General features: G+C 44.8%; 4 protein-coding genes across 7 annotated transcripts in view; 1 reads left to right on the forward strand and 3 right to left on the reverse strand.

Moving 5' to 3' along the window:
• Positions 1-3,130, reverse strand: part of LOC119160131 (uncharacterized) — a 4,892-nt gene extending 1,762 nt beyond the window's left edge. Inside the window, exons 1-3 of the mRNA XM_075872649.1 lie at positions 2,843-3,130; positions 2,526-2,775; positions 1,870-2,016 (exon numbers count right to left, since the gene is read on the reverse strand). Coding sequence (XP_075728764.1) covers positions 1,870-2,016; positions 2,526-2,544 — 166 coding nt within the window. The 5' untranslated portion in view covers positions 2,545-2,775; positions 2,843-3,130. The remainder of the gene's footprint in view (positions 1-1,869; positions 2,017-2,525; positions 2,776-2,842) is intronic.
• A 7,676-nt stretch (positions 3,131-10,806) lies between these two features.
• LOC142767240 (uncharacterized) lies at positions 10,807-21,315 on the reverse strand. The gene is made up of 3 exons (XM_075868522.1): positions 20,902-21,315; positions 11,524-11,847; positions 10,807-10,941 (listed from the first exon to the last, which is right to left on the reverse strand). Exons 1-3 carry the CDS (start codon positions 21,115-21,117, stop codon positions 10,807-10,809), a joined length of 675 nt encoding a protein of 224 aa, XP_075724637.1. The 5' UTR covers positions 21,118-21,315.
• A 21,732-nt stretch (positions 21,316-43,047) lies between these two features.
• LOC119164641 (proton-coupled zinc antiporter SLC30A5-like) lies at positions 43,048-68,802 on the reverse strand. Its single transcript, XM_075868536.1, has 8 exons — positions 68,770-68,802; positions 68,181-68,498; positions 57,105-57,262; positions 55,522-55,651; positions 47,192-47,333; positions 45,877-46,106; positions 44,228-44,356; positions 43,048-43,275 (listed from the first exon to the last, which is right to left on the reverse strand). Exons 1-8 carry the CDS (start codon positions 68,800-68,802, stop codon positions 43,090-43,092), a joined length of 1,326 nt encoding a protein of 441 aa, XP_075724651.1. The 3' UTR covers positions 43,048-43,089.
• On the forward strand, positions 66,865-99,270 carry LOC142814645 (uncharacterized). Of its 4 annotated transcripts, none has more exons than XM_075893743.1 (6): positions 66,865-67,231; positions 70,094-70,257; positions 87,115-87,438; positions 95,064-95,313; positions 95,817-95,963; positions 98,393-99,270. In XM_075893743.1, exons 2-6 carry the CDS (start codon positions 70,138-70,140, stop codon positions 99,223-99,225), a joined length of 1,674 nt encoding a protein of 557 aa, XP_075749858.1. In that variant the 5' UTR covers positions 66,865-67,231; positions 70,094-70,137; the 3' UTR covers positions 99,226-99,270. The 4 variants fall into 4 exon arrangements, with proteins under 4 accessions (XP_075749858.1, XP_075749863.1, XP_075749854.1 ...); XM_075893748.1 differs by lacking the exon at positions 66,865-67,231 and adding an exon at positions 68,301-68,414; XM_075893738.1 differs by lacking the exon at positions 66,865-67,231 and adding an exon at positions 77,712-78,051 and having other exon boundaries at positions 70,124-70,257.
• Positions 99,271-144,179: the final 44,909 nt, after the last annotated feature.

Here is a 144,179-nt window from a genome sequence, read left to right on the forward strand (position 1 = left end):
GTTTCACTTCCTTTCTCTGCCACTACGTTGCGTTTGAGAGAACAGAAAATTTGCTTAACGCCATTTGAACAAGTTATCAAGAACATGCTGATATAGTATTTAAATCCACAGTTTGCGACAACTCGTCGCCAGGGCCAAGAGGGCAGTCGAAGACAGAGTGTTCCTAGACTAGGAACCCTCCCATCTTCTGGTGATACCGGGCCCTCGCTGAGAACACTGTTTCTAAATAAGCGTTTATTTCTCTCTCTTCAACTCTACAACCTTATTACTTCGCACTGCTGTTAACGTCGTCTATTACCAGTTTGAAATTTCTTCAGATATTCATTTTAATAACTGTACGTGTGGCATTCACGAGAACTTTCTTTTTACGTTAGCTTGGATACTTCATAATAGGGCGGAACGTAGAGAAACGGTACGTTTGAAGACTTTATTTTAAGTTGCTCGTTCTTTGGACATCTCCTTCTCATAGCTTTACGACCGTATGGTGTACCTTTCTTTACACAGGGTGGCATTGGTCTCCTCAGTTTCCAGCTTGACAAGATTCTTTTTGGCATCTAGTTTCTCTTCTTACAGCGCTTAAAGACGAAAAACACAGCGTTTCTCTTGAAAGAATACAAAATGACGACAAAAAAAAGATATGCTAAGCAAACCCATACGAAAAGCCATAACATGCACAAGTTACAGCGGCTCCACACATATCAGCACGCAGTGCCGGTTTTTTTTCTTTTGTTGTGTTTTTATGTGTGTGTTCATGAAGAGAGAGAGACAGCCGTGCTTAAACTAAGGGACTCTTTATAGACTGATTCAATTTTCTTTCACGTTTAAAGCACAGTGAATAACATAATTGCGAGAGCTGTCACGTAGCCGTTGCATTTCTGAATAGGACAGAATGAAATCACTATAATCGAGTTTCTTTGATTAACAATGCGCAAGATGGCATGAACAAAATTCCAATGCAGTGCAGCCACATGCAGCAAGAAAAGCTTATCAAGTCTACTTAGGCTTACCTCATTCTCGGTGTTAAGCAACCGCACCGCCGAAATCGGCGTGCTTAACAAAAGTACAACTAAAATAAAAAAAAACATAAAATGATTTAACGAGACAAAGGACGCCTTGGCTTACCCACTGAACCTGTTTGTTATTTATTAGCTCCAAATATACGAGCTAGTGCGGTATGGTCTAGTCGCTAAAGTAATCGACTGCTGAGACTGTTGAGCCTAATCGAATCTTGATGCATGGCGGCCTGCTTTCAATGACGACGAAATGCTTTGAAGCTCGTTCTCTTAGATTTAGGTACACGTTTAAAAACACCACACAGTTGAGTCCCCTACTACGGTGTCCCTCAAAACGATGTTGTGGTTTTGAGACATAAAACTCTGACAAATATACTATATCTTAAACCTAATTAGGTGACTGTATAAAACATTTTCTTCTATTCCTGTATTTTTCAAAGTACCTAGACTTATGTGAACCTGTCCCGTACTATCGGCGTCGAATGAGACCCAAAAAGAAACACGAATTCGCAATGGTACAGTGTGCGCCCTCTATATTTATCATCATGGACGAGCGCGCATATGCGCACTGCTCCGAAACCAGGTGCGTGCATCTGTGAAGGGCGACGACTGGAGGATACGTACTATACCACAGCGAATGAATGACACTGTTCGGGCTTCATTTGACGCAGATAGTGCCTGTGTCATGGTTGTGTACTGTCGAATTGTAAACCAGGGGACCGGGCTTAGTCAAATAGCAGTAATACAGCTTACGCCGCCCATTTTGCTTTGCCGAGATAACATAAAGATAGGTTTTGTTTTATTTGATGTAAAAAATTTTCAATAACAATGCGAAATTGTGCTCAAGAACACTTACGAATGACATCTTCAATCTCACGAAGCTTTGCCGAGGCCTTCTTTCTCTCGGCTTCTGGAAGTACAGCAAGGCCCGCCTCCAGAATCAAGCGTATGTTAGCTATTACAGATTGTGCTGTGTCTATGTCTGACGTTGGAACGCTTCCTTCTGTAAATAAAAGAAGTAAAATAAAACAACTATGCTAACGGGAATATCTTTCACATTAGGAGAAAGCTATGTGAAAAAGAGAGCAGGATTACTAAGAGAAATATCAACCCCATTTAAAGTTCGAAGCTATCACACTACGTTCGTAAAAGCGTCAACAGCGAACCACTGAGCTTGCAAGAAGCTTTGTTTCTTCAAATGCTTCAAGCCAACAAATGGCACGGATAACTTGCTATTTATTCCTAAATGTAGCAATTTTCTGTTTTTTTTTCATTGAAACAAATTAAAAGCAACGAGCAAGTTACACTGGTCATCACGGGGCATGTTACATGGCATGGATAATTACTCAATGGCGAGCGAATGTCAACCGGAGTATATAGAATGCATGACTTTCAAGCTAATGTTTGAAGAAATGCAGTGTACCAATGAAATCGGTAATTTGGTTATCTTCGCGATAAAAAAAAATGAAGACCTTCATTTGTAGGCAAAAAGAAAAGAGAAAAGTTACCCACCGGCAAGAAACAACGACATAGCGTGCGGAGCCACGTCCAGAACGAACTCGAAACAGCGGTACTTCGACAACTGCAGCACGGAAGACAGCTTGGCGGATGAGGGTACAGCAAGATGCCGCAGAAGCAACGTGCTCACGAAGGCACCGGCGGCCTCGGCGTCGTCCAAGGCCACATCGGCAGAAAACGTGGCCGCCAGCCGAAACGCCGATCGCCCGCCTTCGGTGACGTACACGTCGTCTGTCAGGGTAACCTTTCACAATTAAAGAAGGGGAACGCGTGAGCTTCGCCCCTCGCCTAAAGTAATTACTGATACTCACAGGGTTACTTTTGCATTCACTTAAAAGAACACGAAGGCGAAAGCCAGCTGCTTCCTCTCACTTGACGTAATGGCTCTCCCTCTTCCTGACCCCACACCAAAAGTTTTCCGCACATAATGTTCTTTCACACCTTTGCGCTACTTCCAAAATCGGAAGCATTCCAACCTTTCTGCACCTCACCTGGTTTCGCACTGCCTCCGTGGTCAGCCCACCTTTGATCAAACGATTATGTCATGCGATGACGTCATCGTGTAACATCGTGATGACGTCCTAGTGACTTCATAAATGCGTCCCACTTTTGGCTGAGCCGTTTCAAGACGTCATGTGGTGACGTCAATCTATGTGAATGAAGTTTGTTTTGTTTTTTTGCAGCAGTTATGATGACGCCACCGGTGGTCCATTCGCACTTACGAGGCAGCTGAGGCTGCTTGCATCTTAAAAAATGAGCGTCGAATCATCAACAGCACGTTGAATTACATTTAAAATTGGATATAAATTACATTACAATGTGTATATTAGCAGCTGTTATAGAAGCTTTTTTTTCTAATGATAACGTCAGTAGGGACCCTTTAACCAATCGGTTCGGTCCCTAAAGTTTTTTTCTGTAATTAAAATGCATCTCTTTCCTTAAGTAAACATCCAGCTTCCGACCCTGGGCGAGGTTATTGCATTTGTACGAGATTACAAAAAAAGCTCACGTAACTACAGTCGTACGCCCACTTAGTGAGAACATGAGAGCGCCTACCGCACACTTCTGTCAGCGATGCCTACCTTGACACGAAGGTCTGCTCATGCGCAGTTCGTTCGTGGCACGGGTATTTTTCAACCACGTAAGTAGCCTCCTGGTTGACCGCGTTCGGTGATGGTGCGCTCGGATGACGCGGTGCACGTCATGGCAATGTGTCGTCGCAAACGCACTGTGCATGCACCTTGTTTCACGTTGGTGTATAAATAGGTGCCAATAACTGAACCATGCTGCACGCGCTTCCATGTTTACACTAGGCGTGCTTGTGAATTTATTTGAATACAACTACCCTTTGGAAAAACTCATCACGATTTCGAGTTACCCAAAAGTCTCAGAACACGTCTTGCCTCACAGTAATATCGCGGCTTGCAAGTAAACTTAAGAATCAAATTGGCAAAAAAGAAGTGTTACGTTAACCTCTCCTGTTAATATTATGCGCCACGGTGGCGTAACGCTCGACTGCTTACCCAAAAGTTGATTCCAGCCGTGGTGGTCGCATTTCAATGGAGGCGAATTGCTAGATGCTCCTGTCACGTGCGAAGTTTGTACATCTTAAAGAACACCAGATTATCAAAATATTTGGAGCCCTTAAATACAGCGCACCGCCTAATCATTGTTTTGGCTCATGAGACCTCAATTTTTCTTTTTTTTTACGTGTGAGGGCATCTTTTTAAAGTACAAATGCGTAGGACAATCAAACACTTTGCAGACTGCAAAAATTGTTAAACATTTCTTTGTAATTACTATCAAGAGCGCGCGCGAATTCACCGAGTTGAAAGCCACTGTACCCGCATAACGTTTCCCTGTAGTTCCAAATATTACTGTTCGAATTTTCCGTTTTCTGCCGCCCTCTGTTTGAAAGTAAAGTAATCAAACTGATTGCCGTTAACTCGGTTTAAGTGGATAAAGATCGTACAAGAAATATAGGAAGCAAACCGATGTTTCACTCGATGAACAGAAAAGGTTACGACGAATTGCTACTAGGAGCAACTTAATGCCAACGCGCTGCGAACGCTTGCTATCAGCGTGCTCATTAGGCATATGTCTCTGGCTAAGCTTGGGAAGCAGCAAGCAACGCTAATAATCTCATTATAAATTTGTGCTTGCGGCCACTCGAAGGGGCCGCTAACGAAGGACCGCAATGTAATACTCTGTGCTTTCCAGAGCTTCTGCGTTAGTACATAATCCCTAGCACTAGTCTAAAAGCCTCGCGCTGTGCAATGAAAAAAAAAAAAAGAAAAGATGGCTTAGAGTGAGTTACTGTGTGGTTTTCTCGGCTACTGCGAAAGTACACATTCTCTCGCTAAACTGTGTGAGGCTTACACTGCGCAGAAAGTGGAGGAAAGGGGGGATGGAGGGAAAAGGAAAGGGTGGCGTACAGTGCCGTACAACGAAGGTGGTAACTCGCGACGCGATGCACAGTAATTCAACAACAAATGATCGTTCCCTCAAATAGAACAAATGGTTCTTGTTCCAGCGAAACAACCAAGTAACTCTTATGGTTATCATCATCATCTTCAGCATCAGTCAGGGTGATAGTGTGTGTCATCATCACCCTGACTACGCCCACTGCAGGGCAATGGCCTCTCCCATGTTCTTCCAGTCAACTCGGTCCTCTGCTTGCTGATGCCACTTTATACCCGAAAACTTCTTAATCTCATCTACTCCTATAACTTTCTGTCTCCCGCTCACCCACTTGCCTTCTCTGGAGATCCAGTCAGCTACCCTTAATGACCAGCGGTTATCCAGCCTATGCGCTGGGCCCATGTTCATTTGATTATGTTGATTATGTTGATTATGTTGATTATGTTGACATGTTGATTATGTTGTCGCGAAAGCTGCGAGGGTGTTAAATTTTATTCAGCGTAACTTACGATGTTCGCATCAGCGACTTAAAGAATGTGCGTATTTGACGTGTGTACGACCAGTCTTAGAGTACGCCTGCGCTGTGTGGGATCCGGCGCAGGTATATCTTAGTGATAAGATAGAAAAAATACAGAACAGGGCGGCAAGGTTCGTCCTGGGACGGTATCAATGGCGGGAAAGCTCTACCGCTATGAAACAAGAATTGAATTGGGAGCTGCTTTCATCGCGTAGAAGAAAATTGCGATTAAAACTTTTATATCTAATATTTAATAATAAAACTGGAATCAATAAGGATATGTATTTACAGACGCCGTATTATTTGTCAAATCGAATTGATCATCCTTTTAAACTGAGGGAATACCGTCCCAGGACTGGAATTTTTGCAAATTCTTTTTTTGTCAGAACAATACATGAGTGGAATGGGCTCACAAGTGTACAAATGTCTGCTGTAAATGAAAATTTGTTTTTTTCGAATCTGTAACCCCCCTGCTATAACGCCTTCGGGCGCTGCAGGTATACTTCGAATAAAGAAAATAAAGAATTTCTTCTGGATTTCAGCAACGATATTCTTAATCCCGGTTTGCTTCCTGACCTACTCTGCTCCCTTCTTGTCTCTAAAGATTACGCCTATCACTTTTGTTTCCATCGCTGGCTGCGTCGTCTTCAATTTAAGCTGAACCTTCTTTGTAAGCCTCCAGGCTTCTGCTCCGCGGGTAAGTACCGGCAACATGCAGCTGTTATTTATCTTCCTCCTAAGAGATAGTGGCAATAGTCATTATTATACTACTTCTGCCTACGGTTATACTACTTATCTACTTATCTAATAGAATCTACCACTTTTGGTTACACGTATCCATTAATGATTGATATGTGGGGTTTAACGTCCCAAAACCACTATATGATTATGAGAGACGCCGTAGTGGAGGCCTCCGGAAATTTAGACCACCTGGGGACACGTATCCATTATGCTCGCTAATCAACAATGGGCAAACTTTATCTACTCATTAAAACATCATTCTGGCTCAAACGTTTTTTTTTTCACAGTACTTGACTTTATAGATGAACTGCTACTAGGTCCAAAAAGTAATGTGTTTGTGTTTTGGTCAATACTTCTGAAAAATTCCACTCTATAACTACAAAGTGCCAACGCATCTGCCCTTCAGGAATGGCTGATGATCGTAAAGCAGCGATTGATATGTTATAACCTTTATTATAAAATATGGAGCATACAAACCATCACGTAACCAGTTATCAAATGACGTCAAGGTAGTTTCGTGGAGAGTAGCACACACTCATTGTTACATACTTCATAAAATAACTTTTGTCCTAAGTTTGGTATTGAACACAAATTTTCTCGGCCCAGAAACTACGGTAGTCTCTACAGATAGTAACTACACAAGTATGCAATTATAATTACGCTATATTTATTTGGCTTTACTAACTACATAATGTAGACTACCTCGTGACATAATTTGTCAAGATGACGAGTTTAAAGCATAAATACCTAGATTGAACTCTTCTCGAAACGCTAATCGCATTGACATATCTAACAAATTTGAAAAACGCATTGTAATCATTAAACATGCGTGAGTTCATAGTAGTATATATAAGCGTTACTCTTAGCGCTGCTGCCTAAAGTTCGGAATGGTATGTTTCCTTCCCCTTACAGATGGTGACAATATAGGGTGTAATGGTGCAAGAGACATTTGATGGCCATAGAGCACCCGTTCATAGGATGTCAGCTCACAGACCCGCACAAAGTACACTAATAATCGTAATAATTAGAATAATATGAGCCAGAGCTAAGACATGATATTGAAGTGCACCGAAGTGTGTACTTTGGATCAATTCATACTACCCGGTATACTTTAACACGCAAAATTAACTTATCAGGTCACTGTGGCTATGAATAAAATGTCTACAAATGTTAATTTTGATGCTTAAATGAAAATATTTAAGAAGGGAACAAAGAATCATTTGCTGGACTCTGGTTTCTGTTATGTATAACAACATTTTCACTGCTATATGCTTAATAACAGTTTATTTTGTTGTACTTGCAAGTGTAGCTGATTTATTTATTTATTATGTTATGTTTTCAGTTATTTTGCTTTTTTAACTGCCGCCAGACAGTACAATGGAGCTGAGGCCTTTGTCAGGCATCGCAACCTTTAGCCCCCGCTTCTTTCTTTGTATGAAAGTAAATGAAACTTTACTTCACATAAATGCGGGTATATGAGTGTTTTCGGGTTTCTACATTGTTGAACTGTGGCTGTCGCGGCCGACAATTAGGCTCGAACTCTCAAGCCTATTCGTCAAGCACACCGCCAAGCTATCACTGTGGGTAGTGGAAAGGATCACTGTGCGGGGACTCTGAGGGAATGTTCCTCGTCCAAAACCCAAGGAGAAGTTATCCCTTGTGTGTGTGTGTGTGCGTGCGTGCATGTGTGTGTGTGTGTGTGTGTGTGTGTGTGTGTGTGTGTGTGTGTGTGTGTGTGTGTGTGTGTGTGTGTGTGTGTGCGTGCGTGCGTGCGTGCGTGTGTGTGTGGGGGGGGGGACACTTCAGTTTTCAGAAAATTCATACTCTCACGGCACCTTCTTCGTCGAAACTTTGGCTGAATAGACTACGACCGTATCACTCAATTATTACTTGAAATAATAATTTTGCATTTTTAATACAAATTTCATTTGACAACTTTCGCTGATAAGTTCCCCTGGTTTACACAGTTGTGTGGAATTACTAATTAGCGGTGAGCTATCTCTCCTAAATACTTATGTTACATTATATTATTTCATATCTTTGTTACTTCAACTATTAACCGTCCTCAGCTACATTATTTTGCTAGAATAACTGTAAAGCGTGCACCGCAGCAAATCTACATCTCATGCGGCAAAGCAACTTTTGCCAAGTGCAGGACAAGGTAATAACATTTTCTAATCCACGAGGGCGCTTCTCTGCGATGGATATTTGCCCTACTAATGGCGGCACCGGTGGTGCTTCAAAAAGAAAATGATGTCCTAGTTTGCTAGTTTCACGTGCTGGTTCTTGTATATTACCTGTGTCTGCATCAAGACAGCTGAATCAACATTGTCCACGTCATAGCGCAAGCAAACTGTGCCCGAATACTTTGATGTTAGTAAGAGGCTAGCTGCCATTAGTACGACAAACTTCATTGCAGAGAAGCGCACGTGCGGATTAGGAAAATCTCCGAACGTTTTTCATGAACACCTTGCTTTACTACTGCATTAATAAGTTAAAAAACAGTTCTGGGTTATTGAATTTAAAATCGAGCGCCAAATTGCACTGAAGAAATGTAGAATAGATAATTTTGAAACTCAAAGCCAATAAGCTCCTGCCAACGCAAGCATTTGCACATGTACGTATCTTTACCCAATCACGACAGGAAATTTCCCGTTATTTTCGCTGGGCACACAGTCATGGTTTAATTTTTTTTTGCCAGAAATGTTGCGTAAGTATATCCCTTTAAATCAGATGCCCGAAAATAAACAAGCTTCTAAGTGCCTACAGCAATGAACGCCTCCCCACAGTTTATCAATTTGCACGTCAGGCCGAATAAGTGTGCCTCCTCTAGAATTGGACAACTAAAGAGCCGTCACACAGGATTAACGGCTTACGTAAAGCGACAGAATTTTTATTAAAATTAAACTTCACTAACTGCAGTTTGCAAGAAAAACATATGAAAAGGACTCTTAAGAGCACAATTTATCCGTGGAGCTTCAGCTAGCTCTAATCAGGGATAGTTTGGCACATTTTCTAATGCTCTATAAAGCCTGAAAGTGTCAACCACGTTATAAAACTAGTTAAACAGGTCCTAGATATTAAGTGTAGGTATGAAAATTAATATGCACAAAACTAAAGTAATGTGCACTGTCTCGACAGAAAACAGCACTTTGCGATAAGTGGAGATAAGCTGGAAAGTTTAAAGAAATGTGTCCAATTAGAACAGATAGTAACCGCGGAGCGGAAACACGAAGGCGAAATGACTAGAAGAATATGATGGGGTGGAACACATTGTTCAAGCTTTCTCAAATCATGAATGGTAATCTGCAGTAACCCTCAAGAGGAATGTATATAAACCCTGCGTCTTACCAGTACTTACCTATGGAGCAGAAAGCTAGAGGATTACAAAAAGGGTCCAGCTTAAATTGGGGATGACGCAACGAGCGATAGAAATGAAAAGGATACGCCTAGTCTTGAAAGACAATAAGAGAGCAGAGCGAGTCAAGGAACAAACGGCGGTTAAGGATATCATAGTTGAAATCAAGAAGAAGAAATAGACATAGGCCGGCAACGAAGCGCGTAAGCAGGACAACCACTGGTCATTAAGGCAAATGCACGAAAGAGAGACAAAAAGCTAGGTGGGCCGATGAGATTTTAAAGTTCACAGGTATATTGTGACAGCAGAACGCACAAGGGCGGGTCGATTGGCGGATAATGGGAGATCCCTTTGCACTGCAGTGGGAGCGGCCAGGCTGATATGATGGTGATGTTAATGAAGAATATTATGTGCCCGGAGGCTTTGTTCTTTGCGTTACCCCTATAATGGTTGTTCATCATTCTAAAACGGTGTGACACAACAAACGCTAAATACAATGTTTCTGAGCTACTTCGTCCTACACTTATCGTTCATAAAATAGTACATTTAGGGCAGTGGAATTAGTAACTATAAAAGTAGTATTGTTGTCCACTGTTGTTGGTACAGTAATAGGTTGGTACAGTGCACCAACATATTAACTATATCAACAGGCAACAATGTCGCTTCTGAAGAAGCCTGCCGCTGGCACGCGCTTCACCATAGCCGTCACTTCCAGACAATAGGTCGTAAGGGGCAAATACTATGAAAGCCGTTATTGCTTCCAAGAACACAATCGTGACCAATGAACTTATAAAGTGATGATTCACCGTTATACCAACCATTATAGGATCACATCCCAAGACGCAGGAAAAATGTGCTCCTTAGTCAAGTTTTCTATTGGGTCATTCAGATTAATTTTCTTCAGTCTGCAGATTGTTCAGCCACGTTTACTGACTGAAAACATGTATACATGAATCATTTTTACAGCATCTAGAATTCGACCTGAGATACGAACTATCTCGCGCAAAAGTCAGCCCCTGTCTGTTACGACATGGTCGTTTCATTAACAAACATAAGCGCCAGGTATTTCTGTTACATAAATGGGCACTCCCACTAGCCTACGGGACCGATGCCCGGGAACATACGTATATCATCTACCAAATCTCAATCTTACATGGATTTTGACGTTCGTGTGCGCCATCGAACCCTATATGCCATACCTCGTGTGACATCACCTAAGGTGACCTGAAGCAATGCTCTTAGACCACGATGTCATCACTACCGCTGCGCTCCGAGATGGTGCAGCTAGTAATGATGATGTCATAGTCGTCACTGCCCTTCTGCCGCGCTTGCGCCAGCAGTCTGCTATTCGGCGGCTGCTCGCGATTCCGGGACTTTGGCGAACGTGTTAAAGCATCAAGAAAATCTTTGCAAACAGACGACAAGCATACTTACGACGAAGACATCAGTGGCATCACGTGGCGCATGCGGAATGCCAGAAAAAAGAAACCGCAGATTATGAAGGCAGTGAGGATGTGTGTCACACGTCTGTGAACTCACGTGTCACATTTCACATGCTAGATGGCGTTAGTTGCACCCGATGGCTTGTTAGCGGAGCACTTCCAAACTGAAGCAGACTGGTTGGTAATAAACAGGCTGTAATTAATTTTCCATCGCCTGTTGTAGCAAGTGATGTTTTGTTATGACCAGCACGCCACCAGCAGCATATCGGGAAAAAAAAGAAAGAAACTCCAGATCAAGCTTTTTGTGCCTGTGCCACTTTATAATCAGTGGTCGAAAGACGCCTCCTAAAACGCTCGTACGTTTTTGCACGTCTTACAGCACGAAACAGCAATTCACTTGATGTTATTGCACGTCATTAGGAATATGACTATTTCCAATGTAGAAATCAACGGTGCAGCATCAGCAAGCTGTCCTTCGTGAAAACCCCTTTCGGAACATGCGTTAATGGTCACCTGGTTCTTCCCGGGAAAGTTGAGATTGATCATGGCCAGAAGAACGTCGGCAGGTGGCAGGTATTTGCTGAAGCCGGCCACTCCTTCCACTGTGCTGTAATAGGGTGCCTGGTTCTGAGCACTCTGGTGGAGGGCTGCCGCGGCGAGCGCCATGCGCCGATGCACGTGCTCGAGCCGCTGAGAAAGGTCGTCGCGACCGTACAGGGCGGCGAGCAACAATGCGCGGGAGACGCTCCGGTTATCGGCCAGCGACGTCTGCAGCCAGCCCGGCGACAGCGTCAGCACCGTGCGGTTGCGACGCCGAAGGCTCATCTCGGGAAGAAACTGCAGGCGTACAGCACAAAAAAAACAAATAATTAAAAGTACCTACAGTAGGACAAACAGTGGCCTATCCAAGGGGTGGCACCCCTTGGATAGCACCCTCCCCCCCACCCCCTTACTTCCCAACTTCCTTTCACCATGGCATACGGAGCAAAAATAGCCATTTTAAAGGTTAGTCTCTCTCCCAAAATCAAAGCAATGCCCCCTCTTCCCCGAAAAAAATTTCTGACTGCACCTCTGGTTACAAACAAAAATAAACGTAGAACCCGCCCTTCGCAGTCACTGTTTCCACACTGAGAAAACTTCCATATGATTGGCATCCATTTGCGTTAGCCGACTTCTGTGACGTCAAACACCGTGTATTTCGGGTAGGTGATTTTCGGGTATACGCATACAGACACACGTCCGTGTGGCTCGTTTCGAGACTGAAACTTGAACTCCCTCGCAAACTTCAAAAACATTAGCGGCATCACCGCTCAAAGACATTTTCGGTAGAAACGAAGAACCTGATCATTAACACACGTAAGAAAGAGAAAATAGACAACCACCCGTTTGTAGCACGGAGCCACAAGAAAATCCATACGGATTTCTCAGAATGGAAAGCTTCTTAGTTGCCGGAAAATTCGTCCTGGTCCGGGGTTCAAACCCGGCACCAACGCCTTTCCGGGGTGGTCGCTCTATCAATCGACCTAACCAAGAAGCTAGCAATCGGAAGGGCGAGGGCGAATTCATCCCCAACTCTACGCAAATGGAGACAAGTAATGCAAACAATACTGATTGTTGGCCTAGTTGGTACTTGCTTACTGACATGCTTTGGCCGCAAATAACACATGCTGACATGCTTTGGTCGCTTGTGCTTGTCGTTGAGTGTTTCTTTACTTTGTGTGTGTGTTATTTGCGGCCAAAGCATGTCAGTAAGTAATGCAAGTTAGTTCGGTGCAGTCGTGTCATCTACCCCACTATTCCTCTGTGCTTGGACTAATCGATCGATTGCCAACCTCTGACCACTTGCATTTTATTGAGCAGTACATTCAAGACGTTGACTACTTTTGAAGTTAGCATCATTGAGCAGTACCTTCAAGACGTTCTGATTGCCTCCACTGTGCATCTGCCTATCTACTTTTGAGCAAACCTTATTCCACTGCTGCCGAGACAGCTCCTGACTATAGTCCTCAATTTCTTTATTGAGGAGCGCTTACGCAACAACCTTTCGAGCTTCTATATGTGCGCCATTTCTCAACCAGCAGTTTTATAGCATCCAATAAATGTGCAAAACGCGAGTCCATCGCATCAACCCGTAAATCAGTCTGAACTGTCTTGGTTGCGAGGAGCGCATTCTCCTCTAACATCGCAAAGAGTTCCTCCAACGTACCATATTCGGTATGATCAGCCATGCGGCACTTTCTAAACTCGTCCCAAAACGTTACCCCGTACTCTTTAGGTAAAGCCGCCCGAGTTTCCTGGGTGACTGAGAGGATAAAGTGAACGCTTTCAAGGCTGTCCTGCAAGTTAGCCCACTGAACGCAGGCCACATATGACATTAAAAATTGCTCACATCTTACGTCACAGCCCAAACGGAGAATTTTTCTTCCTGCAATCTCCTAAGTCAATCATTGCTCGTTTCCTTGAAACTAATATGCCGTCAGTGAAATGCAAGGAAGAATACTTTCCGAAACATTTTTTCTGAACGTTCTAGCGTGATTACACTCGATGTAGCCACCTTGTTGCTTTTATTTTTCGGAATGATTCTTGCTTTGTTATTTTTGCATGCAGACTGTAAGCACCACAGTGCTGCTTCTCCTTGCGCGCACGGTAAGCTGATTCGGGACTCACTGCCAAAATCTAGCGCATGCAAACTGTAAAGAAAGACTTTCATTCCTCTTTGAAGCAACGGATGGAGGTTGGATGAGACGGGGGCAGTGGGCGGAGCAGTACAGAGGAACCGCGAGTAAAATATTCACGTTGCACCTTGTGTTCATTTGCATAAGTCACAGCGCCAGACAAGGAAGCGAAGAAAAAAATAGTCAGGCATAGTCTCTGCGAAGCTTTAAAAAGCATTTGCATTCGCAGCTGCCAGGCGCACTAACTCAATGATCGTGCCACCACGGCCCCTTATTTGTGAGCTACGCAAGTTCGTTATGCTCAAGTATTCTCTGCAGTAGCTAGACCTGAACCACGTTGAATGCTTTCGCTGACCTTCGCTTCTGGCTTTCGCAAGCACCACACTTCGTGAGGGCGACTACAATTTTTCTGTAACAAACTCTCGATGATTGTCTAGGCAACGCAAGAGCCCATTCTCACAGCGCGCCTAATGAGCAGACCTGAGCGCAGCACGGTAGCTGTTTCAATCGGTTGCCTTACAGCAGAACGCCCCGCCGTGATGGTCTAATGGCTAAAGTACTCGGCTGCTGACCCGCAGGTCGCGGAATCGAATCTCGGCTGCGGCGGCTGCATTTCTGATGGAGGCGGAAATGTTGTAGGCCCGTGTGCTCAGATTTGGGTGCACGTTAAAGAACCCCAGGGGGTCAAAACTTCCGGAGCCCTCCACCACGACGTCTCTCATAATCAGATCGTGGTTTTGAGACGTTACACCCCACAAATCAATCAATTAATCTTACAGCAGAACAAAGGTAATGTGCAAAATCATAACAGTTCACGAGAGAGCTCATCATAGCAGAGGAGCGGCCAACACACATAGTGCAAAGTCGCGGCGGTTTCTTTTGGTATCATTCCTTTAGCAGCCAGGTTTTCTGCGAGTATTGGAAAGACTTCAGTCAGTCACGCGGAAGACGTATGATCGCGTCGATATTGAAGCAGAAAGACCACACTGCCATGCTACCCATCTACCATTCTGCGCAACTTCCGAATTCATTGCCTGGTATCGAGTAGAGATACTAGCATTTTACGCCATGCCCAAGCTCGATTAGTTGAAAGCGCCAGAACTGATCGTTTTAGGGGCTTGTGACTGACTATAATGAAGTCGAAGAACCAGCCAAGTGGCAGTTAGTAAAGGTAGCAGAAGAAATTATTTCTTTTTCAATTTGTTCGCTTCTGGCCACAGCTTTAGAAATGAACATTTAGGCAATCAGCAGAAGTAAAAGCTAGGGAAAATATTGCTGAGTGATTCATTAAAGTGAAAGCTTAAAGCAATGATCACGCGCGCGCGTCGCTCCACCGCGGAGGTCTATAGAGGCTAAGATGCTGACCCACATGTCACGGGATAGAATGCCGGCTGTAGCGGCTGCATTTTTGATGGAGGCGAAAATGCTGTAGGCCCGTGTGCTCAGATTTGGGTGCACGTTAAGGAACCCCGGGTGGTCGATATTTCCGGAGCCCTCCACAACGGCGTCTCTCATGATTATATGGTGGTTCTGAGACGTTATACCACACATATCACAATCAAATCCCACGAGTGTGTTGCTTTGCGTCAGTGCGTGTCGCGTAGACTCGACGCTGCGCCTTCTCCCTATAAAGGGGGAGTGCGCGCGGCTACACAAAATAAGAGCAGCTATATGGGCTATTTGGTTGTAAAACTTGGATAATCGCGCTTTCTTCATCGTACATAGACGCACTAAATACACCACAAATACAGAGCGCGGACTAACAACTATGTGTCTGTGATGTATTAAGTGCGTCCCTGTCCGTTAAAGAAAACGCGATTATCCGAGAGGCTACACAAACCTGTGTGCCCTCTCTCTCCATATGGAGATAGGGTACGAGGCCGAGTGAACACGCCACGCGCTGACGCGCCAAAACGCGTTAGTGTGGTCAGGCTTTTAGATGCCTGATGAGAGGCGAAAAGTCACTGTCGGTCTCGGCGGCATCAACACGACGGACGCAAAAATCGTCACGTGATGACGTCACCATCGCACCCCACAAAGCGACATTACATCACTGCGTCGTCGCAGTGTATCATCACTTGGTGAAAGGTGGGCGAATCACGAAGGCACTGCAAAAACGCCGAGGAGTGCACAGGGGGCTCCAATGCCTCCGATCTCGAAGGCAGTAAAAGAACAATACCAAGGGCAGATAGCTTTCACTACAATCGACTAAGAAAACAAAGAAGATAGCTTTAGCCTTCGGATCATTTAAGGTGAAGGCTTAAGGAACTACTTCATTTCGTTTCGATTAATCTACTACTTAATAAACTGTAAATAAGTTTTCATCACTAAGAATGTTCTGTCACGCCGAAAAAAATTGTTAAGCTGGCTGGAGAAATATCAGGCGAGCAGCGGCATCGACGCCCACGCATCTGCTGCTCAACTGCAAGAAAAGAGGAACTTCCGAGTGCGCCCACGCATGCTCGCTGCACTCGATGCAACATCTGTAGAAGTATTTGAAATGTTCGCATTTCATACGCTTTCGTGCCGTTCACGAACGCGGTAAAATGCATGCCACGGAAAAACGTACTTTACTTTTTTTTTTAACATACTGAAGACGATAACGGATTAATGTACGCATAAGTACCCCGGAAACGTGGAAAATTGAACTTCTCGAAACACTTGGAACTTTATAAGAAGTCGCAAACATGAGTGAGTATACTATTATAAAAGTAGTTTGTGGAAAAGTTTGATTGCAATGCAAGATCATGGGATGAAGTCTTTATACAAAGGCAAGTTTACTTCCTCATATGCAAATGGCCTTTTTACGCAATAGGAGCGTCGCCAAGCTTATCTGGTGCGAGCGAACCGTTCTTGTTGGTTAAGCAGCAAGAGTGACTAGGAAAAAAAACCAGCAACTACTTCTGCCCCTGACTTCCAGGACAGAAGTTAAAACACACACACGCAAGGTGGTTTCTCGGAGCCAGTTTCATTAGTTTACAACTGCTAACTTCAGGAATTTTATTTTCTGCTACGCGTATAATCTCAGTGTATTTTATTAACAGTGACAGTTTGGCCCTACAGTAACAACGCCATATGCAGTGTTTCCTAACCACACACATACATACGCTGTATAAAAAGTAGCGATATGTATAATATCATATATGACGCTATATTTAAATGGTATGAAAAATGTTTAACAGATCTACACATTGTAAATTGCAAAGTCACGCGTGCATCAAGAACTTCCACTAACTCACCTCTTGACTATCTTATTAAATTCATCTGAATCCCGCTAACTCTCACAAGTATCTTGAAGTTCACATCACGACTAATCTAAACTGCTCACTACATATTCAACATATCATTAACCCTGTATTGGCCACTGTATCAAATCTGATGCATTGAATATAATATACCTCAATAAAGCTACTAAAAGCTACCATACGTGTCATGATAAGCAGCTACTGCATAATTCACATGTTATGAAAAATGTACAGGGACTTGCATATTATATTATAGTAATTACTTATTTGCAATTATTACTAACTAAATTATGCTGCAAACAAAACATTGCTATTTTTTTTCTTAAAAGAAACTGCACAAGAAGAGTGAAAACCAGCATTTTCTCGCAATTTTGCTCAAGGCACAACTGTTCGTGGACATTACGGGATTAATTATCAATGCTAACCGTATGCTTGACTACTTACGACAAAAACTTTTCTACTGCTTCTTGTGGCTTAAAATTGCAGCTTTATGAGACACCAGTGCGTTCTAAATTAGAATATGCTACCCCCGTATGGAACAACAGCTATCATAATCAAGAAACTTCACTTCAACTTGTGTGAAACGATGCCTTCCGATTTATATTGCTTAATTACAACAGAATCGCGAGCATTTCAACCATGAAAACTTCTCTTGCACTTCCTTCTTTAACATCCCGTAGAAACGTTGCTCGTTTAACACTATTTCATAATAAGTTTCAAGATTCCTTCCTGCATGAAGTACTACATCGCCCATAGCACGTATCCCTCCGCATTGATCGGACCATCAGAAAGTAAGTATTCTTCCATGCAGACTTCACGGTGACATTGTTGCTACTAATGATATCCACACGTTCAGCGATGCATAAGGTAGAGGTAGCATTGTGTGATTATGCTTTTTAATTAATTAGCTTACATTGTAGTTTGCCTGCTTAATTTCTATGTCTTAACTGTATTATTGCTTGTTTGTTCAATTAAATTTTTATCCCCCCCCTCTGTATTGCCATTTGGCTCTGAGGATAAAAATAACTAAATAAACAATACTGTGCGCACGTTTATGCGTTGCATGTATATGTGTTGCACACATATGATGCATTGCAAACAGATCTAGAATGAGAAATGGATGAGGAGATGGGAGTGGCTCTTAATAGTTCTTTCTTTTCAAATCACACAGCGCGGGTGGCGTAGTTATATTACGCGCGACGGCTAATCGATATCAATGAATACCGCTCTTTTCTAACAAATAAATACTTCTTCTAGTTTCTCTCAACACCTCTTCGTCGCCACTCCGCACTTCATTTAAATGACCACCGCAACGGGCTGCCACAAACGTGCCACAAAAATGCATCAGAAAAAGAAGTGTTAGCTAGTAAATCGCTGCTGTAACGGGAAAGGATAAGAAGTTGAAGTGTGAAAAAAAAACACACACACAATATATTCGTCAGCGTTAGGTTTGTCTTTTAATCTGAGACTATTTCGTCAAAGATAACGCACTTATCCCGGCATGTTACTTAGTTCAAGTAAACGAAATTTCAGGCTACTTCAGAGCATACGGTTCTCTTATTGAAGAGACCCCCATCCATGTCTTCCGAAAGTGTGGGCCCCAAGAGAATTCGCAGCAAGCGAGCAAAATTATATTAGACAGTTCACATGTGCCTGCATAGCATTCAAATTAAAATTTACATTAAGCCGTTTTAGAAGCGGCTTTTTTTTATCTCTTACGGCACCGTATGCATCAGAAAGGGAAAAAATACAACCTTCTCTATTTTGTGAAGTAACGATGAAAATGCGATTTCAAAAGCTGGAAAATCAAGAACACATTCAAGGTGCGCAGTGGCAACGCTCGTAATTTCGCCTAGGCCGAGTGCAATGCGCGCGAATAATCTTACGTGGCGTTTCATTTTCATTAGAAATGTAAGCCTGCATGCGTCTTCTGTGCCGGGGGCGAAGAGCCAGGTGACGCACGTGCAGCTTGCGCCGCAAAAACGCATCACCATGTTTAATAACTGATTAACATGCAATATTAATTTCAAGCTTGGCGACTGCACCTGGCGAGTGAAAGCGGCTTCAAGAGCGCGAGATACACACCAAGCAAAACGATTCAGCATTTATATTCACCTCTTTCTCTCCTCGGTTCTCACCTCAAACACTCGACATCAGCTTTTCTTAGAGTCATCCTGCAGTGGAATGCGTCGGCCAATTTGTCGTTCCGCTCGCGTGAGCTTGTATGCACAGAATTTTCTATCATTATCACACTCGGTCAGTTGTATTTTGAAACAATAATGTACACCTGCTTCAGTCGAAATTATATTAGCACGCATTATTAGTAACATTTTCGCAAGCTTTAAGAAATCCAAACCATAACAGTGTAAAATGCACTCTGTTACAACGACTTTATAGAAAGTTTACCACAACATAATGTAGCCTTGAAAGCGTGGTTTGTCTAAAGCGTATACCTTCTTTCTCGAAACCCCGCCGCGGTGATCTAGTGGCCAAGGTATACTCGACTACTGACCCGCAGGTCGCGGGATCAAATCCTGGCTGCGGCGGCTGCATTTTCGAAGTATATGCAAAAATTCTGTAGGCCCGTGTGCTCAGATTTGGGTGAAGGTTAAAAATACCAGGTGGCCGAAATTTCTGTAGTCCTCCACTACGGCGTTTATCATAATCGTTTGGTGGTTTTGGGACGTTAAATGCGTTAAACCCCAGATATCAATCAATTTATTTCTCGAGTGACAGCTGTACAGAGGCGAATGTTTTGCAGTCAGCATAGGAAGAGGAATAAACTTTATTATAAGAAACCAGCAGGTTTAGGTGGCCGGGCCTAAGCCTCTCATGAGGGGACGTCAAGGACTTGCCTCGACGCCGCCTCACGGGCGTGCTGGGTCGCCTAGGTTTGGTCGTCAAGAGCGGGGCTCCGCAGACCCTCATGGAGCTTTGACGAAAAGGTCGTGACGTTAGTGTGTCTGTACTGTGCCGGGAACTCCCACAGAATGTGCGGAAGCGTAGTCGGGCGAGTGCCGCATCACCGGCAGTGGGAGGTTGTGTACACGTCCGGGAATATGAGGTGAAGGCGGGCAGGTGAAGGATACGTGTTTCTTTGAAGTAGACGCAAAGTGGTGGCCTGTGCCTGGTTGAGCTTGGGGTGAGGTGGGGGAAAGGCTCGGCGTCTGAGGTAAAAATTCTCAACTGGATCATTGCAAGTAGTCACATTGTACCTGTTGTCCATCTCGTCTCCAGTAGCTCCAGCACGGTTTACAAGGCCTCGCGGAAAGGAGTGGATGACCTCGTTGAGGTTGGGGAGGCGAGGGCGGACTGGGCCCGCGTGGGCAGGAATTTAAGTCAGGTTTTTTTTTTTCGTGCGAGTTGACTGGTAAGCAGCACAGGATGCTTTCCACGTTGTCGCCATATAAATGAGTTGAAATAATCGCAATCTGAAGTCGGCAAGCATTGTATACTGGGTACTTTATATATCAGGTTGGTCACACCAAGTTTCATAATATCTTGGCCTCGGCAAGATTGCCTAGAAGTAACGAGGAAAACGAACCCATGACAAAATGATTAAGCGCACAAGACATGCTCCTTTATATGGGTAAAACGTGCTTAAATAGTCGATATAGCACAGTGAAGCAAACGAAATTAATCCGATTTTTTCATGATGCCATGTTGCATGCACTCCTCCCCTTGCGGAAAAGTCAATGAACGCCTCTCAATATCGGGAACTTCCCTTCTGACGATACCGGTTGACCCGGTTTTTGCCGAAACCCATACCAAAACGGCAGATGGCAGTACATAAAAATGAAAAAAGGCGGACGTTCCCTCAGACGTGTTCCATATAACATGGTTTTATAAGAGTTCCCCCGTTTCGTCCAGGCAGCGGTTCGTGTTTCGGCGGCTTAATCTCACGTCTTATTAACATGTGCGCATAACGCATTTCGGCCCCAGCGATGTCCCAAGGAGCGACGCACACCCACCTGGAAGAAAAGGGGCAGGCCCATGTTCTGCGACAGCGTGAGGAAGACCTGGAGGAAGTTGAACGTGCGCGTCCGGTTTGCGACAGCCTTCAAGGAAGGCCAGTCGATGCCCAGCGAGTGCAGCAGCTGCGCCACTACGTTGCTGTGGTCGTGCTCGGACTCGTGCTCACCGAGACACGTGGCCAGAGCACGACCAACCTTCTCAGTCACTGTCATGTTTACGGTGCCCCAAGAGAGCGCCGCGACGCGTCTCAGCGCCGCTACTCTGACGTGATTTTCGAGCAGGTGGAACTGATGCGCCAGCTGCGGGAACTCACGGGGCCACTGGCCGCACACGAACCTGCATCAAGTGGCCACGGAGCAATGCTTTCGTTAATGGTGCAGAGAGACGAAGTCGCAACACAAGTCACAGGGTCCCTTAGGCGTTCGCCTATGATGACTCCAAGTCAAAAGCCACCTCATTTTTCTTCTCACTCAATGCATTGATCTTCTCCCGCTTCTCTTCATGAGCTTTTGGCACCCAACGCTGTTTAGCAATGCCTCCAAGATCGGAGGCATAGCAAGCTTTTCACAACTCATCTGCTTTTGCACTGCCTCCGTGATCAGCCCCACCTTTTACCAAGCGGTGATGCCTTCAGCTGACATCACCGTGTGACGTCATCATATTATAGTAATGTGACATGTGACGTAATCACAATGTCGCTATCTATGATGTCGTGATGACGCCTTGCGGTGATGTCTTCAGGTTATAATGATTATTTGGTCAATTGTCATGTTTCGTAAGGCATCTGAGGATTCAGCCTTAAGGAAGGACGAAAAAGTTCGAGAGAACTGTGTGATTTATGTTTTACTAAGGGTCACCGATATCAAATCAATAATCTTGAGAAGTGTCCGTTCCGACCAAGACAAGATATCCTCAAGTTTGTCTGAAATATAGAAACAAACTTATTTGCTCAGTCAAAAAATGCGATTCTAAGTTTATTTGCGTACGCGGCACGCTCAGCTTCTTAGATAAATGGTCATTCTGATCAGCCTCGCTGCACCAAATTCAGTGCCAAAACCCTCTCCTGTGTTTCGCCAATCAACCCAATCCTGTGCATGCTGCATGCGGCCATTTTATTTCCTCAAACTCCTCAATCCCATCCGCACATCTACCTTTCTGCTTCTCCCTGTAGCGCGTCACTTCTCTTAAAATAGTCTGTTACTCTTAACGACCAGCGGTCACCTTGCTTACACGCTGCACGTCTTGCCCATGCCGATTTCTTCTTCGTTATTTCGGCTAAGGTTTCATTAACAACCCTTCGTTCCCTGACCCACTCTGTTATTTCCTTGTCTCTTAAAGTTAAACCGATCCTTGCCATTTTCCTCGGCTCGCTGCTTCATCCTCAGTTCGAGTTGAACCTCCTCAGTCACACGTACGCGTAAAAGTCGTCGCAAGGCTTGGCCGCTGCGTAGTCGAGTGAGCGGCGCAGCCCGTTGCCGAACGTTGAGTTTGTGTCACCGGCGTCGACAGGCGAGTACAAGGCCTCTTCCGAGCGGCGGCCCGAAGTGCGCACAATCAGCGGGAATATGACCAGCAGCAGCACGAAGGATCCCGCCGAGGCCAGCGACAGTGTGACCAACTTGTGCAACTGCTGCCTGTCGTCCGAGTAGTCGCCGACCAACGGAGACATGACGGCCATGCCATCCTGAATCTGCGTCAAGGCGGTCAGTTGTTCGCTTAGACGGAAAAGTACCAAAATGACGAGACCTATGGAACACTGATCGGTGACTCAGCCAACCGGATAGAGTGCTGCGACATCAGTCTACAGATTATAAAACCAGAGCTTGCATTGTGCAGATTATTTGCAACTCATGTCATCGGCAATAGTGGCAAAACTATACACACGAACTTTTGACTTAGCTTGCTTGTTTGAAGGCGGCAATAGTTATCGGTAAGCTGAAATAACGATCTTTGCAAGCACCCACTGACTGCTCAACCTCTCACTCTTCAATGTACCAGTAAATTAGTAACAGATGTAGGCTGGTAAAACACGAAAACTTTTTTCCTGAGTTATCATCGTGTTTTTAGCGGGAAAACGCCAGTGATGACGTGAGTGAAAGTGTTAATATGTACAAAGAATGGTACGTGTAGTAAAAAGTTCATAAAATAGGTGAGCGGAATGTCGAATACAACAAAATAATCTAAAATTATGTGCAGTTTCAACTGACTACACGTCGCAAAAATTTTAAACAATGGAGCTGGTGGCATCAGTAGTAAATCGGCCATAGCCGAAATATTCAGAACAAATGCGAGACCCTCGGCATCTCGCCCCGCCGCGGTGGTCTAGTGGCTAAGGTACTCGGCTGCTGACCCGCAGGTCGCGGGTTCGATTCCCGGCTGCGGCGGCTGCATTTCCGATGGAGGCGGAAATGTTGTAGGCCCGTGTACTCAGATTTGGGTGCACGTTAAAGAACCCCAGGTGGTCGAAATTTCCGGAGCCCTCCACTACGGCGTCTCTCATAATCAAATGGTGGTTTTGGGACGTTAAACCCCACAAATCAATCAATCAATCAATCAACCCTCGGCATCTCTCATAATTATGTGGTGGTTTCGGGACGTTAAACCCCCAACAGTTATTATTATCATCTGCTTTTCTAAAATTCGGTCCTCCTCTCCACACTTCGTTGTCTCCACAGCCTCACATTCGCTCTCCTTTTATATACACAGTGTCACCCTACCCTTTCTCAAACAGGGTAGCTCCACTATCTTGTCCCTCACCTACCAGGCTTTACCTACGCTCTCCCGCTACTCAAGCTTCGCTTCTGTAGCTGGGCTAGAACTTAGAGACGACAGGTCCCCAAGTGTTTATCTCGGCCTCAAACAGGTCCGTTGTTCAACCAATTCATCGATGCCACCTCACTGGGTACCACCGTAATCAAATAGATGAGAAAAGTTCTGTGCTTAAGTGGTCCCTCTCCTGTGTGTTATGAAGTACAAGATAAAGACTATGCTTATTGCCTATCTTGAAGCATAGGTTGGCGGAAGCACATTTTAGCAGCAAATTGAGCCAACGAACTCGAACTACAAGAAAGGGAGACTCACAAGATCAGAATGCGTCATGTGACGTTTCAGTCTCTCTTGACTACTGTGTTCCTGGCTGCCATTTTTTGCTATAATGAACATCATAGATCAACAATACGCTTTGAGCTTATGACCACATATGAGCGAAAACGTTTCTCCTTCATAATCATATTCAACTTCTCAATTTAAATATTTTAGAGCGAGTCAGTTAGGAGACAAAAAAATGTTACGGATTACGCTCACGTTACTATAGACATCACAGCTTCAATTCTTTCGTTTCCATACAAGTTGTGCCATGTTTTCTGAAAATTTTGTGGGCGTAAAGTCAGACATAACGCACGCTTTACTATGCCAAAACCTTGCCTTCGACAGCGCAGTTTTCAATTTTCGCCTGTTTTTTTTCTTTTTTTTTTTTGGGGACGAAGCTTCTTACGCCGTGGGTCGTATGTCCCGTGTCGTTGTCGTAGTAGTAGTAGTAGCCACCTCTCGTTTAATCCTTAGAATGTCGGCTGGATGGCGGTACTTGTACGTGACGAATATATGAAGAAAAGATGCGAGATGGCTGCACTTGGAGTGTTCACAAAATGGACGGACGGATGGATGCTCAGACGGACGGACACTCGGACAGACAGTCAAACATACAGACATACACACAGACAGACGCATGGACGGACGACAGGTTCACGGACGGACAGACGGACGCACACTTCACCCCACTCATCATCATTCACTCCGTGGACATGCTGTGAATTTTCTCTCATGCTCGACACTATATTTGGCATACTGGTGCCACTATGTGTAATGGGAAAAGTGATAGAATGCTAACGGAAAGTGTCTCTGCTCCTCAAAAAAACAGACCAAAAAGGTAGAAGTCATCACAAATCAAAATTCTGTCTTCTACCGTCTCACATGTTAATTACCAGAAACAACTATAACTGTTTAGGCAAAGTAGGTTTGCGAAACTATAACTCGAATTGGGAAAACAGACAAAATGGGAACGGCAGGGGGTAAAAGCTCAATGTTTGTGATTGCATCAATGATGTACAGAACAAGCAATCACTGATATGATTAGCACCTAATAGTACGATATGCGAAGTTTTACACACTATGTTTACAAGGACGAAACTTTATCCTGAAATCTCATTACAGCCGTTTTTTTTTACATTCCTTGTTTGCAAGCAGGCGGCGTATTAAGATGCTCATCATTTTTCCTTCGGGTAAAATGAGGTGATGGTTAGCAGGGATGGGGGAGGTGGGATTGCATCTTGGGTTTCGCTGAAGTTCGCTCTCTAATCAATGACGTTTCGCAGTGGCGTGCTCGCTTCAAGTATGAAGCGCAAGACTAAAAGAGCAAGAAGACCAGCGAAGTTAGATGATTCTAGGAGACTTTGTGAAAACACTGGCGCAACGCTGCCAATGGGAGCGCGTGAGCAAATTTCTACTTGCGGATATTTATCGATCATCGCAATGACTAAAAACCACGGCTCTTGCAAAGCACGGTGTGTCGAAAAAGTTGAATATTTCGAAATAAAAAAAATTGATACCGAAAGAATGTCGTCATACCAATCGCCAGTATACTTTTCACGTGACAACACAGTCCAGCATGTACCCGTAATTTCGGTTTCTTTATGTCGTTTCAAGTTTACGCCATTTTTTTAGAGCCACAACGTAAAGAATTTCTTGGGGAACAACGAGCTACTCTAAACTTTTTGCACTTGGGGATAAAATCCAGGCATACATTTCTTAAGCCAAAAAAGTGTGTGTTTTTATGCCGTGCACGCAATTTACGCATCACGAGAACACGCAAATCGGAGAGTTCAATATCTTATCTCTGTCCTTGTGTCGCAATAGTTACCAGCTCACCATATCACGTGCTCTTTGAGCTCTGAAGTCGGATAAAAGAATCAAATAAATTGGATTTGTGGTTCTGGGCAACAAGCAGGCGAGGCGGACGATACTCTTATTGCCTACCGGGAGTTGCGCAAAAAAACTCTCGAAGTGATAGCGAGCCTAGCGAGCGAAAGGATCTATTTCAACATCCCGTGGGGGCGACGGTAGTAAAAAGGTGACGCGTTTTGGACGGACAGATTACGAAACTTGCGTTATAACGCAGAGTCATGTGTGCTCTTCACTTTTTCAAGCCGGTTTCGCGTTCGATGAATAACCCAACTCTTCAATACGGCGTGCACGCCTAGGAAGGCTTAAGAGCTGAAGAAAACGTCGTTACTTGGAGCTAGCAAGGCATCAGCGACGCCCTGAAGGAAAATGGCTCAACCATGTTTTACCTGCACATCTTAACTGGGTCAAGTACAGCAAAAGCCGAGTGCTCACCCCCATTATCTCCGAATCGGTGAGCTTTCGCATCTTCGGCTCCGAATGTCTTGAAGACAAGGGTACGCAATACTTCTCCCGTTCGAAGAAGGACAGGTGCCGTCACTGAAATCCAAACCTGTGGCCTTGCTTGCTTGCTTGCTTGATCCTTTCTTTTGTGGCTCTCACCCACAAAGGGGAACGGGCAAGAAGCCGGTGGTTAATGCAAGTCAATACCTTCAGGTTTTCCAGGCTGGGGGAATAGGATTACTTTGTTTTGACTGTGAAATTGATTTGGCACAATGTGAAAAAACGAGAGAAAAAAGATAAATAATGGAATTTGTTGAATATCTGAGGTTTAATCGTTACATAAAATTCTAATGTTCTATAAAGTCCTAATGAAGCGTCCCCAAAAGACAAAATATCATGAGTAGTAAGTGATATTCCAAGTTTTTTAAATAAACATTTGAAGCAATTTTTTTTTTATTTTTGAAACGGTGACATGTGAGAAGACAATGGTCGATATGTCCAGGTTCATTACATCTTGAGCACCTTTTTTGATTATTCGACATCAAGAAGAAGAAGAAGAATAGCCTGGAAACTGTCTTTTTACTATAATTATTATTAGTATGAATTATGTTTGAGCACGTTCAGTGTTAGTCAAGACAATGATTATTCTGTCTGGCTTGACTGGGAGAACAACACTTATAGGACTATTTACGTTTTACGTACATTATTTTTTCATAAATATTCAATATTTAAAACACCTTACTCAGGTAATCAGTTCTTGGCCGATCCCCATGAGTGGGGATGAGTCATATTTAAGGCGTTATTATCATCAGCTGTGGCACGAACCCACGCTGGGGGATTGGCCAAAAACCGGGTAGTTATAACGAAATACTTTTATTTTGGTAGCTTAAAGCTTTTAAAAGTGTGAAAGGGATCAAGGGAAAAACAAATAACTAGGAAATGACAAATGGAATTACGTATATCTAAAATGAAGCAGATAAGCCGCGAATGTTCTTGGCGCGCGACACGGACATCGTCTCCTTGCTCAGCTGGTATCATTGTTCTTCAGCGCGGCTGTTACCCATTCGCACACTTCCAGCGTTATGTACAGTATTCACGGATCGAAGCGCGGAAGTTAGGGTTGTATAATACGCGTACTTTTGTTTCTAACGTCTACAGTTCGCATCATATTGGTGTCACTTTAGCTCGAGCGCTTACAGAAAAGCCAATATCACCTTTAGCTACCAGCTTTGCAGCGATGCGATGCGTTCATCATCAGCATGTGGCTCGTACCGTTAGTTATCATAAAATAAAAAAAATTGATCTCGTGTTTCAATACGTGAGCATAGTATAAATTGTCGAACACCAAACTACAGCTTTATGCGTCTCCCCCGGCAACATGGCTTTCGAAAAGAAGTTCCATCTGTCGCACAACCAATCATGATATTGCAGATATTCTAGGTGACCGAGGTCGAATTGACATGATTTCCCCGAACTCCGAAAAAACATTCAATAACGTATCGAATCCAGAAATGATGTCAGAGCTTAAGCCTATAATGAAAAACAATACCTCACATTATTATTATTATTATTATTATTATTATTATTATTATTATTATTATTATTATTATTATTATTATTGTTATTATTATTATTATTATTATTATTATTATTATTATTATTATTATTATTATTATTATTATTATTATTATTATTATTATTATTATTATTATTATTATTATTATTATTATTATTATTATTATTATTATTATTATTATTATTGTATCTGGAGTTTAACGTCCCAAAACTTTCATATGATTATGTGAGACACCGCAGTGCAAAGCTCTGGAAATGTCGACCAACTGGGGTTGTTTAAAGTGCACCCAAACGTGAGTACGCGGGCCTCAAACATTTTCATTTCCATCATAAATGCAGCCGCCGTGGCCGGGATTTCGTCTCACGACCTGCGGGTCAGCAGTCAATCACCACGTAATAACTGCACCTTTACACGTGAAATACATTATATCAATTTCATGTAGTGAGGCACATATTTCTCGTAGAAATCAAATTTACTATCGACAACGTTTGTTTGTTTGTTTGTCCCTTTTATTTTGGCGCAACCCACCATGGGGGATTGGCTATGAAACGAACCGTGTCTTGCTATTTAAAAAGAAATCTTCATAATTTCGAAATGTTAATTTTTAATGAATATGCTTGATTTTGATCATTTTTTCTAACGATGGACTTCGTCGACAACGTGTACTCCATTTCACGACCGGTGAAGTCCCGAATCCATCAAAGTACTGTGCTTTGCTTGGGCCAGTCTTTTTTTTTTTTTGGACACAATAGCGTTAAAGAGGTCGTTACACGGGAATTCCAGTGTCGGCGTCGTTGGTTGGAAGCGAAAAATTATCTTAAGCATGACCGAAAAATATAGTACCAAATAAAATTAAAAATTCCTGGAACACAGTGGAAACCAAACCAGGGTTGTTTGGGTCCGAGAGGGGATCTGGGTCGTTTGCGTGGCAACGGATGTGATACACAGAGTGAAGCAGTGAAAATAAATTCCTTTTCTTGGAAGTACACGGCAAGTAGCTTTCATTCTTCACGATCATATGCGTCCTGTGTACATGCTTCCCAATGCAACATGAAATATTGCAGTAATAATGCATGGCACAAGCTTCCATTGCCAACGGGCGTCAGAATATGTGATTATTATAATGGCTCCGTGGTTGAAAGCCGGTACCCCACTACGAAAGGCTCACACGCTAATGCGCCTATTCCCTTAAGGCCTCGTAGTGGGTGCATAGCAAAGTTTTTGAGGAGGAGAGAAGAGAAAAGTTTAAGCGAAAGGACAGGGAGGTTAGCCAGTTCTGAGACCGGCTGGCTACCCTGTGCTGGGGAAAGGGGAATAAAAGACCATAAAAAGAAATGTTGCAAAGAGAGAGAAATTACAAAAAGTAGCGACAGAGGAAAGGCAACATCACAGAGTATAAGACATTTCATATACATTTCAACGTACCAAGCCAAGATCTGACTGCAGCTCTGGACACACTGTATGATCGGCCTTTGTCGGAACAAAGAATTCTTTGTCATTGGCTGAGCCCATCCTCAGCCCAGAAAGCTTTGCTACGCTTTTTGCTGACAACTGGCTTCAGAGACAGACTTTAGTGTCTTAAAGTGTCTGTAGTACGCACTACGAACAGAATGTCGCTATCACGTTCTAACTTCTACAGGCGGAAGTTTAAGGGTCCCCTTATTTTTTTTTCAGGTGACCGCATTCCTTGCCGGGAAATATGTACTACAAGTGACAAGGTCTAAAAAAATATTCAAAAACATAAAGTACGAAATAAGTGTGGGATAGTTTGTCAGGAGGATGAAAGCTAGCTTATGAACGACATTTCATGTGAGTCGTCACCACTGCTTTCACCTCGGGTGTTGCTTCTGAGCCAAGGAATCGCCCATAGATGCGCCGTTCTGAATAAGAAATCGCTGCAGCGTGCAGTGAACCGCCTGGCTGCCTGGCTATACCAGTGAAGGTGATTTGGCGGAGTACTGATGTAGCTATGCGAGTTGTAATGGCGTGTATTGGTGCTAGGTTATACGTCAAAAATGAAGTTTGTGTCATTTCGCGGTGAAAGTGAAGGACATTTTATTGCCATCATCATGATTACTAAAGGCATCCCCTATGTCCCGCTAATCAACCCAGTCGTCTGCTTGTTACGGCCATGTTATCTCCGCAGTCTTTTAAACTATATGATGTAATTGATCATGTGCCTACAAGGCAGTATACATGTCACATGCCGAACTCACGTGCTTCGTACTAGCCTCTGTCGACATAAACGCAATGTGCTTGCATAACTGTATACCTGCTCCTCGCGACCAACACCGCCTTCAAATTACGAGTGCCTTGCGAGAGATCGAGAAGACCAGCATCTACTGATTAACACGGTGCTTGGAAGCTACAAAATTACTTCCTCTATGAAATGGCACTATCGATGATGCGTGCTTCACGCTAACATCTCATCGTCTCACGCGCGAAGCCATCTTTCTTTCTTTTTTACTTCAGTAATTGCGTTGATCCTCCGCCCCGCTTTCGTCAGCGCGCCAAAATACGGATAGTCATAGTCTGTCGGCAACACTTAATCCGGCTTCCGGTGCTCGCTGTTCTGGGGCCTCTCGTCACGGGAACGGATGGACCTGAAAGAACGAATGAAACATTATTTCCCGATAGACAGCTGCCCAATCGAGGAGGATGAGCAAGAAGCTCTAAAAAAGCGGCTTGCGTAACCCCTTACAAGCGCCGAGGCAGGTCAGTAAAGGATACAGTGATAAGCAGTGAAACAAGAAGGCCAATAAGGGCATAACTTAGGTGCAGCATGCACTAAACACACGCAATGGACACCTCTGACACGTATACATTAGCAAATGAGTAAGGTATCGCGTGAGAAAACTGCCAGCAAAGAGAGGGAGAGAGATATTGCGGTTATAAAAGGGAAAAGAAGAGAAAAGTGAGCCCTGTAACTCTCTGCATCTGGTGCGACACCTCAACAGTTGCTCACGAGTGATGGGGGTAAGGAGTGATTAAAAGGGTAGGATTAAAGGTATATATATATATATATATATATATATATATATAGAGAGAGAGAGAGAGATGTCCAGGGACAGCGAGCGACGACTGAAGAGCGATAGGAAAGATGAAACATGGTCACAGGAGTCCGAGGACGGGAAACTACTGGCGAGAGCTCTTGTCGGCGACAGGAGATGGCGTAGGGCTAATCCAGTCGGCCAGAGCTGCGCTGTCGTCGTCGTAGGGGACCAGTGGCAGGAGGTGGCGTAGGACCAACCCAGTCGGTCGCTGTCGTCGGAGATCGCGAAGGGCACAATGGTTCGGCATTGAATCCAGCGAGCGAGTCCCTGTCAGCAAGAAACAAGCAACGGCAATCACAACCCAGAATGATATTCGACAACAAAATGTATTCCAGCCACAAACACGCTCAAAGAACAGTTGGAGTAAAGAAGATGAGCAGGTCATGTAAGGAATCAGCAGACAAATAAGACGGTTTAAACTGCGAATGTCATTACCCAATTTACGAAATTAATTTGATAAGCGCGGTAAATTATTCGTCAGAGATTGGAAGCCGCTTGACTGATGCGGTCAGGCTGGTACGATTTCTCGCCGTATTCCCTTCAATCTATACGACAACCGTAACGGTACTGTGCCCTACAATGGGATTGTTAACATATCTCCCAATCGCCTGCAAAATCCCTTCGGGTTCGTTCAGAGGATCACTTCCTTGGTATCTGTCAGTCCTCACTTCACCTCCTTCTACAACGAGTCAAAAGAAGAATGCTGAAAATTGGGCACTATCGTCGAGAAATATATTTAAGGAGTCAACGAGAAAGCAAGAGAGTGAGCGTATAAGATACACTCCTATATGGATGAGGGCTGCCGGTGTGGCACAGAATGCAACGTCAAATAAAAAAAATAATAAGAGAAACGCGTTGCCATCGGTGTGTGCCTCGGATTTTCTTTTATGTACACCCCACTAGCAACATGATAAATGACCTGGACGTCGTGTGTTGGTGGCGCCCTCCCACGGCTGCTCTTCTTCGCGCACGATTCACCACGCCAAAGGCGGCCACGGATCGGGACATGCCGTAGGGACGCCGCTGTGCCTCCTCTCCCAAAGAAGATAGCCCTTCTCAACGCGTACGCACTCACGCCCGCCACGGGCATATGGTGTCAGCTGATAATTTTCCGCGCCTCTTGGTCGGTGCGCTAGATAGCGCACAACAAAAACCGGCCACAGCGCCCGGTGGGCTCGGTAACACCGGGTCGCACACGCCGCGCACCGAAAACGGGGGCTCGCTCCCGCAATCCAAGAGGGTGATCTCACCGCTGTTTTCTACTACTGTACGGCATGCGTTCAATCATCCGCTCTCAAGGACGGCAAGTGGGCCACGCCACAAGGCGCATGGCAATATCCTGGATAGCGTTTTCCAGTGTGTGCGTATGAAGATCCGCTAGACAGCGCACGGAAGCTACGAATAATGCTGAAGCGGGCATCAGACCGAAAGATGTAGTTACACCATTTTATTCTACAAGTTAGCGCTTCATTGTGGTAGAAAGACGGCACGCTTTCTTTACCGGGCTGGCGTATGCCAGCCTCGAAGGTCAGTCTGTGGGGTGTAGCCAGCTTTAACGAGGCTGCACACTTTTGCTCTGTGAGAGTGCGAGTACGAAACCTGGCACCTCGACTCGTGAGGAGAATTGTTTGCTCCTCTCCACCTTCTCTCCGTCATAGCTTCTAGCTGCGCTGGCTTTTCTCCTGTTCTAGGAGAGCAGGACATTTACTTAGCACCCCGGCTTCTTTATTCGTTTCGGGGCGGGAGCCCACGCTTGTTGGCGGGAACAACTGATTGTGCCGAAACGCGGCCGTACCGTATATTGGCCAGGCGGTGAAGCACTTCCCGCAGAACCCTACCTCCTTTCCACTCCCTCCTATGACTCTTTCCCGCCGCAGGCTACCCTTCATTTGGCTCCCGAGGCACGGCTCGGTGGCGATTGTTTCTGTACACACACGCGCACACAAACAAACGTGAAAGCATCGCTCGCGTCGGTGGGCAAGAACAGGGGTGGCTCAGTAAGCCGAACTAAACTGCGTACCGTCGATTTGTCTCCCAGGCAGCTACCACGAGACGAGACTAGCAAACTTCCTTCCTCGACCTGCTCGAGGTGCAGTTGCGGTGGTGTTTCTTTATGCTCTATCCACGCTTGTTGCGGCCGACCTGGTTTCAGCCATCCTACAAGGTGGGAAACGAAGGTGCGCGCCGAGACAGAAACGGAAACGTTCAATCGTGGTTAGTGTCGTATAGCAGGCAGCCATTTGTGTGTGTGTGTGTGTGTGTGTGTGTGTGTGTGTGTGTGTGTGTCTGTGTGTGTGTGTTTGTGTGCGTGTGTGTGTGTGTGTGTGTGCGTGTGTGTGTGTGTGTTTGTGTGCGTGTGTGTGTGTGTGTGTGTGTGTGTGTGTGTGTGTGTGTGTGTGTGCAAATGGCACGCATGCAGAGCCATGGTCTGGACCGTGGCTCCTGTTGGAGGTTTGCTCCCGCTCGACATCTTGAAATGAAGCTTTGTGCACTTGCCTGAATTTGAATTTTGTCATGTTTTCTAAATTCAGTCCTGCAGTAAGCACCTGACCTGGTATAGAATGGCATTGTTTTTATCACGCCGGAAAGTTTTGGCGAAAGCCTCGTAGGCATCATCAAACTCGAAGAGTGTTCCTAATGGAAAATCCTGCGCATGGTTACGGTTGCACCACATTTATAGGAAGAGTGTTCCTAACTCAGCTGGTTGGTATAATATTTGGGTGGAAAAAAAGGTTAGAGACAGGCACCATTTGCACTATAATTAGACCACAACTAGTTCCACGTGCTTTCAAGTGGTTATTAATAGTACCGCGTAGATCACATCAGGAGCCATTTGCTTTCGAGAAGCCACTGTTAACTATATAGTGCAGCTGGTGTGCTGGAAGCACGTTCTGGTTTGGAAAAATAAGTTGACTCCCAGCTCATTTCGTCCGTACCTTTTCATTACGACGTGGGTATGGCTTCAAATGTTCATATTTTCTGTATGCATTGCTTCTTCAATTTCACCTGTGTGAGTTATGCAATACTCTGTGCCTGAATGACATAGATATACCTTCACCAGTGGTCCCTGTTCAGTAAACCATGAAACGAAGATAGAAACGTTTATTGTGGCAAAAACGCTGAAAGGTCGGCTTGAATTTATTCTCTGACCTATACTACCCAGCGTTTGGAAAGGGGAGGGTGTGGGAAAAGAGAGAGAAGGTTTTGGTTATGAGGGAGGTAGCAATGAAGCAAAACTTTGGAAGTTCTAAATCAATTTATAGCCTCTTGTCGAGTTCTGTCTCACGTAAAATCTTGTTCAGCGTTTTCTGATGATCACGCTCATTACCAGGTGACGGTCCCAACAGAACTTTTTTTCAGAAACTTGCTGCTTTGTACATTTCAACAATATGGTGGCCAACAAATTTCATTGCGCGATATATCGCGGGCAGACGCACAAGATGTGTTCACTTGTCTCGGGAGTGCTATACAGACCGCGCGATTCCGACTGTCTGGATCTTGCGGCGAATTTTGACTGGGAGGTTTTGCTCGCGAGGTGCACGCACGAAGAAATAAATTTCTCGCTAAGAGAGCATCCTATTCGAACATACATCACCACTGACAATTTGAGAGCCCACATAAGACACCTCTGCCGAGTTCCTGGTCACCATGTTGCAGTGTTGCCACTTCGAAGACCACACGCGATCTTTTCAAAGATTATTTCTGCCCATAGAGAATGCCTCCCTTTTGGCTTCACTCCCGCAACAAGACCAGCGTCACCCCCGTGGTGCCTACAACAACCACAGGTGTGCCTCACTATTCCGGGAATAACGAACAAGAGCAATCATTCAACAGTGGTCCTACGACAGGTGACATTGTCACTACTCAACAAAAAATACGGCCAGAGGACCCACATTTACACCAATGGATCGGTCTCGGCTGACAGCTCCACAGGTGCTGTTGTCATCCCGGCGTACCAGGTCACTATAAAGCTCAAACTGTCGCATAGGACAACATCCACAGCAGCGGAGCTTGCCGCCTTACGTGCTGCTATACTTTATATCGCGGAAGCCCGACCTCAAAAATGGGCTGTGTTCTGTGACTCCAAGGCATCCCTTCAGAGCTTGCAATCAGCTTTACGACAGAGGGAGCATCAACAACTAGTGAATGAAATAAGAGAAGTGATTCACGAAGTTTTATCGAAAGGACATGACTTGGTGTTCCAGTGGTTACCGGGACATTGTAGTATTGTCGGTAATGACCTTTCTGATAATGCTGCACGATCCGCCCACGCGGACGCCAAGACAACCCCAATTCCATTGTCGAGAACCGACGCTGCAAGGGGCCTTCACTCGTTCGCTAACACCATGTCGGAAACTTGGCTGAGTGACCCCAGTGTCAGGAACCGCCGCCTACACAAATTGGACCCATCGAGAAAGCTTCAAGTTCCATCGGACCTCTCCCGCCAGGATGCAACTTTACTGCTCCGCCTGTGGTTAGGAGTAGCTTTTACAAAGGCGTACTCCTTTCGCATAGGAATGGCGGATAGCTCCCGATGTGAATCGTGCGACACTGACGAGACAATAGAACATCTACTGTGTTCATGTGAACGTTTCGCGAGCGAACGCAACTTGCTACGCGAAACGTTGGAGACATTAGACAGTAGACCTCTTTCCGAAGAGAAGATACTTGGCTCATGGCTCTACGCGTCGCTGGCCAGCAAAGCGACGCGGGCGTTGCTAAGTTTTCTAAAGACGACCGGACTACGCGACTGCTTATAAGCGTGCAATGGACAAGGTCACATCTACACACACGTTGCCCTTCACTTCTCTCTCTCTTCTCCTTTAATCCCCTCACCCCTTCCCCCAGTGCAGGGTAGCAAACCGGACGTGCGTCTGGTTGACCTCCCTGCCTTTCATTTCTTCCTTTCCTCCTCCTCCCCCTCCTCCTTCTCGCTAAGTTTCTTGAAACAAACGATGAAGAACAGGCCACTTTTCTTCGCTTCCGTCAAAAGACCAAGGCACGAGCACTTCGCGTGGACGTATGCACGCTACGTTGCACAAGCCCTGTCGGAAAAATCTGCAGCAGGCAGTTCGCGCTCGCACTCACTAAAAGCAAGGCCCGAACGTACTTGTGACAACTGACAGTTTACTACACAAGCCGCTACGCACCGTGCAGCCCTTTTTTCCCCCTTCATCGTATCGGAAACAAAGATCTAAAAATGAAGTCTACCAACAGCTGCTTTATATCGACCAGCCGCGGCTTTCACGGGTAGCTTCATCGCCTGCCTCAGTCACTTCCGGATCGTGTTAGAACACATGTATACGTTTCATCCAGCGAACGACAGAGGGTTGTCGTAGCTGAGCCCGATGTATGACCTATAGAGATTCGCAAACCCCAGCTGCAGCGTATACGTAAATTTAATTGCCAATATCGGTTGTCAAAAATACGGACCGTTTAGCGCGCAGGAATTCCTTAGCGGCACCTGGCATTGACTAGTTCAGTATATAACTGGGTTAAATTATTCCTAAATTGCGTCAAAGTTTTGCGCGTTGTCAGCTTTTGTGCAGAAGGAGCAATATGTTAATAATCTGGGAGGTTGGTTAGTGCTCAGGCGCGCTGTGCTGTGAGAAGGGAAAAGTTAATGAAACAATACACAGTAGGTCGTATACAACAAAGAAAAACAAAATGAAACAAAAGTTGACAGTAGATTCAACCTGTCATAGTGGAAGATACAAAAAAGCGAAACTTCATATTGCAAGTGACTTTGCTCGCTGCAGCGCTCATTTTCCCCACATTTAGCGCTCTGTGAGGCTTCACTTGATTCCCATGTCGATGAAGACTAGCTGTAGTGCACTTTTGCACGCAACCAGCCTTATATGTACAGTCGTCAGAAAGCTTAACGCGAACACTCCGCTGGGTGACCTGAAACAGTTTCATCGACGCCAGCGCCACGCAGCCTTGGGTTCTGTTGCCGAAGTGTTACCCATGCATGGCGACGTGCTATCCAAGCATACTGAGATATTGTCTCGGTACAGCACCCAACGCTTCGCGACTGGCGTCTATTAAAGTAGCCCAATCACACGTGGGAGCGTTTGCGTTAAGCTTGCTGATGACTGTACGTATCTTCCGGGTACACGACCTTTCCTTGGAGTATCACCCACAGGCAACAGCACAACTCGTGCGCGACACAAACACACCTCCTTAAAGGGTCCACTCTCCTTACGGCGCTCTTTCCGTCAGCCGGCAACTTCTTCCAGGGCCGGCATGAGTGCAGTAAACGCACGCGAGGCTGTGTGCAATGGTCGAAAGCCGCACTGAAACGGTGCCGCAGCACGAACTCTCAGCGCTTGTTTATGCCATGATGTAGCCCTTTACTGCACCCTTTCCTAGATGACATTTCTGTGAACAGTTGTTGATAGCATTAACTGTCTGCTCTCTGCCAGCTGCGACACAATGCACAGCGCACGTCATGGTACGCGGTGTATACAGAGGGCAGCTTGATATCGCCAAGCGGTGCGCAATGGCGGTGCGCGTGGCCCATCCTGTGTCCTTAAAAGGAGACCACCAGCGCGCGGCCAAGGGAGATGATCGTCCAACTTCAGCAAGGACCACACGCTACCTGCCACCGCTGCTGCTCGCCTTGGGCCGTCGTGATGACGTGTAAGTGTTATACTGTTGTGCGTAGTTAGGTGAAGCGCATACTTTGCCCTTGCTTTAATGAAAGGCAGACGTCTGGATGCAGCAACCCTAATACCAACAAAGTATTACCTGCTACATTAAAGATCCCGAGAACAAAAATTTTAAAAAAAAAACGTGTGAGTGCACGTGTGTGTGTTTCGACGGAGGACTAAATGAGCTCATGTGGTACAATGTTTTATATAAGCGGCAAAGTTTAATTCATTCAATGCATGCCTACTGTCATCACTTACGCAATTCCCGAAACATTAAATTTGGCCATTGAATGCTTTGCGTCATTTTTAAAACATTTGAACAGCGATTGATTCGTGAAGCAATAAACTCCGATACTGATGTCGATCGATGATTACTTGCCAACGTGTTGATTGCGAACGCATTTAAAAGCCCCGAGAAGAATTTTATTTGTTTGGGGACGCATCGGGCGCATTTTTGAACGCATCTGGCGCTCTTTCGAAAGACCTATTTCAAAAAAGCTACCGAGTTTCCGTTTAATGGTCATTTTAGCACAGTTCGTGCTCAATCTTTTTTTACGCCTGTAACATTCTTCCATAATTTGAACAATTAAGAAAAGCTAGTAACTATTACGTGGCTAATTAGTCAATACTACGCTGTGAAAAGCGACACTCTTCAATATCTCAAAATCATTGAGTCATAAGATTTCTGTTAGCACAGAAAATAGTGTTATATACATCAAATATATAGTGCTGTACATGCTGAACTCCACACTAATCGTGCTAAGTCTCCTCGCTTCGTCTCGCTCACATTCTTGTTACTTTCTGCAGGAATACGCTACAGCGGGTTTCTCTTTATTTTTGTCTTTCCTTACTTTTTCTTGGCCTAGTATGCAGATTCTATCTGGGAGTTTCAATTAACGCGTTTCCAGCTTGATAAATCAGATCACATCTTCGACGGCCGCCTCGGCGGCGTATTTGCCCTTCCTCTTTTCTTCGTTGATAAGACGCGCGTGTTTGCACAAGTGATTTCAGAGCCGAAAGACCCGGCAGCGACACAGATTCAACAGTGAAGCAAGAGAAAGAATCTTCATTTCTTCATGGCGCTTTTATTCACTTAACTATCCCCAATCGAGAACTCGCTCGTTTTTTTTTCGTTTTTTTTCTTCTTTTTATTCTTCTACTTCGTTTTCCTTTCGAGCTTCATGTCCTCAAGCGTTTTCCAAGGTGCGACAACCTCTATTAGAAGGGGGCGGGAAGCAAGTACGATAGCGCACTTGCATGCAAGCGAGGTGTCAAAGCAACGCCATAGGAACAAAATCAAGCTCCCTGTCGATGCACGCTGAAGAAAGAAAAGCGATGAGCCGTTGCTTCGTAGTTGGGAGTTTGCGCCTGTCCTCGTCTGTCTCTTCCTGTGTGTTCTGTTTAGTTGCGCCCTCACGGTGGTTTCTGTGTCAAAGCATCAACTCGCCCAAAAGTCAACGTTTTCGAATCGTACTACTTCTTGTAAGCGTTCAAAAAATTTGTTCACGCAGTGGCGTGCGCAGAGTTCCCCATCACGGCAATCAAGTTTCATATATCGGCACCCCTGCAGCAATGGTCTTGCCCAAACATGCTTAACAACTAACGAAATTGAAGTGATCACGTGCTCATAGGAATAGCGTGTCTTTGGTTCTTTGCTTTCCAGTAGTAAAGATGGGGAGTAAACTGTTCTTGGGATGCAGCATCAGGGGCCGTCAGCCAACACCATCAACAAAAGCTTGTGTGGCCATAACCCCGGTGTATAGGCCATTCTGACACACGTCCAACTGAAAAATAAGCATATGGGGCAGACTTTGCCCCCGCCTTCCCTAGGGAGCTTCAATTTCATTTGTAGTTAAGTATGTTTGGGCGAGACCATTGCGGCAGGCGTACAGTGTACTAGAATACACTCTAGCAGGGGAGGAGGGGTGTTCAGAGGAAACCTGGTTGTCATGATGGGGATGCGCACGCCAATGCGTGTAAGACTTTTTGAACGCGCACAAGAAGTAGTATGATTCGACTGCTTGCAATGTTAGTCAAAACAAGAGAGAACAAGTCATGCGTCAGAACTACACGTGAAATTATTGAATCCCATGGAATTCCCAAAATGAGAGAAAAATATGTCGGTGTGGCTTCCTTAGCCTTGTCAGCCAAAGAAAAGAGTTATCTCGAATCATCGCTTTGCTGTTGGCAACTGCAGATTGTCGTAAATCAGTGATGACACGTGCGTGAGCTGTGCTGTATGTTTACATGGTGCTTTCTATGTTTTATCAATCTACTGTTATTGCACAAATAGCATGTGTAATCACGTATTAAATATTGGTGGCAAGTTAGCACTGTGTCTGTGTCTCTCTCTTCTTGTCATGGTGCGCTATAGCCAAATTAATGTAATATATTTAAAGCAGATACTGACATATATGTTATAACGGAGGTGTATATGGCAGTCATCTCTGTCTACCTTGGCAAACCAGCGGTGAATCGCGACACCAGCGCACGGAGTGAAAATGTCCTCGAGTGGAGGAACGCATGCGCGAGAAGATATGAAAGAAAGGCTGTACAGCCGCGGCCACGTCTGTGTAGAGCACGCGAGGAGCCGCTTTTCGCTCCGCGGGGCGAAACCTCGAGGCAGTTTCCGGCTCTAATGTGGTCAGCCGGACAGCTAGGCGGCACATGCTTCTGATACAGCACTTCAGAGCCCGAAACTGCCTCGAGGTTTCGTTCTGCAGAGCGAAAACCAGCACCTCACGTGCTCGACACAGACGTGGCCAAGGCTGTACACGTGCCGCACCGCATGCATCTCTGGCAGTTGCTTCAAGCCTTTCTTTAGTAAGTGCTTTTACGCCTTGTGTACGATGCCACCACAGTTTAGCTGTTGCGGCGTACGTTTCCATCAAGTTGTACGTGCGTGCCAATGACATCTATTACGCGTCTCTTCAATCCCATAGGTCAAGCCTAAACAACGAAGAGCTCGTAAACTACCCGGTGGTCCAACGGGGAAGCTTCTGACTTCGGCAACCCTGTGAGGTGGGATCCACACACACTTATAGCCTGTGCTTATATAGCTATGCTGTAGCACGGCCATTAACTTTCGCTAGCTGTTAAACTGGTTAGTTGTAAACCCGGTTAGCTAAATGGGTGCGATTCTTGCATTCAATTTGGCACGAATTACCTTGGCCGTGGCCACATCGGGTTGTCTCCATTGTGGAAGCGGAGAGAACCCTTGCCACCACCATTGTCCCATTAACAAGTGTCGCAACACTCGGCGCGGCGTTGCAGTAGTCGTTGTGCCCCTTTGTCTTGTGACATATCGCGTTGGCGCTGTTATGAGCAGGTGCCCTTTGAAATCGCTATGGGGGAGAGACGACAGAAAGAGAGACAAAACCTAATTTATGGGCGAAGCTCTTAAAGTCGTGGGTTTGTCCACGCAAGTCTGTGACCGGCATGTCTGTGAAAGTTTTGTTCTTGCTATGGTAAAAAAATGCGGAGGTCAGGAGAATATATAAGTCTACCGGAGCGCCCCTTCCTAGCTCATGCGGTGGTGAAAGCCTGGGTCTTGGCGGCGCCTTCGGCCAACCGAAGCACCCAGAATAGGTTGCGAGCACGCGCTCAGCAGCATAGACTCCACTGCTCGGGCGTGGTTACGGACGCGCGTCACTCGCATGCACGAAGAGGAACAGGAATAGAAGGGAGCGCCAACGAGCACAGGAGGGAGATGCTACGTACCCTATACGCTGGGGGAAATGAAAATGGGGAGTAGAAAGATGAAAGAGAGAGAGAGAGAGAGAGAAAGAGAGAGTGGGGGAAGCTAGAGAATGCCTATTGCTAGTTCATTTGCGCTGTGCCCACTACGCCATAATTCTTCCTTTTACAAATCGGCGAAGGGCCAACAACGCGCCCGTTGGTAACACGGGAACCAGTCGCAGTTGTTGCCTTTGTTGTTATGGTTCTTGCTGCTAATGACGCTTAAAGAGCACTTCGTAATGGACGGACGTTTACAACACTTACTAGGTCGTTGCGCAACTCGCAGGTTTTGACGCCTGGCGCGATTCGATGCCTCTGCCACACAATATGCGTTAAGAAAACTCCTTCCACAAAATGATATTAATATAGTTCTTTTTTCTGAACCAGTTTTAAGCAATGGCGTACTTTTGTGGTTAATGCATGCTTTCCACGCGCCCAGCCTGGGTTCGATTCTCGCTCAAACCGAAGCTATTTATTGTTTATTGGGACAGAGCGGGCGCCTTTCCTGTGTATCGGCGCGATCAGTTTCAATATCGCTGTTGCAATTCAGATTTCGTGCAATTTTTGAGATTTCTTTAAAATAGATATGCCAGCGCCTGAAAAGGTGGCACTTCTCTAGGTCACTAAATGAAGTTCTTCGTACCGTATCATAGGTATGCTACAAATATTGAGTCTACAGCTTTTTTAATATAACTGTCCTCAAGTTTATAATTGAAAATTTTTTCACTGATTGCTGCAAAATACTGAGCAAGCACCCCCCTCCCTTCTCCTGGAGATTTCAAATTTGCGGCCTCTTCTCATGGAGAAAGATTTCCTTCCTGCATGCCTCCTCTCCAACCACTTTCACTGCTTCATTCACATTTTTTTTCACTCGCAGAGGGTGAATTAAAGCAGTGAATTGGATAAAGCATTTCATTAGAAGTTCGGGTTCTCAGTGCCTTCTTGAAATTTGAACCATGACCGAGCAAGGCATTTTTTTTTTGTCATCTTGTCGAATACTCTTTGACTGTACGGGGGGGGGGGGGGGGGGCGCACTTGCTTGGGATTTCGCGGTAGTATTTTCAGTGTATTATTGGCTGCAGTAACGTAGCTCTGCCTTAAGGTAGACTTTGTCTGCAAAGCCGACGGGTGCCTGAATTCAGAGGTTTTGCCTTGCATTTGTCACGCCATCCTTGCTTCCTTTTGTCACTCGATTTTTTCTGTTGTGAAAAAAATATGTTCATTGTAAAAAAAAAGTAACCCGATTGATCATGTCTCTTTTTCTACATATATAAAAAGGCTACACTTTAAATATGAACAATCGAGGAAAACAAGCCACGTGACATAACTTTGCGAGGCACGAATTTGCTATAAAGGCAACCAGCACCTAAGCATGCCCACATGTGTTCTTGGCATACACCAAACGTGGCATTGCTCTGTAAGAAAATTTTGCCACAATACACTTCAGGCGTACAGGACAATACTCACGTGGTACCTGTGCGAGCTCACAGTACACACTTTGGCAGGTATACAGCATATCTACATTTTTACATGGTTATACCCACATCATACGTAGGTACAATGACATTTAAGCATACCTAGCAGTCACCATGGGCTGCAGAAATGGGTGCACCATGCAAATAGCCTTTCTGTACATTTTAGTAAGTACAAGCTCGGATATGATAATTCAACATAATTTTATTAGGTGTACACTGTACAAGAAATAAAGCAGGGTTCATTAGGCACACGCTGAGAAAGTTGCGATGTGTGATACCCTGCACGGAATTATATCGATTTCACAATACACAAAGACAAGGCACCATTGGAGGCCTGATGCGCCGCTGATCTAAGAAGCGCATTGCTGTAGTAGTTTGTACTAGCACGAAGGCCGGACATATGCTGGAAGAACTCTTCCTTTTCTACTTGAACGGTGAAGTGCTGCACGCCCAGTTCCATGAAGAGCGATGTCACCTGTGAGAGGAGCAGCATAAGAACATCACCAAAGGAAATGATTATTTTCCCCTTTTTTGTTCACACAAGTTCATTAGCTTTATTTGCGTATTTAAGAAATAAAGAAGACATGAAGATAGATTTGTTAGTCCGTCCCTAAATTTATTACTATTTATGATTTTGCAGAGCCATGAATGACAGTAAGCAAAGCTGGTAGCAATAACTTGTCAAGTTCTGTCAAGCTAAGTTTGACAAGATGCATTCGCACAGTTACAATAATAAGCCCTCGATGCATTATAACAAAGGTTACCGCTGTGCTTATAAATGAGAAGCATACCTTACTGGCAGAATAAGTCATGTTTAGTTAGGGAAAGATTAATAAATTGCATTTTTAACCAGTATTGTGACCTAAAGGGCTTCTAAATCGATACAATTTCGAACATTTCTAGTAAACAAGTGCATATTTGAGCAAACGAGCACGCGAGCATGCACACCCACTTACCCACACACACACGCACACATGCACGCACACACACACACAAAAATCCGGTCCTCCTCTATAGGCCTTTCATTATCCCCAGAGTTGGTTGTGATGTCCCCAGCAGAGTCTGCTCACATGAGCGGCAGGAAAAAAAACAGTCTGTCTGCTTGCAGGTACACATACATCCTGCCTATCCTCTTCGCACAGTGAGAGGGAACACCCAGCGAGGAGTAGATATGAGACAATGAGTGAAGCATACCAGAGGAAAAAGTAAAATGAGTGAGGACTGCATTTCAATCGTGAAATGCAAGCAGCTGCACTATAACAGCACCATTTCAAAAACTACTCATGGCCATTTCTTCATTGTGAGTTATACACAGCTGCAACATTCAAACTAAATTTCAGCCTCTGGTTGACTTAGGGGCCTCTTCTCTTAGTATTTTAACAAACAATTCATATTATGTAGATAAACAGGACTGCATGTGGTGCTACCTGACTCAGCACTTTCTGGGAGTTGGCGTCCTTGGCAATTTGTACGTGCAGGGACCCAGCCAGCACATCACTGGTGTGGTACCAAAAGTGCTCATTGCGATAAGACAGGACACCTTCAATTTTCAAGACCTGTAAATATAATGTGAAACACTTGTGTGACTACATGAGTACCAAGTGAAGTACATGAGTACCCAAAATGAAAAGAATAAAGTGAGACACATCTGTGATTACGTGAGTACGTGGTGTACACCTGGTGGGGATGACCTTTTTACTGTGCCAGCTTGGCAGCCAAATATAGACTGCACATTCTAAAGTGCTGTCAGTGTGCTCTGCGCAATGCAACTTTCGCAAAAGGTGTCAAGCTCAGAAGTTGTGTAGAAGACATCTAGTGTGCACTAGCAAATGTACATGAAGCAGCACGCACCTATCAAGTTATTTTGTAGAGAAAAACACACCTGTCCTTTTTGACTGAATATAATTTTGCTGAAAGAATGTATAATATAGAGACTGCACTGTTCTGAAGCTTAACTACTATTGTCGAAAATAGCAAAAAAAAATTCAAATGTTAGCAGCATTGTGAATACATGCCTGCAATATTTTATGAGTTCAAAACAACCAGCGATAATGAAATCGCAAAAAAAGAGAAAACAAAAAGGCATTCTGTGGACATTCTCCGACTGTGTTGAAGAGCAAATAAGATGACGATTCATCAGAACCTAATGCAAAAAAGTCTAAGGCTTACATTATGGTACCTTCTCAATCAAGGAGGATATCTTAAAACTTGTACTATATGTACAAGAGACTTGTACTATATGTAGGCATAAAGAATGTGCTTCAATTTTCGTAGCAAGATATCTTTATTTATTCAATGGCTGAATCAGTTAGAGAATGCAACTCCTATTTCCTTCTTTTATGGCACCAACATATCATTCTAGCTTCATGGTGAACTTAAAGGGGCCCTGCAAGACTTTTTGAGCATGGTCAGGAAACACTGCCGATCGATAGTAGAGGCTCCCGACAACACGCAAGCCAAATATTATAGCGCAGCGCCTGGCCTGGAATTCACAATGAATTGTCAAAGTTAGCTAAAAATTGCTTTCTCTTCTCTCCACAAATGACGGAAGATGCTCAAAAATCACCCGTAGAAATCACTCGTAGTACAAAATGAGTCATATTAGAAACAATTTATTCCACTTTGACAGAAGTACTTCATTACAAAATGTGATTATGTCTATACGAGGCAATCTCAGGCATTCTTACAGTTCTGGCATAGCTTGGTGCCTGAATTTGCAAATGTAGCACTTTGATGCAATCTACACATATTATGCACCACCCCTGACTTTCGTAAAATGTCCTCAGCACTCGTAACAACGCTGTTTGTTCCGTTCCACACAAACAAAGCTTTGACTGAAGTCGGGATCATCTGAACACTACAGACTAACAAAAATCTGCAGTAGAGAATATTAGCATTCCCAATGCTGGGGCATGTGAACTGCCCGGCATACAAAATGCTCGAGTATGTGAAGTTTTTTTTGAGTGCTGAAAACCATTTGTGTAAAAAAAAATATAAATCTAAAACTCCCTAATGAGTCAAAGCTAATACTAGATGGCACAAGTAAAACTTGCAACACTGGTGGCTCACGCCTTACTTTGCTTAGCATGGACGGCAGCTTCTTGCCTTCTAACTGAAGAGGCGTTCTCAGCACTAAGATCATGGAGGAATGCTTGAGCAGAGGCAGCACACTGACAAAAATGAGCACGGCAATGAACACCGAGCACAAAGGGTCTGCCATGAGCAGACCAAACTGGTCAATCAGCAGGGATGATACAATCACGCCAACACTGCCTAACGTGTCAGCTAGGATGTGAAGAAAAACACCTACAAACAGACAAATAAATACAGGTAATGACAGGACTCAAAGGGGCCCTGTAACATTTTTTTAAGCGATTGTCGAACGGCTTCCTGAAAAAGCTTAAAGGCACATTTTAGGCGCGAAACAGCACATAAACAAGGTGAAGGAACACACAACATGACGGACCGCCATGCGTTCTTTTGCTCTGTGTAGCTTCTATTTCGCAGCTAAAATATGTCATTAAGCCAGTATTAACTAGGCCAACAAACAATCTTGCTAAAAAAAGCTTGTTGCCTCACAATAACTGCAGCAAAAGTTTTTAAAATCAGTGATGTGTGAGCGGAGTTGCAGAGATTTCTCGCAGTTTTCAAGCAACTCTTTCTGCTTTTATACCAATGAACACATTGAAAGCTACACGAGGAAAGGAGGGGAGGAGGGGGCAAGATGATGAACTTTAGCTTTTTTTTTCTTTCTTTCTTTAAATGTGCGGCTTTCTTATAGCGTGATTGCAAGTGCGTACAAGCCACGGTAACTACATAGCTCACGACGCTCGAATCAGCCGATGGCTGCAAACCTTGGGTTTATGGCCTCATTTGTCGAAATAAGAAAGATTTTTAGTTGACTTTTAGAATCCATTGTAAATCCCAGGCCGCCCGCAGTCCTGCAATATTTGGCTCTCAAGTTCTTAAAAGCACCAACAACCAATCAGCAGTGTTTTCTGACCACAATGAAAAAGTGTAGCAGAACCTGTTCAATAGTTCTAAGTGTTGCAACATGACGCAAGACGTGACACAATGTGAAGGCGGCCGACATGGCCATGCCGCTGTCTTGCCGTTTCGTTGCGAAACTAAGCAGACAGGTGGCAGCTGCAGGCGTTCAGACCACCAGGCGCATATGCGTGTTTTACTCTGGCTCGTGCCTCAAGGATTAGGCACGAGCTGCATGAGAAGTGTGGCCTGCAGAATGGATATGACAACAACGCTACAAAATCTCCGAAAATCTGTCACAAATCTTGCCCAAACATGTGTACTCAGTACTGTGGTCATAAGTGGAGAAAAAAAAAAGGACAGCATATTGCAAAAGGAAAAATGTACGAAGTGATGCATCTCACCTTCCAAATTTGTGTTGGCACCCGTATGACTATGTCCATGGCTGTGACTCTGGCTATGGCTAGCCCCATGGCTGTGCGAGTGAGTGTGACGAAAGGTGAGGATTCCGATCAGGTTCACAATAAGCCCTGCTATGGAAACAGTCTGAAAAAAATATGGGGAAGGAGGAGTATGATGAAACCAATGAAAATATATTGTTCACAAGATTAATGCACCTCTGCTGTAACACACATCTATAACATGTATCTGAAATGAATGCAGAAAAGGGAAGATGGAAGCTTACAATGAAAGTGTGTAAACAAGGGCTGTATGCTATAGCCAACGTTGTGACAAGCGCACTTGTCTTCTTAAAAAGCAAACCTGCATTTTCAAGCTTTCAAGAAGACCAGTCTGCTTGTTGAAACGCTGGCTCAAACACAAACCTGCTGTTTACAAATACAACATATAGATAGCATTATATGTATAACAGCTTAAGTGACATAAACAGAATTTTTAACAATATATAGAACAGCTTTAGAATGCCAAAAGGCTGCATGCACAAAGAGTACATTTGAAATGAATTGCTACATCAAATGACCTTATGCCACGACACATGTCGCATTGACCTTGTTACTTCTCTAGGCAGCTTTGCAAATGTTCTTTTATGCGCTAACCAGTACCTATACCATACTAAACACAAATGCAAAACTAAAATAAAATCCTTTTATAATGGTGTGCATTGGCCACAAATTGATTACACCAAAAGGCCCAAAATTACAATAAGCATCTCCCATCAAAGCAGTTTTTTTTTCTAAGAAAAAAAGATTTATATATTCCACATTTCTAATCTATTTACTCGAGATGTACGAATAAGAAATTTCAGGCTTCATGCAAATTCCAAGTGAATAGTGATTTGATAGAATAATGTCAAATCATATAGTTCAAATATTATACAAAAGACCCTCATCCATTCAAAGTCATTGGGACAGTAAAAGATCTTCGAATTAAGTGAATTTTCGCATTGACTAAACATACAAAAAGCAGGATGCAAGGAACTTTGAATTATTGAAAGTAATCAGAGGTGGTCGTTTGCTGTGTCAGATAGCTCGCAGCTCCAAGTGTTACGCTTTCCCGCAATACCAGGGCCCAATCTTGCTGCAAACTTGGGTGAACGGCGGGCACTGCTGCTGCCAGTGGGGCGGGAGGGGGGGGGATGCTGTAGTCAACTGAAATGTGCACCTGCAGAAAAACTACCGTGCCTCACTGCAACATAGCGGTGACACGCGGGTAGCATGTCACCTGCTCCTCACAGCAGCGTTACTAGAACCAGGCCAATTTCAGCTCCCCATAGGCACGCGCTCTCCGAAGTGGCCGCGGTGGCGGACGCGAGAACTAGTGGCGCTGCTCTGCCATCTTGCTTCAAGACGCACGCATCGTCTGCTGGAGGGCGAACGATCCGCATTGGCATTGTCGTCGCAGCTCTAGCCAGTCGTGCGAACCAACATTCGCCATTGACATTTGCGCAGTAAACTCAACTGCTTCAAAAACCAAAATTTGTAAAACATTTGTTCCATAATCACCACTAACATTCAGAAACCTTTCTTAATCGGCGAGCGTCTTTTTATTTACTTCTTTTTACTTTTTTGTTTATTTTTATTTATTTATTTTTACAGTCCCCAGAACGCTTTTTTCGAGCGGAATCGGCTGGGTATGCGAAGCTTGTGTTGAGCGCTAGTTAGTAAGAAATGATTAGAAAAATAAACTGCGCTAAAGACGAGACATAAGAATTGAAGCACACAGGACGAGTTTTTAGTCTGCGGTCGTCCTTCTATTCTGGTGACTCGCCTGGTGGCGCAGTTTATCTTTTTCCAATCAGCTGGGCATCTTTCATGACCTTTCCGGTGTTCATGGGCCTGTAAAATTTCCCAACTAAATGGCCGCCGTGCTATCATGGAAACACTTTATAAATCCAGTTTGCTTTCCGTTGGTTTTTTTTTTTTGGGGGGGGGGGAGGAACACATAGGTATTAGCTGTCTTTGCCGGGAGAGAATTCTCTCGTGAGGAGAAACTAAAGAGAGCAGTTATCTGCCTCTCACGGGATGGCTAAAATATTAGCCATCTCTCTCGCATACTTTCACTTGTTTATTATTCAGCACTCATTACTTCAGCGATGTCATAAATGACAGCCTTAGCAAAAGAGGAAGCTCTGCGAGGACACGTTCGCTTCCCTCATTCGAAACTGAAGAAAGCTTTCGCTTAAGAGCGAAGATGTCCTCATCTTGTTCCTTTTTGCGGCAGCCACACACGTGCATACCTCTTTGAGAGGTCGCGAACCTCTTGTATACTGGTTTTGACCACCCTTGCAGGTTCGCAATGGTCTCCGTAGGCGCAGGTAGAGAAAGCAAGTGAGCCACTTTGTAAACACTGCGCAGTGTTTACGATGAGCAGTAACGGTTGGGTCACATTCTCGGCTGGTGGTATGCCTCCATAGATGTTCAGCCTGTCTATCTAGACTTCCCAAATGGGTGACTGTAATCAGAGTGTGCAACCGTTGCTTGTGCACTTTGTTGTAGCTGTTAATAGTGCAGCTGCCACCTCGTTCAGCAATAACAGTTTTTGTACGAGCAGTTCTCCCGGAACAAGAGTTATGCAGTATAAAACACCGCACATCGTCCCTGACACGGCGTCACCGATTAATTCTTGGCGTCGAAACGCGGAAGGCAACGAGACGTTCATCACTGAATTTATTGAGCGCGAACGGTGTAGCTGACAAGATGTCAGAGAGGCCCGGAGATTCGTCATTGCAAGAACCACTCGACGGACTCTATGACAGCCCTGTTTCATTGTCTGGCATGAAGTCATCCCCACATGGTTTATTTATTCATTTTTTGCAACCTGTTTGTCCTGGTCATCCCTTGTGGGTATGCGCTCTGGCAGACCGGGATAAAGGCGAGGCAATGCCCCTGGCGCCCTTTTTTTCGAGGTAGATATATTTCATTTCTATTTATAATGTGCTTATAATTTTTACATTATCCTGCCCCTCTAAATGTCTCTCACATATCTTGGACTTGTGAGTGAACCGCCATTTCTTGCGGCTCAGCATCCGATCACACTCTTAACGCGGCAGTGTTAAAGAGCTAGTTTTGCAGAAATTCTGGTGTCGGCGTAGTTGGTTGTGAATGAAAAATTATCATATCTGACGTGACGTAAAAATTGAGAAATATTCACAAAAAATAAAAATTACAAACTGTGGTTCACAGCGGGGATTCAACCCTGGGAATTTGCACAGAAAGTGGGTGTTATACCACACAGACACGCGCCTGTTTATATAACATTTTTATTTCAAAATTACGAAATTTATTTTCATAAAAACCACACTGGTCCACTCCACCATTGTGATGGTTTAAAAATACTTCATTCTCACTAATTCATCAAACATCTCAATACAATCTGGAGGTTCATTCAACGTTCGATATATCTCGCGAACATGTGTTACACATTCAGGAAAGTTTCCCGTGCCAATTTTGCTTTAGAATCCATAAGCCTCATGGCCATGCGTGTTATCCAGAGACTGTAAAGGCCCAGTAACAATATCATATCATATGTAACACCACCCTCATTCTGTAATTATAGATAACGTATCCCATGAGGTGTGATCAGCAGATCTTTCTTCAGGGTTTTTTGTAACACATGTTAAAAAATATTGGATCCCAGAAGTGAATAATGGCGTGTTCAATCATTTTTGGTTTGTTGCAAAGAGTACAGTTTGCGTCCATGCAGGGGCGTAGCCAGAGGGTAGCACACTGGCCCCATGCCCCACCCTCCTCCCAAAACTTTTTTTTGCCATGGCATAGAGACCAAAAATGACCATTTCAAGTGGGTGCCCTCCCCGAAATGAAGGAGCTTCATGCGTTCACGTAGCCAGCAGTTGTAGCAAGTACGGGTGTCGCGCCTAGTCGTCCCCGGCGAAGTAAACCTCGTCGGTTGATAAAAGCCGGGTGATGGTGGTCGAGGAGTAAATCGCTGTGACGCACCTTGCCTGCGTTCCTGGTTTACGAGTGGTCGTTCACTCCTTCGTTCGAAACGATCGGTGTAATTCGGGCGAGGCTCAAAGTAGCTCTGCCGCATCCGAGGTACCAGTGGTTCACGGGGCCGTTGGTCGAATGCACACTGATGGCAGACACCAGCGGTGTCCACAGCTTGCAGTTGAGCAAGTTCTTCCTTAACCACTTGTCTTATAAGAGAAGAGATGTAGTCCTGCGATGGAAGGTTGACACTTGCAATCGTGGGCACATTCTCAAGACGTCCAAATTTCGGTAGGACTCTCCTCCTCTTTAGCGCTTCAAACGCTCGGCAGTGTCTCCTTAGGTCGGAAGGTGTGTGTAAGTCTTCCTTAGTGATAAGGAAATGTTACACGTCTTCCGCGATTCCCTTGAGCAGATGACCTACCTTGTCTTCGTCACACATGGTCGCACTCACGATTCCGCAAAGCTTCAAGACGGCCTCGATGTAGGTGGTGCATGTTTCGCCAGGTAACTGAGCTCTGCGTGAAAGCGTTTGCTCCGCCTGCTTGACCTTAACTGTTGAGTCACCAAAACACCTCTTCAGCTCATCCACGAATATATCCCATGTGGTCAATGCACTCTCATGGTTGTCGAACTAAAGAGACGCGGTGCCGACGAGAAAAAACACCACGTTCTCGAGATGCTTAGCAGTGCTCCAGTGGTTGCTGTGACTCACTTTTTGGTAGTGCTTGAGCCAGTCGTCAACATCGTCGTCCGGCTGCCCCGAAAAGGTCCTCGGCTGACGTTCCGGCATGCCGCAGCGATCTTGTCCTGGCGGGTGAGCGTGTTGCTCATCAGCAACGAGGTTGTTATGGCCTGCTTCCGCGTCCTCCATGTCTGGTAGCTGCGGTGGCAAGCCTGCCAAGCGTCTGCTCCTTCGCAAAATCGGTAGAGCTGGGTCGTCCAGATCGATGTACCCAGCACCTCCACCAAACTGTTACGAGTGACTGTGTTTATTTACAGATGAGGTGAAATGGCGTTGTGAAATAGCAGCGTACTTCTGAGACAGGCCTAGAACGCTTCCACCCAACCACACAGTCCAGGCGCCGCTCCACTACTCTTCTTCTTCTTCCGCGCCCCATTGGCTCACGCATCTTCGTTTCAATATAAATATGCCTTTGTCTTTCAGCCATGTTTTCACAGGCAATGGGCTCATGTGTAACTTGAAGAAAAACGATTTTATAGATCCCCTGTCAGTCTCCTCACTTTCATTCGCACGTCTAGCACAGGGGTGTTATTCTTTAGTTATCTCTGTAACGCTGTGGCCATCATTACATCAATCAAGTCTTTGTACAGTCTTTTTCTTGGAATAAGGCACACGTATGCTTGTGAATACAGCGAAAATAATCTCCTCTAGAAATGCAGCGAAAGTAACTTTCATGCTTTACAAACACACGCGGCCTGAATAGGCGCTTCACAGTAGTACAACTAGTACAACATGAATTGTTGCAGTAATAATGCATGGTACAAGCGTACATTGCCATCGGGTGTCAGAACATGCAATTATCATAATGGCTTGATGGTTTAAAGTTGGTCATCCACTACAAGAGGCACACGTTACTGTACCTACTTGCTTAAGGCAACATATTGGATGCATAGAAAGTTAGAAAATATTTCATGCACAAAGAGCTTAAAGTACGCACTTGATACAGATTATGGCTATTGCGTTCAACTTTTCAAGGTGAACCTTAAGGGTCCCCCAATTCTTTAAACTCATTGGGATCTCGGGTTGGTTCAACGAAAGCATGATCGGTGTCATTTCTGTAGATGCTTTTGCAGCCCGTCGCAAAACAAGAAAAGTTGTGACGAGGGACGTTGCGTCCCTCGTCACAAGTTAGAACTCTTTCGTAAAGGCGACAGTTCCCTAAATCATTAATGGTGCAAAAAAGTAAGCGAGTGCTGAAAACGTGATGTCGTGTCTGAGCAGCAACACGTGCATTGCGACGCACGGCGCAGTATGTGAAGCAAAACGGAACAGCAGCGCTATTCATGTGTCAGCCGCTTGTGCCGGCCCGCGCGCGCAGCTGCAAAGCTGAGCTGGTTCTAGTAACGCTGCCTAGCAGATTCTCTGCGTCATGGTGCGACAACCATTTGGCTTTTATTTTTGCTGAAATAAATAACTTAATAATGGCCAGTGTAAGGGAATTCGCGATGTGTTTTGGCTGGAAAACACGATAACTGGAAATTTCGAACTGAGCTTCAGAAGTAGGCGTTGCAGACACGAGCTTCACCAGCAGCGCAAGTGCGCAAATTGCTAGAGCAGCAGCGAATTGGAAATTCGCATTCATTGCAAATTTAATTAGACTGACCTTAAATATTTTTGTTATATTTCCAGAAATAATGGGTAATTTATAATGTGGCGACGTCGCGAGTAGTATGTAACATGCTGGAAGCTTGTGACCACTGTGGTGCAGTGAAGCATGTCTTCTTTTCCACAGGCGCAGATTTAGGTTGATCACAAAACACCTTTTTTTTTCTGCGCTAGCAGAAGCGTGGCTGGGATGCTTCACCTGTCACTCATTTAGTATCACTACACTGCATTGCCTTGTGACTTCTAAAGGCCACAGCTTACGTGGCTTTGCGGCGAAGTCAGGGTCGGGACTCGGCAAACGGCTCCCGCAGTTTTCAAATCATCCAGACTGGTGCTGAGCACCACTTCTAATTATTCACTCAAACTTAAATTGCAAAATACGGGAACCACAGAAATCCTTCGAACTAAAGAGTATTTTCAAATACTAGTGTTCAAGTTAATGAGGTTTTACTGTGAATGAGGTTTTACTGAATATAAGCCTATTTGTCATTACACAATTGACGTGCACAATATTTTTTTACAAATGAAACAAGGCATGTGCGTATTTCCTTCTTTTTCGTTTGCAGTCAAGTGGAAGCAGTTTTGCGTAGCAGCAATATTTAGATTTCAGAAGGAGCTGGTGATCGTGCATCTTCTAAAGAACAGTGAGAATGTTAAATGAAGTAAGACAAGACATGGTGATCTCGTCTGTTTACTTCTCCTTTTGTTTTCCTTTCACTTCTGCACTGTTCCTTCCTAATTTCAATTTGAATAAGATACAAATGATAACAAGTAAAATATGCCATGTTCTAAAATTGAGAATACTTAGAGCATATAAGCTCCTATAACAAGCTTTTAAGCTTGAAATTGATTAAATGATGCAAGGGTAATATGACTGTTTAACCTTGAATTGAGGTTTCGTGGCAATGAGGTTTTTCTAGACAAGTGTTTTTATGGCATAACATTGCTACACTGCGGTGAAACTATTTTTGCAAAGAAGTTTCACTCGGTAATATATATGCTGGTTCGTTCATTTCGTACAGGTACTTTGAAATTGTGAAAATCTAAATTCATGTCAAAAGAAATTGAAACGCCGTAGTTTTTATTCAAATATTTGATGTGCTCAAATATGTGCACACAAACGCCAAATATTTACTGATACGCAAATCTAAAAAATTATGCATGCTTTTTAAGCACATAATCTGCAACACAATGTATTTATTTACCTGCTAAACAACAAAGTTCATAACATAATGCAAAATTAAGTTTTCATCCCCTGCATATTTAAGGTGATTGTGTGACATGTAAGTCCTCATACACTTTCTTACCTCTAGCAAGGTCTATACTTAACATATTACCTATTTAGTTATGCCAAAATGCAAACACTAATTAATGTTTATATGAAAATGTGTAATGATGAAGGTAATGTATGATGCCTATTCAGTGACCAATTGTGCCAAGCAATGCATGCATGAGGAAGAGCAAGGAGTTATTTAAAAGTACATAAATTATTCTTGCAATTCAGTACCCTGGTAATACAGTGGCATGTGCTTACTTGTAAGGATTGACTGACAATCGGCACTGAATGGCCCAAGAGCGGGATTGAGAGACAAATTATAAAAAAAATTAAGAAAATCTAAAAAATAATCTGGCATCGCATGTTATTGCAAAACAGGCCTGCATTCCTGAGAGACGAAGTAATGCGGGCCATAATTATGTGAGCAAGCTTGGTGCCGTGGTTGACTGGTTTATTACAGAAAACGGAGGCGCTACTACGGGCACTAATTCGCCGATCCTCATTTTGTGCTTTGCACACAGTCTGCTAAGTACAACACGTCAACACAAGTAGGATTTGTGGAAAGAAAGCTAAGAAGGCAGGCCTTTAGAAAGAGGAAGCACAGAATGTTTTCAGACAGCATGCTAGAATCTGTGAAGTCAGTGCTCGGAACACCTATTAATAAGATAGGTTAGAGTGCCGCAAGCTAACGCAACAACATACCAGGAGACGCTCGGTCTTGACTTGCGGAGGGTCGAAAAGCCTTGTGATGGCTTCACTGAAGACCATAAAGGCAATGACAACAAGAAACAGCCCATTCGTGAAGCCCGAAAGGACCTCCACGCGACCGTACCTGAAACCATGCAAGTCAACCCATAGGCTTCAATCCAGTAGAATATGGTGCATGATACGACCTAAAGTACTGACAATAAACGAGGACACTAACACAGGACTTTAAATTTCTTTTCATGCAAATGATGAATAAACAAAAAAAACACTACTTGTTAAGAAAAAATAAAAACTAGACAAGAAAATGGAAATCACATCCATAAAACAGAAAACCTCGCACGGGAGGTAACGATTTTCAACACACATAGAAAAAAGATTTTTGTATAGTCTTAAGTGTAAAGTGCTCTGTACAACGAAGACAATGACCAAATAAGTTTATATCAATTACGTAGTCCTTCAAAACAGTTTTTTTAGTATTGCTGCAGTAACAGGACAATTAGGCATTAGAACAGTAAGTGAAGGTATATGTTCCACCAAACAATTTAATGCAGCTTTGCACTAACAGTGCCAAGCCTGAAAGAACTATGGAGCTGGAAGCCCTTTTTTGTATCTCGTAAGTTTTCTCTTCTTCACTTTTTCTGTTTGTTTATCTCTATCGTTATTTGTTTGTTTAATTTATTTTTGTTGCTTTCTCTCTCTCTCTCTCTTGCACTTTCCATTTTATTTCCTATTTCCTTTCATTCCCTCTCTACTTCTCGCTTGCTCCCTCTTTCTTTCTCTTTTGCTTCTTTCTATCTCTTCCTCTGATTTTTCTCTCTTACACTCTTTCTCTTTCTACATTTGTTTCTCTCTATTATTTTCTTGCTCAATCTGTTTATGCTACGCTTGACTAGTTCCTGTCCTCTTCCTCACTCTCATTTCCATTTCTGACTCTCTCTTTTGCTTGTCACCTTTATTTTTCTCTTCGCCTTTCTTGTTCTTTAATGCTGTTCCAGCAAACTATTAATCATGCAACAAACTACACTAACTATGGCCCTTCCTTTCGTACACCAGAACTGGAAGTACAGATGCTCTGCACAAATTATAGAAACTTTTCTAATTCAAATATTTATCGCATGTGGCCAAATAAGCTTTTTCGTTTACTCTATATTATGCCCACCTTGTTATGTGATGTTTATTGGTGCATTATGTCTAAGATTTTGTGCTATCATTTGGTCTACTATCACTTGTGGAATCATATCCTGACTGCAGTAGCCACATTTCGATAGAGGCATAACGCTAGAGACTTGTGTACTTAGATTCAGATGCATGGCAGGGAACCCCAGGTGATCGAAATTTTCAAAGCCCTCCACAATGGTGTCCCTAATAATCATAATGTGGTGTTGGGATGTCAAATCACAATAATTACATTACCTATCGCATTATATATCTACTAACACCATTCACTGCCATATGAATGAGCCACAAGTGTTCACAATTTCTCTGAAAGATCTTTTGCATGAGAGAACTTCTCCAATCCTCCCTTTCCCTATAACCCCATATAAAAGAAAGACTAATCATACTTCAAAGCCTCTTACCCAAATGGAAACGTTCGCGTCGCACTGCGTCTCGCCAGCAAGGAGACTGCAAGGCCCATAACCAGCGCAGAACAGTCAAAAAGCATATGGAAACCGTCTGAGATGAGCCCCAGCGAGTTCGTCCACATGCCATATAACAGCTCCACACCCGTGAACATCTGCAGTGAATTAAGAACACGCACAAGGGGAAATGAACAAAAACCTAAACATATTGTCGCAGTGCAACGCGAACAAAAGATGACAGCAGCTTACGGCAGAGAAAAGAGCGTATTCAGGATTAGATGCTGATGCTGATGACCTTTGATGGATGGCGCTTACCCACAAAGGGGGATGGGCCAAGAGCCGGGCGGCAGGATACTCAAATGAAACTAAACTGAAAATGAAGCCAATCTGAAAAAGTAGCTTAAAATAATGCTACGAAAAAACAAAAATGTGTGCTGAGCAAGCGGTCAAACCATCTTTTGTTTTTGAAAGGCATAACTACGAATTATAAACTAAAGATCTGAAAAGGTAGTGGTTCACTAGCATGGTAATCTTTTAGTTGCGTTGATGTAATCAAACACAGCGGAGCATACATCCCTGTGGCAGTAACCAAATGAAGTTCCGCCAAGTGATAAAATACTGGTAAATTTACTTGTATTCCTAGCTTTTGTAATGGGGCTACTAAAAATCTTTTTCTCTGATAAGAATAACGATAACAGAATAAAAAGAAATGTTCAATTCTTTCAATTTCGTTGCACCAAATGCATAGCGGTGACGCCAGGATTAGCTGTGCAGCTTTGTTTTGTTTTGTTTTGTTTTCCTGAGAGGTTGGCTCATACCCACTCAGGGGGATTGGCCAAGAAAGTGTAGTGCAGTTTTTCTGTGATCATTTTAACTATGTGTAATGAATTGGTATTATAATAGGACTAATGTAAAAATAAAAACAACATAAAAAGAGCAAACGAAAAAGAAAAGAAAAAAAATCAAGTTGAGCAATTTTGAGATTTGAGGTGTTATGTTTACCACTCAGCTGCGTTTACTTCACTCGGCCCTTGGGAGTAATAAATAATTTTTTTTTATTGAAAATCACAAAGGTATACGCTTGGTTGGCTGAATATAATCGCAAACGGCATTGAAAGCATCCCTGTGGCAATGTCCCAAAGCTGAGGCGCCAAAGCTTAGCGCCGTTTCCGCCGTCAATCTAAGGCCTATTTTCCGAAATGGCATAACTAGTAGCCTTTTTCTAAATATCTCGTAGCGGCGACAATACAAAAAATAATGATCTAGTGATTCCATTTCTCCGCAGAATGCGCAGAGGGGTGATGTTGTCTGACCAGCTCTGTGTAGATACAGGTTTAGGGGGGGGGGGGACACGACATCAAAATTTAGTAATTAAGACTTCGAGCTTTCTGGACTGACTCCAGTGGGGTTGCCATGGAAACATGAGGTGGTTATAATCTGTCCATGTATTACTTTTTCTATCGTATCAGTGGAGATTGCTGATTTTCGATATCTTATAGCCGTGATATATTCTACATCTGGCAGTATGGACAAAACTGGCCCATCAAGTGCGGCTCGTGCTAAGGAATTGGCCAATTCATTTAATCTTAATCCACAGTGACCCGGAACCCATAGTAATCTCAGGAGTCTCAACTGCGGCGGTACTAATGTTTTGAATGTGCTTAGAATTCGAGAGTTCTCTGACGCTGTCAGCGCTGCACAAACTGAAAGAGAATCCGTCATTATTACTGCATTGTTTTGATTTGATGGAAGTTTTCGAAGAGCTAAAATAATCGCCAAGAGCTCCGCTTCAAAAACTGGAGTAAAATCAGGCAGTCTCACTGAAAAGGACCAGTCAAGCAAATCAGAGGCAATGCCTACACCTGCCTTTTGATTATTTACGGAAGCATCTGTGGCTATTATATTTTTAGTTTTTGCATGCTCCAAGTAATCTAATAATATGTTATTTAAAAATTTGAGGGATTGTAATTTGGCTTTTTGGGGGAATATATCATCATACTCAATAATAACATGACAATTCGAGTCATTAGTCTCAATTACATTTCTAATGTTCACATTTATACTTTGTAGATTTTTTTGTACAATTATTATCTGAGGTGTGTGAAACCGTGGCCAATGAGCAAGAAAGAAGACGTCTGGGTTCGCGATAAAAGCATATTGAGATCTTCTTGCCGGTAAGCTATAAAATTTTAAAAATGCCTGTACGGTCAAAATTCGAAATCGACAAAGTAGTGTAGGCAGGCGCGCTTCCTGGTACAGTATGTTGATAGCCACAAATCTAGGGAGTCCCAGACACATTCGCAGTGCTTCTCGCTCCAAGACAACTAGAGGTTTCGTTTTATAAGCAGGGCCACCCGAGAATAATATGCAGCCGAATTCCATGATGGGGCGCATGTACATCTTGTACAACGTTATCAAGGTGTGCCTCCGTAACCCATATTTCCGGTTACTTAGCTTGTGTAGTAAGCCTGAAGCCCGCTGTGCTTTGGTAGTTATATACTCTATGTGTGGACTCCAGTTAAGTTTCTCATTATAAATGATTCCCAAATATTTTATAGAGTCTACTTGCTGGATGGGTTCCTGTTTATATAGAATTGAAATTGAAATTGGTTCTGCAAACGGAAACGCCATGAGCGCGCTTTTGTTGACATTTAACGATAACGAAATCGACTGCAACCAAATTTCTAACATGTTAATATATCTTTGTAATTTAAGTTGTAATGAGTAAATACCGCAGTCAGCAGCAAAGAGTGCGATGTCATAAGCATAAATGTAGACAGTAACTTCTTGATCTGTTGGAATTGTGCTCATTAAAACATTAAATAATATTGGACATAAGACTGCTCCTTGGGGAACTCCGCGCGTTTGTTTAAATCTAGATGAGGAACATCCATCCTTGACGCAGTAGAATTCTCTTGATTTTAAGAATTCTGCCACCCACTCAATAAAATATTGTGGGAAGTTCAATCTCTCTAGCGTATTTAACAATATGAAGTGCTCCACACTGTCATACGCCTTGGCTATGTCAAGCGTTACTAAAGCAGCGTATTGCCTTCTTTTACGCGCGAGCTGTATTCGGCTCTCTGTGCAGCAAGACGCCTGCTTCGTTGTCGTCCCGAAAAACCACCTGACCCACTAGCTGGAATTCACAAAACATTCCTATCATCGTTCTTTTTCATATAAACACGTGTCACTTGCCCCTCCTTATAATAGCATCGCCCCGATGCTGATTCAGACCCACAGTATTTTTTTTTAACGTGCAGTCAGTCACTCACATACGGCTTCATACGCACTGCATGAACAAGTTCAGGCTGGTGCTGGCGACGCCTCGGGCAATGGGGACTGTCGGAGATGACCTCGTAGGTGACGTCACTTAGTTTGCGCGATACTCGGTATGGTCCGAAATATCACCTTAGCAGCTTCTCGGACAGTCCACGTTTTCGTACGGGTGTCCGAACCCACACTCTGTCACCGATTTTGTATGTTACAGTTCTATGGCGAGCATTGTAGCGGCCTGCGTCGTAGTCTTGTCGCTGATGAATCCGTAAGCGGGCGAGCTGCCTAGCTTTTTCCGCGCGTTCAGTGAACACGTCAGCGCCTGTGTCGGTAGCGTCCCATTCATGTGGCAACATCGCATCCAGCATAGTCCGTACCTCCCGTCCGTGAACCAAGCTGAATGGAGTCATGCGAGTCGTTTCTTGTTTAGCCGTATTGTATGCGAACGTGATATAGGGTAAAATTTCGTCCCAATTGTTATGTTGGACATCCACGTACATCGACAGCATGTCTTCAATCGTCTTGTTGAGGCGCTCCGTTAGTCCATTCGTTTGCGGGTGGTACGCAGTGGTCTTACGGTGAGTCGTTCCACTAAGCATCAGGACGTGGTCTAAAAGAGCTGCCGTAAATGCTCTTCCGCGGTCTGTGATCACGATAGTAGGGGCACCGTGGCGTAGCACAATATTTTCTATGAAAAATCTTGCCACTTCCACTGCGGTGCTCTTTTGGATAGCTTTTGTTTCGGCATACCTGGTTAGGTAGTCTGTTGCGACTATAACCCAGCGATTCCCTGCATTAGAAGTAGGAAGAGGTCCCAAAATATCCATTCCTATCTGGTCAAACGGTGTACGTGGAACCTGAACTGGTTGCAGCTGACCGGCGGGTCTCTTTGGAGGTGACTTGCGTCGCTGGCAATCGAGGCAAGTGTGAATGTGGTGCTTGACGGCTGTTGTGAGTCGTGGCCAGTAGTATCCCTGCTGTACTCTTGCCAATGTGCAAGTGTAGCCTAAATGGCCAGACGTCGGCTCGTTGTGACAAGCTTGGAGCACTTCAGTTCGAAGGAGTGCAGGAATAACAAGCAAATAGGGAGCTCCGATGGATGAAAAGTTTTTGTAGAGGACGCCATTGCGTAAGCAAAACGACAATAACGTCCTTGCCAAGACTCAGGTGCCCTCGAAGAACGTCCGTCCACGTAATTAATCAAATCAAGCGATTCAGGATCACCTCGTTGTTGTTGGGCAATCGTGGACGCGTCGAGAACACCAAGGAAGGCCATATCGTCGTCGTCAGAAAGAGAAGCTGACTGTACTGGTGATCGAGACAGGCAGTCAGCGTCAGTATGGCGCTTCCCAGACTTCTGTATGACTGTCATATCAAACTCTTGTAACTTCAGACTTCACCGCGCTAATCGGCCGGTTGGAACTCTTAAATTAGTCAACCAACAGAGTGAATGATGGTCACTTATATCTTTGAAAGGGCGGCCATACAAATACGGGCGAAATTTCATAACTGCCCAGACCACGGCGAGGAATTCTTTCTCAGTTGTTGAATAATTGGCCTCAGCGCGTGTTAGCGTCCTGTTTGTGTGGGCGATCACTCGTTCGGTGTCCTCTTGCCACTGCACAAGCACAGCTCCGAGGCCTACTTTGCTTGCGTCAGTGTGAAGCATTGTTGGCACTTGCTTGTCGAAGTGAGCAAGCACTGGAGGTGTTTGAAGACGTTGGCGGAGGTCATTAAACGCTGCTTGCTGTTCGTGGTTCCACTCAAAGATGGCGTCGTCTCTAGTGAGGCGAGTTAACGGCGTCGCAATCCGTGCGAAGTCGGCAATTAACCGGCGATAGTCGGCGCATAGGCCCAGAAAGCGCCTGACAGCTTTCTTATCGGATGGTACTGGGAACTGTGCCACGGCTGCAAGTTTTTCGGGATCAGGCCGAACGCCGGTGCAGCTGACGACATTACCAAGAAAAAGCAGTTCTTCAAAACAAAAGTGACATTTCTCTGGTTTCAATGTGAGACCTGCGAAGCGTATGGCTCGTAAAACAACTTCTAGCCTTTTGAGATGCTTGTCAAAAGTTGGGGAAAACACTATGACGTCGCCTAGATAAACTAAAGAAGTCTTCCCTTTTAACCCTGAAAGTACAGTGTCCATGAGCCTTTGAAAAGTAGCGGGCGTTTAACACAGACCGAAGGGTAGAACTTTAAATTCATATAAACCATCCGGCGGCACAAAAGCGGAGTTTTCCCGATCTCTTGGGTCTACCTCGATCTGCCAATATCCACTTCTGAGGCCCATTGAAGAAAATTAGCGAGCGTTTCGAAGCCTATCGAAGGAGTCATTCATTCGAGGAAGCGGATACACATCTTTCTTAGTCACTTGATTCAGCTTCTTGTAATCCATGCAAAAACGCAAGGTACCGTCCTTTTTCTTAATTAGTACTACAGGCGATACCCACGGGCTCTGTGATGGCTGAATCACATCATCTTCAAGCATTTTAGCGACTTGTTGCTGTATCACTTCCAGTTCCTTTGGAGCCACACGATAAGGATTCTGGTGTATAGGCGTCGCTGCGTCGTGGGTAATTATTCGATGCTTTGTTAGCGGCGTTCGACCGACCCGTGATGTCGATGAAAAGCAGTCCTGGAATTCAGCTAGCAGCTCAAGAAGTCTCGTTCGTTCGTCCCTTGACAACGTAGTACCAACGTCCAGATTAGGTACTGATTCTTCTTGAGGTGCTTCGTCTAGGGCCGATACACTGCCTTGGATTTCTGCAGTAGTGTAAAAGTAAGCGACGGCTGTAACTTTCGGGAAATGTCGGCGCTCAGTACTGAAGTTAGTGAGCAACAAGTTTGTGCGCCCAGCAGTGACAGTGACTAGACCTCGAGCAACTGAAATACCGTGGCTAAATATCAGCGAACTTATTTGGTCAGCAATACCGTCGCCGTCAAGTGGCTCATCCCCTGCCACCGAAACAAGCGTACACGATCATGGCGGGACGACCACATCGTCATCCGTCAGACGCAAAGGCCCTGAACAAGACGTATGTCTCGGCTCTGAAGAATCGACTAAAGTAGGGCTCTTGTTGCGAAACGTAATGACACTGTCAGGGACGTTGATGATGGCGCCATGTTCTCTCAAGAAATCCATTCCGATAATCAGGTCTTTACAGCATGAAGCGAGAACGACGAACGTTGCCACGAAAGTACCACCACCGAAGTCGAGCCTTGCTGTGCACATTCCGACAGGCATCAGTAATTGGCTGCCTGCCATCCCTAAGTTAGGTCCCGTCCACGCTGTCTTTACTTTCTTAAGGCGTACGGCAAGGTCATCACTCATAATAGAGAAGTCAGCCCCGGTGTCGACTAAAGCTTTGACTTGCTGTCCATCCACAAGAACGGTAAGGCCTGGGGTCGCGGTTTTGTCGGTATTGCGTCTTGTCGGCTTTACAGCGTCCTGAGGTGGGAGTAATAGGGGATTTTTTTCCTTCGTCTTGACAGCCTGCAACTTTACCCCTGAGGTCGCCGCTTTCAGTTTCCCCGGTGTGGGCTGTGGGTGTGGGCCACGATGTCTCCCCCTATGGTGGTGACCAAGGAACAGTTGCAGATGGCGGGTAGTATGAAGGCGGAGCGGGTGGGAATCTTCGAAGGGCGGCGGCGTACGTCATGGGACGTTGTTCAGGGGCAGGATCAGCTGTCGATATTGCTTGACGGATTTCGTCACGGACGACTTGAGTGAAAGATGTCATGGGTGTATCCACTACCGCAGTCCGCAGCCTTTGCAGTTCCTCACGAACAATCTCTCTAATCATGTCATGTAAGGAGCTATGACTGTCAAACGTCACAGCGGCGGCCTGAATTTGGGGGCTGCTGCACAGGCGGTCATATTGTCGGCAGCGTTGGTGAAGGGCTCACTCGATAGCCGACGCTGCTTTGATGAAGTTCTCTACAGTGCTTGGCGGGTTGCGCAGAAGTCCGGCGCCCTTTCACGCCACGCATGAGGTAGCGCAACTTCCTATCTTCGGTCATCTGCAGGTCAGCCCTCCGAAATAAACGTGTCATGTCTTCAGCGCACATGGCGACCGTTTCATTGGGTTTTTGGACCCTTAGCTCTAGTAGTTGGTGGGCGCGGTCACGTCTGTCGACATTGGCAAAAGTTTCAACCATCTTTTGGTGAAAGTCGGTCCATGTGGACAGGTTGCCTTCTCTGTTCTCGTACCAAGTACGAGCGCTGTCATCAAGATAGAAGTAGGCCCGGCCGAGCTTTTCCTGAGCAGACCACTGGTTGATCTTCGCAAAACGGTCATAGTGATCTAGCCAGTCTTCTACATCTTCGTGTGCTCCACCACCAAAGCGTTTAGGCTCCAGCGATTGAAAAAACGTTACCTGAGATGGGGCGGGAGAACAGGTGCCGAGAAGTACAGGCTGAAGGCTAGTGTTAGCCATTTCTAGATGTCTGGTAGAGGTTTTCTGCGAGGGGTTGCAGTCTGGAGGAATATCTCGTAGCCGACGACTGAAAAGATGGACAGGGGTGGCAGTAGGCACCTCCAGGCTGGATGAACGGCTCCCACTAGGAGTGTGAAGCATCAGGCAGCGTCGCGGCCCAGCACCTCCATCAGTGTCGCATTGCAACGCGAACAAATGATGACAGCAGCTTACGGCAGCGAAAAGAGCGTATTCAGGATCAGCTGTACAGCAAGACACCTGCTTCGTTGTCGTCCCTAAAAACAAACTGACCCACTAGCTGGAATCTACAAAACATTCCTATCATCGTTCTTTTACATATAAACACGTGTCAACATATAACATAAGCGTGAATGATGGTTTTGTGCAAATAATTTAGATCTTATATTGGTCAAATGAATTTAACAATTTTCGAATTTGCTTTGGCATGAATTCAAAAGCCAGTGTCGTGTTTTATAGTGTGTTAAAATTACCACAGTAGCATGACCACCGTGCATAATAATCGCACCGGAAGAGAGTGATCGTGTTTCATTATGTGTGCCCAGGTTGATGATGCATGCCGACATAGCCTTTTTCTCCTATATTATCATACTGCACACTCATAGCAGCGAAAGGAGCCTTGGCTGTTGATAAACTGATCTACGGTGAGAGGAAATCAACACTGATAATGACAGTGTTTGATAATTCCTTTAAAAATGCTTCATTACCCTACTAAGTGTGCATATTACCTGCACACAGATGACATGGGCTTGTGACGTTAACGAAGAAAGCAGTCGGCATGTTCAAGAGGAAGCTCCCTATTTGGGCGACGATGTGCCCAGGAAATGAAAACTCGAACTACAGCAGTACACAGTGTACACTGATAGCAGGAAAAAGAGCCTCGGTCATCGATACACTGACCTGCGGTGAGCAGTGTTGGCATTTATTCACACAGCATCGAACATTCAAGCCCTATTGCTGGCGCTCCCGCAAGCTCTAGAATAAACTAAACTGTTCGCGTCCTGCGTGCAATCTAAACAGAATAATCTCAGACAATCGCAATCCTTTTCAACGACTGAGGTGCAATTTGTGCCCAGCATTGCACTGTTCTTAATTCATTTGTAACTTAAAATCGGGCTATGTACAGCCCAATTTAAACCTGCTAGACATGTGCAAAAGCAAATTTTAGGTTCGTAGCGAACTTGAAATGAACAGTGATTTGATCGAATAATCTTGAATCACATTCATGTAGTATATTAATAAGAACTAACAGACAATGAGCAGTCATTGTTTGTTAGCTCTCATTAATATAACGTCTAATGAAAAAAATGAGCCCATAAATTTGCACTTCTTTCCTTCATTTGTACAGCATATACTACAATATCATATTATAAAAATGAGCATATTTGGCATGATGCAACTAACCTGCACAATATTTTTAAGAATTCAAACAAGGCGTGAGCAAATGCCATATTTCTTGGTTCAAAGGAAAGTGGAAATAACATAGCATAGCAGTGGGACTTGACTTTGTGATAATGTGTAAAGTATGATACATTTAAAATTTCAACATATTTAGAGAAAAGAAAGCAGTATAACAAGCTTTTAAACTCAAAAAATAATTAATTGATGTGAGGGTAACATGTTCATTTAACCTTAAAGTGGGGTTTCGCGGCAGTGCAGATTTTTTTCTGCGTAAGTGTACTCATGGTATAGCCCCCCACACAGCAGTAAAACCACCCTCACTGTGGTTTACATGCAGTTCATATGCGTCTCCTCATTCGCTTCGAATACTTCGGAATTTTGCCGAACTCAAATTCGTATTTAAGCGATTTCGAATACTTGTGGGAATTGAGGCTAGCCCGCTGCCCTTGCGCGGGCTTTGCCGCCTTCTCTGCTGTTCTCATGTCCCGACATGTCTGCCCTCCTTTGCTGTCTGCCGCGCTAGAAAGGGCGGAGTGAAGTTTAACTCCCTTACCCGGTAGCGGATGTTGACTGTGGCGCCCCGCGCGGAGCCTCCCGAGAGGTTTTCGCGCGCTGCGTCAGGGGCAGGCAGTACTCTGGATTCGCTCGCAGAATTTCAAGCTGGGCGGTTGTCCCCTCGCGATCTCCGACGCCAGCGTAGCTCCCGCCGACTGGTTCGCCCTCCGCGGTCTCCTGACGCCGTGCAGCTCTCGCATTGTGGCACCCCGCCCTTGGACTGCTTCGACCGGATCCCCACTTTCCTATCTCCTTCTTTTTCCGTCGCTTGCCTGTCTTCTTCTTCGTCTATTTTCCTTCTATTCTTTTTATCCCTCCTTCCCCCCACCCCTATAAGGCACTGCGCCGTGTCGCCTGAAGGCAGACAGAAATTAAGTGCCTTTTTCCTTTTCCTTCTAACCACTACCACCACCTACTCTCCGGGACAGCAAACGGTGAGCCACGCAATCTTTCCCGCCCGTCGACTCCCGTCGCTCGGGGCTCGTCGGACTTCGCTGACGGCGCCTCGCGCCCGATGCGAACGCTCACCTTTTGTTGCCCCACTGCGTACTCACGGCCGAAGGGCGGTACGGTGTCCTAGTGCGTGGCCTAGCTACGCCGACCCGTCTCCCTCCGAAGCCAACACGAGCGCCTTTGCCCTCTCTCGAGCAACCGGGCCTTGGTCCCGGTGTCTCCGTGGATCACTTTTACCGTGGAGACGTGCTCGTGGCACCCTGTGTAGTACTTTGTGCCCGTGGCGTGGATAAGCCTGTTTGCTGTCCCGCCGCGTTTTTTGCAAAGCGCTGTACTGCGTTTGGTGTTGCCACAATAAAGTGTTGCGACTCTGAGCAGTATCGTGTTCTCGCCACGGCAACGGTTAACGCGTGCCCTGCGGCTCGCTAAGACCGGACCCATGCTGGTGGCCGTAGTCCTTCGTAATACGTGTACCCCACATACTATAATATTTGTTCGAACATTCAAAGTGCTCGAATATTCTCACACGCCTATGTAAAGCATATTTTATCGTAACTTGCCGACTAATACTATTTAAATGCTGCTACTAATCAAATTTGCTTTGAAGTTGTTTGACAATAATTACAATTTCCTTAGACATTCCTTTGAACCTAAAAAAAGTAATATTGGCACAGGCTCAGTAAATATGTAACCGCTAGCCACGACACCAGAAAATAACTAGGCAGTAATAATACCTGTATAAGAAATATTCGACCACGCTACATGCACGCTGATCTCCAACTTGAGCTAAAATAGTAAAAAGAAGCTAACCTTTGCCTATTTAAAACTTCCACAAGCAGCTTGTAGTGCGGTCACAGTAAAGTGGACGCTACACATGCACTGCTATTGTTTATCACAATTGTGAAAAAATGGTGTGAAGGTAAGGCTTACCAGATTGATGCAGAGGAAATAGAATATCCGCCTCAAGTCCGACTCTTTCATAATCTGTGTCAGACCAGACCTAAGCACGGACAACATGGAGTAGCCCGGCCCCGTGTGAAATGCATCACCGTTGAAGTTGTACAGTGGGTCACCACCACTGGAGTAGCCAACCAATGTACCCTTTGTTCCCACCAGGTCAGGCGAGCTAAGAATCAGCGTTGCTGCAGGAACCAAAAAGGAATGGTAAAAAATGAATCTCTTACAGCAATCAGAGTTGGAGATTACAGAGGCCCTAATCACACCATGCTTAGAAGACCAGTGAATAAACTAATGCCAACTGAAAATGTTTAAAACTTAGGACAAGTTGGCGAGTCGAATGAAACCGTGTAAATTTATTTTTTAAATTGCTTTTTGAGTTGATGCAGTGATGATGAACAGCTTTAACTAGTATATATTACTCGAGAAAAATTTAGGGAATGGAAGAGAGAAACAGACAGAGAGAGGCAACAAAGTGTCGAATGAAGTACAAACTTGCCCAAAAGTATATTACTGTTAAGAATGATCTGTTAAGAGCTTCAAGATAACCATGTGCTCTTGCCTCATGCGATCCAGTTTTCTCATTTCTAAGCATCGCCTACAATCTACATTTACAGTTTTCTCGGCAAAGTGGCTGCAACACTTCAGGCGTTTTGAGAGATGATTATTACCTGTTATCTGTTTTGAATAATTTGAACATTTGCACAAAGACAACTCGGTTTTTTTTAGCCTTCAGACCAACCTAAAATGCTATAACTGCCCCAAGGAATGAACCTGATAAGCTGCCACCAATAAACTCGCGATGTTGAACCAGCCCAACAGGCCCCGCCGTGGTGGTCTAGTGGCTAAGGTACTCGGCTGCTGACCCGAAGGTCGCGGGTTCAAATCCCGGCTGCGGCGGCTGCATTTCTGATGGAGGCGGAAATGTTGTAGGCCCGTGTGCTCAGATTTGGGTGCACGTTAAAGAACCCCAGGTGGTCGAAATTTCCGGAGCCCTCCACTACGGCGTCTCTCATAATCATATAGTGGTTTTGGGACGTTAAACCCCACATATCAATCATCAATCAACCAGCCCAACAGGCAAAAAGCATGAATACCAGCCATCCTACGAAAGTTACTAATTAACACTCGCAAACTGATTGATTGGTAGGTGGGGTTTAACGTCCCAAAACCACCAAATGATTATGAGAGACGCCGTAGTGGAGGGCTCCGGAAATTTCGACCACCTGGGGTTCTTTAACGTGCACCCAAATCTGAGCACACGGGCCTACAACATTTTCGCCTCCATCAGAAATGCAGCCGCCGCAGCCGGGATTCGAACCCCAGATCTGTGGGTCCAGCCGAGTACCTTAGGCACTAGATCACCACGGCGGGGCCACTCACAAACTCTAATAACGCTTAACTGCATCTTTAAGAACTTTTTTTTTCATGAAATTCACCTTTTCATTATTAAAATTTCACTGCAACTCCCGATAGAGCCAAATATGCAACCGATGTTATGTTGTCTTTACAGAATGTCTAGGGGCATAAATGGTAGGGCTGAACATGTCACTAGAGAGGGATAGACAAGGGTGCATTTTGCATCATTGTTCATCTCTATCTCTCAGTAAATAAAACTCCTGTTAAATGGAACTTATTTTCCTTGTCTCTTCAGGTTCCATTTAATGAGAGCCTACTAAAAATATTAATAGTGAAACTTGCCACCTAATCACATGCTGTAATGTGCTTACGTGCTAACAGCAAAGAGCACGAAAAAACTTTTTTTGTGGTCGAATAAAATGTGCCTGTGACTCGAAGTGGATTAGTGGCGGAACGCCTAGGATTTATTTGCCGCTTGCAAAATGTTCACGTCCAACAGTTGTACCCAGCAGCTCAACCTTTCGCAGAAGTCTTCAGTGGACTGGGACAGCTGAAAGGCGAAGAGTACGCAATGAAGTTAAAGCCCGGAGCCATTGGAATCGTCGTGCCAGCCAGGCGAGTTCCCATGGCCCTTCAGGAAAGAGTCAAGGAAAAGCTCAAGCGTATGGAAGAACAAGGCGTGATAACTAAGGTAAGGGGTCCAACGGAATGGTCAAGTCACATGGTCACCGTCGTTAAGAAAGATAAAGTACGCATCTGCCTAGATCCCATCGAGCTCAACAAAGCACTTTTGCGGGAGAACTGTCCTATGCCTACACTGGAAGACGTTGTGCCAAAGCTTGCTAGAGCCCAATTTTTTTCGACATTAGACGCAGCTTCAGGGTTTTGGGTTTTCAGGGTTTTCGGTCATGCTTAAGATAATTTTTCGCTTCCAACCAACGACGCCGACACTGGAATTCCCGTGTAACGACCTCTTTAACGCTATTGTGTCCAAAAAAAAAAAAAGACTGGCCCAAGCAAAGCACAGTACTTTGATGGATTCGGGACTTCACCGGTCGTGAAATGGAGTACACGTTGTCGACGAAGTCCATCGTTAGAAAAAATGATGAAAATCAAGCATATTCACTAAAACTTAACATTTTCAAATTATTAACCTTTCTTTTTAAATTGCAAGACAACGTTCGTTTCATGGCCTATCCCCCATGGTGGGTTGCGCCAAAATAAAAGGGACAAACAAACAAACGAACAAACAAACGTTGTCGATAGTAAATTTGATTTCTACGAGAAATGTGTGCCTCACTACATGAAATTGATATATTGTATTTCACGTGAAAAGGTGCAGTTATTACGTGGTGATCGACTGCTGACCCGCAGGTCGTGAGATGAAATCCCGGCCACGGCGGCTGCATTTATGATGGAAATGAAAATGTTTGAGGCCCGCGTACTCACGTTTGGGTGCACTTTAAACAACCCCAGTTGGTCGACATTTCCAAAGCTTTGCACTGCGGTGTCTCACATAATCATATGAAAGTTTTGGGACGTTAAACTCCAGATATTATATTATTATTATTATTATTATTATTATTATTATTATTATTATTATTATTATTATTATTATTATTATTATTATTATTATTATTATTATTATTATTATTATGAGGCATTGTTTTTCGTTATAGGCTTAACCTCTGACATGATTTCTGGATTCGATACGTTATTGAATGTTTTTTTCGGAGTTCAGGGAAATCATGTCAATTCGACCTCAGTCACCTAGAATATCTGCAATATCATGATTGGTTGTGCGACAGATGGAACTTCTTTTCGAAAGCCATGTTGCTGGGGGAGACGCATAAAGCTGTAGTTTGGTGTTCGACAATTTATACTTTACTCACGTATTGAAACACGAAACCATTTTTTTTATTTTACGATAACTAACGGTACGAGCCACTGCTGATGATGAACGCATCGCATCGCTGCAAAGCTGGTAGCTAAAGGTGATATTGGCTTTTCTGTAAGCGCTCGAGCTAAAGTGACACCAATATTATGCGAACTGTAGACATTAGAAACGAAAGTACGCGTATTATACAACCCTAACTTCCGCGCTTTGATCCGTGAATACTGTACATAACGCTGGAAGTGTGCGATTGAGTAACAGCCGCGCTGAAGAACGGTGATACCAGCTGAGCAAGGAGACGATGTCCGTGTCGCGTGCCAAGAGCATTTACGGCTTATATGCTTCATTTTCGATATCCGTAATTCTATTTGTCCTTTCCTAGTTATTAGTTTTTCCCTTGATCCCTTTTATACTTTTAAAAACTTTAAGCTACCAAAATAAAAGTATTTCGTTATAACTACCTGGTTTTTGGCCAATCCCCCAGCGTGGGTTCATGCCACAGCTGATGACAATAACGCCTAAATATGGCTCATACCCACTCATGGGGATCGGCCAAGACCTGATTACCTGAGTTACGTGTTTTAAATATTGAATATTTGTGAAAAAATAATGTACGTAAAACGTAAATAGTCCTATAAGTGTTCTTCTCCCATTCAAACCAGACAGAATAATCATTGCCTTGACGAACACTGAACGTGCTCAAACATAATTCATACTAATAATAATTATAGTAAAAACACAGTTTCCAGGCTATTCTTTTTCTTCTTCTTCTTGATGTCGAATAATCAAACCAGGTGCTCAAGATGTAATGAACTTGGACATATCGACCATTTTCTTCTTACATGTCACCGTTTCAAAAATAAAAAAAAATTGCTTCAAATGTTTATTTAAAAAAAAAAACTAGGAATATCATTTACTACTCATAATATTTTGTCTTTTGGGGACGCTTCATGTGGACATAGCGACAGGAACATCTACGGCGCTGTCTGCGAATTCCTACGTAACACAAGAAGATTACCTTGCTGAGCCATTGATCAGCTTTTCATTTTTACTAGCCAATCGAACATTTATTATTTAGCTATTACACTGTAATGATTTAACCTTCAAAAGAATTTTATATAACGATCACACCTCAGCTATTCAACAAATTCCATTATTTATCTTCTTTCTCTCTCTTTTTTTTTGACATTGTGCCAAATCAATTTCACAGTCGAAACAAAGTAATCCTATTCCCCTAGCCTGGAAAACCTGAAGGTATTGACTTGCATTAACCACCGGCTTCTTGGCCGATCGCCCTTAGTGGGTGAGAGCCACAAAAGAAAGGATGAAGCAAGCAAGCAAGGGCCACAGGTTTGGATTTCAGTGACGGCACCCGTCTTTCTACGAACGGGAGAAGTATTGTGTACCCTTGTATTCAAGACATTCGGAGCAGAAGATGCGAAAGCTCACCGATTCGGAGATAATGGGGGTGAGCACTCGGCTTTTGCTGTACTTGACCCAGTTAAAGTGTGCAGGTAAAACATGGTTGAGCCATTTTCCTTCAGGGCGTCGCTGATGCCTTGCTAGTTCCAAGTAACGACGTTTTCTTCAGCTCTTAAGCCTTCCTAGGCGTGCACGCCATATTGAAGAGTTGGGTTATTCATCGAACGCGAAACCGGCTTGAAAAAGTGAAGAGCACTCACGACTCTGCGTTATAACGCAAGTTTCGTAATCTGTCCGTCCAAAGTGCGTCACCTCTTTAGCACCGTCGCCCCCGTGGTATGTTGAAATAGATCCTTTCGCTCGCTAGGCTCGCTATCGCTTCGACAGTTTTTTACGCAACTCCCTGTAGGCAATAGAGTATCGTCCGCTTTGCCTGCTGTTGCCCAAAACCGCAAACCCAATTTATTTGATTCTTTTATTTGACTTCAAACCTCAAAGAGCACGTGATATGGTGAGCTGGTATCTATTGCGACACAGGGACACAGATAAGATATTGAACTCTCCGATTTGCGCGTTCTCGTGATGCGTAAGTTGCGTGCACGGCATAAAAAAAAACACGCTTTTTTGGCTTAAAAAAGTATGCCTGGGTTTTAGCTCTAAGTACAGAAAGTTTAGAGTAGCTCGTTATTACCCGCGAAATTCTTTACGTTGCGGCTCTAAAAATAGCGTAACTTGAAACGACATAAAGAAACCCAAATTACGGGTACATGCTGGACTGTGTTAACAAGCGATAAGTATACCACCGATTGGTATGACGACATTTTTTCGGTATCAGATTTTTATTTCGAAATATTTAACTTTTTCGACACACCGTGCTTCGCAAGAGCCGTGGTTTTTAGTCATTGCGATGATCGATAAATATCCACAAGTACAAATTTGCTCACGCGCTCCCATTGGCAGCGTGGCGTCAGTGTTTTCACAAGGTCTCCTAGAATCATCTAACTTCGCTAGCCTTCTTGCTCTTTTAGTCTTGCACTTCATACTTGAAGCGAGCACGCCACTGCGAAACGTCATTGATTAGAGAGCGAACTTCAGCGAAACCCAAGATGCAATCCCACCTCCCCCATCCCTGCTAGCCAACACTTCATTTTACCCGAAGTAAAAATGATGAGCATCTTAATACGCCGCCAGCTTGGAAACAAGGAATGTAAAAAAAAAACGGCTGTAATGAGATTTCAGGATAAAGTTTCGTCCTCGTAAACTTGGTGTGTAAAACTTCGCATATCGTACTATTTGTTGCTAATCATATCAGTGATTGCTTGTTCTGTACATTACTGATGCAATCACAAACATTGAACATTTACCCCCTGCCATTTACATTTTGTCTGTTTTCCCAATTCGAGTTATAGTTTCGCAAACCTACTTTGTCTAAACAATTGTAGTTGTTTCTGGTAATTAACATGTGAGACGGTAGAAGACAGAATTTTGATATGTGGTGACGTCTACCATTTTGGTCTGTTCTTTGAGCAGCAGAGATACTTTCCGTCAGCATATTATCATTTTTCCCATTACACATAGTGGCACCAGTATACCAAATATAGTGTCGAGCATGAGAGAAAAATCACAGCACGTCCACGGAGTGAATGGTGATGAGTGGGGTGAAGTGTGCCTCCGTCTGTCCATCCGTGAATCTGTCGTCCGTCCGTGCGTCTGTCTGTGTGTATGTGTGTATGTTTGTCTGTCTCCGAGTGTCCTTCCGTCTGTTCGTCCGTCTGAGCATCCATCCGTCCGTCCATTTTGTGAACACTCCAAGTACCGCCATCTCGCATCTTTTCTTCATATATTCGTAACGTACAAGTACCGCCATCCAGCGGACATTCTAAGGATTAAACGAGAGGTGGCTACTACTACTACGACAACGACACGGGACATACGACCCACTGCGTAAGAAGCTTCGTCTCTAAAAAAAAAAAAAGGCGAAAATTGAAAACTGCACTGTCGAAGGTAAAGTTTTGGCATAGTAAAGCGTGCGTTATGTATGACGTTACGTCCACAAAATTTTCGGAAAATATTGCACAACTTGTATGGAAACGAAAGAATTGAAGCTGTGATGTCTATAGTAACGTGAGCGTAATCCGTAACATTTTTTTGTCTCCTAACTGACTCGCTATAAAATATTTAAATTGACAAGTTGAATATGATTATGAAGGAGAAACGTTTTCGCTCATATTTGGTCATAAGCTCAAAACGTATTGTTGATCTACGATGTTCACTATAGCAGAAAATAGCAGCCAGGAACACAGTAGCCAAGAGAGACTAAAACGTCACATGACGCACTCTGATCTTGTGAGTCTCCCCTTCTTGTATTTCGAGTTCGTTTGCTCAACTTGCTGCTAAAATGTGTTTTTGCCAACCTATGCTTCAAGATAGGCAATAAGCATAGCCTTTATCTTGTACTGCATAACATACAGGAGAGGGACCACATAAGCACAGAACATTTCTCATCGATTGGATTACGGTGTCACCCAGTGAGGCGGCATCAATAAATTGGTTGAACATCGGACCTGTTTGAGGCCGAGATAAACACTTGGGGACCTGTCGTCTCCAAGTTTCAGCCCAGCTACAGAAGCGAAGCTTGAGTAGCGGGAGATCGTAGGTAAAGCCTGGTAGGTGAGGGACAAGATAGTGGAGCTACCCTGTTTGAGAAACGGTAAGGTGACACTGTGTATATCGAAGGAGAGCGAATGTGAGGCTGTGGAGAGAACGAAGTGTGGAGAGGGGGACCGAATTCTAGAAAAGCAGATGATAATAATAACTCTTGGGGGTTTAACTTCCCAAAACCACCACATAATTATGAGAGACGCCGAGGGTCTCGCATTCGTTTTGAATTGTACGGCTATGGCCGATCTACTACTGATGCCACCAGCTCCACTGTTTTAAATTTTTGCGACGTGTAGTCAGTTGAAACTGCACACAATTTTACATGATTTTGTTGCAATCGACATTCCGCTTACCTATTTCATGAACTTTTTACTACACGTATCATTCTTTGTACATGTTAACACTTTCACTCACGTTATCACTGACGTTTTCCCGCTAAAACACGATGATAACTCAAGAAAAAAGTTTTCGTGTTTTACCAGCCTCATCTTTTACTAACTTACTGGTACATTGAAGAGTGAGAGGTCGAGCAGTCAGTGGGTGCTTGCAAAGATCGTTATTTCAGCTTACCGATAACTATTGCCGCCTTCAAACAAGCAATCTAAGTCAAAAGTTCGTGTCTAAAGTTTTGCCACTATTGCCGATGACATGAGTTGCAAATAATCTGCACGAAGCCAACCAATTCGGGTTTATAATCCGTAGACTGGTGTCGCAGCACTCTATCCGGTTGGCTGAGTCACCAATCAGTGTTCCATAGGTCTCGTCATTTTGGCACTTTTCCGTCTAAGCGAACAACTGACCGCCTTGACGCAGATTCAGGATGGCATGGCCGTCATGTCTCCATTGGTCGGCGACTACTCGGACGACAGGCAGCAGTTGCACAAGTTGGTAACACTGTCGCTGGCCTCGGCGGGATCCTTCGTGCTGCTGCTGGTCATATTCCCGCTGATTGTGCGCACTTCGGGCCGCCGCTCGGAAGAGGCCTTGTACTCGCCTGTCGACGCCGGTGACACAAACTCAACGTTCGGCAACGTGCTGCGCCGCTCACTCGACTATGCAGCGGCCAAGCCTTGCGATGACTTTTACGCGTACGTGTGAATGAGAAGGTTCAACTCGAACTGAGGATGACGCAGCGAGCCGTGGAAAATGACAATAATCTGTTTAACTTCAAGAGACAATGAAATAACAGAGTGGGTCAGGGAACGAAGGGCTGTTAATGAAATCTTAGCCGAAATCACGAAGAAGAAATTGGCATGGACAAGACGGTGTAGCGTGCAAGCAAGGTGATTGCTGGTCGTTAAGAGTAATAGACTATTTTAAGAGAAAGAAGAGAAGCGTGGCAGGAAGAATCAGAAAGGTAGATGTACAAATGAGATTGAGGAGTTCGATGAAATAACGTGGTCGCAGCACGCATAGGATCGGGTTGATTGGCGAAACACAGGAGAGGCTTTTGGCACTGCATTTGGTGCAGCGAGGCTGATGAGAATGACCATTTAGCTAAGAAGGTGACCGTCTCGCGGACGCAGATACACTTAGGATCGCATTTTTAGGCCGAGAAAATAAGTTTGTTCCGATATTTCAGACAAACTTGAGGACATATTGTCTCGCTCGGAACGGACACTTCTCAAGATTATTAATGTGATATCGGTGTCCCTCAGTAAAACAGAAATCCCACAGTTCTCTCGAATTTTTTTGCCCTTCATTAAGGCGAAATCCTCAGATGCCTTACGAAACGTGAAAATTGACCCAATAGTCATCATAACGTGAAGACGCCGCCACAAGGCTTCATCACGACATCACACATCGCGATAATATTGTGATGACGTCACATGTCGCATTACTATATTATGACGACGTCACGTGAGGTCAGCACAAAGCATCGCCGCTTGGTAAAAGGTGGGGCCGATCACGGAGGCAGTGAAAAAGCAGGTGAGTTGTAAAAAGCTTGCTATGCCTTCAATCTTGGAGGCGATGAAAAACAACGTTGAGTGCGAAAAGCTTATGAAGGGAAGCAGGAGAGGAACAATGCATTGAGTGAGAAGAAAAATGAGGTGGCTTTTGACTTGGAGTCGTCATAGGCGAACGCCTAAGGGACCCTGTGACTTGTGTTGCGACTTCGTCTCTCTGCACCATTAATGAAAGCATTGCTCCGTGCCCACTTGATGCAGGTTCGTGTGCGGCAGGTGGCCCCGTGAGTTCCCGCAGCTGGCGCATCAGTTCCACCTGCTCGAAAATCGCGTCAGAGTAGCGGCGCTGAGACGCGTCGCAGCGCTCGCTTGGGGCACCGTAAACATGACAGTGACTGAGAAGGTTGGCCGTGCTCTGGCCACGTGTCTCGGTGAGCACGAGTCCGAGCACGACCACAGCAACGTAGTGGCGCAGCTGCTGCACTCGCTGGGCATCGACTGGCCTTCCTTGAAGGCTGTCGCAAACCGGACGCGCACGTTCAACTTCCTCCAGGTCTTCCTCACGCTGTCGCAGAACATGGGCCTGCCCCTTTTCTTCCAGGTGGGTGTGCGTCGCTCCTTGGGACGTCGCTGCGGTCGAAATGCGTTATGCGCGCATGTTAATACTAGACGCGAGATTAAACCACCGAAACACGAACCGCTGCCTGGACGAAACGGGGGAACTCTTATAAAACCATGTTATGTAGAACACGTCTGAGGGAACCTCCGCCTTTCTCATTTTTATGTACTGCCATCTGCCATTTTAGTATGGGTTTCGGCAAAGGCCGGGTCAACCGGCATCGTCAGAACGAAAGTTCCCGCCTTTTCCGCAAGGGGAAGAGCGCATGTAACATGACATCATGAAAAAAATCGGATTAATTTCGTTTGCTTCGCTGTGCTACATCGACTATTTGAGCAAGTTTTTTCCATATAAAGGAGCATGTCTTGTGCGCTTAATCATTTTGTCATGGGTACGTTTCCCCCTTGACTTGTAGGCAATCGTGCCGAGGCCGAGATATTATGAAACTTGGTGTGGCCACCCTGATATACGATGTACCCAGTATACAATGCTTGCCGACTTCAGATTGCAATTACCTCAACTCACTTATATGGCGACAACGTGGAAAGCAACCTGTCCTGCTTACAAGTCAACTCGCACGAAAAAAAAAACCCTGACATAAATCCCCGCCCATGCGGGCCCAGTCCACCCTCGCCTCCCCAACATCAACGACGTCACCCACTCCTTTCCGCGAGGCCTTGTCGACCGTGCCGGAGCTACTGGAGACGAGGTGGACACCAGGGACAATCTGACTACCTACAATGATCTAGTTAAGAATTTTTACCTCAGACGCCGAGCCTTTCCCCCACCTCACCCCAAGCTCAACCAGGCACAGGCCACCACTTTGAATCTACATCAAAGAAACACGTATCCTTCACCTGCCCGCCTTCACCTCATATTCCCGGACGTGTACACAACCTCCCACTACCGGTGCTGCGGCACTCACCCGGCTACGCTTCCGCACATTCTGTGGGAGTTCCCGGTACAGTACATACACACTAACGCCACGACCTTTTCGTCGAAGCTCTATGAGGCTCTGCGGAGCCCCGCTCTTTATGACCAAACCTGTGCGACCCAGCACGCGCGTGAGGCGGCGTCGAGTCAAGCCCTTGACGTTCCTTCATGGGAGGCCTAGGCCCGGCCACCTAAACCTGCCGGTTTCGTATAGTAAAGTTTATTCCTCCTCCTAGGCTGACTGCAAAACATTCGCCTCTGTACGGCTGTCACTCGAGAAAGAAATTGATTGATATCTGGGGTTTAATGCATTTAACGTCCCAAAACCAGCATACAATTATTATAAAAGCCGTAGTGGAGGACTACAGAAATTTCTACCACCTGGTATTCTTAACCTGCTCCCAAATCTTAGCACACTAGCTTACAGCATTTTCGCCTATACTTCAAAAAAGCAGCCGCCGCAGCCAGGATTTGATCCCGCGACCTGCGGGTCAGTAGCCGAGTATACCTTAGCCACTAGATCACCGCGGTGGGGCCTCGAGAAAGAAGGTATACGCTTTAGACAAATCACGCTCTAATGGCTACATTATGTTGTGGTAAGCTTTCTATGACGTCATCGTAACATAGTGAGTTTTACACTGTTATGGTTTGGATTTCTTAGAGCTTGCGAAAATGTTACTATTAATGCGTGCTAATATAATTTCGACCGAAGCAGGTGTACATTATTGTTTCAAAATACAACTGACCGAGTGTGATAATGATAGAAAGTTCTGTGCATACGAACTCATGCGAGTGGAATGACAAAATGCCTAACGCATTCCACTGCAGGATGACTCTAAAAAAAGCCTATGTCAAGCGTTTGAGGTGAGAACCGAGGAGAGAAAGAGGTAAATACAAATGCTGAATCGTTTCGCTTGGTGTGTATCTCGCGCTCTTGAAGCCGCTTTAACTCGCCAGGCGCAGTCGCCAAGCTTGAAATTAATATTGCATGCTAATCAGTTATTAAACACGGTGATGCGTTTTTGCGGCGCAAGCTGCACGTGCGTCACCTGGCTCTTCGCCCCCGGCACAGACGACGCATGAAGGCTTAGATTTCTAATGAAAATGAAACGCCACGTAAGATTATTCGCGCGCATTGCACTCGGCCTTGGTGAAAAATGCTTCTGCGCATGCTTGAATATGTTCTTGATTTTGCAGCTTTTCAAATCGCATTTTTCATTGTTACTTCACAAAATAGAAAATGTTATATTTTCGCCTTTCTGGTGCATATGGTGCCGTAAGAGATAAGAAAGAGTTGCTTCTAAAACGGCTCATTGTAAATTTCAATTTGGATGCTATACAGGCAGATGTGCACTATCTAATATAATTTTACTCGCTTGCTGCAAATTCTCCTGGGGTCCCCATTTTCGGCAGACACGGACGGGGTTCACTTCAATAAGAGAATCGTATGCTCCAAGGGGGCCTTAAATTTCGTTTTCTAAAACTAAGTAACTTGCCGGGATAAGTGCGTTTTCTTTGACAAAATATTCTCACATTAAAAAAAAACGAATATATTGCGTGAGTGTGGTGCATTTTTCACACTTCAACTTCTTATCTTTGCCAGTTCCAGCAGTGATTCCCTAGTTAACACTTTTTTATCTGGCGCATTTCTGTGGCATCTGTGGCACGTTTGTGGCAGCCCGTTGCGGTGGTCATTTAAATGAAGCACGGAGTGGCGACGAAGAGAGGTGTTGACAGAAAGTAGAAGATGTATTTATTTTTTATAAAAGAGCGCTATTCATTGGTATCGATTAGCCTTCACGCGTAATACAGCTTCACCGCGTGATAAAAAAAAAAGAATTATTAAGAGCCACCCTCATCTCCTCCTTCATTTCTCATTCTAGATCTGTGTGCAATGCATCATATGTGTGCAGCACATATACATGCAACGCATAAATGTGCGCATAGTATTGTTTATTTAGTTATTTTAATCCTCAGGGCTAAATGACATTACAGATGATGGGGTTACAGAAAATTTAATTTAAGAAAACAGGAAAAATACAGTCAAGACATGCAAATAAAGCACGCAAACGGCAATGTTAGCTGATTAATTAAAAAGCCTAATCACACAATGTTATCTCTACCTTATGCATCGCTGAACGTGTGGATATCATTAGTAGCAACAATATCACCAGGAAGTCTGCATGGAAAAATACTTACCTTCTGATGGTCCGATCGATGCGGAGGGATACGTGCTGTGGGCGAAGTAGTACTTCATGCAGGAAGAAATGTTGAAACATATTGTGAAATAGTGTTAAATGAGCAACTTTTCTACCGGATGTTCAAGAAGAAAATGCAAGAGAAGTTTTCATGGTTGAAATGTTCGTGGCTATGTTGTAACTATGCAATATAAATCGAAAGGCGTCGTTCCACACAAGTTGAAGTGAAGTTTCTTGATTATGATACTTGTGGTTCTATACGGGGGTAGCATATTCCGATTTTGAACGCAGTGGTGTCTCATAAAGCTGCAATTTCAAGCCACATGAAGCATTAGAAAAGTTTTGTCGTAAGTCGTTAAGCATATGGTTAGCATTGTTAATTAACCCTGTAACGCCCAGGAACAGTTATGCCTTCAGGAAAATTGCGAAAAAACGCTGACTGTTTTTACAATTCATGTACAGTTGCTTTTAAGAAAAAAATAGGAATGAAATTTCATTTGCAGCATAACCTAATTAGTAATACTTGCAAATATATAATTACTATAATATAATATGGAAGTCACTTTAACTTCATAACATGTGAATGCTGCAGTAGCTGCTTATCATGACACATATAGTAGCTTTTAGTAGCTTTATTGATGTATATTAGATTCAATGTATCAAATTTGATACAGCAGGCAATACAGGGTTAATAATGATGTGTTGAATATGTGGTGGGCAGTTTAGATTAGCTGTGGTGTCAACTCCAAGATACTTGTGAGAGTTATCAGAATTCAGATGAATTTATTAAGATAGTCAAAAGGTGAGTTAGAGGAAGTTCTAGATGCACGCGTGACTTTGCAATTTACAATGTGTAGATCTGTTGAGCATTTTTCATACCATTTAAATATAGCATCATATATACTATTTTACATATCGCTACTTTATATACAACGTATGTATGTGTGTGTGGTTAGGAAACACTGCATATGGCGTTGTTACTGTAGAGGCAAACTGTCACTGTTAATAAAATACACTGAGATTATACGCGCAGCAGAAAATAAAATTCCTGAAGTTAGCAGTTGTAAATTAATGAAACTGGCTCCGAGAAACCACCTTTTGTGTGTGCGTGTGTGTTTTAACTTCTGTCCTGGAAGGCAGGGGCAGAAGAAGTTGCTGCTTTTTCTTTTTCCTGGTCACTCTTGCTGCTTAACCAACAAGAACGGTTCGCTCGCACCAGATAGTTAAGCTTGGCGACGCTCCTATTGCGTAAAAATGCCATTTGTATATGAGGAAGTAAACTTGCCTTTGACTAAAAACTTCATGACACGAACTTGCATTGAAATCAAACTTTTTCCACAAACAACTTTCATAATGGTATACTCACTTATGTTTGCGACTTCTTATAAAGTTCCAAGTGTTTCGAGAAGTTCAATTTTCCACGTTTCCGGGGTACTTATGCGTACATTATTCCGTTATCGTCTTCAGTATGTTAAAAAAAAAAAGGTAAAGTACGTTTTTCCGCGGCATGCATTTTACCGCGTTCGTGAACGGCACGAAAGCGTATGAAATGCGAACATTTCAATTATTTCTACAGATGTTGCATCGAGTGCAGCGAGCATGCGTGAGCGCACTCGGAAGTCCCTCTTTTCTTGCAGTTGAGCAGCAGATGCGGGGGCGTCGATGCCGCTGCTCGCCTGATATTTCTCTAGCCAGCTCAACAATTTGTTCGGCGTGACAGAACATTCTTAGTGATGAAAACTTATTTACAGTTTATTAAGTAGTAGAATAATCGAAACGAAATGAAGTAGTTCCTTAAGCCTTTACCTTAAATGATCCGAAGGCTAAAGCTATCTTCTTTGCTTTCTTAGTCGATTGTAGTGAAAGCTATCTGCCCTTGGTATTCTTCTCTTACTGCCTTCGAGATCGGAGGCATTGGAGCCCCCTGTGCACTCCTCGGCGTTTTCGCAGTGCCTTCGTGATTCGCCCACCTTTTACCAAGGAATAATACACTGCGGCGACGTAATGATGTAATGTCACTTTGTGGGATGCGATGGTGACGTCATCACGTGACGATTTTTGCGACCGTCGTGTTGATGCCACCGAGACCGACAGTGACTTTTCGCTTCTCATTAGGCATTTAAAAGCCTGACCACACTAACGCGTTTTGGCGCGTCAGCGCGTGGCGTGTTCACTCGGCCTCGCACCCTATCTCTATATTGAGAGAGAGGGCACACAGCTTTGTGTAGCCTATCGGATAATCGCGCTTTCTTTAACGGACAGGGACGGACTTAATACATCACAAACACATAGTTGTTAGCCCGCGCTCTGTATTTGTGGTGTATTTAGTGCGTCTATGTTCGACGAAGAAACATGATAATCCAAGTTTTACAACCAGATAGCCCATATAGCTGCTCCTATTTTGTGTAGCCGCGCGCACTCCCCCTTCATAGGGAGAAGGCGCAGCGTCGATTCTAAACCTCACGAGCTGACGCAAAGAAACGCACTCGTGTGCTTTGATTGTGATATGTGTGGTATAACGTCCCAGAACCACCACATAATCATGAGAGACGCCGTTGTGGAGGGCTCCGGAAATATCGACCACCTGGGGTTCCTTAACGTGCCCTCAAATCTGAGCACACAGGCCTAGAGCATTTTCGCCTCCGTCCAAAATGCAGCCGCAACAGCCAGCATTCTATCCCGTGACCTGCGGGTCAGCACCTTAGCCTCTAGATCTCCGCGGTGGAGCGACGCGCGCGTTGTCATTGCTTTAAGCTTTCACTTTAATGAATCGCTCAGCAATGTATTCCCTAGCTTTCACTTCTGCGGCTTGCCAAAACGTTAATTTGTAAAGCAGTGGCCAAAAGCGAACAAATTGAAGAAGAAATAATTTATTCTGCTACCTTTACTAACTGTCACTTGGCTGGTTCTTCGACTTCATTATAGTCAGAAACAAGTTCCTAAAACGATCAATTCTGGCGCTTTCAACTAATCGAACTTGGGCATTGCGTAAAATGCTAGTACCTCTACTCGATACCAGGCAATAAATTCGGAAGTTGCGCAGAATGATAGATGGGTAGCATGGCAGTGTGGTCTTTCTGCTTCAATATCGACGCGCACGTGGGTCTTCCGCGTGACTGATTGAAGTCTTTCCAATACTCGCAGAAAACCTGGCTGCTAAAGGAATGATACCAAAAGAAACCACCGCGACTTCGCACTACGCATGTTGGCCGCTCCTCTGCTATGACGAGCTCTCTCGTGAACGGTTATGGTTTTGCGCATTACCTTTGTTCAGCTGTAAAATTAATTGATTGATTTGTGGGGTTTAACGTCCCAAAACGGCGATCTGATTATGAGAGACGCCGTAGTGAAGCGCTCCGGAAATTTTGACCCCCTGGCGTTCTTTAACGTGCACCCAAAACTGAGCGCAAGGGCATACAACATTTCCACCTCCATCAGAAATGCAGCCGCCGCAGCCGAGATTCGATTCCGCGACCTGCGGGTCAGCAGCCGAGTACCTTAGCCACTAGACCACCACGGCGGGGCGTTCTGCTGTAAGGCAACCGAGTGAAACGGCTACCGTGCGGCGCTCAGGTCTGCTCATTAGGCGCACTGTGCGAATGGGCTCTTGCGTTGCCTGGACAATCATCGAGAGTTTGTTACAGCAAAATTATAGTCGCCCTCACGAAGTGTGGTGCTTGCGAAAGCCAGAAGCAAAGGTCAGCGAAAGCATTCAACGTGGTTCAGGTCTAGCTACTGCAGAGAATACTTGAGCATAACGAACTTGCGTAGCTCACAAATAAGGGGCCGTGGTGGCACGATCATTGAGTTAGTGCGCCTGGCAGCTGCGAATGCAAATGCTTTTTAAAGCTTCGCAGAGACTATGCTCGACTATTCTTTTCTTCGCTTACTTGTCTGGCGCTGTGACTTATGCAAATGAACACAATGTGCAACGTGAATATTTTACTCGTGGTTCCTCTGTACTGCTCCGCCCACTGCCCCCGTTTCACCCAACCTCCATCTGTTGCTTCAAAGAGGAATGAAAGACTTTCTTTACAGTTTGCATGCGCTAGATTTTGGCAGTGAGTCCTGAATCAGCTTACCGTGCGCGCAAATAGAAGCAGCACTGTGGTGCTTACAGTCTGCATGCAAAAATAACAAAGCAAGAATCATTTCGAAAAATAAAAGCAGCAAGGTGGCTACATCGAGTGTAATCACGCTAGAACGTTCAGAAAAAAAATGTTTTGGAAAGTATTCTTCCTCGTAGTTCACTGACGGCATATTAGTTTCAAGGAAACGAGCAATGCTTGACTTAGGAGATTGCAGGAAGAAAAATTCTCCGTTTGGGCTGTGACGTAAGTTGTGAGCAATTTTTAATGTCATATGCGGCTAGCGTTCAGTGGGCTAACTTGCAGGACAGCCTTGAAAGCGTTCACTTTATCCTCTCGGTCACCCAGGAAACTCGGGCGGCTTTACCTAAAGAGTATACAGGGTAACGTATTGGGACGAGTTTAGAAAGTGCCGCATGGCTGATCAGGCCAAATATGGTACGTTAAAAGAACTCTTTGCGATGTTAGAGGAGAATGTGCTCCTCGCAACCAAGACAGTTCAGACTGATTTACGGGTTGATGCGATGGACTCGCGTTTTGCACATTTATTGGATGCTATAAAACTGCTGGTTGAGAAATGGCGCACATATAGAAGCTCGAAAGGTTGTTGCGTAAGCGCTCCCCAATAAAGAAATTGACGACTATAGTCAGGAGCTGTCTCGGCAGCAGTGGAATAAGGTTTGCTCAAAAGTGAATAGGTAGATGCACAGTGGAGGCAATTGGAACGTCTTGAAGGTACTGCTCAATGATGCTAACTGCAAAAGTAGTCAACGTCTTGAATGTACTGCTCAATAAAATGCAAGTGCTCAGCGGTTGGCAATCGATCGATTAGTACAAGCACAGAGGAATAGTGGGGTAGATGACACGACTGCACCGAACTAACTTGCAATGCTTACTGACATGCTTTGGCCGCAAATAACACACACACAAGGTAAATAAACACTCAACGACATGCACAAGCGGCCAAAGCATGTCAGCATGTGTTATTTGCGGCCAAAGAATGTCAGTAAGCAAGTACCAACTAGGCCAACAATCAGTATTGTTTGCATTACTTGTCTCCATTTGCGTAGAGTTGGGGATGAATTCGCCCTCGCCCTGCCGATTGCTAGCTTCTTGGTTAGGTCCATTGATAGAGCGACCGCACAGGAAAGGCGTTGGTGCCTTGTTCGCACCCCGGACCAGGACGAATTTTCCGGCAACGAAAAAGCTTTCCTTTCTCAGAAATCCATACGGATTTTCTTGTGGCTCCGTGCTACAAACGGGTGGTTGTATATTATCTCTTTCTTACGTGTATTAATGATTAAGTCCTTCGTTCCTACCTAACATGTCCTAATGTCCTAACATGTCCTAACATGACGCTAATGTTTTTGAAGTTTGCGAGGAAGTTCAAGTTTCAGTCTCAAAACAAGCCACACGGACGTGTGTCTGTATGCGTATACCCGAAAATCACCTACCCGAAATACACGGTGTTTGACGTCACGGAAGTCGGCTAACGCAAATAGATGTCAATCATATGGAAGTTTTCTCAGTGTGGAAACAGTGACTGCGAAAGGCGGATTCTACGTTTACTTTTGTTTGTAACCAGAGGCGCAGTCAGAAATTTTTTCCGTGGGAGAGGGGGCATTGCTTTGATTTTGGGAGAGAGACTAACCTTTCAAATGGCTAGTTTTTGCTCTGTATGCCATGGTGAAAAGAAGTTGGGAAGTGTTGGGGGGGGGGGGGGGGAGGTTGCTATCCAAGGGGTGCCACCCCTTGGATAGGCCACTGTTTTTCCTACTGTAGGTACTTTTATTTATTTGTTTTTTTTTGGTGCTGTACGCCTGCAGTTTCTTCCCGAGATGAGCCTTCGGCGTCGCAACCGCACGGTGCTGACGCTGTCGCCGGGCTGGCTGCAGACGTCGCTGGCCGATGACCGCAGCGTCTCCCGCGCATTGTTGCTCGCCGCCCTGTACGGCCGCGACGACCTTTCTCAGCGGCTCGAGCGCGTGCATCGGCGCATGCGGCTCGCCGCGGCAGCCCTCCACCAGAGTGCGCAGAACCAAGCGCCATTTTACAGCACAGTGGAAGGTGTGGCTGGCTTCAGCAAATACCTGCCACCTCCAGAAGTTCTTCTGGCCATGATCAATCTCAACTTTCCCGGGAAGAACCAGGTGACCATTAATGCATGTCCCGAAAGGGGTTTTCACGAAGTCCAGCTTGCTGATGCTGCACCGCTGATTTATACATTGGAAATAGTCATAGTCCTAATGACGTGCAATAACATCAAGTGAATTGCCGTTTCGTGCTGTAAGAGGTGCAAAAACGTACCAGCATTTTAGGAGGCGTCTTTCGACCACTAATTATAAAGCAGCACAGGCACAAAAACCTTGATCTGGAGTTTCTTTTTTTTTCCTGATACGCTGCTGATGGCATGCTGGTCATAACACAACACATCGCTTACTGCAACACGCGATGCATAATCAATTACAGCCTGTTTGTTACCAACCAATCTGGCTCAGTTTGGGAGAGCTCGGCGGTAGTGATGACATCGTGGTCTAAGAGCATTGCTTCAGGTCACCTTAGGTGATGTCACGTGAGGTACGGCGTATAGGGTTAGATGGCGCACGCGAACGTCAAAATTCATGCAAGTTACCTTTCAAGCTATTCGCAATTGAGATTTGGTAGACGATATACGCATGTTTCCGGGAACCGGTACCGTAGGCTAGTGTGAGTGCCCATTGATGTAACAGAAATACCTGGCGCTTATGTGTCTTATTGAAACGACCATGTCGTAAGAGACAGGGGCTGACTTTTGCGCGAGCTAGTTCGTATCTTAAGGTTGAATTCTAGATGCTGTACACATGATGCATGTATACATACTTTCAGTCAGCAAACGTGGCTGAACAATCGTAAGACTGCAGAAAATTATTCTGAATGACCCAATTGAAAACTTTACTATGTGGCACAGTTTTACTGCGTCTTGCGATGTTATCTTATAATGGTTGGGATAATGGTGGATCATCACTTTATCAGTTTATTGGCAACGATAGTGTTCTGGGAAGCAATAACGGCTTTTTGACATTTGCTCCTTACGACCTATTGTTTGGAAGTGACGGCTATGGTGAAGCGCGTGCCAGTGGCTGGCTTCTTCTGAAGGGACATTTTTGCCTGTTGGTATAGTTAATATGTTGGTACACTGTACCAACATATTACTGTACCAACAACAGTGAACAACAATACTACTTTTATAATTACCAATTACACTGCCCTAAATGTACTATTTTATGAACGATAAGTGTAGGACGAAGTAGCTCAGAAACATTGTATTTAGCGTTTGTTGTGTCACACCGTTTTCGAATGGTGAACAACCATTATAGGGGTAACGCAAAGAACAAAGCCTCTGGGCACATAATATTTTTCATCAACATCATCATCATATCAGCCTGACCGCTCCCACAGCAGCGAAAAGGTACCTCCCATTATCCGCCAACCATTGTCTATTTCTTCTTCTTGATTTCAACTATGATATCCTTAACCGCCGTTTCTTTTTTGACTCGCTCTGCTCTCTTATTGTCTTTCAAGACTAGGCCTGTCCTTTTCCTTTCTATAGCTCGTTGCGTCATCCTCAATTTAAGCTGAACCCTTTTTTGTAATCCTCCAGCTTTCTGCTCCATAGGTAAGTACTGGTAAGACGCAGGGTTTATATACATTCCTCTTGAGGGTTACTGCAGATTACCATTCATGATTTGAGAAAGCTTGAACAATGTGTTCCACCCCATCATATTCTTCTGTTCATTTCGCCTTGATGATTCCGCTCCGCGGTTACTATCTGTTCTAATTAAACACATTTCTTTAAACTTTCCAGCTTATCTCCACTTATCGCAACGTGCTGTTTTCTGTCTAGACAGTGCACATTAATTTAGTTTTGTGCATATTAATTTTCATACCTACACTTAATATCTAGGACCTGTTTAACTATTTTTATAACGTGGTTGACACTTTCAGGCTTTATAGATTATTAGAAAATGTGTCAAACTATCCCTGATTAGAGCTAGCTGAAGCTCCACGGATAAATTATGCTCTTAAGAGTCCTTTTCATATGTTTTTCTTGCAAACTGCAGTTAGTGAAGTTTAATTTTAATAAAAATTCTGTCGCTTTACGTAAGCCGTTAATCCTGTGCGACGGCTCTTTAGTTGTCCAATTCTAGAGGAGGCACACTTATTCGGCCTGACGTGCAAATTGATAAACTGTGGGGAGGCGTTCGTTGCTGTAGGCACTTAGAAGCTTGTTTATTTTCGGGCATCTGATTTAAAGGGATATACTTACGCAACATTTCTGGCAAAAAAAATTTAAACCATGACTTTGTGCCCAGCGAAAATAACGGGAAATTTCCTGTCGTGATTGGGTAAAGATACGTACATGTGCAAATGCTTGCGTTGGCAGGAGCTTATGGGCTTTGAGTTTCAAAATTATCTATTCTAGATTTCTTTAGTGCAATGTGGCGCCCTATTTTAAATTCAATAACCCAGAACAGTTTTTAAACTATTTTGGTGCAGTAGTAAAGCAAGGTGTTTATGAAAAACTTTCGGAGATTTTCTTAATCCGCACGTGCGCTTCTCTGCTATGAAGTTTGTCGTACTAATGGCAGCTAGCCTCTTACTAACATCAAAGTATTCGGGCACAGTTTGCTTGCGCTATGACGTGGACAATGTTGATTCGGCTGTCTTGATGCAGACACAGGTAATAGACTAGAGCCAGCACGTGAAACTAGCAAACTAGGACATCGTTTTCTTTTTGAAGCACCACCGGTGCCGCCATTACTAGGGCAAATATCTATCGCAGAGAAGCGCCCTCGTGGATTAGAAAATGTTATTACCTTGTCCTGCACTTGGCAAAAGTTGCTTTGCCGCATGAGATGTAGATTTGATGCGGTGCACGCATTACTGTTATTCTAGCAAAATAATGTAGCTGAGGACGGTTAATAGTTGAAGTAACAAAGATATGAAATCATATAATGTAACATAGGTATTTAGGAGAGATAGCTCACCGCTAACCAGTAATTCCACACAACTGTGTAAACCAGGGGAACTTATCAGCGAAAGTTGTCAAATGAAATTTGTATTAAAAATGCAAAATTATTATTTCAAGTAATATTTCAGTGATACGGTCGTAGTCTATTCAGCCAAAGTTTTGACGAAGAATGTGCCGTGAGAGTATGAATTTTCTGAAAACTGAAGTGTCCCCCCCCCCACACACACACGCACACACACACACACACACACACACACACACACACACACACACACACACACACGCACGCACGCACGCACACACGCACACACGCACGCACGCACGCGCGCGCACGCACACACACACACACACACACGCATACGCACACACACACGCACACACACACACACACACACACACACACACACACACACACACACACACACACACGGGATAACTTCTCCTTGGGTTTTGGACAAGGAACGTTCCCTCAGAGTCCCCGCACAGTGATCCTTTCCACTACCCACAGTGATAGCTTGGCGGTGTGCTTGACGAATAGGCTTGAGAGTTCAAGCCTGATTGTCGGCCGCGACGGCCACAGTTCAACAATGTAGAAACCCGAAAACACTCATATACCCGCATTTATGTGAAGTAAAGTTTCATTTACTTTCACACAAAGAAAGAAGCGGGGGCTAAAGGTTGGGTTGCCTGACAAAAGCCTAAGCTCCATTGTACTGTCTGGCGACAGTTAACAAAGCAATATAACTGAAAACATAACATAATAAATAAATAAATCAGCTACACTTGCAAGTACAACAAAATAAACTGTTATTAAGCATATAGCAGTGAAAATATTGTTATACATAACAGAAACCAGAGTTCAGTATATGATTATTTGTTCCCTTCTTAAATATTTTCATTTAAGCATCAAAATTAACATTTGTAGACATTTTAGTCATAGCCACAGTGACCTGATGAGTTAATTTTGCGTGTTAAAGTATACCGGGTAGTATGAATTGATCCAAAGTACACACTTCGGTGCACTTCAATATCATGTCTTAGCTCTGGCTCATAATATTCTAATTATTACGATTATTAGTGTACTTTGTGCGGGTCTGTGAGCTGATATCCTATGAACGGGTGCTCTATGGCCATCAAATGTCTCTTGCACCATTACACCCTATATTGTCACCATCTGTAAGGGGAAGGAAACATACCATTCCGAACTTTAGGCAGCAGCGCTAAGAGTAACGCTTATATATACTACTATGAACTCACACATGTTTAATGATTACAATGCGTTTTTCAAATTTGTTAGATATATCAATGCGATTAGCGTTTCGAGAAGAGTTCAATCTAGGTATTTGTGCTTTAAACTCGTCATCTTGACAAATTATGTCACGAGGTAGTCTACATTATGTAGTTAGTAAAGCCAAATAAATATAGCGTAATTATAATTGCATACTTGTGTAGTTACTATCTGTAGAGACTACCGTAGTTTCTGGGCCGAGGAAATTTGTGTTCAATACCAAACTTAGGACAAAAGTTATTTTATGAATTATGTAACAATGAGTGTGTGCAACTCTCCACGAAACTACCTTGACGTCATTTGATAACTGGTTACGTGATGGTTTGTATGCTCCATATTTTATAATAAAGGTTATAACATATCAATCGCTGCTTTACGATCATCAGCCATTCCTGACGGGCAGATGCGTTGGCACTTTGTAGTTATAGAGTGGAATTTTTCAGAAGTATTGACCAAAACACAAACACATTACTTTTTGGACCTAGTAGCAGTTCATCTACAAAGTTAAGTACTGTGAAAAAAAAAACGTTTGAGCCAGAATGATGTTTTAATGAGTAGATAAAGTTTGCCCAATGTTGATTAGCGAGCATAATGTATACATATAACCAAAAGTAGTAGATTCTATTAGATAAGTAGATAAGTAGTAGAACCGTAGGCAGAAGTAGTATAATCATGACTATTGCCACTATCTCTTAGGAGGAAGATAAATAACAGCTGCATGTTACTGGTACTTACCCGCGGAGCAGAAACCTGGAGGCTTACAAAGAAGGTTCAGCTTAAATTGAAGACGACGCAGCCAGCGATGGAAACAAAAGGGATATGCGTAATCTTTAGAGACAAGAAGGGAGCAGAGTAGGTCAGGAAACAAACCTGGATTAAGAATATCGTTGCTGAAATCCAGAAGAAATGAACATGGGCGCAGCGCATAGGCTGGATAACCGCTGGTCATTAAGGGTAACTGACTGGATCCCCAGAGAAGGCAAGTGGGTGAGTGGGAGACATAAAGTTAAAGGAGTAGATGAGATTAGGAAGTTTTCGGGTATAAAGTGGCATCAGCAAGCAGAGGACCGAGTTGACTGGAAGAACATGGAAGAGGCCATTGCCCTGCAGTGGGCGTACTCAGGGTGATGATGACACAAATTATCACCCTGACTGATGCTGAAGATTATGATGATAACCATAGGAGTTACTTGGTTGTTTCGCTGGAACAAGAACCATTTGTTCTATTTGAGGGGACGATCATTTGTTGTTGAATTACTGTGCATCGCGTCGCGAGTTACCACTTTCGTTGTACGGCACTGTACGCCACCCTTCCCTTCCCCCTCCCTCCCCCCTTTCCTCCACTTTCTGCGCAGTGTAAGCCTCATACAGTTCAGCGAGAGAATGTGTACTTTCGCAGTAGCCGAGAAAACCACACAGTAACTCACTCTAAGCCATCTTTTCTTTTTTTTCATTGCACAGCGCGAGGCTTTTAGACTAGTGCTAGGGATTATGTACTAACGCAGAAGCTCTGGAAAGCACAGAGTATTACATTGCGGTCCTTCGTTAGCGGCCCCTTCGAGTGGCCGGAAGCACAAATTTATAATGAGATTATTAGCGTTGCTCGCTGCTTCCCAAGCTTAGCCAGAGACATATGCCTAATGAGCACGCTGATAGCAAGCGTTCGCAGCGCGTTGGCATTAAGTTGCTCCTAGTAGCAATTCGTCGTAACCTTTTCTGTTCATCGAGCAAAACATGGGTTTGCTTCCTATATTTCTTGTACGATCTTTATCTACTTAAACCGAGTTAACGGCAATCAGTTTAATTACTTTACTTTCAAACAGAGGGCGGCAGAAAACGGAAAATGCGAACAGTAATATTTGAAACTACAGGGAAACGTTATGCGGGTACAGTGGCTTTCAACTCGGTGAATTCGCGCGCGCTCTTGATAGTGATTACAAAGAAATGTTTAACGATTTTTCCGGTCTGCAAAGAGTTTGATTGTCCTACGCATTTGTACTTTAAAAAGATGCCTTCACACGTAAAAAAAAAGAAAAATTGAGGTCTTATGAGCCAAAACAATGATTAGGCGGTGCGCTGTATTTAAGGGCTCCAATTATTTTGACAATCTGGTGTTCTTTAGGGTGTACAAACTTCGCACGTGACAGGAGCCTCTAGCAATTCGCCTCCATTGAAATGCGACCACCACGTCTGGAATCGAACCCGTGACCTTTGGGTCAGCAGTCGAGCGTTACGCCACCGTGGCGCATAATATTAACAGGAGAGGTTAACGTAACACTTCTTTTTTGCCAATTTGATTCTTAAGTTTACTTGCAAGCCGCGATATTACTGTGAGGCAAGACGTGTTCCGAGACTTTTGTGTAACTTGAAATCGTGATGAGTTTTTCCAAAAGGTAGTTGTATTCAAATAAATTCACAAGCACGCCTAGTGTAAACATGGAAGCGCGCGCAGCATGGTTCAGTTATCGGCGCCTATTTATACACCAACGTGAAACAAGGTGCATGCGCAGTGCGTTTGCGACGACACATTGCCATGACGTGCACCGCGTCATCCGAGCGCACCATCACCGAACGCGGTCAACCAGGAGGCTACTTACGTGGTTGAAAAATACCCGTGCCACGAACGAACTGCGCATGAGCAGACTTCGTGTCAATGTAGGCATCGCTGGCAGAAGTGTGCGCTCACTAAGTGGGCGTACGACGGTAGTTACGTGAGCTTTTTTTTTTGTAATCTCGTACAAATGCAATCACCTCGCCCAGGGTCGGAAGCTGGATGTTTACTCAAGGAAAGAGATGCATTTTAATTACAGAAAAAACTTTAGGAACCGAACCGATTGGTTAAAGGGTCCCTACTGACGTTATCATTAGAAAAAAAAAGCTTCTATAACAGCTGCTAATATACACAATGTAATGTAATTTATATCCAATTTTAAATGTATTCAACGTGCTGTTGATGATTCGACGCTCATTTTTTAAGATGCAAGCAGCCTCAGATGCCTCGTAAGTGCGAATGGACCACCGATGGCGTCATCATAACTGCTGCTGCAAAAAAAAAAAACTTCATTCACATATATGGACGTCACCACATGACGTCTTGAAACGGCTCAGCCAAAAGTGGGACGCAATTATGAAGTCACTAGGACGCCATCACGATGTTACACGATGACGTCTTCGCATGACATAATCGTTTGATCAAAGGTGGGCTGACCACGAAGGCAGTGCGAAACTAGGCGAGGTGCAGAAAGGTTGCAATGCTTCTGGCCTTGGATGTAGCGCAAAAATGCGAAAAACATTATGTGCGGAAAGCTTTTGGTGCGGTGTCAGGAAGAGGGAGAGCCATTACGTCAAGTGAGAGGAAGCAGCTGGCTTTCGCCTTCATGTTCTTTTAAGTGAATGCAAAAGTAACCCTGTGAGTATCAGTAAGTACGTGCGGTGAGTGGCGAAGCTCACGCGTTCTCCTTCTTTAAATGTGAAAGGTTACCCTGACAGACGACGTGTACGTTACTGAAGGCGGGCGATCGGCGTTTCGGCTGGCGGCCACATTTTCTGCCGATGTGGCCTTGGACGACGCCGAGGCCGCCGGTGCCTTCGTGAGCACGTTGCTTCTGCGACATCTTGCTGTACCTTCATCCGCCAAGCTGTCTTCCATGCTGCAGTTGTCGAAGTATCGCTGTTTCGAGTTCGTTCAGGACGTGGCTCCGCACGCTATGACGTTGTTTCTTGCCGGTGGGTAACTTTTCTCTTTTTTTGCCTACAAATGGAGGTCTTCATTTTTTTGTCGCGAAGATAACCAAATTACCGATTTCATTGGTACACTGCATTTCTTAAAACATTAGCTTCAAAGTCATGCATTCTATATACTCCGGTTGACATTCGCTCGCCTTTGAGTAATTATCCATGCCATGTAACATGCCCCGTGATGACCAGTGTTACTTGCTCGTTGCTTTGAATTTATTTCAATGAAAAAAAATAGAAAATTGCTACAATTAGGAACCAATAGCAAGTTATCCGTGCCATTTGTTGGCTTGAAGCATTTGAAGAAACAAAGCTTCTTGCAAGCTCAGTGGTTCACTGTTTACGCTTTTACGAACGTAGTGTGATAGCTTCGAACTTTAAATGTGGTTGATATTTCTCTTAGTAATCCTGCTCTCTTTTTCACATAGCTTTCTCCTAATGTGAAAGATATTCCCGTTAGCATAGTTGTTTTATTTTACTTCTTTTATTTACAGAAGAAAGCGTTCCAACGTCAGACATAGACACAGCACAATCTGTAATAGCTAACATACGCTTGGTTCTGGAGGCGGGCCTTGCTGTACTTCCAGAAGCCGAGAGAAAGAAGGCCTCGGCAAAGCTTCGTGAGATTGAAGATGTCATTCGTAAGTGTTCTCGAGCACAATTTCGCATTGTTATTGAAAATTTTTTACATCAAATAAAACAAAACCTATCTTTATGTTATCTCGGCAAAGCAAAATGGGTGGCGTAAGCTGTATTACTGCTATTTGACTAAGCCCGGTCCCCTGGTTTACAATTCAACAGTACACAACCATGACACAGGCACTATATGCGTCAAATGAAGCCCGAACAGTGTCATTCATTCGCTGTGGTATAGTGCGTATCCTCCAGTCGTCGCCCTTCACAGATGCACGCACCTCGTTTCGGAGCAGTGCGCATATGCGCGCTCGTTCATGAAGATAAATATAGAGGGCGCACACTGTACCAATGTGAATTCGTGTTTCTTTTTGGGTCTCATTCGACGCCGATAGTACGGGACAGGTTCACATAAGTCTAGGTACTTTGAAAAATACAGGAATAGAAGAAAATGTTTTATACAGTCACCTAATTAGGTTTAAGATATAGTATATTTGTCCGAGTTTTATGTCTCAAAACCACAACATCGTTTTGAGGGACACCGTAGTAGGGGACTCAACTGTGTGGAGTTTTTAAACGTGTACCTAAATCTAAGAGAACGGTCTTCAAAGCATTTCGTCATCATTGAAAGCAGGCCGCCATGCATCAAGATTCGATTAGGCTAACAGTCTCAGCAGTCGATTACCTTAGCGACTAGACCATACCGCACTAGCTCGTATATTTGGAGCTAATAAATAACAAACAGGTTCAGCGGGTAAGCCAAGGCGTCCTTTGTCTCGTTAAATCATTTTATGTTTTTTTATTTTAGTTGTACTTTTGTTAAGCACGCCAATTGCGGCGATGCGGTTGCTTAACACCGAGAATGAGGTAAGCCTAAGTGGACTTGATAAGCTTTTCTTGCTGCATGTGGCTGCACTGCAGCGGAATTTCATTCATGCCATCTTCTGCATTGTTAATCAAAGAAACTCGAATATAGTGATTTCATTCTGTCCTATTCAGCAATGCAACGGCTACGTGACAGCTCTCGCAATGATGTTATTCGCTGTGCTTTAAACGTGAAAGAAAATTGAATCAGTCTCTAAAGAGTCCCTTAGTTTAATCACGGCTGTCTCTCTCTCTTCATGAACACACGCAAAAAAAAAAAAGACCAGCACTGTGTGCTGATATGTGTGGAGCCGCTGTAACTTGTGTATGTTATGGCTTTTCGTATGGGTTTGCTTAGCATATCTTTTTTTGTCGTCGTTTCGTAATCTTTCAAGAAAAACGCTGCGTTTTTCGTCTTTAAGCGCTGTAAGGAAACAAACTAGATGCCAAAAAGAATCTTGTCAAGCTGGAAACTGACGAGACCAATGCCACCCTGTGTAAAGAAAGGTACACCATACGGTCGTAAAGCTATGAGAAGGAGATGTCCAAAGAACGAGCAACTTAAAATAAAGTCTTCAAACGTATCGTTTCTCTACGTTCCGCCCTATTATGAAGTATCCAAGCTAACGTAAAAAGAAAGTTCTCGTGAATGCCACACGTACAGTTATTGAAATGAATATCTCAAGAAATTTCAAACTGGTAAGAGACGTCGTTAACAGCAGTGCGAAGTAATAAGGTTGTAGAGTTGAAGAGAGAGAAATAAACGCTTATTTAGAAACAGTGTTTCGAGCGAGGCCCGGTGTCACCCTAAGGTGGGAGGGTTCCTAGTCCAGGAACCCTCTGGCTTTGACTGTCCCCTTGGCCCTGGCGACGAGTTGTCGCAAACTGTGGATTTAAATATTATATCAGCATGTTCTTGATTACTTGCTCAAATGGCATTAAGCAAATTTTCTGTTCTCTCAAACGCAACGTAGTGGCAGAGAAAGGAAGTGAAACTAGCTCTAGTGCTTAGCAGCAGAACACCTGAAGTGTTTTCTAGTCCTCGAACGGTAAACGCGTGTGAACTGAAGGGCCAGCGTATGCGGTCATGCGACACATATTTTTTAAAAAGCAGATTTAGTCGGGCTCGTTTCTTATTACCTTTCACTTGTTATACCCACGCAAAAGTAGGCGTAACCAAATTAATCGACACAGGCGAGGCGGAAAGCACACCGATACGTGGGGATGTTATCTCATTGACCGGGAAGGTATAGCGAACACACAAACAGGATGGACAGCAAGTGAAAACTTCCTACAATTTTAGTGTCTCGCGCATTTGTAAAATGAATTTCGCATTGGTGTACTGACTGTACGGAGACTGCTGACAAGGCAGCGATTTAACAGTAATGTGGGCCAAATTGCTCAGGAAGCTTTCATAGTCATTAAGCCATTGTACAGGACCTCTCAAGAGAAGTGGCATCGCCTTCAACATGAACATGTGCTTGAAGTTTAATCATAGGATTGAAACATTCAAACCCTAAAAAGACGGGGGTGTCTCACCAGTGGTTAATTAACTGCACTCACGCACTTCCAGAGGTACCCGACGACTTTCACGACGACGCTCTGCTCGAGAGGCATTACGCGTCACTACCCGTGTTCCGGTCACCCTTCATCCGCTCATACCTGTCTACGCTCAGTGGGCGGGCCGCCCGAGCTAAGGCGTCGCTACATCGCCGAGTTTCCACGGCACGCCGCATGACGCACCGGCTACCCATGCTGGCGACCAAACCACTACTGCTTCCATTTTACGGCCTGCTGTTCGTGCCCGTAGCGTCCATGATGCCGCCAATCCTGGTGCGCGAATCGCCTGAGGCGACGTACGCCTCCCTGGGCCACCTTGTGGCTCGCGAGCTCATCTCCGCGTTGCATCTGTCAGCTTCGGGCGCCGCTCGCAACGGCCTTTTGGTCAACAGGCGTTTTTCTGCAGTGGTCTCCGACGCCATCGCTTGCCTCCGCCGGTCGCCATCGTCCCAGACGCACCGTAAACTTGGAGCATCGGCGAACCGGCAAATCGAGGAGGTGTTCGCCGACGTTGTGGGCCTGCAAGCGGCGATGGGCGCGCTCCAAGTGGCGGCGCCGGGTTACAGGATGCTGGCGCCGAGGACGGTGTTGCAGAATTGGACGAGTGCGCAGCTCTTTTATCTGAGCGCATGTTTCAAGTGGTGCGCGTTTGCTACGAAAGACGTGGACGGCACAGTGGGTTCGCACCGCGAGCGCTGCAATGTGCCTATCGCTGAGGAACCTGGCTTCTTGACGGCCTTCAACTGCAGCGCCAGTTCTAGAATGGCTCGCGAGCGAAAGGGCTGCTTTCAGCACGTCCCTATCAATCGTTCGTTCCAATCCACGAACGAACCAAGGTTTACCTAATTTTTAACGTTGATAACGAGAAATAAATGCTCAAATATATGTGTACAGGAGTGCATCATAACCAAATCCCACGAGTAATCGCAATTCTACTGAGAATGAAAGGTTGCCTTAGGTCCCGGTTATCTCTTGATCACTACGCGAAAATAGTTAATCCTACTTATAACTGCTGTATAGTTAGTATAAAAATAGCTTTCACTAGGTGTTTGCTGGTGTACCACTTGTTCGGGACTGGTAAAATATGTTTGCGTGCCTTGGTCGCATGCCGAGTATATCATATAAAATTGCTAAAGTGTTCTGTTTGTACACATACTCTGTGGCGCCAACTGTCGAATGACCGGTACTGGCTGCCATAATAAAAAAAGCAGTTTTTTACATGACGGTATATCGATCATGCAGACGTACGAATCTAAAGAGCCGGAGAAGTAGACGTAGCCATTTGCTTTATGAAATATATTCTGCATTTAAATGACTTACCTTCGAGGCTGACAATGCCAGCGGCTAGCACACGCGTCAGATTAGTAAACATAGAGAGATATACTCTGCGAAAATTATCCCTCAGAATAGCAGAATTTGAATATATACTACGAGTCAAATCTATATTTCTCGTACCAGTCCAGTAACACAGGCTCACATGCATATAGAGAGAAAAGTCAACAGTAGGACATATTTATGTCTGTTGTATATTGCTTCATTTATAAACGCTATCTACGCACGTGTTCGGCACAAATCAAAAAAGCGAACCTTTCTTCTGCAGACGGAAGCGCCTCATGTCCAACGTTCATAAACAAGTGTACCATACGCTCGCTCTCTTACGCGCCTATTATAGTTAAGCGCACGCTTTGCTAGTATAGTGGCCGGGCTGCATGACACGGAACTCCAACACACCCTCATTGCAAATTCTGTGTTAGTAGGTATAGCACTTGAGACGGCGTTGGAAGTGACATTATTAAGATGTTTAAAGTGCACCCAATCGCTCCTTTTCAAGCGAGTGTCGAAATAAGCCGGCCAAAGTGGGTAAAATTCGGTCAAGAAGGCATAGAGTGGGAGAAGGTGAGAAAGAGGCGTTTTGGTCAGTTCAGTTTTGCAGGGCCCGTATATATACACTTTAGTAGCTGCACTCAGAGCAGGCAATCGTGAAGAGTCCCGCTCTTAGGTGCACGTATATAGTGGCGCGTTATAACAATTTATCCTCTTGCCTTCATGATGCACGTGAAGCCTCCTTACTCCTACGTTTTCGGCTTAGCTCAGCCAACTGTACATCGCTGCCTGCTGGGGTGACTCGCCAGGAAGGCAATGCAAACGAAGGAAGAAAGGCGAGCCGGCGCGCGACGCCTTGGGCGCTCCTTTACCCGAGGGTCTATTTTCTGGGCATCTCGGGACGTGGTCCCGAAGATGGAGCAAGGCATGGAGGCAACGCTGCTCAGGGAAACCCGGGAGACTTCCATCCAAATTGCGGCGGCACTAACGCGATCAATTTGGCCCTTTCCATCTTCCTCGGGCCCCGAGCATGACGGAATTTGCGGTCTTGTTTTCTTCGCTTCCTTTCATTTCCGGCGCGGTGCTTCATCTGAGGTGCCGCTCCTCGGCCCAGCGAAGCGCTCGGCACGGCCTGGAGTCTATGGCCGACTCGTTCGCTCCCCTACCTCCCTGACGGCTATGCTTACACTCGCCCGAAAACTTTGCGTGGCACTTCTCTATTACCGTGCGCACAAGATTGTACGAATGTGTTTATGCATATACCGTTCTCTTGTTCCGAGGTTGGCGGCTGTGTACGTGCGTCCTTGTTTTATCTCTGCGCGATAAATTTGTTGATACTGCTGGATACTGCTGGCTACATTTTTATGAGACGGGAAAGTGGGTTTTCAATCAAAGAAGGCGACGCGACTTAAGGGAGAAAATATAAGAAAACCAAGGCGGATACAGTTGGTTAAAGGAAGGTAGCCAAACTGACGCAACACCGCCTTCGCCAGTCGTGTATAGTCCATGTCTTTGCTGCGCAAATGCAACAGATATCCGAAAGAAGCAAGAAATATCGAATAAAAGGGCCGATATATAAATGTATATATATATATATATATATATATATATATATATATATATATATATATATATATATATATATATATATATATATATATATATATATATATATATAACGACATGAAAAGGGAGCTGTCTATAACATTTCGGATGAGGTCTTACACTTACGAACTAACTATCAAACAGAAAGTAAAAAAAAAATATGAGAAAGCATTGCGTAACAGCTGGTCCGAGGCCATCGAAGTAGACGAGGCAGCAGCAATCGGGGCTATAGCAACAACGAAATGACGAAATTCAGTTTCGAGATGGCCATCGGGAAAGCGAAGAAAAATCCCCAGCGTAATAAAAATAGCGTTCACCAAGGACGCCAGAAGACAACGTGTTGATTGGCCGACCTGTATATCACGTCAGATGGTGGCCTCGGGCGATGAAATTCGGTCCCCCGGCCCGTACGAACATCAGAACACATGAACTTTAACCTAACGCCAGAAGCGTCCGCATTGCTGGCCGGATGGGACGGGGCCGTCCGCTACCGGCCCGGCCATGGCCGAAAGAATGAAGGTGCGAGTGGGACGAAATGGCGTAGAGAGGATGGCAATGAAAACACATTAGGCGAGTACAGAAGCACTGTAGTGAACAGAGAAAGGGAGGTGGAAGGAGGAATCACAGGTCAGCACCTTTGGGCACCACGGACTCCGAGGATCGCACACCGGCGCATCTGTGTCTTTTGTAGGTACTAGTGGAGTGCGCGTGGCTGATGTGAACGTTTCAAAAAGGGCACATAGGCAAAATAAAGTGTAATAAAGAATCATCCTAAACACAAATTTCAGTGCCACGCAAGGAATAGAAGGAGAGCCGCCTATAGACAAGACTAGACTAGGGACACCACAAAGATAATGAAGGCAAGGGCGACAACACGACGGCGCTTTTCCAGCTGAATTCACTCACAATTTTCCCCATCTCTATCTTACCTTACTTTCCTCTATATTTTTTCTTTTTATCTCCTCCCTTCCTACCACAGTATTGGGCAACCAACCGAAAATTGTAACCCCTTTCTTTAGCTTTCGTTCTTGATCTTGCAAACCACAGGTATAGCTGTCACTGGACTTGGCCTAATTGGTGATCACGAGGAAATACCTTTTCCCCGATCTTTACTTTTCTGCTAATATTTGAACCTACATGCTGCTTGATTGAAGACAAACACCGCGGAACCCATGGCCGAACATTTACATTCGAACCTAGCCACCCATACTGTGGCACCATTTCCCACCTTAAGGTGAATAGTTTAGAGCAGAAGTATCTATTTTAAAAATATTTTTTATTTTAAAAGTAACCTAGCCAACTCCACCTCCAGTATACACTTGTATTAAGATAGAAAGCATATATTTATTGGCAAACTACTATTCTTGAAAGTAAGTTGGCAACTTTGTGGCTAGTGCTTTCTATTGCCCTCTGGAAGAAGGATTAGCAATATTGATATATAATAATCAAACAATAAAAAAGAAAGAATAATGTGAGAAGAGCCGGACGAAATAGTACAGATATTGCGCGGAAACCTGTCCACTGACCCCACAGGTGAAAAAAAAAGGCGTTTTTTTATTTTGAGCCGTATTAGCACCGAATCTGGCTTGCTGTGGCCGAACTCAGAATACCGCTACCTTAGCATTTGTTCAGATAGACGATAAGATGAAGCAGCGTTGTGATTGGTTCTTGAGATATCCCGCTCATTTTTCTTCCAAGGCAGATGCGAAGTCGCTCGAGTGCACTAAAAATGCTACTCACACGTGCAAAAGAAAAATCGATCAAAAGCGAATGCCAGCGCTCCTTAAAATCAGTCAGAAGACGCATTCAGGCTTCTGTTCTCTATTGCGCATAGCAGACCTTGCGGATCACGTTAAAAAGATGATTGCTTCGTGCCCGTCACCAGGGTTTGAGAATCGGAGGTACAAACTAAAAGAAAAAAAAACGGTATTGTTGGAAAGTGACAGGAAGTCGGGGAGAGGGTGAGCGCGCACACGTTTTGCGAGCAGAACGAGATTGAGGGAACCGAAACGACTCCTCTCGCTTGTCCGCTATTTGTACATCGTCAAAGAAATCGGAGGCAGCAGAGCGCTGTGACTAGGGCTCGACACAGCGAAAGGCGCACACGGAGTGAAAGGCGGTAGTACGAGGCCTGTTACCCGATGGCAACGGAACTGTAGCCAGGCGGCAGAAGAGATTCGGGACAAGGAATGCCCCGGCAGCGTGCGCGCGCAAAAGAGGACGTACAGCGCGCCTGCTGCGTTTTCGAGGGCCCGCTGCGGAGCGACGAGAACGGTGCACGCGCGTGACTGCTGAACGCGTTGCGCTGCTCCTCGTCCTTATTATCATCCTTTTTTTTTTTGGCTTCGCCCCGGGCAGTTTTCCCCTCAACGTTACGAGAACTATCAGCCGGGTACAATACGTCGCTCGTGCTATCTTGCTCGCCATTGCTCGGGTGTGTGAACGCTCCACTGGCGTCTGTTACCGTGTCTTTTGCTGAACGGCTGCTGCGCCCACTCGGGCTTGGAAAGACAAGAACTGGAAACAATGCAAAAATTGAAAGAAGAGGGACGAGCTAACTTGTGCAACAAAGGCGACTGCGTAAACCTCAAGGGGAAGAACTCAGCGCTCGGTTCCTGCGCGCTGGCTCCTCTCACTAACGGTTTAGTTCTCTCTCTCTCTTTTCTTCGAGTGCACTTATTGATAGAAATTATGGTGACTGCCAGTTGGCGAGCGTAAATCGAAGAAACGTGCGTACTTCCTGGTTCCTTCATGGCAAAATAACCTGAAGGAATAAGTCTGAAGAACTAGGGTCTGAGAAACACGGTATAATTGTTGACATCCTTGCTTCTATGGAGAGAGTATATAACCGCCCTTGTTAGGGTCTTATGCATGCGCAGTTATTTTATAGATTTAATTTTATTGATGTATAATAATTTGAATACGTTCTAGCCACGCATCATTTACCGATAAGTTTGAATGCAGTGCGCATGTTACATGCGCTATTCAAGAAGGACCACGGAGGTTTTTAGAGCAGGCAACGTGGTGTTCAGAAAAGAAAACGCGGTTGTCAGAACAGGAAATGGCGCTGACTGACAAATCGACTTATAGTAGAAAGCAGCTTTCGGCGAGTTGGTTCGGCATAATTAAGTTCATAGCTGTGTTCATCAAGGCTGTGCGCGAATCAGGGAGCACGTGCAAGCATGCCACGCATACAAGGCGCCTCTCGAGGTACTCTATAGCAACTGGTAGCATGATGGTGCTGAATCGATCTAGTTGGCTTTTTGTGATCGTCGAAGTTTCTTTGCTTTATGCACAGTTATCGTAGGAGTGCTGACAAACTTATATCACGAAGCTTATCAGCCAAGTCCACTTCTATAATTTTATGCGTGATCTGTTCCAGGTTTTTAGAGACGACACTTGACATAACACGGAACGCATTCACAGCGACAATAATGATAAGATAGATTGTCTTGCCCTTATTTTTCTACGATGTACTAGTGCCCAGATAGTATAGAAGTGAGGCATCTGCGCGTCTGGCTTATGGACAATTTTTCACACGATAACGGTACACGATATACAATATTCAAAGTGCACTGGACAAACTTAATCTTGTGCTTAACAGTACATGCTGCATCTTTGTGATTGAGATCAGGGATCCTGCATATTATAAACAAATCATAGGGGACAGAATGTGCAACACGATCATTCGCCCACTCAGTAATTTTTTTTTTCAGATAATGGAAAAGAGTGTGCAAATACACAACTAGCGTGGTTTTTCGCTTCTCTGCAGACACCCTACAGGTCGATTACCGAGACTTGTGCTCATACCTGAGTAACTCCTCAACTACTGAGGTTAACGAAAAAATTGGTAGACCTGGCGTATGTCAAACGAAGAGCTTTTCTGTTAAGGCTGTCGGTCATGGCAGGAGAACATAATTTTTTATGTGCATTAGTGGAACATAGCATAGATACGCTTCACTTGAAGAGTTCTGAATGCGCGCAGTCATATTGAAGCAAACATTTGCGTAATAATAATATATCCAACACATGTGTTCGCCAGTGAATGTCAGTTTAAGGTCTATAACTCTTAGTGTTGTCCCCTACCGTTTCATGCTCGATTACCAATCGATGCAGAACCGTCTGAGAAATTGTCTACCTCAACTACGTCAGCATTCCGGGTAATGCTGACGTAAAATAATACCAAATAGTCATATACAAATATACAAACCTTGAATAGGTTAGTGCTCTGTGTGCTCAGAGAAATATGTTTGTCCGGGGATGCAAATTCTATATAATTAGGTATGGGTGCAAGGCAGCAACCAATAGAGACAACCTGCTTCTGAATATATATGCGGTCCTCCCAACTTACGCAAGTCAAGTGCAGGTAAAAAATTCACAACCAGCCCTGCCTGCCCGGCCCTGCCCTGCCCTGCCTGCACTGCCTGCACTGCCTGCCCGCACGCCTTTCCATCCGCTTCTATCACACTACAGCACGCTTCAAACGGACGGACGGATGGACGCTTCACCCCACTCATCATTATTCACTCCGTGAATATGCTGTAAATTTCTTCTTATATAAAAGCCACTAATGCCATCTAGTGATAATATTTTCAAGGACATAAACACACAACGTCATCTAGTGAGCAATTCTTAAATATATCTAGAATTAAGTTTCTACTACAACATGCAACTACGAGAAAACTAGCCAAACCTTGAGGAGCTTCACCCCTAAAAGCACGTAACTCTAATAAAATTGCTCTAATATAGCCTTTCGGTGTTCTGAAACATGAACAGCACTACAATCGGGACAAGAATATAACGACAGACCGGGAAATGACTCTCGGTCTTGATATCACCACCCCTAGTCTAGTTTATTTTGTTTCCATCTTAATGATGTACCAACCAGCCCAGTTAGGTGCACTCACCGCTCCAGGCAGATCAAGAGAATATGTTAAGAACATTGTGTAAGAAACAGCTGGACAGTTAAACGAGGAACATGACACATTTATAAGAAAAGTATCGCTAGGACTTTACTTCTCAAAACCAAAATGAGATTATGAGAGAAGTGGAGCTCTGGCATTTTGCCTACTTTGAAATATGGCTACTAGGCCAGGGATTCCACCCGACGACCTTCGAGTAAGTATTAACTCGCTTGTGCTTCGCTTATTATTCACATTGATTTGTAGTCACTGGTAGGCACTTAATAAGTTTCCTTATTTAAATTAACCGTACGTTTCAACGTCACTCGGGTCAATATTTGCCATGAAAAGGGGTCGTACAAGGGGTGTTCAAAAGAAAAGGTACGAAACGACACTGTGGATGTAATTGAACGCTTTATTCAAAGTGTGCACCATAGGTTTAAGCACAACAATCCAATTCACGAACGAGCCGAATGACTTTTTCCCCCCAGAATTCAGAAAGCTATGGCTAGACCCAATCCTTCACAATGTTCATCATCCGAGTTGGAGCTCTTCCATTTCAGATGTGTTCTTCTCTAGTTTCTTTTCAGATATTTTATTTTTGACCACCGACATCCGTATAATGTGACACGCCAATTACTTTTCACTTGGTCGTCCACCTTGTTGAGGAGATCGGCCGTGATTGTTGATTTGGTCGTCTCTCATAAACCAAACTGTTATGGTCTTCATGAAAACAGGCCCTCCATTTTGACAAAAGGTTGTCGCACAAGTACTATTTCCCGTACATGGTCACTATCCGGCAATGATTGGTGGCCGATTTCACGCATTAAGTTGCCAGAAATGGTATCTGCTCCTTATTTGTTGCATTTTGCAATCTGAACACTATTTTGTCCTAAACGTAATGCCTCGTCAATTTCCAGGTGCTCTTTAATAACAGCCTCTGCTCTATCCTGCGCATGTGGGTGCTTTTGTGTGCTGCAGGCCACAAGGGGGCATTCAGTCGCATCCCTAGATGTCTCTCACTTTCTCCCATACCACCATACGAATCTTCGTTAACAGTGACATTATTACGACGTTTTGTACCTTTTCATGTGAACACACTTTTTATGTTTCTTATGAACGGCCTTTCAATTATCCTGGATCAATACTGGCCACCGAAAAGGTAATTATAGTGCCTATAGCGTCGGGCTGCTGAGCTTGAGGTCGCGGTTTCGATCTCTTACGCAGCGATTGCATTTCAAAGGAGGCGTAATGCGCCAGGCCGAAGTTCCGATAAGTAGGTGAATGTCATGAATTGTAAGGTCTTTCGTTATGCGACGTGCCTTAGGATCAGATTGTAGTTTTGTGGCGTAACACAATACAAGGTAACGTCCGGGCTGATGAAGCTGCCAAATTTGGACACGACGCAGTTAGGCGGTAAGTTGGGCCAGTTCGTTAGGATCCATCGTGAACTTATTTACAGCGCAACACCAGAAAAACGATGAACTCCTTCCTTGTCCTGTGTTTTCCTGGTGTTGCGCTGGTTCACGCTGGACACGAAGCCTCGAGAGAAATCGTCGAGATACCTTTCTCGAGAGAAGACGCTGCGACACTCGCATCGACACACGCTTGGCACCTGCAGCGATCTCTCTGGACCGACGCTAGTCTCTAGTACAGCTATCTCTATAAGGTCAATTCATCGTGTCACTTCAGTATCCTGGGAGACCTCAACTGGCAAGAGAAAACCGGCTTGCTCCGCATTCGATTGAACGGTCGCTTACACAAACTACTTTAGGAACAAGGTTGGACTCTCGTGCTCACCATTGTGTGTCCGATGTAACGTCCCAGAAGATCTGAATCATGTCCTCTGGGAATGTAGGCTACACGCACTAAAAAGACAGTCTCTGAAGGTGGCCTTAAATATTTCATGGGACGTGAAATTTGCGGCCCATCGCAAAGAAGATCCAGTGCATTTCGCGCTATGAAGCCGTTGCTAGATTTCTTGCGGGCCACAAGCTTGAATCAAGCTTTGTAAAATAATGTAGTATAGGCCTGTGTAGCTGTATGTGCAATGCGTTTAACAGTGTACTTATCGTAATCATAACCCAGAACCTGAAGTAGAATGTCAGTCGAAAAGTCAGACATCTCCAGCTCTTCATTAAAGTATTTATTTTTCTCCCTCATGTGTACACGAAAATGATGTCAACCTTACTGAGCCTTTTACTTCGTAACTTATTAAAACACATCTAGCATGCAATTCTAATAACAAGGCCTTCAATATTATACTTTCATCATCTTTCTTATTCAATACTTATTTCTCTCAAAGCAATAACAAGATCTTACATGGTGGCTAATGCCAACTTGAAATACACAATCGTAACTACGCCTTCCAAAAGCATACTTCAATTTTGTTGGGAGTGAGTTTGGTTTAAAAACGTAGCAGGATACGCATGCGTCATGTCCTTCGGCTATTCATTACTAGCACGCGCTAGCCAAGTACACGCAACCTGACGAACGCGGTGGCACGAATAATTTCTTTTGCAACTAACGAAAGAAGTTAGCGCGCGTGTTTTGCGCCTCTGCATTCTCAGTTTCTGCCCCCATTATCTTTTGGTGGAACAACTTGCGCCCGAACGAGCCGAGGGAAGCGTGTACACAGTATGCACAGAGGAGAGGAGGGGGGGGGATAGGGGAGGTTGTTGTTGCTGTTTATCTTGCAAATAGGACTAATAAGTGAAAACAACTCACTTATCGCGTCATATTGTAATATGACGTGTTGCAGAGCAGTGATGACCCCGAAACAGCGTGTGCAACAAGACGACGCGTTAACGGTGTTGAGCGAGAGGCTGTAGGCATATGCGTAGTGTACGGTGTGCAAAGTTCAGGGATTACACGAGGGGCCGATGGGCGCGCTGTAATAGCTCAGTGCTAAATGTATCCAATGCGCGACATCATTGGCAGTTGTGAGACATGGTTTTTGTGAGGTGTAATTTCTAATTCGCAGACATTTTGTTCTGTGCATCGCACTTTCGACACTGATAAAAATTGTAAAATAAAGCCAGCGCCTGTGCAAGGAGGGGTGAGAAGAAACAGTATGCGTAATATGAACTAAAGAAATAGAGGTAGTGAGATGCCAGCACAGTGTGAGGGTAAAGACTGTTTAGGTGTCCTGTTTTAAAGCCATGCAGACTGTATTCTAAGATAAATTGTCTTTGAAACGAATGACGAATTATCTATGACGTTTTAACGTTATAGATAATCAGTCATTCGTGTTAAGCGCAACAAAAAAGTCCTGCTATAGAAATTAAAAAAATTAGAGGATGTTTAAGTTTTGTATGTGAGGTTGGAACGAGATAGCGCTATGGGACGCATTTGAATCACCTTCCCGTCTTTCCCATTCACTTGCCATGCTTTGCATCTCGTTGGATACCTCAGCCGCCACAGTTGAAAACCAACAATTGTGCTCGTGACACTTGACGTATTAAACTTCCTTGAGTGCCCACCACAATCATAGGGTTGCGAAGTATACAATACGCAATTAATTACAGTTTCGCAAACTTCATACTTATTTAAGGCATTACAGGCACTATTAATCAATTTTTTTGATGCTGTGGTTGATGATGATGTATTGCTAACCCCCTTTGTAATGAGTGAGCACCTCTCTGTCCATTCACCTACGGGCATGTCTGCTGAAATGGTCTCAGGCTTAGCTGCAGAAAGGTCAACACTAATACTAGAAAGCTCGTCAAAGCTACCATAGGCATACTCAACAGCACCTCGAACGAGAAACTTATGAGTATAGGTGTACGCAATACGATCGAACAGATGGCAGAAGCACAGCATATGATGCAGCTGGAAAGACTGGCGAAAGCGCGAGAAGGCAGGCTTACACAACTAAGAACAGAATGCCCAAAGCAAGCATTTATGAGCAAGGTGACTAAGCAGATGCCACGGCCATGATGACTGAGCTTGTCGATCTCTTCGTCTTTTTATGCACAACAATCACATAGTCCACTACATACTCCTTGTGACAGGGAAAGACCCCAATAGATCGAGAAGCCCGAAGGAGGCCATTGTACAGTTGAGCGAAAAACCTAAACCACCCCCTCTCGAAAAGCATGAACCCATAACATAGTGTTAGCAGGAAGAAAGCGAGAGTTATGGCTTTATTACAAATGAGCAGCTAGAACGACAGGCGGCCTGGATCCCAGACAAAGAGACTTCACGACTTCAGCGGCCGAAAGCTAGGGTGAGGTACGGGATGCCGTCACCAGCTTCATGAAAGAATAAACAGTGGCGGAGCAAGCCGTGATTGTCCTAGTGATTAGGAACTGAAAATGGCCTTACATTTCTAGTGATTCGAAAATAGCAATCAGGAGCATTGACACAGAATACGTCACTTGGGGTAAACTTAACGACAAGGTCGCGAAACTGAAATCTAAGGGTCTACCCGCACGTGTGAGACAAGCGAACGAGAATCGGGTCAACCTCAACGATGTGACAAATGATTTGGCATGAGGACTCGCTGGCCGGGCTGGTCAGAACTGAACTGACGCCCACTGCCATTTCGGGGATCATAAAGTTCAACAACTAACTTACAACGAGACCACTGAACACCACGCGCAGGCGATTTCCATGGCCACCCGTAAATTTAACAGGGCTCAGGCAGTCACACTACATTTAGTGCGAACTGGTACGTGTCCCAATTCATACTTATTAAATAAAATTCACACTGGTATATAAATTAGGATTGAATGTAACGCATGCGAGGGCATTATTGAAATTAGACACATGCTGGTGGGCTGTCCCGCTACTCTAAACGACTCGAAGAAAAAAAAAAGGCTTCACTCGCAGAAGGCGATAAATTAAGCTCTTCATACCAAGATAAACAATGGGTTGTTCATAGAATACACGATGACATCATAAGGCTCGGCTGGACGATGCCGATGTGGACGCGGCCTGCCTCGTTCTGAAGAAACTGGACTTCAAAAATCTTAATGAACAAAATGAGTTTAATCCTTCCACCCATTACACAAATCATGTGATGTAGCACCTGATGCGATTCTAGCTTTTCAATCACAATGATACGTTTGTTACCATGATTCTTGGTCTTAGCTCAATATGACGCAATAGTATATATAGGATCTCTTTCCAAAACAGTTTAAAAAATGAGCCTGGCTCTGTGGTAGAACATTTGACTGCCCCTCAAAATGTCTCGGTTCGATTACGGCTAGAACCAAGATTTTTTAATATTTGCATCAAGGGGGCTTCTCGCCCACTGACAACGCCATGCACCTTTTCGCATGCGCTGACACCTACACCACACTTCCACTGACATGAATATTAACGCTATTGTCTCATGTTTGTGATGGTGAAGAAAGCAGAACGCAGTGAGTAAATATGAAACACTTCATTGGGTAAACTTGCGCCCAGTGAAAGAAGCAACACTCAAAGTGCAGCTAGAGCGGCAAGCACAGTCGTCGGTAACATGATAAGACGGGTCGGCGTTTATGCAGGCGGCCCCGAAGTCTCAAGAGTTATCGTATGTGGCCGCATTAGTTCCTGGCTAAACACTGATTGATTGATTTGTCGGGTTTAACGTCCCTAAACCACTACTGATTACGAGAGACGCCGTAGCGGAGGGCTCCGGAAATTTCGACCAGCTGGGGTTCTTTAACGTGCACCCAAATCTGAGCCCACGGGCTTACAGCATTTCCGCCTCCATCGAAAATGCAGCCGCCGCCGCCGGGATTCAATCCCGTGACTTGCGGGTCAGCAGCCGAGTACCTGAGCCACTAGACCACCGCGGAGCGGTTCCGCCTAAACTCTAATGCTCGTGTTGTGCGTGCCATCTTCCCAGAAGAGCTTTAGAATAAACGGGAACGTTTCGAGACATTCCGGCGCAACCTGCGCAAGGTAGTCGCTACACATGTAATCTACCAGTTACGTGACAATGGAAAGAAAAGCGCACGTGGTACCGTTGGGGTAAAATTCTACTAATGGTGGCTATGTTTAGCTATTTTGTTTGTTCCCGAATCTACTGCTCTCATCTGAGAGCGCATCTAATACTAATACGAAAGGTTTAATGGGCGAAAACCACATGATTATGAAAGACGCCGTAGAGGAGGACTTCGAAAAAGTTTGACCATCTGGTGTTAGTTAGCGTGCACTGACATCACTTCTTCTATTTTGCCTCCTTCTAAATGTAGCCGCAGCGACCGAGATTGAAAGTATAACCTTTGGTTCATCAGTTGAGTACCGTAACCTGTGATTCACTAGGTCGAATGATAATAGCTGTGGAGTGTTGAAACTATGAAATAACGCTTGTATTCGGGCTGTTTTAGACGACGTTAGGTAATATTTGCAACTCTTTTTATGAGGGTTATATGATAATAACATAAATTTATTTCCTTTGTAGAGGCCCCGCCACGGTGGTCTAGTGGCTAAGGTACTCGGCTGCTGACCCGCAGGTCGTGGGATCAAATCCCGGCTGCGGCGGCTGCATTTCCGATGGAGGCGGAAATGTTGTAGGCCCGTGTACTCAGATTTGGGTGCACGTTAAAGAACCCCAGGTGGTCGAAATTTCCGGAGCCCTCTACTACGGCGTCTCTCATAATCATATAGTGGTCTTGGGACGTTAAACCCCACAAATCAAATCAAATCATTTCCTTTGTAGAAACATTCGCGAGCAGGCTGACAAAGTACATCCCCTTATCGCAGCCTCGAACAACAGCCGTCATATATCTTGCGCCCATTCTTTCCCATTAACAGACTAGCATCACGGTGAAGAAGACAGAAATAGTACACGTCACGTTGATAAACGCGTATTGTTCGCAGGAACAAAGCCAAATAAAAAAAAATCCGGAAAAGTTACTATTCTTTGCGAAGGGGCAAGGTGAAATTGAAAGCCTGCTATTTCTTTAAGTGCAGCACTCTAGAGTGAATAAATTTTTTATTGGTGAGAGAACAGTTTCAGACCAGACTGTGTGCTGTGCTCAAACCAGGGGAAACTAGACAGCTCCAAACTGTATAATATCTCATCTTTTTCTTTTTTTCAGGATGTGTTTTCACTTTTTCACTGATTTTTGGTCTTCACATTTTTCTGCATGCGCACCTGTTTTGAAGACGTTTTCTGAAAAGTCGTAAGAAAAAGGTATCTGTCATAAAAAAATGCTGTGCATATACATACCCAATTCAACCCACAAGAATTCACACAAAAGAGAGCCTTTCTGTCGCTTCCTTATTTTTTATTAATGATTCCATCTGTCCAAAATGGGTATGATTAACTTTCAAGACACTGTATAGAACAGCCAGAAGCTGTGAAAACCTGAATAGCTGGAGCATAAGAAGCGAGTTCGGTGGTGGGCGGTGACGACTGAGCGACAGAAAAAAAGCTGTAGTATTCCACAAGAAAAAGAAAGGTGAAAAAAAATAAACCTGCGAAGAGTGCACTCTAGAGGAGACAATATTTGAATCAAGTCACTTCTTCTTGTTTTTCCCCGCTTCCCCTTTTTGTGTTCTCCGAATGGAGAAAAACCACGCCTTTTTTTCCCTAAATAACCCTCCCAGGGGCGCTAGAGCGCCCCTGGGTTCTTTCGCTATTGTATTAGACGAGAAGAAAGAGCATGCAAGGAAGCTTAAGTCACATTGAAAGAAGGTGCTGGAGTATAGAGTCGACGAAAAAATAAAATAAAGGCGTGCGGTTGTGCGCGTGGCGCGTAATGCAAGTGCACGAAGCGAAGGGAGGACCAGACATCCCTCCAGCCACGCCAATACCGAAGCAGCGACGAGAAATGGAGACAGTTGACAAATGACTCGGCGTTTCCTCGGGACCCGTTCGCTCTTTCTGCTCGGCGGCCGAGGCACAAAGTCGCCGAGCCAGAAGCGAATACGAAGCCGCCGCCCTCTATCGTTCACCCGGATGAAAATAGAAGGCAAAAGAAGAATAAGCTCGTGGCACAGACCATGTACATCCTTTTCTTTTACGGTACTCCCTTTTTTCCGTCTCTCTCGAAGGAAGAAAGAAGCTGTGGTAATACAACGGGGCGGCCACCACCGGCGCGAAATAGAAATAACCACGGCTGCACTGCACGGTCAGCCCGTGTGGGACAGTTTAATGAGATCATTAAGGTGATTTATTTTTACAAATGTGAGCAGTCGCCACCACTGGTCAGTCGCTCCTTTCCGTGTGTTTTTTCTTTTTTTTTTCTGGCTGCCGCCAGATATGGTCGTCACCATGCGGCCTGTATGTCGGGCGTCTTCTAGTGTACACGATACGCTTTCTCCATCGGCGTGCATGTTCGCGTGCTTCGCGCGACCGTTTTCGTTTGTCCCAGAATCTCAGTTCGCTGACATATCGTGCTTTAGCGAGCCATCGAAGCTAATAAACACTCAAGTCCGCGATCTCAGAAGTGTAAGAGCTTGTTGTACAATACGCCCCCGCTCTCCCCTTTCATTTTTCTTTCGCGTGTTTAAATCAGTCCGTGCGTTGCGAGTCCGGACGCGAGAAGACGAAACATGGCTCCCTCGCGAACTTGATGCCCAGAGACAAGAATAATTGTTTAGTGTAAAGGGGGCGTCGAGGTGGTTGCGAAAGAATGCGTCACTTCATTTCTTTTTTTTTTATTATTCGCCAGCGACGGGTCTTGCGAGAGTTCCATGTTGCGTGTACGCTTGTTCGCTTGGTGACACTGGAGTCGTTGAGAAAGAGCGGGACATTTGCCATTTCACCGTACAATTGCAGCGTTGTATCAATTACTCGGGGATTCCGGGCGGTCGAGTCCTTGCGGCGCGTTCCTCACTGTACTGTGTGAACTCCGTCAAATAAGAACGAGGTGATGTTCTACGGACGCTGTGTAATTGTACTTCGTCAGCATGCTGGCGCTTTTTTTTTATGTGAGCCTTTCACCTTCCAAGCATGAAAAAAAGTTTGCTCTCACTGATGCTCGGCCGGGTAAGAATACCCTTTCGCCGGCAGTGTATTTCTGAGTCGTTTGTTTATGTGCTGAAGAAAAAAAAAACAATATACGTTTCCAGAGCTTTGCGCGAAGTTGTATATAGGAATAAAATTAAGATCAGAAAGTGCAGTGTGGTTGGAACAATCTTTCGGAGACTTGACCTACTTCCTGGACTCAAACTCCTCATTTTAATTTTTCGGAGGAGCCTATTTTCTATATATAGTATTGTAGTTGTGCTTTTGTCCAGCAAACACAAAATAAAATACAATTAATAAAGCGCGTGCATCTGTCAGGCTGTTTCAACAATATTAAAAAACTTTACCGAGCGAATATTGTAGGCTGTTAATTGGATCAAATAAGTGCAGAAAATAGAGACATCGAGTCTTGAAATCATGACAGCTACGCATGCTGTTTAAACCAATGTATTTTTGAGGTTAGATTTGTGTAGATAGATTCAAACAAACGTACAGTTGATGCTATTGTTTTGTGGTGTGATCTGCGAGCCCATTTCATTCGAGTGCTAGGAAACAGCCAAGGCGTCATCAAAATTGACAATTATGCTGTGCAAAACCTTTTTTCTTGAACGAGTTGTCTACTTGCTACCTCTCGCCGCGCCACCCAAAACTTTGTATTATGTTTATGCGCGACAGTAAGGCAATATGTAAAAAGTCGCACACCGTTTTAATGCTGTAACTGCTACTACTACTGCTGCTGATGATGATGATGACGAAGATGATAATGAGAACGATGAATCATGGCTGACTTTCCAGTGGAAGATCACCTCCAAACTGCAATGTTGTACGCGGTTCACAATTTCTATCCAAAATATTTCAGATCTTTTTTTTTTCATTTAAAATTTCATTTTTTTTCGCGTAAACTCGATACACAATGAGACAGAATATAAAAGCCAAATAATTTCTGCTACACTACCGGCATTTGACTCAAAAAGAAAGAAAAAAAATAAAACAAACATAACCAACTCTGACCTAAAAATTCGCAGCATCAAACAAACAAACAAACAAAGAAACAAACGGAGTTTTGGTATTAAAGCAATGAAGATCTCTGAGGAACAGACAAAAATATTGCACATGCTGAGCACTTGTACGACCAATTTTGTCTCTTTTTCGTAGTATATAAATATTATACAAATTTTAAGTCATGATTGATTTTGTAATGTGCATTACGTGTGCTTTGTATCATCAACGTCTTTCACGCAATTTATTTATTTACAAATAATGTTTCCTTCATTATTGACAAATTGACAAATTTCATTGCCCTCTGCTTTTATTGGCTTCTTTCTACATTTATTTATGTATGTCCGAGGAAGAGGGGAAGCTGGTGCCAGTAAAAACTTCGGCATTTATATGTAAACAATATGCACAAAATTAACACTGCGAATGGGGGTGATGGAGAGAATCATCTCCAATAACGCCTATTTGAGGTACTACATACGAGCTTACACCATAAAGTTTTGATATTATAAACATAATATTAGAGCTTCACATAACAAAGCTGCGGTGTTTCAAGAATAATGGAAGAAGAGATGCCACGTGCATGCCATGGATACAGCTTTAAGCTTCCTGCAACATCAGTCTATAAAGATTGCTGGAGGCGAAAAGTTAGCGCAGTTTAAAGGGATGGAATCTCGAAGCAATGCATGCTGCACCTAGGAAATACTTCACCCTGAATACCCTTCCCATGTTGTTTCTTTACATTGTTTTACACTGTTTTTCTTCGGTGTTGTATTTTTCGGTCGATCCGCCTTCGCACTCATGTTTAGCGCTCTAACAACGCACAAGCACGCTGGTTAATTATTTATTTATGAAATGGAAGCTCAGCTCTTTGTGCGCTGTTTTTTTTTCTGCGCAGAGTTGCCTCTAAAGTAAACAAAGGAATGTGTATATGGATAGGTGATACCCTTGGTGAAGTAATTGCACATGAGGACTATCTGTTTTTATTTACAAGCCTTGAAGGCAGAGAACCTTGAAGGAGAAGGTGAGGTAATTTCTTTTCTGTAATGCTATGCCATGCCTTATTTCTTCCCTAATAATCTTCATCCTGTACAAAAATGACTAAAGTTCTAATCACTCACCAATGTGGTACCACCTACATAATGACAATCCAATCATCACGAGGACAATAAGTCAAACAAACAAATAAACAAACAAACAAACAATCCATTGAATTGCAGCACGAACAGCACGATGCTTCTAAGGAAATTCACATAGGCCATGAGAAAGTTTTGCTGCAGAATAAAGAAATGTGTCAATCCGGGATTCCCTATCTGCAAGGCATCTTTTATAAATCCTAATTTGTTTTTCATTCAGTTCCATACCATGCAAAGAGGGATAATCTTTTTCCTTTGCCTTCGTCCAGCTTGCATGTTCGTACATAACAACTGATCTGTACACATGAAATGCCATAAAACGTATTTCAAGCAGATGTACACCGTGAGTGCAAGAACAGTGGTGGCTCCTAAACATAGTGTTAGGCTGCTGCGATTGCGTTTCACTTGCTTGTTTTCCAGATTTTATGTCCTTGAGCACGAACTCTAAGAAAGAAAGGTGGACTGTAGATTGGCTATTCTTTCAAAGTCTCCTCCAAGCGGAACTGATTCAGGTGCGCCGTACTGAGCTATGGCACTGCTCGAAGTTTGATTAACCCTAACTAGCATCTTACATAACTACACAAACCACACCAAGCTACCCGCGCCTGTGAAAGCTTGGTTGTTTCTTTCAAAATTTATTATCACCAACATTCAGGAAACTTCTTGTGAGTGTTTAAGCTAACTCCACGCACAGCAAAGCGATCGAATTCACTTCGTTTAGGCAAAATAAGTTTAAGCTTTAGAGTTAATGCATTTTACTCCTGGTGTGGGACATGCTTAGTTTTGTTTTGTAATAACATGTTTAAAATCTAACGCTGCAGTCATTTATTGAACATGAGATTCAGCCCACTCAATTAGAAATAAAAGCGCATGGTGTTTATTTGCTGCTGTTAGGTTTTGTTTGGAGATGTGCTTATCGATCAAAACAAAAGCAAGATGACTCCCTTGACTGATACTTAGCTTTTTCTAAAATATATATATATATATATATATGTTGTAAACTTGTTCTGACATGGCAAACTGTGGAAGTAAGTATTGAAAGCTTACGATGAATATGCAGCAAACTTTACATCGCAAGCTAGCACACTCAAGAGAGTACCGGTATTCACGAGTTTATTCAAAGCTAACAGTAAGTTTTGATGCATGTTCTTATTTTTGCTCATGTCTTCAATTTCACTCTAGGCTCAAGCAGCTAGACTGTGTTGTCTACTCGAGACAGTCGGCGTCCTGCTCCAGTCGACTGTAAGTGACAAGGAGTTAAATATTGGTAATAGTCATGCTCTGAGAATTTCAGAGGTAGAAATCGGTGAGAGAGTTTAGTAATCACTGCACGAAAAAATTTTAAATGGAAACTGGGTTCAAGAAAGTGCTGCAGAGAAGATAAATGTAGAAGAACCCACGAAGTTGTTGAACGCAATGGCTAGGTTTGTACACAAGGTGGCTTTTCCTTTGGTTGTCACTTCTGTTAGTAACTCAGGCCACTAGTCTGCTGTGTGCGCAAGACAGTCGTCTTCTTGCTGCTATGCGTAGGTAGCAAAGACAACAGTGTTGGTGCTGTCTTCTTCAAGGCCTTTGAGAAAACAGTGTCCACACTGTTGTCGAGCTGAGGATGTGAAAAAGAGCAGCGCAGAGAGGAAATGAAATATAGTAGAATCAAGTGAGAAATGGTCAATCGTAAGTAAAAAAAAAACTCCTCCGTCAATTAACTACGTTACGAGAGCTAACGTAGTTAAAACCACGAAATTTTTCCTGTACACAATCGTACAGTATACTGAAAGTCTCACATCGCGACCTCAGAGAAGTTCATATTGACCCTAGCCCTACCAAGATTAGAATTCTTAACTTTTCTTATTTGGTCTTCATGCTACAAGATTGATGCATTATGGATAAAGATGCCCTCGCCTAAAAAAAAAGAAAAAAAAGTACACTTCGTCAAACGAAGAAAAAAAATCTGAAAAAAAAGTTCGAGTGAGTTTTTAGTGCGATAGTTTAGTGTGACGGACGTGATAGCGGACGGGTCAGTCACATGATATTGACGTGAATCAGATCCCTCCACAACCGGTATTTACACGGCAGGCGAGGATTTTGGTATTGCTGCCCGAGGATCCCAACTGTGATTTGAGCTTCCATCGTTTTCCGAATCGCTCCGTGTGGACCGAAGCGGGGACGTGGGAATGAGTGACATATAGGGACGTAATCCGCCATCCCCAAGGTCGAATCGCGAGTTTGTGTGTTGTGTAAACACAGCTTAACAAGAAGTAAAATTGTGAAACACATTTTCCAAAATTTTTCGTGTCTTTATTAACAACGGGTTCGTTTTTTGCAAGCACTGCGGAATATATAGCGCAGGCAAAAGATAAGTGACTGCATTTGTCGGGATAGCAAAATTTTTAAGGTGTTAGCCGATCGTCCTCTGTAGTAACCACCTCTCCCGGGTATGTGCCACAGGGGAGTTTAGTACTTGGAGTGTCCGCTATATGGCGGTACCTGTGTGTGATCAATATATGATGAAAAGAAACTCCTTAAGGCGTCACCCAATACGTCCCAAGGGGAGATTAGTTTTTAAAATGTCCGCTAGATGGCGGTACTTGTATATATGCGATATATGATGAAAAGATGCGGGATGGTGGTCCTTGGAGTGTTCACTAGACGGACGGACATATAGACTGACAGACGGACAGACGCACGGACGGACAGATCGACCGATGGTAGGACGGACGGATGGATGCATGAATGGACGGACGGACGCTTTGCCCCACTCATCATCATTCAGTCCATGAATATGCTGGGATCTTTTTAAAGCCTCTTTTGTTCAAAGAAGGCACAAGAAAACTATGAGGTTAGCCAAATTTTTCATTTCCGGGGTTTGTAGTTCCATGCTGTCATCCTAATTTTCGTCAGTAACTGGATTATTCGAAGTGAATGAGTCACAATACCAAGGGCAGCGAACCGCAGATATAATCATACTCATACTTTACGATCTTGAAATTGAGGTTTCATTTCTTGAAGGTGTTGGTGAACTCACCTCCTCACTAAATGCAGCATTCCGAGGAGTATTACAGGAACAGTCTGATTGCATACCGTACGTCTGGTACAAAGTAAATGAGCTTTGCCGCATAATAATAACAGTTGCAGTGGTGCATCCTTTACAGGTCGAGATCACTGCATGAAATTGGTATAAAATTATCCTTTGAGGAAAATTTCCCTTGAAAATAATATTGTGAGTGAGCGAGTGAGTGAGTGAGGGGTGAGAGTTGTGAGCGAGTATGAGTGAGTCGATGAGCGAAAGAGTGCGGAGTGCAGAAATTGTGAGGAGGAGAGTTGTGAGTGAAGAAATGAATTGGGGGAGTCGTTAACGAGTTAGTGAGTGAGTGAGTGCGCGAGCGAGCAAAAATCATAAGCGGAGCTTTTTACAACCCACAGATTGCAGTGATGGCGTCCTTAGCAAAAAACTTGACACCTACGCAGAAATGTGGCCTTGCAAGATCACGCACGTATTATTAGGCGGTGTTTTGTAATTTGTTACGCACAATCAATTGTGGGTTTGTTGACGTTCAGTCGTTTCTGGTATGGTAATAACATTTTATATCGACGTGACTTGTCACTTCACGTGGCCACGTTTCAGTATTGCTTAGATATGAAGACATGAGCACTGTTGTTTCCTGCAGCAACTGAAGTGTTGGGTTGCTGATCGCCTGAATAATGGTTCAATCTTTGGCATGGAGGAAGAAAAAAAAATTGAAGGGAGCATTGTGCAGTAAGACAAGATGAAATAAATAAATAAATAAATACACAAATAATAAATAAATAAATAAATAAATAAATAAATGTTAGGTCACAGTGGCACATGGCGAGCATCACTTGCGCCCACTTCTTCCGTAAAGGGGGTGTGTGTGTTTAATATTCAGAACCGCCATGGCGTTTGAGAACCGGGAAAAAAACAACAAAAAATTCTGTAAGAGCACAAGACGAAGAAGGTGCGACAATAGCGCAGGTGTCGTGCTTTCTTCGTTTTGTGTCTTGTCAGTATACTGCACTGTTTTTCCTATTAAAAGCGCGGACCAGCTAGCTCAAGCCTTGACCCTTGTATCTTGGGAGCTAAGGTGATCATCTGCTAAGCCAAAACACGTGGCTTTATTTCCCGGCCTCTGAAGCTGCATTGCCTTTGAGAGAGAAATGCAAAAAAATAATAATAATACACCCGAGTACTTGGACTCAGAAGCACTTATCGAATAATTTCAGGTGCTTGGGATTGACATTTTAGTGTAAATCTGTGCCACGCCTCAGAAGCATCATCAACACTTCCTTTCGGGCAATGTGGTTTACCTTGTAATAAGGATGTACCAGCCTAAACTGACACTTACAGGAGAGTCGACGCATATACACAAGCACTGTGTACTGCATGCACACGTACAGTTGCCAGCAAGCTTAATAGAAACGATACGCAAGATATCTGAAATAGTTTGATTGACGCTAGCGCCGCGTAGCTTTGGCACCTGTTGCCGAGGTGTTACCCAGGTGTGCTGACTTAATATTAAAGCATATAGAGATATTATATCGGCAACAGCGCCCAACGCTTCACTGCTGACATCATTCAATGTGGTCACGCATCGGAGCGTTCGTGTTAAGCTTGTTGACGACTGTAGATGCAGCACTCGTGTACACGGGCCGTCTCTTTTGCGAGCATCTCTTTGCGCTTGTGTTTCCTTATGTCGAGGTAAGTTTTAAATAGCAGGTGTTTGTCTCAAAAAATGTCCTGCGTTGTCAGCAATCGGACAGAAAGATATAACCGTTTTGTAAAAGCGTGTTTTTCACCGTAGGCAGGCGACTAAAATGAGATAAACTTGTCTGTAAGCAGTGTCGTGGATCGTCTGATGACGTTCTTTTTTTTCAACGTCTCTTTTTTCTCGTCTTTTATCCCCCTTACCCCCTTCCCCAGTACAGGGTAGCCAGCCGGTCTGAGAACTGGCTAACCTCCCTGTCCTTCCTCTTTCAATCCTCCTCCTTGTCTAAAAAAGAGTATCCGAAGCTTTTGTCAAATAGATTTATGAACTTTGTATTCTACCTATTTATTTATTTATTATACTTATCCGTTAATTTTTTCTTTCGTGTTGTACAGGCTGAGGTTTCCAGCGTCCAGCTTGTCCAGCGTTTCCATTGTCCGGCAACAAAGACCCCATGGCGTTCCGTTCTTGGGGATTGGATTTCGATCGGCCTAGCTGCGACATTTATAGCGACCAACCGGACGACTGGCAAACGCGCTTCCGACATCGTGATAACGACGTTCTTCGAGTCCACTTTTACGTACGCGCACGCGCGTAAGTGCATGTTTGTGAGCGCCAGCACGTTTTTCAATAAACAGCATCGAACGCACGTATATCGAAGCTCTGACATCGGTCTAGATAGAGAAGCCCCCCCGTTTCTCGCAACATCCCCGGCTACGCCGGCTTTAGAACGTTGCACTCACCAATAGCAGGGCCTAAAAGCCAATGTGGATACGAAACCAGAACCGGAAATCAAAAACGCTGCCTGTTGCCGGATCCCACAAAGGGACAAAAGCAATGCAATATCTTTCTCTTTGCAAGCCCACTGAATAATATAACGTTCCGTTGTGAAATATACTTCGTGTTAAGGCTTTCAAAGTCTTTTCGTTTGTGCAGTAAAAAGTAACTTTATGCCAGTAAAATGGACTGTAAGTAGAAAAGAGATGGTTGAAAGACGGTATAACTCCCGCTACACTTTTCTCCTGATAGAAAACAAGTGCGCACTTCGCCGCTGTGAAACTACGCCTGGCTGAAAGCGAAACGAGGCGAACAACCGGGCGGGGACGCTATACGCAAAGATACCGAACGAAAAAAATTAAACTCGATATGTATTGAATTCCCACTCGAAGTCTCCCACACTCGTATTTTTTCGCTCCCATCCCAGCATTTGAGCGATTCGTTATTTCGCTCTCAAAGTGGGGTGTTCTTGAAGAACGTCAAAGTGAGGGAGCGAGCCGGCCCGCCATCCACCGCGTGTAGACGCGCCCAGCCTCTATCTATCCTGCCGTAGGTGTACGGTGAGGGCCGAAGTGAAATGTGAGAGAGAGGCTGTTGTGAGAGTGGTGTTTTAAAGCGTCACTTTCAAAGATTTAGTGCCCGAACGGAGGTAAGTGGGGAGCGTGGCAGTGCGGGGAGCGGCTTGACCAAGCACCCGTAGTCGCTTACGTATATCGCAGGTGTTGCCCACTCCATGCGGGGAGGTGCCGGGAGTGGGGAGGACTATAGTACCGCGACGTCAGCTTGCTCGCAGTGGCATTTCCCTGCATCTCCTGCATTGCCTTATCGTTTCCCCTTGTGCTTTATCGACCACGTTTCCTTTGCTGCGCATGCTGCGGCAGCGCGCTTTTGTCACACTTGCTTCCTTTCAGTAGTGCAGAACGCGTGGCGCTATCCCGTACCGCTTTGGGGTCCCAGTGAGCAAAGGAGAAGGTATAGCACAGCTCGCGCGAGCTGCGCTGGCTACGGCTGCGCCGTTTTATTTACGCCGATTCGAATTTAGAGCTAGCCACTTTTAAGCCAAACGACGGCTCGTTAGAGGCAGCCACGCCGTCGCAAGGGCGCGTGCCGTACGAGGTGAGACGAAGCCGCTTTCAATGGTCTGAGAGTAAACAGCTTCCCCTTGCCACCGTGTGCTTTGCTCGATCGGCTGAAAGCTCGGGCCAGTGTGTGGCGCCATGCCTCGTATCACACGGTGCTAGCACGATGCATTCGCTTGTAAGCAGTGAACAAGTCAGAGCCTCCGACGTGTATCACAGTGCGAAGTAGGTTCCGACAAAGCGTAGTACATTTGGGGAGCAGCTTGGTGGAAAGTTCTGAATTTTCGAAAGCCGCCGTTGGCACTCAATTTCATATTCTTTTTAGTTTATAGCGGATGAAAAATAGCCTTTGACTTTCTGATGTATCAGTTACGGGGTTTGACTGCTGCCTCGATGGTCACGGGACTGAATCCCGGCCGCGGCGGCAACAGCGAAGGCAAGTGTGCCGTACATTTCATCGCGCAAAGACCATCGCCAAAAAGTAAACATTCCACACAGTAACACCGTTGGTTTTTGATATTCATTTTCCCCCAAAACAACTAGGGATTGGAACAACCTACCTCAACACTCTCAAGCATATCGAACACAAAAAACTTAAGATCGTTCTTCAGAGTTCCATTTTACATTATCAACGTTTTTTTACACCTTTGATTGTTATATGTTTTCTGCTATGCTTCTAATAGTATTGTTTTTAAAAGCTGTTACTTTTGCGCGTTATGTTTCTTTCCATTATCACGTTTTTTACCATTTTTTGGGTTATGTTTCTACCGCTCGGCAGTTTATTGAAAGTGTGTATATTCAACGAGCTCTTATTCTAACACACCCGGGACAATTAAGCGTTTTGATTGCTACAATAATAATTACGCCCACTTTTGCCTTTGTTTTGGTACTCAAATTTGTTAAGTGTCATCGTGGTATAATTTATCTATATTTTGTACCTATCGTAAAGTAGTTATTATGTATTAATTATTTGCCCCTCCCCTCTTCTATCGGCCCCTCTTCTATCGGCCACCTTCTATGTACGTTTGCACCCGAGGGTATTTGAAAAAACAAACACTCAAATACCTGTATACTTATACTATATAGGTGCGCGGTAGAGAACACCAGGTGGTCGATATTTTCGGAGTCCCACTACGTAGTCTTTCATAATGATATTGTGGTTTTTTTGACATAAAATCCCAACGGTTATTATTAATTATTAACCCGTACCATCACTTTCGTAGCCTTTTGTGGCCTTTTGTGCAAATAAAAACGAGCAACACCCTCAATGGTTTGATATCGGTTTCATACCACGGTTCGATACCACAGTCGACGCCGACGGGAACTTTTTTTTTTTGTTTCAACGCGGCGTTTGAGGCTTTCACCCTGGTAATAAAGTACACGCGTCAGTATGGTTCTCGTCAAAACGAAGGTCGCCATAGCTGAAAATAGAAATCACACATTGGAATTCAACAGCGTAATATGACTGTAACGAATGTTTCCTTTGATAGGACGATGTGTAAGACTACTGTATTTACGCATTGAATGTATGCTTAAGTGAATAAGCTTGTCCGCAACGTTTTGCACATTCAAGCACCATTGTTAAGTTTGTCGAATTAATGTTCGCAACTTCAACTTCTTTTTTTACATCTCTTTTTGTCCGCAACACACTTAACATTGTTACCGCGTGTCCGAACAAAGCAGGGCATCTCTGAGCGCAAAGCTTATACTGCGTTAAAAGATTTGTATTTTTAATTCTACTCGCAACCTTTGTTAGCGCTTTCGTCAACGAGCGTCTTTTTTTCGATCTTGCCCACCGAAGGTTTATTGCACATCCAAATTAAGGTTAAAAGAACGAACAAGCCGCAAATACTTAATGACACGTTTTATCTCTCTGCCTCACAAGTGTTGAAATTTTTTCCCGTTGTAGGAATGTGTGCTTGCATAAGTAGAATCTAATTACAAAATCGAACTGAATTTCAGGCCACCATTGCCAAGCTTTAGGTTTAATGCGTTCCATTAGCAATTCACTATCAATATGAGGCCTTTCTTCCAGAAAGAATATTAAGTATCCCGCGTATATTTGCCCCTCCTATTTTAATAATTACATCAGAAGTATTACGATTGAGCTTCGCCGTGTGTCGTAGGCAAAAAGTTTTTGTCATCATTAAGCGCCAGGTGTTCTTTTCGTCCTCGTTTTCACTCTTTTCTCTTCATTAACTCCGACAACGCATGTTCCGATTTGTCCGGCTTGGAATGCTGTAACTCTGGTGGGCGAAAGGACTAGTACACAAAGAGAGAGAGAAAGCAAGTGTAAGAAAAAAATTTCTTGGCAAAAACAGTTTCCAAAGGAGGTGGCACTCGAACCCGCGTCTACACAATCTGAAGGCGAGCGTCGTAACAGCAGCAGAGCGTATAGTATAGTATAGTATAGTATAGTATAGTATAGTATAGTATAGTATAGTATAGTATAGTATAGTATAGTACTGTATAGTATGGTATAGTTGTAGTGCACTGTAGTAAATTATAGTTGTGGGCGTGAAAGGGAAGTGAGGGTGAGTAGAAAGAAAAAGGGGTGAGTGAAAAATGAACACCGATAGACAAATAGAAAAACAGAGAAAAGCATAGACAGGAAGAGAGACAAAAACAAGGGAGAATAAACTGAATAAAGACAAACAGATCGATATAGCGAGAAAGAGATATAAATACGTCGGCTAAAAAATAAAAGAGTGAGAGCAAGCATATGTGCACGTATAGTGCATCATAACAAGAGGAAAGGAAGAGAAATGGGAGAGCGTAAAAGCTTAGCCAAGCGATGACCAGCAGGAGCCCACCAGTTCTGCTTTCTTCTGTTGTAGGCTTTAATATTTAAGAAGGTTTAAGCGGTTATTTTTTGCGTTCTCTCTCTCTCTCTCTCTCTCTATATATATATATATATATATATATAGATATATATTTATATATATATATATATATATATATATATATATATATATATATATATATATATATATATAGAACCGCTTGTTAGTCCCAAGGCACAAAATTATAATGCAGTCTATCGCCGGTAATACGAAATCGAGGCGTTTTTAGCTTCTGATAATTAACACACATGGCCCGAATATAATAATAAAGGACATATCTACAGTATAGTTTATCTAAACTGTTTTTATAATGTTTTAGGTAGAGGCCGATGCGTGATCCCTTACCACTGGTGCGCAGAACGAAATGATGTATCCCAAATGTGCACGTTGGAAATGATTCGATATCGTTCCCATAAATGACACTTGATTCGCCATTTCCGGTTGTCATTTAATCTTTTATTCCATGCATTTTTAATGGTCCTGGGGCGTTGAAAACGTTGAAAGGACGGCATCACTGCCAGACGGGCTTTAAGTTAAAACATTTTCAGCGCCTTCAAACCATTAAGAAAGACGGGGTTGAAAATGGTGAAATACCTCTGAAAATAGTGACCGAAGAACCATTTATAAGCACCAAATCAAATTACTTCTAACGTGTTCATGATACATTATTTCATCATGCACTCCAGTGGTGCCACAGTATCTTGGCAATAATTTCGCTTCATTTTCTCAATATGTATTCTATTCAACCATTAGAGGACCTTCTAAAGCAGAAAATTTAAATAAATCAGTGGCGAAAATTTTTTCCGTTTTCTAAAAAACGCTAAATATGCAAAATATTTCAATTTTTCGCCAAAGCAAAAACAAAGAAGATTAGAACAAAATTGAATAAACTACCATAGTCACTAAACAGTAGCCACTAGTAGCGGCTTGATATATCAAGGCGCTAATACTTAGTGCCTAGGATAGCATTTATAACCATGATAAAACAATTTGTTCAATAATATATCAATGAATAAAATGTTTCGTGTTATTACTCAAACCAGTAATGGTATAGAAATTACTAGTTTTACTAGTTTACTATAAATTACTAGAAATTACTAGAATTAGTATAGTTAGTTCACTAGTTTTAACACCCTAAAGGCAAAACAAATAATTTTATTAAATATAACATTGAAATAACTACTTCTCACATTTGCATGTAGCTCCATTATCTTTTTCAGTATGATCGGAGATGGCCGAAAATTATATATATATATATATATATATATATATATATATATATATATATATATATATATATATATATATATATATATATATATATATATATATATATATATATATATATATATATATATATATATATATTGTAGCGAAGCCTTCGAACAGTGGGTCGTCCTCTTCAGCGCCTTCTAGTGGGTTGCCCTTTTTAGCAAAAAAGAAGAGCAGCTCGTGCAGAGAGTCGGTACCCGCATTGACTGTCACTGTCAAGCATCGTCGACAAGTGTCCGCCAATAAACGTCTCAACAATTTGGTGGAGAGTGCTGTGCCCTTCTAACACCTTCAGTTAGCATTTGATGCCCCTGGAGCTTCGATCCCGCACCGTGCCTTCTACCATGCACCAAGACGCCGCACAGCAAACGCTTCCTCCTGCGCCGACGCAGTTATATCAGCAGCCGGCTCGCCCATCGCGTTCTTCGACATGGATGGGACCCGCGAACCGATGGCGCACTGCGGACAATCGCCCCATCTGCTTTGCTTGTGGTTGCGTCGGTCACGTAGCACGCTACTGCAATCGTGTGCAGCGACCACAGGTCGCCTCCAATTTTCCCAGCCAATCGAGCCGCTTTTATGACCAACCGCCACCTACGTCACCGTCGTCCCGCCCCGCTCCATCTACCCGCCATTCACATTCTCCGCGACGTCGCTCACTGTCGCCGATGCGGCCACGTCCACTAGAGGGTGACCAGGAAAACTAGTCGTCGCAGTCCACGAGGCAAGGGCTACGACGCTGTCGAACGGCGGAAGCCCTCAGCAAAGACCATCGAACGTGATAGACGTGCTGGTGGATGGTGTTCGTGCATCTGCCCTTGTAGATACTGGAGCCGCCGTATCCGTCATGGACGCAAAGCTTAGCCGATTACTGCGCAAAGTGACCACGCCACTTTCCGGGCTCTCCCTCCGTGCAGCCAGCGCCCAAAGCATTCACCCTACAGCGATTTGTACAGCCCGCCTCATGATTCAGGACGTGGTGTATGCCGTCGAATTCATCATAATTCCTTCATACTCTCATGACGTCATCCTAGGATGGGATTTTCTCTCCCGCCACGACGCCGTCATTCATTGCGCACCAGCAGAAATAGAGCTGACACCATTCTCTTCTTTGATGCCGGCCGACAGTCCATCTGCTGCAAGCAAGTTACTCGTCAGGGACGACACGCAAGTGCCTGCAAACTCGTCCGCGGCGGTGTCGGTCTACTGCGCAAGTCTTTCCGACACCACTGCACTCCTCTCACCATCTCATCGTGTTTTCACCAGAAAAGGTTTGCTGGTTCCTTTCGCGACCGTGCAAGTAACTCGCGGCAGCACCACCATTTTTGTTCTGAACTCATCCCCGTACAGTGTTACGTTGGTGCGAGGGGAATGTCTCGGCAGCGTGGAACCCATCGAAGACGCACAAGTCATGGATCAACCTGATCACACGCACTGCCGAAGCTCCAATACGCTTAGTGCTGTTTCTACATCTGTTTCATCATCCGCTGATGTATTCGGTCCTTCCATTGCCGACAACATTACGCCGGTCCAGCGCTCCCAGCTTCTGGCCCTGTTGGAAGAATTCCGCTCTTCTTTCGATGTCGCTCAACCTTCTCTCGGCCGCACATCCACTGTTACGCATCGCATTGACACAGGCGCACAACCACCACTACGGCAACGTCCATATCGCGTATCTCCCACAGAACGCCTTGTAATCAACGAGCAAGTGGACGACATGCTACGCCGCGATGTTATTCGACCCTCTAACAGCCCCTGGGCGTCTTTTGTCGTTCTCGTCGCGAAGAAGGACGGTTCTGTGCGGTTCTGTGTGGACTACCGATGTCTCAACAAGATCACTCGTAAGGACGTGTACCCACTTCGGCGTGTGGATGACGCGATTGACAGCCTGCAAGGAGCCGAATTCTTTTCATCTCTAGATTTGCGCTTAGGGTACTGGCAAGTACCTATGGCTGAGGACGCTCGACCGAAGACCGCTTTCGTCACTCCCGACGGCTTGAACGAATTCAACGTCATGCCATTTGGGCTGTGCAATGCGCCCGCCACCTTTGAGCGCATGATGGATACCGTTATGCATGACCTGAAATGGCACACGTGCCTGTGCTACCTCGATGACGTCGTAGATTTCGCTCCGGACTTCTCCACGCACCTTCAACGCCTGCGGCATGTTTTAACGCGTCTGAGTGACGCCAGTCTGCAACTGAACCTAAAGAAGTGCCGATTTGCAGCTCGGCAGTTGACAATACTCGGCTACGTCGTGTCCAAGGACGGAATTCTCCCCGATCCAGCCAAGCTTCGGGCCGTGACCGAGTTCCCCAAGCCGACATCCGTCAAGGAACTGCGCAGTTTCATAGGACTGTGTTCCTACTTTCGGCGCTTCATCCGAAACATCGCGTCTATCGTATCGCCGCTGACAAAGCTCCTCGGTAGTAACGGGCCTCTCCATTCGTGGTCATCACAGTGTGACGACGCATTCACAACGCTCCGTCGTTTGTTGACGTCGCCTCCCATACTCCGCCACTACGACCCTACTGCCCCTACAGAAGTACACACGGATGCCAGTGGTGTCGGTCTCGGCGCTGTCCTTGCGCAGCGCAAACCAGGGTTCCCGGAATATGTCGTGGCGTATGCAAGCCGTACGCTTACAAAAGCCGAGACTAATTACACCGTCACTGAGAAAGAATGTCTGGCAATCGTCTGGGCCCTTACTAAGTTCCGACCTTATTTATATGGTCGCCCATTTGATGTAGTCACTGACCATCACGCACTATGCTGGTTGTCATCATTGAAAGATCCCTCAGGCCGTCTCGCCTGGTGGGCACTTCGCCTGCAAGACTACGACATCCGCGTGCTGTACCGCAACGGAAGGCAACATGCTGACGCCGACGCCCTGTCGCACTCTCCCTTGCCTGACGACAACGCCCACAACTCAGCGTCTCACCTTGCCGTTTCTTCCATTAGCATTCATGCCGTTGCTGCTGAACAGCGCAAGGATCAATGGATTGCCTCAGTGATAGACTTGCTGACTGATCCATCCACTCCATCCACTCGCGCGTTGCGTCGTCAAGCCCACCATTTCGCCGTTCGCGACGACCTTCTCCACCGACGCAATTACAACGGTGACGGCCGCCAGTGGCTACTAGTCATACCCCGCAGTCTGCGCTCTGACATATGCGAATTCTTACATACTGATCCGCAATGTGCGCACTCCGGGGTATCGAAGACTTACCAGCGCATTCGCCAACGGTACTTTTGACGCGGATGTACCGCTATGTGCAGAAATTCGTTCGCTCCTGCATAGAATGTTAGGGCCGCAAAACTTATACGCACCTGTCGCCGGTAGGTCTGCAACCTCCACCTTGCCCTGCCAGGCCGTTTGGGCGTGTTGGCATTGATTTGTATGGGCTACTTTCACTAACGTCGGCTGGTAACCGCTTGGCCATTGTTTCTGTGGACCACCTCACGCGATACGCCAAAACTGCCGCTCTCCGCGCGGCTACAGCGAGCGATGTGGCCTCCTTCCTGCTCCAATGATTCATGCTGCGACACGGTCCACCTCAGGAACTGCTCAGTGATCGAGGCCGCGTCTTCCTGTCTGAAGTCGTCGAAGCCATTCTCAAAGAGTGCAACGTTGTTCACCGCAAAACTTCTGCTTACCACCCGCAGACGAATGGCCTCACTGAACGCTTCAACCGTACGCTCGGCGACATGCTCTCCAAGTACGTCGCCGCCGATCACACAAATTGGGATTTCATTCTACCCTTCGTCACCTACGCATATAACACCACTCCTCAGAGCACTACTGGCTTTTCACCTTTCTTTTTATTATATGGAAGGCACCCGTCGCACACCATCGACACTATACTTCCGTACAAGCCAGATCCGTCAGAGTGGGCGCCTATTTCTGCTACAGCCAAGCTTGCTGAAGAGTGTCGATAGCTTGCAAAGACCTTTACAGCGCATGATCAAGAGCGGCAAAAAGGCATTCGCGCTGACACCAGAACTACTGCACCCACGTTCCTCCCTGGAGCGCTCATCTGGCTCTCGATCCCTACCACTTCAACTGGCCTATCTTCAAAACTATTGCCCAAATACGAAGGCCCCTACCGTGTCGTCGAATGCCTTTCCCCTGTAAATTACTTGATCGAACCTATCGAACCATCTTCGGACATGCGCCGTCGAGGGCGCGACATTGTCAACGTGGAGCGCCTCAAAGCCTACCACGACCCGCTCATAGTAACCAGCTGTTAGGTCGCCAGGCGGCTCCCTCTTCGTACCCGGGGTATTTGTGGCGAAGCCTTCGAACAATGGGTCGTCTTCTTCAGCGCCTTCTAGTGTGTTGCCCTTTTTAGCAAAAAGAAGAGCAGCTCGTGCAGAGAGTCAGTACCCGCATTGACTGTCGCTGTCAAGCATCGTCGACAAGGGTCCGCCAATAAACGTCTCAACAATATATATATATATATATATATATATATATATATATATATATATATATATATATATATATATATATATATATATATATATATATGTGTGTGTGTGTGTGTGTGTGTGTGTGTGTGTGTGTGTGTGTGTGTGTAATGTAAATACAAGGTCAAAAGCGGTATCAGCGTCTGTATAGAAGCAGCAAGAGCTGGCCGGGTGTACGGGCAGCGTCGCAGCAGCAACTAGGCAGTCTTAGCACGTGCACGTGCCTAGCGCCAACGTGTCGATGTCGCTGCAGTGGTGGGCATTCCTCTTCACTACACTTCGTCCCCCGTCGGAAAAGGAGCCATCCTGGCGACTCACGGTAAACAGAGTACGAGCGGATCGTAATAAGGTTTCAACCGCTGTACGTGAACAGTTTCATGACCCCGAAAGCGCTAGTCTGTGGATGGCGTAATGGGTTCCACGATGTAGTTAACAGGTGAAGTCTGTGAGACAATGCGGTAGGGTTCCTTGTATTTTAAACAAGCTTCGAGGAAAGGCCTGTAGCAACAGCGAGAACCCAAAGCCACACAAGAGTGTCCGGAACAAAGTTAGGGTACGGCTGGTTATCGTCACGTCGAGATTTTTGTCTCCATTGGTCGACAGTTGTAAATCACTGGGTGAGCTTACGGCATTCCTCGGCACGGCGCGCAGCTTCAAAGATAGGCGTAGACTCGGAGGAATCGGGGTGGTAGGGCAGAATGGTATCTAGTGTGGTGGAAGGGTCTCGCCCATATAACAGGAAAAATGGCGAAAAGCCCGTAGTTGCCTGTGGAGCAGTGTTATATGCATAAGTCACAAAAGGGAGAATGAGGTCCCAATCGGAGTGGTCTGAGGCAACATACTTTGACATCATGTCCCTTAGGGTACGGTTGAATCTTTCCGTCAAGCCATTCGTCTGCGGATGGTGGGCGGTGGTAGTCTGGTGAATGATACGGCATTCGGCAAGGAGTGCGTAGACGACTTCAAAGAGGAATACACGTTCTCTATCACTGAGAAGTTCACGCGGTGCGCCGTGGCGGAGAATGAAGTTCCGCAGGAGAAAAGAAGATACGTCGCGTGCTGTGGCAGCAGCCAAAGCGGCTGTTTCTGCGTATCGCGTCAAATAGTCAACAGCGACAACAATCCAACGGTTTCCGAAAGCCGTGAATGGAAGAGGCGCTACAGATCGATCCCAATGCGGTCAAAAGGCCTGGCTGGGCAAGGGATTGGCTAGATCGGACCAGAGGTATGATGAGGCAGAGCTTTCCGTCGTTGGCACTGTGGGCATGACTGAATGTACTTGCGCAAAAAGGTGTACATGCCTCGCCAATAAAACCAGGAGGAAAGCCGAGCGTATGTTTTGAAGATGCCCACATGTGCGCACTGAGGGTCAGTGTGGAAAGCTGAACATAATGCAGCATGAAGATGGCGTGGTATGATGAGTAACCACTTTCGGCCGTCGGAATTGTAGTTCCTGCGATAAAAGAGGCCATCGCGGACCTCAAATTGAGCCGCTTGACGGCGCAACGTTCTAGAAGATGGAGAAGTCGACGGGTCCGAAAGGAATCGCAGAAGAGTGCTGATCCAGTCATCCTTACGTTGCTCAGACGCCATGTCGCAGTTTTCTGGGAACGCAACCATTTCGCCACGGCAGATAGACATGCAGAGCTTTTGGAAGACACAGGTGAACGTGATAGGGCGTCGGCATCAGTGTGACGTCGACCAAACCTGTAGACAACACGCATGTCGAACTCTTACAACCGCAAAGCCTAGCGAGATAAACGGCCGGAGGGGTCTTGCAATCTGGATAACCAGCAAAGCGCATGGTGATCGGTGACTACGTCGAAGGGGTGACCATATAGGTATGGCCTAAATTTACTTAGAGCCCATATAATTGCCAGACACTCCTTCTCTGTAACAGAATAGTTCTTCTTCGCTTTGGTGAGGGTACGGCTTGCGTATGCGACTGCGTACTCCTCGAATCCCGATTTGCGCTGCGCGAGCACTGCGCCGAGTCCAACACCACTGGCATCGGTGTGTACCTCAGTCGGAGCAGTCGGGTCAAAGTGACACAAGATATGCGGCGTGGTTAACAGGCGGCGCAACTTTTCGAAAGCATCGTCACAGGCGGGTGACCAAGCGTAACTTTTCGAGTCACTGCGCAGAAGTTCAGTAAAGGGGCGGTGATCATCGCAATTCCGAATAAAGCGGTGGAAATGGGAGCAGAGGCCAAGAAAGCTGCGCAGATCCTTCAGAGACGCATGTTTAGGAAACTCTGCAACTGCCCGAAGCTTGGTGGTGTCAGGAAGAAGACCGTCTTTAGAGACAACATGGCCGAGGATGGTGAGCTGATTTGCGCCGAAGCGGCATTTCTTCAGGTTGAGCTGAAGGCCGGTGTCAGTTAGGCACTGCAGTACTTCATCTAACCTGCGGAGATGCGTTGGAAAATCTGGTGAAAATATAAGTACGTCATCCAAGTTGCACAAGCATGTTTTCCACTTCAGGCCACGCAAAAGATTGTCTATCATCCGCTCAAATGTTGCGGGCGCGTTGCAAAGACCAAAAGGCATGACACAGAATTTGTAAAGGCCATCAGGTGTGACAAAGGCCGTCTTAAGCTGATCTTCAGGTGCCAGGGGGACTTGCTAGTAGCCACTCCGTAGGTCAATAGAAGAGAAGTACTGCGCACCTTGGAGGCAGTCAAGGGCATCGTTTATTCTCGGTAAGGGATAAACGTCTTTTCGAGCTATTTGGTTAAGACGACGGTAGTCAACACAGAAGCGAATTGACCCGTCCTTCTTCTTAACGAGAACGACTGGAGATGCCTAAGGGCTATTCGAAGGCTGAATGACGCCACGCTTGAGCATGTCAGCTACTTGGTCATCGATAACCAGGCGCTCGGCTGCGGACACGCGATTGGGTCTTTGACGCAATGGCGCATTGGTACCCGTATTGATGCGGTGAGACACAGTGGACGTGCGGCCGAGAATAGTATGCTGGCAGTCAAAGGAAGAACGCAACTTCTCCAGCAGTCGTAGAAGCCGAGCACGTTGCGAAATGGTTAACATGTCGGCGATGAAGCTGCTGAGTACGTCAGACCTAGTAGTCTGCGGCGAAGAGGCACAAGTCATTCCGGCGACTTCGTGTTTGGCGGAAGGACCAGTGGACATGTCAAAAATTGCAGAAGGGTCGAGACTGTAAACCCACCCGACGCACTCACCCCGAAGTAGTGTTACAGGACATGACAAGAGGTTCGAGATGAGCAGTCTGCTGACGCCGTCATGAAGTTATAGAAGGGCAGAATGTAGCGGCAATCACTTTCGGCGAATGAAAAGGGCAGATGGCGTGAAAAGGGCACTCGACTCGGCGAGCGAGTTGCAAGATACCATGGTAAGGGCGAAAGAGTGCGGCGGTATGACGACGTCTTCAGGAACAAATAGTTTGTCCCCGGTTTCAACAGCATCATTTAACGGAGCGTCGCCAAACACTTCAAATTCTACCTCAGCGCGAGAGCAGTCGATGACGGCCTTATTAGCGGAGAGAAAGTCCCAACCCAAAATGAGGTCATGGAAGCAGGAATCCAAAACTAGTAATTCGACGACATAGATGAAGCCATCAATCGCGATGCGAGCAGTACAGGCAGCGGGCTGGCGTGACGTGCTCTGCGCTGGCTGTACGAAGTGATATACTTGCTATTGGCGTCATAACTTTTTTGAGCAAGCGGCAGAGTCTGGCACTGATCACTGAAACTGCGGCACCAGTGTCGACAAGAGCGAGTGCAGCGACGCCGTCCACATATACGTCGAGAACATTCGTTGGAGAAGAGAGAGGCCTTGGTCTTTTCGCGGGCGACGCAGTTCCTGCCTCTGGAACTGCGGCAATCAGTTTTCCCGCTCCGGTGATGAAGGACGACGACGCATCGGGGATGGCGAGCGGCGTCGAGGTGATGGCGAGCGACGGTTAACAGGAGGGCGGTGGTCGGCGTACGATGACATCTGGTCAGGACGCTGAGATCCTGTGAACGAAGGGCGTGGTGGCACATAAAGGGCAGGTTCGAAGCTCTGGTGGTAGCTCTGGTGGTAGACAGGGACGCGTCGACGGCAGTATCGCACTATGTGGCCAGGTAGGCCACAGGCAAAGCATATTGGCCGATTGTCGACTGTACGCCATTGTCCACTACTCTGGAGGGACCTTGGCTGAGCGAACCGAGGAGTAGTAGGTCGCGGTGGCACGGCTGATGGCAGTGACGTAAAAGTCTGAAGAGGTGGTCGAGTGGCCACTTCAGCATAGCTTAGAGGCGCATTTACCTCGGCACAGGTAACGGGGGTCGGCAACGGTGAAGCGTCACGAGCAGATGGCAGAGCCACGCAAACTTGCTCCTGGATGGCCTGGCGAAGGTTTACTGGAGGAGGTGACTGTGTTTGGCCGACTGTCGATAGCAGTGATAGCTGACGAGCGACTTCAGCACGAACAAACTCCTTGATCTGCGATAGCAGGGACTCAAGTTTAGAAGTGGTGGCTAGGCTTGAGAGTGTGTAATCCGCGACATTAGGGCGTCGCGTGAGAAGACGCTGTCGTCGGAGCTCGTCGAAACTCTGACACAACTCGATGAGTTCAGAGATAGTGACAGGGTTCGTCCAGAGCAGCATCTGAAAGGCGTCGTCGGAAATGCCTTTCATGATGGTCGTACCTTGTCAGTTTCCGCCATCGTCGTGTCGACACGCCGGCAGAGGTCGAGGACGTCCACGATGTAGCTAGTGAATGTTTCGCCAGTTTGTTGGGACCGGCTTCGTAGACGTTGTTCTGCGCGAAGTTTGCGCACACCAGGGCGTCCAAACACATCTGCGATGCAAGCTTTGAAGGTCGTCCTGGTGGGGAAATCCGGCTCATGGTTTCTGTACCACAGCTTGGCAACATCCATTAAATAAAACATCATGGTACCAAGCTTTGTGGGATCGTCCCATTTGTTAGTAGCGCTGGTTCGTTCATAAGATTCCAGCCAATCCTCAACGTCTTTCTCGTCGGTGCCTCTGAAGATGTCGGGTTCTCGCTAGAGCTAGGCACCGGGACAGCTCCTGCGTGGCGAAGCCGGTGTGGGTGTGAAGACATCGTCGTCAGGCATGATAGACGGCAGCTTTCGGCTACGCAGTTTCAGGACTGGGGAAGACCGCAGCACTCTCCACCAAAATATAATGTAAATGCAAGGTCAAAAGTGGTATCAGCGTCTGTACAGAAGCAGCAAGAGCTGGCCGGGTGTACGGCCGCTCTTGCTGCGCGATGCAGCAAGAGCGACGCAGCAGCAACCAGGCAGTCTTAGCTCGTGCCTCGCGCCAACGTGTCGATGTCGCTTTAGTAGTGGGCATTCCTCTTCACTACAGTATATATACATTACGACGCCACCAAATGTATTTTGATCACCGTTGCCTGGAGTTAGACTATTTTCTGTGTTCTCAAATGCTGTTTAATTACATCTGTTTTTTTACTAACTTTTGCAGGAACGAAGACGGATAAAAATTTCAATGAGAAAGTTGTCAATCGGTTTGCAAAACACCCAAATAGATAGTTTTGAACTTTATATCTGTTAAGTATTAGTATTTTTCTGCTTATTACAAATGCCCACAAAATACAAAAAAAAATACCACGTGACAAACCCGCTCGCGTGTCAGTGCGCACGATGATTCTAGTGCTCACTAACGTTCCGCGTACGAACGACATGCATCCCTCGCAATGGTTCATGACATCGATAAGCAGCCGCAGCGGCTATTGTTTCTGTGGGCGATAGCAAAACGTGTTCATCGTAAAGTCACCACCATTGTTGCGGCCCTGCCGAGGCAGCACAATGGGGCAAATTCTATGGTGGTTCGTACGTGGAACGTTAGAAAGTACTGGAATCATTGTGCGCACTGGCACACGAGCGGATTTGTGACATGGCATTTTCGGATTTTGCGGGCACTTGTAATTAGCAGAAAAACAATAATACATAACAGATATAAAGGTCAAAACTTTCTAATCGGACGTTTTGCAAACCGATCTACAACTTTCTCAATAAATTTTTTTATCTATGTTCGTTTTTGAAAAGTTAGGTAATTAAACATATCTAATTAAGCAATATTTGAGAACACAAAAAATGTCTGACTAACCCTTGGTAATTAGGCGTGCTTACATATTTTTGCACTCAGGCTAAAGTTACGTGGGACACCCTGTACATACACACACACGCACACACACACAACCATATATATATTTATATATATATATATATATATAAGTGCACGGAAACGTGCTTTGTTTCCAAAAAAGCGTAAAAACAAACAAAAAACCTTTCGAAGCCTGCACACCTGCTTCGGTGTAATCTAATGTGTATAAAAGCCAAGATGCAACAAGGGTTTGTCAATGACGCGCATCAGAAAACGTCTGCACTTATGTTCACGGAATTGCTGCTAATCAAAGTCAAGTCCCTAAAACTCTTCGTAACACTCTGAATTTTTAACTACAGTGATATAAGAAAGTCCTGCCCTAATACCACCCATTTTAAATATTATCCAGTTATTGAAAAATGCTTAGCTGAGATATTGTCAATATAAATTTCTAGCTTCCTGACTGGGAAAAAACAAGTTTTGTTTCTTGATTTCTTCATAACTGCCTGGCTCACCTGAATGGCTAGGTACAATAAAACAGTACATGTATTTGATTAATGGGCGAAATTGTTTGAACTCAAGGCTTTGTTAGAGTTATACCAAAAATTGTGTATAATTGTTCAGAGAACTGGAAGCGTGGGGGGAAACAGACACACGAAGCAAAAAGGAGGCACAGAGCACGAGCTGTGTGCCTTCTCTTTGATTCGTGCGTCTGTTTCTGCCGCGCTCCTAGTTTGCTGAACCATTATGCATTATCAACTAGCCTACCTTTCGATCCTGTTGTAAAACCTAAGCGCCGAAAAATGAAATGTCATAAGGTGCACAAAGGGGTAAGAAAGAGACTGAACTCTGGGAAGAGCCTAACTTAATTATAAGTGAATACAGTAATAGTATGGGGTATGAACAATAAGAAACATATACAAGTAAATTCGTTCCGAACGTGCAACCAAATCCTAAGGCACATGTGTTTCTCGTCTCTCCTTCTGGCCCTTTTCACCTTTGTCGTATATATCGACACGTGGCTAATCGAGGTATTATAAAAAGAACAACTCTCTGGGATGCGCGTCAGTGGTGATGACTGAGTGTCAGGAGCGGCAATTAACACTGCACAAAGCAGCTCGGCTTTTGCAGAATGGCGACTCGCCAGAAGGAAGTATGGTTGGATCGAGTTAGTGGATGAAGATGAAGGTTTGGCGACACGAACAACAGCTGTGTTTTATTTACGCCAGTTCCAGCGCAGGAGCTCTGCTTGTGCTTCACCGAAAATAAGGTTCCCCTAATTAATAGCAACAGCTCGGCTGACGCGGTGGGCCAAATGCGTGGTTTCGAAGGAAAGAACACGGTGGAGCTTGAGGGAAAACGAGGTGCAAATAGAACCAACCACGACGAAGCGGCCTCCGAACGCGCAGCAACAACGGGTTGTGTTAAGTGGTGCGAAAATTGCCGACCGATGAAACCCCCGCGTCCCCTTCGGCACCGCACTATGGTATGCACGAATACAAGTCGCCTATCGTTCTCCTCTTATCACGCTGACTGACTGGCCGCTTATTCATCGACGTTGTTACCTGCATGCTCCTTTTCGTTTCCGAAGCACTGTTTCGGATGATTAACTAGTTTTGCGAAGACGTATTCGCCACGCATCGCTAGCGAATCTATTTTGATCATCAGGTGCTGGAAGTAATATTATTCAGTGCTAACGTCAATTGAAAAAAAAATTGCCCGCAGCTTCCCTCGGGGGAACACTGAGGAGGATGCGGACCATATAATTGGTTAACGGGGTGTTAAAGTGCGACTTACTTGGGTCGATGGCTAAATTGGTTAACGTGGTTGTGAAATGGGGTGTTAAATTGCGACTTACTTGGGTCGATGGCTAAATTGGTTAACGTGGTTGTAGGAGGGGGTGTTAAATGAGTGAACACGTACACACGTATGCGAAAGGGCGGCGCTGATCGAAGGGACGTCGATCATTGTGTTTGTGGATTCGTTGGAATTCATTTCACCGCGACCTTGGACGTCGACGCGCCGTACAAACCAACCGACGAGCGGCAACTGAGCGAGCGAGCGCCGACCTTGAGTATATATACAGCACGACGGCGCATGCACTGTCAGCTGTTGAATGTTCTCGAAGCGCGACGCCACATGCGCGTCCACTGGAGAATCAGGAGAATTGTAGATGTCGAACGCGGTGTGTAGAGGAGGAAGGGTGCACAGATGGTGGAGGAGTGAAGCGCGCGCGGTGTGTAGAGGAGGAAGGGATGCACAGATGGTGGAAGAGTGGGCGACGGCGCGACGGCGCATGCGCGCGCGTCAGCTGTCGAATTTTCGAGAAGCGGTGCGGACGGCGCGGATGGCGCGGACGGCGCACTACAAGGCGCGAGTATAAGATGCTCCGCATCTAAAAGGAAACGTTCGGAAACGCTCCGTGCGGCAACAACAATATGTGATTCTGGCCCCTATCGGAGAAGGTTTGGGCGATCTTCGGAACGGAAGGAGGCCGAGTGGCTGGAGCTTTAAAATTCTCGGCTTGAACTCAAACATATCGCCCAGTTCGGATGGGGACCCATTCCGAACAAACCCCTGCCATTTCACGCACCGGCCAGCCCAATGGTTCGAGCCAAATAGCCATCCACTTGCTTTCCCACTCACTCATACTTTATGCCCTCCTATTCAGACTTCTCTCGCAGCAGCGTTATCGGCGAAGTTGGGCGTGTGCCCGCGTGGTGCTGAACTCGACAGCCGCCACATTTTTGGGGCGAACGCTCCTCGATGTTCGGAGCAACAGCATTCGAAGTTCACGCTCGACCGGTACAGTTTGACCCCAGCCTCACCCTCCGCTATCTGCCGTGGGTTCTACGGCGAATTCACCGTCAGGGAATTTCAGGCCCGAGTTTTGTCGCGCGCTTGAGACTCTCACGCAGTTCGCTGCGTCATTCCCGAAAAGGAGTGGTGCAATCGCGATTTCGCCAATACAAAGTGGGGCTGTTTTTGTTTAGGCGTGTCCTCGCTTAGGAGTGGTTAAGACAGCCATAGTGAATGTTCGCTAGACGTGGCTTTGATTTGGCTTCCAATCCTGTTTTCTTGCATGGTGTTAGGCGTCATGAAGAAAAGAGGCACTAAAGCGTGGTCTGAGATCATTTGCTCTAAAGGTGTCAATGAGGAACAATGTTGTACAGTTGTATATTAGAGTTGAGCAATTTACCCACCCTCTTTTTATCACATATTCATGAAACTTAGTTGATAGCCCTATTTATTAAAACCCAAATGACCCTATTTATTAAAACAAAGAACGCAGTGGAGTCTGGGTTCCATTTTCTTCCAGGAAGCATAAAGGACAGATTAAGCAGATGCCTGTCATATTGTGAGCTTAAATATTTCCAATAACTTTGGCTGCGTGGCCGATGCTTCCACAGGAATAAAATCTTATTTTTTTGCGTGTCCATATAATAGCGTATAAATTCTCAGAATCTGGAGTTAGAGTAAAGCACACTGATGATGCCTTGTGCGTGTAACCACGCATCAACTGTGTGGGTGCATGTAATGTATAACCACACTAACTATACAACAAAATAAATGATGGTAATCTAAAGAGAATGTTTGGAAAATATATATACTAAAGACAAATACAAAATACAGCTATTCGTTTGGACGAATCATTTTGAAAGCACTTGCATGAAAAATTCATCTTTTCTGCTAGCTCAGGAAATTGTCTTTGACTTAACTGTTAGAACGACAAGCTCTGTGTGCGTCTGTGAATATGCGTGTTGTGTGTGCGTGCGTGCGTATGTGTGCAACACTTCTCTCAGGAAGGTGCCTTTCTATTTTAGATGTCATTCTCTGATCGAGTCTGAATGTCTGACAGCACTTTTTGTGACATTTCTGGTAGTGAAGAAACACTACAGGACATCTTCCGCGACTGTCCTCACTACCATGTGCAAGTAAAATAACTCGCGCTCGTTCTAGGTCGCCTAGACCACAGAGCGATGATGAGGGAAACCATTTTAGAATGTCGTCATGAGATGACTTCATGTGTGAAGACGATGAAGACAATGCTCAAATTCTTAAAATCATCAGACTTGAGAATTGCGTTATCAAGACTGTGTGAGGTGTATGACGTCGTGGTTGCGTGCTATCCCCTTCTCTCTGTGTCACGTTCTTTAAATCTCCCCCTTTCATTTCCCTAGTGCAGGGTAGCATACCAGTCCTTTAGGCTAGTTAGCATCCCTGTCATTAATTTCTCTCTTACTCTTCTTCTTATGTGATAGGCGCACTTATTTCCCTCGATGGAACGGTTACCTGGATCTCACTCAGCCTGAGTGAAAACGATGCCTGAGAAAGAAAATGTGCTTCCTAATTGCCCTCGTCTACAACGGGTCGTTTCTTCTTTTCGCTCAGTGTGCTCAGAGTTATTTCTCTCTCAGCTGCACAGAAAAAGCTCGAAATAAGATAAACGAGCAGAAAGTGAGCTACGCAGCCAGGTCTTTCCTTCCTACACCGTAACCCACTGCCCCCCGCCTCAAAACGGTCGTAGGCTCGTACTTTAATTAAATCACCTCCCTCTAAGGTGCCGCCAGTCATTCGGTAATTTCAACCATGTGCACTGTAATTACGGTGGCCGCCTGAACGTGCTCTCGAGTTGGAGTTTTCTCTTACGATATAGCTTTGTTCTTCTTTGCATTTTATTTTTTAATTTTATTAGGTCGCCAGTGTTCAGCGTTGGTAGCATAATCGAATACATTTTCATTACTTCCTCGATGTGGAACGGTACGTGTGCTTTCCCGCTGTGGCTATTCGGGTCACTTAGTGCTTCGACTTGTTCTCTTTGTATTTTTTGTTTATTCTGCATGGTTTTCAAGAAATTGTGTGAATAATGTAGAAACTTCAGGTGCTGGCAGTCGACAATAATACTTTTTTGAGATTTGTGCATACTCATTTTTGCACCCTGTCACTGACTGGAAACGAATGAATATCCAGGCAGGGATGGGAAATGGTGTATTGCTATTTGCCGTAGTCGCCACTGCCGTGAAATAGGAGGTGGCTGTCACGGTAATATCGGGTTACATACTGAATTACAAGAAGTGCATGTGCCGTGAGCTAGTCGTCTTTCCCCAAAGGCGCAGAATGTAATGGGAGAAATAGGTCGCGAAGCGCATAAATTTCGTTCTTCTACCGGGACTTACTTTCTGAGAGAACGTCTTTCTTTTTTTTTTTCTAGCTTTGACTAGAGTTATTCTAACAGCGACGGCGAGGTTGATGAATTTGTCACCTTCTTACTGCTGACGGCTTCTAGACACAGAGCTGTACATAAAATGAAGTTAGAATCGCTGTTTGTACGCAAAAAACGTTCTAGCTATGCCAGCAATGCCCACATAAAACTGAGATAAACGAAAAACTATTAAAATATAAGAAGATGCACCATCCCTATAGTAGATTTTAATATGCAGATGTTCTGTTATCCCATTAAAGATGTGGAAAGAGTTACGTCTCAAGCGTACATTTGACTTAACATCCACTGTTGTCCTTCTTATAGAACCATGCCGTCTTCGGCAGTGGTTGCGTATATTTACCCAATTTCGTCAGAACATTTGTTTGACATTTAATAAAACGTTGTGGGAATAGTCTCGTTAATAATAACGTGACGGCGTAGAGG

This window comes from Rhipicephalus microplus, chromosome 1, assembly GCF_043290135.1.
Source record: "Rhipicephalus microplus isolate Deutch F79 chromosome 1, USDA_Rmic, whole genome shotgun sequence".
Classification (NCBI taxonomy): Eukaryota; Metazoa; Arthropoda; class Arachnida; order Ixodida; family Ixodidae; genus Rhipicephalus; species Rhipicephalus microplus.

Coding starts and splice junctions, on each gene's coding strand:
- LOC142814645 (XM_075893738.1), top strand. CDS start 77,836: ATGACAGTGACTGAGAAGGTTGGCCGTGCTCTGGCCACGTGTCTCGGT. Junction 78,052..87,114: donor GCCTGCCCCTTTTCTTCCAG/GTGGGTGTGCGT, acceptor GTACGCCTGCAG/TTTCTTCCCGAGATGAGCCT. Junction 95,314..95,816: donor TATGACGTTGTTTCTTGCCG/GTGGGTAACTTT, acceptor TTTTATTTACAG/AAGAAAGCGTTCCAACGTCA.
- LOC119164641 (XM_075868536.1), bottom strand. CDS start 68,802: ATGCTTAGAAATGAGAAAACTGGATCGCATGAG. Junction 55,652..57,104: donor ACGCGAACGTTTCCATTTGG/GTAAGAGGCTTT, acceptor GCATGGTTTCAG/GTACGGTCGCGTGGAGGTCC. Junction 47,334..55,521: donor TCAAGACCGAGCGTCTCCTG/GTATGTTGTTGC, acceptor TATTTTTTTCAG/ACTGTTTCCATAGCAGGGCT.
- LOC142767240 (XM_075868522.1), bottom strand. CDS start 21,117: ATGACAGTGACTGAGAAGGTTGGTCGTGCTCTGGCCACGTGTCTCGGT. Junction 11,848..20,901: donor GCCTGCCCCTTTTCTTCCAG/GTGGGTGTGCGT, acceptor GTACGCCTGCAG/TTTCTTCCCGAGATGAGCCT. Junction 10,942..11,523: donor ACTTTCCCGGGAAGAACCAG/GTGACCATTAAC, acceptor CGTTCGCCAAAG/TCCCGGAATCGCGAGCAGCC.